Genomic DNA, 116,411 nt, shown 5'->3' with positions numbered 1-116,411 from the left:
TCGACCTTTAATGCGTTCAGCTAGTATCCTGTTTGGTTAAAGGCCTTTGCACGAGAGACACGTTTTTTCATACAATTATTTTCACATTTATGATATTTTCTAACCTGTATTGAGTAAATCTAGGCTTTCAGTAACTAATATTTTCAGTTTTCGCTTCCAACATGGAATCTAACCAATCAGAATGCCTGTCTGATACAAATTTTATTCCTTCAATATATTTGCCTTTAGCCATTGTACCTATCATTTTTTAAATGATGACCATGACTTGAAGCGGAAGAAACTGATTAACCCTGTTGGGACCATGCTGGGACTTTTTACAAACAAACAGGAACTTCATCAAATTAAATACTCAAGTAAACCCTGTGAACTCGGTGCCAGCTGCTGCAGCAATTCATCAAATTGACATCCGGAAATAGGGCTTGGTGAGTTTTGCTCTCTCCATCAATAATGGTTGCACTCAGGTATTTCGTCCTTTCTCGAGGGAAAGGACCAGATTATTGTAACTTGATGTAGATTACATCTTTTGTTCATGATTCTTTTGATCCTTTACGATGTATTGGCTTAAACGTATCAATGTCAATAAAGCTTCAAAATTCCCCTTGTATTAATAATTTACGTTTATTCACGTCACATCTGATGCGAGGACTCAACCTTCTGACTCAGTCATATTGAATTTCAACACATTTCAAAACAGCGTTACATCGAAAGCTCTGGGTATTATTCATGCCAAACCAACTGCAGTGAAAGGTTAAGCCTCTATTCATAAGCTTCCACGGAATGTCTAATCATAAATGAAGGAGAACACATAGATGAGCAAACCCTTTAACGGTCCCAAGGGTGGAGCTTCATTGATAATGCTTCAAACAGAAGGTCAGATTTTTGTTTGCCTGCTGGATGAAGGTCGTGGACGAGCCTGCGAGACAGACTGTCCCCAAAAGGTCAGAACATTAGGGGGCTCTCATCCTTTTGGGAGAACAATCTTTGTTCCATCAGCGGTTCCTTCTGCATGAAAGTAAAGGAACAGCGTGACATTTGGAGCCGTGAGGAGATATTTTCCTTCTTTTGACATCAGCAACATTAACGGGAAAAGGTTTCTCCATTAATCTCGTTTGTTAATTGGCATAAACTAATTTATTATAAGTTTGTACTACATATTCAAAGCATTACAGAGGTATTGGAGACATCGTGAAGATAGGTCAGAGAGTTCTCTATCTACGTTTCCAACTCAAGAAAAGTTCTACAGTTTCATATTGATGAACCCAGGACTGCTCCCTGGTGGCTAGCTGAAGTACAGGTCAGAAATCCTGCCTCCTCCATGTGAGTGGATGGGACATGTATCATGGGTACATTATTATTGTTTTGTTTCAAATTAGGATTCTGGCATTTTAGGTAGATCATATCACACTAATTGGTTTAATTTTCCAGTAAGTTTGGTTTAAATTAGTTGAGCATGTGTTTCATTGGGACAATGGTATATACAGTAAAGTTTTTTGTACTTTAAGTTACTAAAATCTGAAGTTTCTAAGCCTCCTCGTGTGTATGTGAGGATTCACTGTGGTCTCCATATGTCAGAATATAATTAAATTACATCTGAGCCACAGCCTCTCAGCCAAGCTTCTGTCCTCACTTTATGATACAAGCTGTTCACTATATTTTTACATACAAATGTCCCTAATGCAGCTTTAACGTTGTTAGGAACAAATGAAAACTCAAATTATTACTTTCATCAGATTATAACAACCTCCGGAGGAAAAGAGTGTCACTTTGATTACTGTTGGAGCAAAGCAAACATCGTAGGACGGCTGTGAAATGGATTTGTGAAAGTGAACACAGTGACAGAGCTGTTAGTTGCTCCATATAAAGCATTTGAAAATCAATTAATTACTGCTAAAACTCTTTTGAGGTTTATTAGTATAAATGGGCAGGGAGCAGCCTCATATCATTTCCACACCCTGAGCCATCGCCACAGGATACGTGCAGAAACAAACCTGAAATGAGATCAGGGAGCAGCACCCCCAGTTTTGTATTGCAGCGTCGGTCACAACATGGAGCTGCTTATTACTAACAAGGTAACAGCTCGTGACCTTTAGCCACATTTTTTGCACGACAACAACACAACCAAGACAACGACACACGGGAAGGAGGCGACGTCTCATCTCCAGCGTGATTTAATTTGTGTTTGACGATTAAACCGCTGCCTCCCAGTTAATGTGGTCGTGTGAATGATGGATAATTAACATGCTGCGACACAGACAGGTTCACGGCAGCGACAGGGAGACGGACGCCGCCGCCCTGCGAGATGTCCGAGCCTCCCTCCTTCAGCAGGGAGATAAATCCCTCTCGCCGCTTGTCTGAGTCATTAGCATGGAGATTCCTCTTGACTCAACACGGCGACAGATGTGATTCATCGGAGTCATTAGGCCTCCCGCCCCCTGTTTGCTCCAGGAACGCATCTGTTGCTCCTGCCTCTAATATGAACGGTCAAGCTAAAGCAATTACAGATATTACAGGTCTGCAGTTTATATGTGAGGTGTCGACGGGGCAATTTTGAGCAAATTTTGCTCTACATGTAGATTGTAGATTGTATTAACTATTTATTTCTTAATTATAGAGCAGTTTGAGGGGGTGATTCATCTTTAAAGCATATTTTTCTGCTGGTTTTGTATATTTACGGGAGCGTCAGGGAGCAGATGACAGATCTGATCTTCAGAGATCATTGCTTTAAAATAAGATCAAGTTCATCCTGAAAATCTGATTGGTAACGACGAGTTTGGAAACTCTCGAGTGTGGAAACTGCTGTGTTTTGGCTCAGGTGAGAGCTCTCTGCAGTCTGAAAAGATAACACATATGGAAAAGGGCAAAGTATAATTTCCTCTCTATTGTTCCACTTAAAGCTGCAGCCAAACATATGAAATCCCACTCTGACAGGATTAGGATCAGGTCGACGCAAGGGCAGGGATTCACGTCTCTATTCTCTTCTGTGTGTATTGTTTTTGATATTGTTCATCACGAGGAACCACGTTCATTTGGTCTGATCCATTGTATCTGGACTGAGTCAGTGGGCAGTGTACTCCCGTGGATGAGAAGTGCTTTACTCATCTCCTGTAGTGCTCAATCAGGGAGCTGCTGCTGCGCTGCCGGCAGATGGATCAGAAACCCTATTTGTCTTTGTGATTGCTTGCTGCTCAGACACACACGGTCCGTCAACCCCACAACACACACTGCTGTAGAGGAAAGGAGCGGAACAGTCTTTAGATTTGACCGTACAACAACAAAGAGCGAGGCTGAGGTTGAGAGGCATCGCCTTCCCAGTGGCTCTCTGTCACCGAAGGTTCCTGAAAGACTCACAATTGTGTCCCCTTTAGACTCGAGCTGCTTTCAGACGTGCACTCAGGTTTCAGAAATATTTCCTGAAAGTGAATTGTCAGAGTAACGGCTGCAGACATTTCCCGGGAACTTTCCCTTGTCCCCTTGTAAAATGTTCGGAAAAGTGACAATACAGCAGGAAGAAATGTCTGTGTGAGCGAGTGGATGTGTTGATAACATTTCAAACACAAGACGGACGCAAAAAATAAAAAAATAGGTGACACATAGAAGACGCAGATGAAAACAAGATTCGAGAGCTTTAGGTGATAAGTGTTGACGCTGGTCATATTATGCTGTAATCCAAAAAAAGGATTTACACATCATATCCTGCCTTCTGCATGCTCACCACCCCCCCCCTTCTCCTCAATGTTCTAAAATGAACCTGCTTTTGGGAACGTGTCTGACTCATGCTGCGTTCACGGCATATAATAAATATATAATAAAGGCAAACTCTGGAAAATGAATAGACCACATTTTTTGGCCAGTTCATGTCTGAAAAGGCACTTTTAAATACTTTTAATTAACCTCAAATCCTTTGAATTAAACTTTTTATTTAGACACAGCAGACGGCGCAGTGCAGAACACGAGAGCACCTTCATTTTGAAGTCAATGCCAGACAACGACAGGAGAATTCAAAATAATGAACACGTGTGTCCTCTGGCGTATACAAAGCTCACAGTGACCCTCACTGAAGAGGCCGTGCTGGCTGGTGATAACAATGAACTGGTTCTAGATACAGATTGCTTTCCTGTCGTGAGTGGGACGCCACAGGAGAAATAACACAAAGGGACTATGTCTCATCTCAGTCTGGTGACTCATTATCATTTTTCATTTCCTGTTTTTCTGGCATTCATGGTGTTGCTAATAAAGCATTCGACTGGGGCTGGGAAGCATTCGACCGGGCGCTCATTAGTAGCTGTGTAGTATAAATGAGGGTCATGGGTCAGTCTATGTGCTGGAAAATAAAAGAACAGAATTTGATTCCTGTCACAGATTTAGAAACTGTGTTAAAGTTGAGATACAGATCAACATTTTAAAAAGCCAAAAAAATCCTCACACTCATTCTGCAGTTTTCTTCCATCGTGACTTCCACACTACACAGAATAAAACGATGCTCATTTTCAGTCCTAACAGCCCCTGTCTGTCCAGTCAGGCTATTAGAGAGCTATTATCCATGAATTATGCAAAATGTCCCATCAGAGGGGACACTTTTCTGTGTGAGCTACAGAAAAAGAAAAGTAAGTGCACTTTTGAGTATTCTTACAAGGTCAAGAGTGAATTTAAAATTTGAATGTGTTGTTAAGCTCCATACACCGACAATGAATAATACAAAACTATCTGCAAAACTAGTTATTTTACTATATTACTTTTGTTACCTAAATTACACAAATTAAACTTGCATTGTATAATTTTGGCCACTAGGGGTCTCTCAATCAAAACAAATAACAAAATACCTAGTTTGATGACCGTAGAAGCAGCATGGGATCATGGGAATTATTGTCTCCAACATAATTGACGATGTAAATATAGCTGACGCAACTATGGCGGAGGAGATAATGTACTTACGTACAAGTAGATGAAGGAAAAGACTGAATAACTGGCTAACTTGCTAGTAGTGTGTGTTTCTTACCTCGTGGGTCGTTTGCCCCAGAATCTACAATGTAATTAAAAGGTGACCAAAATGAAATGTCCAATCACATTGGATAAAATTGGGGATTTCTCTGCCTTAGAACATTGTTGGAAACATTTTGAGTGTATTGTTACACAAGTACATAACATAGCATAAAATATATTTTCTTATCTTTACTTCAGACGTAATTACTGAAAGGCTGGAGTCAGAGTGAGCAGCATCTGCAGAATAAGAATATGACTTGTCTACAGATAATAAATTGAATATTTCCATAGAGAGAGAGAGAGTGTTATTCATTGTTCAGGAGAGGCAGTGATTCATTCTATGAAAAACAGGCCATCAGAGCACCATTAGGCATCACATCCTCCGTAAAATCAACAAACAAATTCATCAAGCGAGCAGCAACAGCAGCTTCCAAGAAAGGCCTGAGTTGGGTATTTTCTGCCACAGCCGTCGGGTTTGCCGGGGAAAAGAGTAAACACTGTCAATCCCACATGTCTCTGACTACCAGCTGTAGGCAAATGCACAGAGAGCAAGGAGGCAAAGAACATCTATTTTAGATGGATGTGTCTTTATAACACAGCTCAGTGTGGAGTTTCAAGCAAGGCAAACAATTAACGATTTGGGAAAATCTGCCTATTCTAAAAGTAAGATGAAAAAAATCAATAACAGCTGAACTCTTTCTTGACCAAGGTTGATTTATCCGTAACTGTCATGACATTATGTCGAGTATCATATTTCCGATGTGAAAAATGCTTGACATCGAGTTCAGGGTTTATCCTCCTAGTGTATTTTATTTTATTGACCTTTTAACTGATGTTTTTTCCCCAGTATTGAAATATGACATCCCATGACTGCTCTGTACCTCTGAGCAGCCTGATACTGCACCTGCTGCTGTTCACAAAGAAACAACTACGGAATTCAACTACCCTAAAGACCTGAAAGTGTTGTTTTTACATCAGTGCAAAGATAAAGATGAAGTCATCAAGATCCATCATGAAACTTCCCTTTAGAGTCACTGGTCTGCAGTTTCTGTCACTTGTTGAACACAGTTATTTATTGAAAATAGCAGGCGTGAGTATCTAAGTCTGCAAATTGAGGCACAACACTCAAAGCCGTATGCAATTGCTTCTCCCAATGTGTGCACACATTTCTTTACACGTGTGTTTAAGCGTGACCACGACCCAACAGCCATAATTCTGATTGTAGAAAAGGGAAACTTTTTGCTCTTGTGGAAAACCTTTGTTTGTGGGTTAAAATACGAAGTTGAACTTTCAGACTACAGTGCTTTTCATAAAGTTGAGCTTCTCAGTTGTCAAATAAATAAACCACGTCTGATTTAAATTCTGATCGTGTTGCTCGGTTGTCGGCAAAGACAGATGCAGTCTGTCTGGAGAAGCTGAATGGACGATTTCATTTTCACGACTCAAAACAGCGGGTGGTGCATCTGGTTGGTCTTTCATCAAAAATCCTTTTAAGATGAGTCACATTTGTGTCATCAATCACACTTCATTGCTACATGAAGATGAGAAATCCTCCAGTGTTATTTTTCCAATGCAGCAGTCCATTGGCTTTGATTCTCCAAATATAACTGACAGAAATGTGCATAAACTGTATGTACTGTGTTGATATGTTATGCATTTGGATGGATGGAGGCATGGATAGATGATGGATGGATGGATGAAGCTAACTGCTACGACAGCGAGTGTGCTCAGAGTTTTGTTGATCTAGTTTCCGACCTGTCATGTGTCTGAACAGTCTCCAGTGAACGACTAGCTGTTAGCGGCCTCCACCCCCGATGACAAACAAACTCAGAGAGTGAAGGCGTCTCCCTGGACGCGGTGATGGTGTGTGGCTGACAGCGCGGAGGAGAGGACAAGCTGCTTCGTGTTTCCACCGTCAGCTTTTCAATAAACTGCGATGATAATAAATCAATGCCGCCACCAGAGTGAATGCTCATCCTCACCTTTTACAATTCTCCAGTCCTCTCCAAAGGGAGTACCTGAAAGATTAGACTCAACGGATTGACTATAAAACCATTTATCAGGACGTGATTGAGTGCCATGTGTGTAGAAGCACTGTCTGTACTGCAGGAGAAATATACAACTGATCCAACAAGTTAGATAAGACTTAAGGGAAAAGCCACATGCAGCTCAAATGCACTTGCTTATACATTTAATTATTTCAAACTCAGCATTTTAGTTTCTTAACCAGCAATTTGATAAGAGCCATATAAAGTGTAATGAGGTTCTGTATAATTGAAACAAGAAAATAACTAAATACATGAGATAAAAGAGCAATAATTAGCTTTTTAATGGTTCTAGGTTTTTTGTCTAGGTTCTGGTCTTTTGGTAGAATATTCTTATTTTTACGGACAAATTATTTACTTAAGAACCACTAAAAAACATTATAGAAACTATAATGGCACCCTAGAGCGCACTCCTCACCCAACAGTCCCTTAAAATCAATCACACGCTCATAGTTATCAGTTCCATAAATGTGCCTGGATTTTTTCGTCATGATCCATCAATTATTTGTAGGGAGAATGTTGAATAATGCCCTATCTGGCAAAGATAAAGAAAGGGGGGGGGGGGGGGACATCCTGGATCTGCCCCCTGGTCCAGATCTGCACCAAAATTATACAGGTTCTTCCCTGATCCATATCACATCCTTCCCCTACGTTTTGTTGAAATCCACTTTCCTTGTTTTAATCTTCAGTCAGGGTATGTGATGCTATGTTGTGGTTTCTCTTTATATACAACCATTCTTATTTCCTTTGAAGAAGAGAAGAATAAAAGATCCTCAACACAAAAGCTTTTGCAAGAGCGTGAAACCCCCGGGAACTAAAACAGGCAGAAAACATCAGCAGCCTTTAATTTTGCTTTGCAATCATCTCCTCTGCAGCGGCGTGGAATCGACGGATGAAACTGATCATCCTTCAGCAAACTGCTCGTCCAGACTTGTTTGGTTTCTTTTCTTCATGTTTGATTACGTTCACTTTTCTTTCTCGAATGCCTTCTCCTCCTCTTCCTCCTCCAATAACCCAGTAGGGATCCCTTTATGCCATTATCGCTGAAAAACAGACGGGCTCCATGGCAACAGGGGTAATCTTTCACCGACCTCGGAGTAACAAGTGTTATTCGAAGCGGCCCGTTCTGTTTCAAGTTGACCACTGGTCCTTTCTCAGCAGCAGCAGCAGCCACTTGGAACGTATGAACACTACAGATCCAAACAGCAAGGGAACATAATTCACCATTAAAGAAAATAATGAAAAGGGGAAACTCGTCGTTGTTAAGTCAAGACTCTGGACAAATTTCATCGAGCAAATCATGAACTAGGCTTATAAACAGAAATGATAGAAACAAACAGTATAATTTCTAAAAATAAATTGAAAATACTGTGATGTACTGACTCATTTCACAAAATCTATTTTTAAATTGTGAATTTACTTTGAATGTGAGGCAATGGGAGAAATCATGGCCATTTCTGATTTAGTCTGGGCTTTGTTAATGTTCAGCCCACCTGTATTGAGGGAGATCTACAGAACTGTGAGCAATCTCAAAACACAATCAGACAGAAATAAATAAATGAAAGACGTATTCAGAGGAGAATAAACACGGTGGTGTTGCTATCGGTGGCCATGAAGCCGAATGAATCACTGTTCTTACTCCTACCTACAGCTCAACCGCTTTTCATTTCCTATACAGTCATCATCATTTGAAGCCGAGTCGTGGCTGTAGACTCAGGCTGGAAGACACTGCGTCAGAAGAGGACTGGCTGGACGTGGTCAAAGTAGGAAGATGACATTGAGTGTGAAGGAAAACCTCGGTGGAGTTATTTTCAGGCCAATTCCACTCGGAGGAGGCTGATGTCAGAGAACCCCGGCTGTCCATTCTTATTTGTTTGTCTATCCGTAATTTGTTTTCACACACACAATGACACATACACACACACACACACACACACACACACACACACACACACACACACACACACACACACACACACCATCTCACTGCCAGATTCTGTCATTCCATGTTCATTCTTCTCTTACATTATATGAGTTTCATGCATTTATTCATGAAATGTGACGTCTCAAGTAATCAGATTATGGTTTATTTTTTTTTATCGAATTTTCCTTTTTATATCGATCCTAATTAATTCAGGGTGAACTGACCCAAAGGAATAGCTCGGTCCCAATCACGATAACTTGCATACATTTAATTTTAAACTGTAACTTCACATCTAACAGCAAATGGTGAATCTTTATTCTCTTTTTCTTTTCTTGAACTTACAGTCTTTCATCCATTCACACACATTCATACAGTGCATTAATGTGAATGGCACAGCTGTTTGGGACAACTTAGGGTTCAGCATACAGAAAGGGGAAGACTTGGTTTGAACCAACAACCTTCTAAGGATGGTGTGCTCTCCTACCAGAGCTACAGCCGCCCCCAAGATGAATGAACTGTTTTTATTCTGTGTTATTCTTTACATTTGAGACCTACCGCTCCATTTAAGCCTCATTCATGCTGCCTCTACATAATACAAGAGAACTGTCTGTTTTAAATGATGTAACCGTTAAATGATGTATGTATTTCAGTGGCACTGCTCCATTGTGTCTGTTTTATCTGTACAGACACAATGAAGCAAGAGTGCGTATACTTATCCAACATTGATGATAAATGCCCCAACATTTTGCTCATATCTTGAAGTCTTTATTAGTCTTTGGTAGTGACATCAGCCCTAAAGCAAGTTATCTTTAACTTTAAAGCACATCTTTCGGTCCCCATCTCCCTCTGAGGTGAGATGAGCCGCGGTGCTTTCGTTTTCTTATTGATTTCTTAGAGTCTCAAGAGCTGCTGAAGTGGAGTCGATTTGTGGCGATGCCTGTTGACAGCGAGCGTCGTTTGCGGCGCTGGGTTGAAAAAACATTTTCATGCTTGTTTAAAACCGGCTGCAGCCAATCACAAACATGGGTTATTGTGTTTTAAATAGGAGATTTTCCTCCATCCTCCTAGACCGTCCACCAAATGTGGAAGCTCAGAGTTTGTCGCCAAACAGGTTGTATTGGAAAATAATGATGCGATATTAGGATGAGAAGAGTTTCCCTCGATTCGTGTTAAGAGGAAAATAGTTGAAATGATCGAAACACTGAATCTCTACACACAAACCCTGGATCTTAATGTCCCACAAAATGAGTTTTCATTAAATCCACAGTGATAAAATTAAGGTTCATGACTCATCTCTCTCCTGTTCCCTCTCCTTAACTTATTTCCCTACCCCTCTCTCTTCCAAATGTTAAACGCATTCACAATCTCAGACCACGGCTGTTTCGACGAATAACAAACAAAAGAGGTGAGACACAAACATCGGCCCTGAATCTCTCCCTCGATTCATTGAGGTAGAGAACAGAGAGACAGTGAAACAGAGGGAGGCCAGAGCTCTTCATCAGCCTGATGGATGAGGTGTTCAGGGAGTTTCATTGTAGGCTAAACATCGCTCATACCTCCTGCATCATCATCCCTCAGCGGCATATGACCCAGGCACAGGCCGCCTCAGCAGGAGACACCCACTCAATCCCTGTGTTTTACTCAATCAATGTTATTTCACAGGCTTTTTAATCCAAATCAACCTCCCAGAGCAGCACTGTGATTAAATCAACAGCCCTCTTTCATTATGGCACTTGTGGGAATCTGATTCATTGCAACAATTCATAGAAAATGCAATAACCTGCACGAAACTGGACTCATTTTGCAAGAAAGCAAACACAGAGCAGGTCAAGCGAACCGAAGCCTTCTGCCATGTTGACACAACACGTGATGAGAATGTTCCCTCAGGATACAGGTTCATGGGTGCAAGTTACGGACACATTGTCACCAGCAGCCATTGTCTCGGTGCTTCTCAGAGTGCACTGAGGGTTAATTGGAGCAGGGGCAGACTGGCGAGGATGACAGACGCCAAGCGGCTCACTGAATCCGGGGCTGATCGACACTTCGAGCTCCGCAGAGACTCAGCAACGCACGACGAGCCCTCCTCAAACACACCGAGCTCAGGTTGAAGGGTTTGCAAACACACAAACATGTTTCTGCAGACGCACATTAGACAAACGTTCTGGAAATTATGAACAAAGCATCCACAGCTATCCAACAACTGAAAACACAGTGTAGTCTATGTGATGAGGTGAATATATTTGAAACATTTAAGGGGAATGATGTGAAGAGGGGGTTTACCTTCAAACAGTAATCGACACCTTTTATAAATATGCCTTGAAAAACAGATTCATCAGAAGCTTCTGGGTCCTATCTGTCATTACATGTATCCTTCATTATGTTTCATTAAAAAACCATTAGTGTTCACAATCTGCTGCGTGTCCAGGGATCCATTTCAGAAAAACAGGGCGGAGTTGGCAGTTTATTAGCTACATGAAAGTTAGTGTCGTCTATTTCAATGGTCAAGTCAGAGGAGTTTGCAGTAAATCATAGTTTTAAAACCACTTTTTAAAAGCCCTTAATAGAAGCACTGCAGTGGTGTTTATTATGTAACTGTATGCTTACTTATTTTAATTACACAGACTTATTAATGTATACTGTTCTATCTTTACTGCCTTGTCAGACTTTTACATATGTAAATATTCATACCAGTCTTATTTAATTATAAAAAAGTTTATTTAAATAAGATGTAAATATGTATATATGTAAATATTCATACCAGTCTTATTTAATTACAAAAAAATATATTTAAATAAGACTGGTATGAATATTTACATATTGTTGAAATAGTCTTGTATGTAATAAATTCATCAATTAATATCAGATAAGTCCGTTATAAAATAAAAATACCGGTTTGGGACTTTTCCCTCCACACTGAAAAATGTGACCGATGAAGCCGGTTGACCCTGCGGTCAGCTCAGGCTCTTGACACGGGTTAGGGTTCGGGTTCGGGTTCGGGTTAGAAGGTGTTACCGTTTCAGGGAGAAGGGCCAGGACATGCGGGGCTTCTTCAGCCCGGGGCGCAGCTTCTCCAGGGTCCGGTTGCGGCACAGGTAGCGCTCGTTGTCCGAGTTGAAGCGCTGCTTGATCCGTATGTGAGTCCGGGGCTGACGCCACAGGTGCTTGGGCGGCTTCGCGAGTCCCGCTCCTTCCCGGCTCAGCGTGGTACACTCCATGTTCTACTTTCTTGGTCTTTAGTTGTTTATTTTTGTGTGAATCGAAGCGGTGAAAGGCGGAGTGGGGAGAGACCTGTGGAGGAAACCGTGCGCTTCACGCTGCGTAACGGCGCACAGAGAGCGGCATGGTGCTGCTGTCCAGGAGCCGGAGTGCTGAAGTCTGCCTCTCTCTCAGTCACACCCCCCTCTCTCTGTCTCATCCCTCTCTCACTCACACCTCCCTCCCTCTCTCTGTCTCATCCCTCTCTCCTCCCTCTCTCAGTCACACCTCCCTCCCTCTCTCTGTCTCATCTCTCCTCTTTGCATCCCTCCTCTAAATGATCTCTCTCTCTCTCTCTCTCTCTCTCTCTCTCTCTCTTCTCTCTCTCTCTCTCTCTCTCTCTCGACTGTTCCCCTGCTTCCTCCATCTGTCTCTGTCTACTGCCAAACTGACAACCAACCACACCAGTACAAAAATTTAAATAATAATAATAATAATATTTTTCACTTTGCTCTTGTTTGTGGATGTTCTCCTCATGTCCGTGTGGAGCTTCCATAGACTCCAAATTGCCTGTTTCCAGGTGTGAACAGGGGCGTAGCAACAGGGGCCCAAGAGCTGAGAGGGGGCCGATGAAAACAGCTAATCCCCAGTCTCCAACATTTTGTGAGAACCCACTCAATTTCTATGATCATCACCTATGTACAGGAGTCTGCAACAACATGGTTGGAAAACCCCTGACCAGACCACATACCAATAGCTTTCTGACAAAAGCTACACAAGGCTTGGTTGAGCCCCCAAAGTTCCTTCGAGCACTTCTGGATGTGATTGGTTGTCGCCCAGTGTCAGCAGGGATTGGCTCCAGCTCCCCCCCCCCCCCATGACCCAGAAAGGTTAAGGTTAATGGCTGTTTTTACTGTCTAAACTCTGGCATCATAGCATGGCTTTACTTAACTTTTATGTCATCTACCATCTGGTCAAAATACCACATTCCCTGCAGCTTCAAGCATCTGATATGTGAACTGTGAGCTTCCCTGATTCATTGAAGTATTCTGAGGTCATTTTCAGTCTCCCTGTGTTTGTTTTGAGTCTCTTTCATCAGTTTGCGACTTTTTATAGTTCATTAATTTGTTTTTTCAATAAGAACTGATTAACTTCAAACAGACACTATGATCCATGAGTTTCTTATCCATGAGTGAACCGAAGACAAACAATAAATATATAAAATATGAGTCTGCACAGTTTGACGGGTTATATCTCATATATTTGAAAGCCTGTTCGTACGCTTGTTCTCTTGCTTTGCCCAACAAGATGAACAAGCTGCTGCATCGTGATGATGAGGATTCCACCTCGCAAAAGTCACATTCATGAAGTTGTGCTTCTTTAGCGTGACAGGAAAGCAACACAGCCTCCTGCAAGTTACTGTGCGACACCAAACCTGCTTGTGTTTATCAGCCTGACAGAAAAATCTGGGCCATATCATTAGCTAACAAGCTGTCAAAAAAAATATATATCATTATTATTAGAATTCACCCCCTCGATCATTATTGTCTGGCACACACACACAGACAGACACACAAACACACACACACACCTTTGACCTGACAGTGACAGGTCCTATCGCTGCAATTACCAGGTATTTTTTAAACGGAAGTCGGTTTTGATTATCACCTAGAACCACCAAACCCCCCTTCTATGATTGTGTGTGTGTGTGTGTGAGTGTGAGAGTTTGTAGAGCTCATGCCCTCATTGTCACCCCGGAAGTTTCAGCTGATCTGATCTGACAGAAGCATTTTCCCCTGTGACCACCTGAAGCAAGCAAGAGAGTCAGAGCTAATGAGGTCATCATGTACGCTGACCTAAGAGAGAAGGAGAGGGAGAGGGAGAGGGAGAGGGAGAGGGAGAGGGAGAGGGAGAGGGAGAGGGAGACGGAGAGGGAGAGGGAGACGGAGACGGAGACGGACAGACAGAAAGGAAATGAAGAAAGAAAGAACGAAAATTAAGAAAGACAGAAAGAATGAGGGATTCTGTGGCCACAAACAAGACCAAATTGGATTTTCACTTGATTGATCAACCAAATATCCTGCTGACTGCACCAGAGACACACTCCAGAATAACAACAACCAGATGAATTGCAACAACAAAAACAAAAGGAGGTTCAAACTTTTTTTTTAATGAAATGCTGCATCAACTTCAACGGGCAGAATTTAAAGCATATGACTCTACCTCCGTCAAGGCTAACGCCGCCGTGTTAAAGGTTCAGTGTGTAGAATTTAGTGACATCTAGTGGTAAAGCTGCAGGTTGAAAACCCCCTCAACTCCTCTTCCAAAAATGGCAGAGAACCTGTGGAGATCTTCAGTTATCATAAAACCTCAAAAGGTTCTTAGTTTGTCCAGTTTGGACGAATGTAAAAAACATGGCGGCCTCCATTGAGAGAACCAGCTCCAGATGTAAGATAAAGTATTTAAATTTAAAAGATCTATTCTCGGGAAAAACAAAAACAACAATTCTAACAATTTTGATGAAACACACTAGTGAAAGCATCACTGGGACTATTTTATATAGATTTCCGCCAATAGATCCTTATCACCTGGATCCACCCATTTTTTTGTTTCAAAATGGGTGCTTCCTGTCACCACTCAACAGAGCACATACAGTGCACAACAAGCTACACACACACACAACCCCATGAAACACTCTGCACCTCCTGCGCTCCTATGCATAGAGCTAGGGAGGAAATAAAGAAAGTAGGTGAAAGACAGAAAGAAGCAAAAAAGAAGAAGCATGTATATGTGACACTGACCGGTGTTCATCATGGCTGGCCAAGGCTCTGCTGTACAGAACCTCTAGTCGCTCCAGCGGCAGCCCGTGGGCTGCAGACAGCCGGCGGTTGTCACATGGGTGATCCTGGCTGGAATGTCGTCGGTGCAATGGAGGCAGCAGCAGCGGGCCAGAGAAACGCCGCCGCACTGCCTGGTTGATCACAGGGAGAGACTCCCTCCGATGCTGCAGAAAAAGAGACGTGGGGGAAGAACGTGAGTGTCCAGAACTTCAGTGTTAGCGACGTATGAGACATAAAGATATTTTATTGGCGCCATTCAGCCTTTAAAACAAAGAGTATGAGAATGGACAAAACAATTTCAAATAAGCAAGAGCTCTATACACGTTACAAATACTCCCATCAGTTTAATGCAGCCGTTCTGCAGTGTATCAAAATACTGAAGATTGTAATTTTCTGTTTTTATTAAAACTATTTGGATAAGATTTAGCTTTAATCGTCGTTTATGATTATTTGCTGTGTTTCTTGATTGTATTGCAACCAACCTGACACAATGTCCTGTCTATGAATTGTAAATCTTTCAGCATACTGTTGGTCATTATAAATTTGATTCATATGACAATTAAAGTAAATAACAACACAAATCACTCAAAGATCCATAAATAAAACATCACAGACGAGATTTTAATGTGCAGAAATTATGAAATATCATCTCATCGCTTACAATTACCACATCACTGTTGAAGCATGAATATATTACGAATAGCTTCAATGATATATTTGTCCCGCCATAGCAAACAGAATTTTTAAAAAACGATTTCGCTGTGGCAAATAGAGAATAGTTTGAAAATGAATCAATGTGTATTAGTCCGGGGACATGTGGCATCTGCCAGATCTGCCCTGTGGGTATTGTAGGCGCAGCACAAACACTTTTCACATCTGACACTAAGTAAGTAGTTTGTTTGTCTCCTTCCCTGAGCAATAAATTAGCTTTTTTTACATGTTCTCCTTGCAAATCCATTTATTACCCACTGATGCTTTCTAATGGAGCAGCTCCGAGAGACGAGGTGGACAGACAGCAGCTTTGTGTGGTTGACAAACAACCGTGTGTGTGTGTGTGTGTGTGTGTGTGTGTACATGCTTTTCTATGGTTGTAAGGACCAATTTGGATTTAAAAACATAATTGTGACGTTGTGAGAACACTAATGGTCTGGGTTAGAATTAGATTTAGCTCAGGATTGGCAATGAGGTCGGAATTAGGAGTTAAATTAAACTGAGAATAAGGTCCTGGGGAATGCACTTCGTCGACTACACTCAGTAGAGTTCATACGTCTCCCAATGCCCAACAGGTCCCTTATGAAACCACATTTAAAGTCAATAGATGTGGATTTTTATCTGAAAACATAACGTCCCTGGCAGAGGAAATCAGAGTCCTCACAACTGTAGAAAGACAAACATGTGTAAATGGTGAATAGTCTGTATTTAAAAAGCACCTTTCGACATCAAGGGCAGGTCGGGGTTCAGTTTCTTGCCCAATGACACATCAGAATGCCAGGGATCGAACCACCGGGCTGCTAGTGACTAGACAACCCTCTCCTGAGCCACATCCACCTCGCACTTGTGTGAGTTTGTGTGTCAACAACGTAACTAAGGCGACCTTTTCCATTTAAAAAATGTGTCAAAAACATTGAAGCAGCCAAGAGATCAAAAATCTAAAATCCATGTCCGTGGTGACCGAGGCTTCTCAGCCCGGTGACAACACCTTGCGTCTCTTTGTAATTTGGGCTTCAGTGACAGTTGATGGGTATTGATCTGCGCGTCCGAGAAGCTGCAGCAGCAACTCTCATCTCCCCGACTGGTGCTGTCAAGTGTCAAAAAGCAAACACACCCGGCAGGCCCATACCGGCACCACATCTGTTATCTCAGCCAGGCTTTGTCTCCGCTGCTATTGAATATCGACTTTTTCTGCCTGTGGATCTAAAGATTCTGAAAGATTAGCTTTTTTCACCCATTGCACTTTTGGTTCTTTTCTCTCTACAAATGAAGGACTTTCACCCGTGCATTTCATATAATATATAAATGTTAACTTGGAATCGTTGACCCAACATAAGCAGTTTGTAAAATGTGTTTTTTTATTTATACCTGAGTCGAAAACAGACCTTTACAGACTCTCTCCCCTGATACAAATCAAATCTGTGAATAAGGGCGGACCTGCTGCTGCATCTCCAGCTCTCTCGGATGAAACTGCTCTCTCCAAGAATTGAGTGTTCAAATCTCAAATGTATCTGGCCTCAGCTCAACAGAACAAATGGACCTTGAGTTGTGGCCAAGAAACACAAAGATCCCGAGAGCAGTCTCAGAAAGCTCCGAGATGAGCCTGAAAATGAACGAATGAAACCTTTACCTTAGTGAGGAGGTGTATGTGACATTGTTTCTATATGTCCGATTTTTAATAGGTTTGATCAGTTGATCACGTGGAAATATCTTTAAAGACATAGAATGGACAGTCAACTCTTTGTACTGGGAAACGTTGTGAAAAGGACCCTGGCTTTCTGCCCTTTCTATCTGCTGGACTCACACAGTGATCCATGGAACCTTAATGTGATGTGACATGTGCTGATGAGCGACGTTGATGAGATGGCTCGCAGTCAGAGAGAATTCACTTCCTGTACTGCAGCATGTTCACATGCAAGCAGGAAACCAGACTGCTCAGAGAAATCAAGTTATGCAAACTTGGCTTTACATGCAACCAGTCAGTACTCACATTTCTCCTCTTCCAACCAACTTGACTTTATCATTATTATCTGATTGTGTGTGTGTGTGTGTGTGGGGGTGTGTGTTTTAGAAAGGACAAACTCTGTCGTGAGATTACACTTTTTTCCTCACAAAAAGAAGGTGGCTGAATTTAGTTGTCACAATTGTCAAGTGCTCAGAAGTGGAAACTTAGACGTGTTAGTTTCAGCTTCAGTCTGGATTTGGATAAAATTATTTTAAATACACAGAGTCAATCAGCTGCTCTGCCCGTCAGAAGTCTTTGACGTTTTACATGTACACGTCTGTATGATGAGGAGACGTCCTGTCAAAGGAGAAGAGAGCTGCTGCAACCTAGAAAATCAGGTTTCTCTGAACCTCTGGCCTGAAAACATGAACTGAGTTTCTATGTTATTTTAAAAACAGCTTTCTCGACAAAACCAATTGTAACCTGGTTATCTAACGTCATTTTGGTCGACACATACTATATATGAGCAGGAGGTAACTAAGTTATTCTTTCATACTGTGATGGCTGTGGCTCGGTGGGTGGTGTTTGTCATCCACTAACTGCAGGGTTGGCAGTTCACACCCCAGCTCTACTTCTCCATGTGTCAGAGTCCTTGAGCAACACACGGGACCCCAATTAGCGCCCTCTAATGGTAGCTCAACCTCCATCTCCGATATAGAGATGACACGATGGCTCCCCAAAAGTGAAGCCAGAGCATCTTTATCGTCCCCAGGTGGCTGGCTGCAGCATTGGTCATAAACCCTGCCTCCTCCATGTTAGTGGATGGGACAGGGATCTCAAAGATGATTATTTTAGATAGATCTAATCACAAATGCACAAGATGTCAGCGATGGTATCCAAGATATTTAACATTTTAAATAGGTGAATGGCAGACTTTAAAGTAACTTATAAAGTGCAAATAAATACCATTTATCCTGCTAACTGTGGTACAGAAAACTGTAAATTTAAATCTTTTAATGTCATCAACACTGGATTTGTAACAAAACTAAATGCAACAGCCAGTAATATCACTATTTTGTTATCAAAACTAGCTTCTTCTGTATTTCCAGTAGCTGTTGATCTTGCTCTGGCCTGCTACCGTCCTTCTGCATTTTGGGAGCGAGAACACTTCATCTATAACAGCAAAATTAAACTTCATTTAAAGAAACAGCTGCTTGGTTTGAGTCACACTATTTTTTTTTTCCACTGAACGACACATGTTCCTTCAGCCTATATAGCAGCAGAGAGGAAGCAGCTGGCTGTGAAATCACCTGGCTGGTCTCCTGCCATGCTGCACGCAGGAAGTGAGAATGAGATGCAGGCAGTGAGGCCGGCGTTTGATCAGATGGGACGGCAGATTCTCAGCAGGCCGCCGCCTCTCATCCCTGTCACAGGTTTCTCCATTAATCAAGCACTGCCCCCCCCAAAATGCCTGTCGTGTTGTCAAAACCTCAACTGTGTCAGTGCTCAAGTCACCGAGGTTGAGGCTCATCTGAACATAAGCATGTGTAATGTCACCGTGACATCAATACAAAACAGTTATTACATAAACATCCTGTAGCAGCATTTCCTTCTGGTGTGTTTTCTGTTTGTGGATAAATATCTCCATTCCTGTTTTATGTCTGATTTACTCCAGTGTGATTACTGTGATTATGTTCCTGTCAGTCTGAGTCTCTGAGCCGCACATCTGCCCAGATGCTGAACAGCAAGAGCATGAGAAAGAATTCAAAATTGACACTTCTGATTTGTGCAGACTGCCTGGCTGCATAAGAGGAGCTGACTGTGATGAAGAGGAGAATGAAATGTGGGCAATGGGGCAAATATCCACCAAGAGGATTTAATGGAGTTTCAAGGACTGACTCACTTATTTCTGTTCTCTCTACAAAACACTCCAAAGGGGAGTAATACACAGATTTTTTGCCTCAATTTTCAAAACTTTTAATCCACTAAATGTAACACAATAAAGAAAGAAGGGTTTAAAGAAATGAGCAATTTTCAAAATGACCTAGATATAATTGGAAACTATCTCAATCACTAACATTTTCTTTGAACTGCGTAGTGTGCCACAGAAGGTACTGAGTGCTGCTATAATTAAATTACTTTGGACCTTTTCCGTGCTTTGAAGTGGTGCACTGTCTATTTTAAATAGCTGGGAGGAATCTATATATTGCAGGGAAAAAATAATGAGAGAATATTCTGCCACAAGCAAAACTGTAATAACTGCAAGTTCTTATTGCAGCCTTTGCAAAAATCAAGCCTCCACCTTAAGACTTCATCTAAAATGTATGAGTCACCCCATGTGAGAATACAGTAGGGAAACTCACAGCCTGTTCGAAAGACAGGGAAGAATACAAAGAAGTCAGGATGAAAAACAGTCATACGCGTTGAAGATATTAACTTGGAAAGACAATGAGATCCGAGAGATATGGAGATAAGTGCAGACGCCGAAATACTCGAACACTTTGCAGGGACGGTAAGAGATTTATGTCTGGATATATTTACTCATCACGTCACGCACTTCCTAGACGCCACCTTTTACCAGGATGGTCTGGAAGTGTTTCTGTTTTTGTGAACACGTTGATTCAGACCATTCCTCATTCATATGTGAAAGATAAACTATAAAAAATATGTCCCAACGCAATTGTTCATAGTATTAATAGCATCATCTGAAAACAGCTTGTGTGACATTATCAGTCAGAGCAGGTCCGATTGTTTTAAGATATATTGTGCTGCGTGTCGTCTGTTGCAGTAAATACAGATTTAGTTTAATAGCAGCATCTCATTCAATTCATGTTCTTCATTTAGTTTTTATTAGATTTCCATATTTATTTGTCATCTTGCGTTTATGACTTGACGATTCAATTTCTTTCTGTCTCTCTCTGCTCGTTTTTGCAGATTAGCTGATTACTCTGTTGTGTAAATGCAGCAGTCGCTCTCTACCGCTGTCAATCACAGCTCGTATGTGATTTCACTGATCTCAGTCATTGTCTGACAGATAAACACATGAATGCCTTTGGAATTCTGACATTTGAGCTCAGATACAAAAAACTATTTGATGGTGTCGGAGGGCGTTTTCCCCTCCACAGACGAGCGAGCTGATTAACATTCATGGCCTGTGTGTCGTCTGTTAGGGACTGGATTAGTAGCTGGCGCCCGCCTGCAGCACTCACTGCAGCTTCCTCTCTGACACATTCTGGTGCAAATACTGAAAGACCAGTGAAGGTCTGAAAGGGAGAGATAGTGTGACTGAAGGTTTCCTGTGATTCGAGGATGCAGTACCCGATAATAAGTGTGTGTGTGTGTGTGTGTGTGTGCCAACAGTAGCAGCCTAGACATATTGCCAATGGCCCAACATGTATAACACAGCAGGTATCCCACAATCCACTGGGCTTCCGTCTGCTTCACACAGCATGAACACACGCATACACACACACATTTGCGCAGCTATCCTTATTAGGACTTTGCACTGACACCCATTCATTGTGGGCAACCCTAACCGAAATCCCTAACCTTAACCAATGAATGTCTAACCCTGACCTAAGTAAACAATTAATACACACACACCTCAATCATAACCACATGCCTAATCCTTATCTAAATCTAATTCTAACCTTAAAGGGACAGTTCACTGAAAAAAGAAAATTCCCCCATTATCTACTCACCACTATGCCGATTGTGTTTGAGTCCACAAAACACTTTATGAGTTTCAGTGGTAAGCAGTCCACCCACACCTCCATTAGCATAGTGGTGTGTAGATAATGAGTGAGTTTTCATTTTTCTGTGAACTATTCCTTTAAGTCTTTGAAAAAGTGAGAATAGCTATAATTTCCTCACTCTGTAAGGCCTATGCTCAAAATGATATAAATTCAAGTACACACACACACACACACACACAGATATACACACACACACACAGACAAGCTCTGGTCGTAAACAGTCGATGATGCACTAATAGAAGACAAAAGCATTTTAATCAGGACACGTCGATCCTCCATGAACCCATGAGTGCAATCAAAGCCGCTGCTGTTTTCTTAATTGGGAAAATGAACATGAATTAATCAGAACTGAGAGAGAGCGAGAGAGAGAGAGGGAGAGGGAGAGAGAGAGAATGGGAGAGAGAGAGAGAGACACTGGATGAACCTCCTCTGTGATGCGTGTGAGTGTGATCAGCAGTCAGGCAGAGGAAGCAGAGCTGTAACATTCACCTGTATATGATCAGTATAATGACGCCCGGGAGTGTATGATTAGCGTCAGTCCATAAATACAACCAGTCTCCAATCAGTCGCCCCCCCCCAGCCCCCCGGCCTCCCTGTCGGGTCCCTGATTGTCTCTGCAGGCACACACAGGCATCATGAACGCTGGGATATTTAAAAAAGGAGCACTCAAAAAGTAAGGAACGTATGGAGCGACCGGGGAAGAGAAGCTGTGGGGGGGGGGGGGGGGGGGGGTCGTGCTCACGTTCCTTCGCACAGCTTCTGCCTGTGGTGATAATTATGATGGTGAGAAGCAGAAAACACCATCAGCAGTCAAGAGGAAAACAACCTTCAGTCGTCTGTCGGGTTTATAAATATATATATATATATCTATATATACAGTTCTGAGCTATAGGGGCTTTAAGTGTGAAGACATGATCACTCTGGATAGTTTCACCACGTTCAGCTCGACTCTCTGACTGTGTCCCCCTGGTGTTGGTCCTGAGCAAGAGGCTTTTTCAGGCCCAACAGCAAAAACAAAAGTTGCGTGGGGGAGCTGCAGGTGAAGGTGATAATTGGCTTCAGAGCTGTTTTCAAATACAAAGTCCAGGTTCTGTCGGCCGAGAGGTCGCCGTGTTGTTGTAGAAGTTGATGATGAAGGAAAGGACCGCGGACCCAGTACTTACAAGTATAATGATGTTTATCACACAACAGCAGTACAGGTCAAGACGAGCTCTAGAACTCGGAGAAATCACCCAGGCCAAATAGTGAAGTCTGACCAGCCGTGTTCTTACACACATTTATATAGAGAGTTTGGTTCCGCCCATGACTTCAGGTAAATGCCGTCCCCCATGGGATTTCTAACTAAAGATGGACATGTGTTTGTGTCCGAACATGAAGACGCATTGGTCAAGAACATTCTTTCTACTCTTATCCATTAGCTAGTCAGAGGTCACTCCCAGAGGCAAAGGTCATTTCAAAAAGGTAGAAAGCTTCTAAGTTAAACATCTGGAGGACTCTCTGAGAATGTCTGAGAGTCCAGAAGGCAGGTATCATAAACGTAAGCCTGTCATTATGTTTTGAACACACACCAACAAGTTCTACTCTAACGAATATACAACAAAAGCAACAGGAGATTGTCCAACACCACCACAAGCTCTGGAATCTCATCGTGTCTCCGATCTAACATCGCCTCGGTCTTCTTCTACACGTGTGGCACCTCGTCTTTAGTTTGATATATGATGTATTCTCACAGGGACTCACTCGGTCATTCTCTGGAATTTTCACTAGGGGGCTGCAAAGGAAAACTGCGAAGCAAGTCCACAGCTACTGCCACATTTGCCTCCTCACAAACAGCTCCTCTGGATCATTTCAGGAGAGGATCTGGAGTTCATGAAGGAAGCAGCTTGAGATTACGCCTGTGAGCGACACCTTTGACGTTATCGTTCAGGACCAGAATTCATAGTTTGAAACAAAGTGCAAGAACCTCCATGTGCAATATAGTTATTAAGTAACTAGTTATTAAAGTTATATATTAGTTGTTTAGGCGCAGTCTTTATCTTCCAGCTAAAACGAACAAAAATCAAATATTAATAGTATATCAAGTATTTTATGGCAAACCAAATGTAAACCAGCCTTAATAAAGGAATGTTATTATCTGAGCTTGTCAGGAGAGCAGTTGGTGACTTGCCCGAGGCTGAATGGGTTTGATTAATATTAATATCCAATTAACCTGAAGAAATTCTATTGTTTCCTTGTTGCCTCACCTCGCTGACAACTCCACCTAAGCAGCGATGAAGCAATCTCAGCCTGAGACGTCATTTTAAAACACGTTTATCTTCTCAACAAACTTACAACTGATGTGACTCTGTCCTTGTGTCTTTATTCACTAAGAACAAAGCCCTGAAGAAAAGATAAAACTTTAACAGCCGTGAGGTTATCCAAGTTCAAAACCAAGTCATCATCTGACGCACAGCGGCAGAATCACACGGAGGTTTGGATCTTACGTCCGACTTATCACCAGAGTAAACTACAGACTTGATAAGGCCAATAGAATGTGTGTTTGTGTGTGTGTGTGTGGGAGTGTGGGTGTGTGGGTGTGTGGGTGTGTGGGAGTGTGTGTGTGTGTGGGTGTGTGTGTGGGTGTGTAAGAGAAGAAGCCATGAACATTATTTACCTCAAGCCAAGACATTGATGAGGTTTGTTGTTGCGCCAACTGAAACAAAGATGAAACGACAAAATGAGGCGGCTTAAAAATGACATTAATCACAAAATAAATGAAAACAACAACAAAATAATCATCACCCTTTTACAAATCCCCGGTTGTTAAACACACATTATGTAACTCAAATATCTTACTTTGTTCACTACATTTTAAACCTGGTCCGCAATAAAGAATGAGAGAGATTTCATCACACATAGAAAACTTACTCGAAGCATCAGCTGTAAACTTGTGAAGAGGAAAGACAACTGAATAAGAAGAGAAATGTTCTGTTTTAACTCAAATGAATCTTCCACCGCTGCCATTAAAAACAAATTTTCCCGCTCGAAACCAGAATCAATTCAAAGCTTTACTTTGACGAGCTGAGGGTTTCGAGCTGGTGCATCACAGTAAATACGAGCAAAAATACATCATAAGCAGAATATTACACTATTCCTCCCAACAACGTATAAAGAAGAAAAACTGAAGTGTAATGGGTGGATAAAAACGAAAAAAAATTAATGACTAGGACTCGTCTCTGAAGCATATGACTCATCGACACCACCAGGCGCTGCCATGTGCTGAGTGATGGTGGATGAATGTGCCAGCGAGCCAGAGGCACCGCATAGACTCAACAAGCTCTTCTCTCCAGGACATGATGAAGCACTTTTATTACTTTTGATGATCAGATTTGTTTCATTTTCAAGTCACGCTCAGCTCAGCTCAGCTCACACAGGCTGTAGCGAGGCAGCAGTGAAACTAAATAAAGAATAAAAAAATAATACGCAGACATTAACATAACAGCAAGGACAGAATGTGTTATAAATCATTAAGTGGTTCTTTTTCACTTGTTTGTATAATTTCTATTTTGTATTTACATTTTGGAAATAAAAACAAATGACTGAAAGAGAGGAGACGTGGACGTTCTTTAATGATTCCTTTCATATTCAGGCCTAAGTGATTTCCAATATGAGGCTGTATCGTTTCTCAAAATGTCGAGCGTAGTTGAACATTGTCCGACAATTTATTGGTTGATTCCGGCTTTTATGATAATTTTGGGCCATTTCTTTTAACATTCCTGTGGTTCACACTGTTACTCTGAGTTTAAGACCACACTCAGCACAACACAGTCTAATCCAACTGTCCTGCAATAACTCACACATTAACCAAAGTTATAATGTGCAGTATCTTCAGTTTGAACTCTTTGAACTCACTGATTCACCTGGAGCTGAAATTTTGACCCAACAGGAAACCAATGAGCATCTGTAGATGTTTTTGTGTTTTTTCAGTTAATGACATGAAGAGTGAAAATGAGAGACCAGCCTTAGAGTGAAGATCTAAAGTGAAGATAGAAAGAAGATCTAGAGTGGAGATCTGGGTCAGCGTTATGTCGGATAACGTTTATCGCTGCTGATGATTTACATCTAGTAGGAGTCATAAATAACTTAATCTGTGTGTGATGCTTATTGTCGATGTCTTTTCCTTTCTATGTAGGTACAAAAAAATTTAGAAGAATTTCACATAAAACATCACATGAGACATTTCAGTGCAACAGAACCATAAAAAGTAAATTAATACATTTTATAAAATAGAAACTTATTAAAATAGAAGAATCTCTGTTTTGAGGAGTCTGATCAGCGAAAGATAAAAACTGAAATGAAAATGTTTCATGTTACCTTTTGTCATTCAGTGAATTTACTTCTACAGCTCAACAGATATGGATTTCTGGAAGCCGATGCTACTACTCATAGTAGGGAGTAAAAAAGATTTGTGTTAAAAATATATTATTTGAAATATAAATGCTTCCTAATAAGTTGTTATATGATAAAGAAGTGTATAATTGAGGCTTGATATTTTTAACCATAAACGTTATTTTTATTATAACTACTTAATATATAACTATAAATAAAAATAAAACACAAATATATAGAGCTTCAATTGGGAATAGTTTATGATGTCAAATTAAAGTTTTCATATTGGCCAATCATTTTCACCAGTAAACTGATAAGTCCGTCTGTCTCCACCAGCTGTTAGGCCTCAGTCTCCAGGTACTACACTCCCACGTTTATCAGTTTCACGAAAAACAGTCTCACATTTCCACTGTTCTTTACATGTTCTGCAGTCCTGTACATCACACACGCTGCTCCTCACTCTCCTGCTGCTCCTGTAGCTCTACATGTTCGTCTCCATGGAGGAGCAGCCTGTGCTCACTGAACCGACTGTAAACAGAATCTGCTGTTCACATGCGGGGGGGGGGGGCAGATCCTACACTGCTCGTCTGAGGTTCCTCATGTGAGACAATATAGAAGACTACATGACACATTGAATGTTCGGGGGATGTGGGGTTAACACAGACTGTTTCACGAAAGGAAAGTACATACAATACTCTATCAATCTAAACAGGAAACTCGAATTAACAACAGTAACACAGTTTGGTGTTCTCTCCAATGCGAGTGTGACAGTTACTGGAAAAGATCCATAGTTTGATGTGTATTTAAGAAGGGTGAACACACTCTTTGCTTCAGGGCTTTACAGGCCAAATAAATGCTGTGTTCATTTTCTGTTTCCCTCAGATTGTTGTTCACAGAACTCAATGATATATTGTGTAAATTCCGGCCACAGCTGAAAGAACAAAGAACCAAAGGAGCAGATTCCAGGTATTCTTCAAGTATTTCGATGGAAGACTTTATTTTCTATTTGCCTTTGAAGAACTGCAGTCTAATGCAAACAACTCGTTTTATTATCACAATGAAAAAAGTCTGGCTCGCTTCCATTCAGCTGCTTCCAGTTTATTATTCATGTTGATCTAACAGCACACTTACAGGTCCCGTGTGTAAGATTTAGGTGAAAGTTATTTATTGGTAGAAATTGAACATAAAATAATCCTATGATGTTTTTACTAGTGTGTTTCATCTGAATTGTACGAATTTTAGTTTTCTTTACCCTTTATATGTGTTTTTTACAGTAGCCCAGACTGGACAAACTAAACACGTTTCGAGTTGTTATGATAACTGAAGGTTTCCACAGGTTCTTCCTCATGTTTGGAAGAGCTGCAACCTGCAGCTTCACCAACAGATGTCACTGAATCCTACACACGGAACCTTTAAGAACAGAACCATTGTAAATACGATTACCAGTATGGTCTCTTTTGGAAGTATCTACTGGTTCTGGAAAAACTTTTTCACTTTCTGTTTTCTCATTGCAGCAAAAATGTATTCAACATTATCCTTAATGTAACTTTAAGTCTCTGCGGAACAGAAGTAGCTTGTAAGGGAAGTATTTGAATATGTTGGCACTGTTTAGGTTTAGTTTAAAGACGGATTTGAATATTATTTTGTAATTAAAAGAGGATGTTTTTGAGGGATTACTAAAAAGAGATAACCTGGAGATTTGTGTTATCAACACCTGTTTTAATTATTTCCTTTTTTATAAAACCCATTGTTTTAACGAAGCAGATGGTAAAAAGGACAATAATCCCTTTTCGCATTGAATTCAAATTGCTTCATTGTTCATTTTGAGCACGACACCCAGCGGCAACGGCACATTGTTTTCTCAAAATCGTAATCCTCAGTGATAGGATCTTCCGGGCACGGCCACGAGATGAGAGGCAGTGAGCTTCTCTCCCCCGACTGCAACCCCCAAAGGTGAGTTTCATGCAGATCTGAGTTAAACTGCTCAAACTCTGAGTCATGTAACTTTGTGAGAGAAATGAAAAAAATGTCTTTTACATTCAGACCCACTCATGAAAACCTCCTCCTACTTATGACAAACTATCTCCTCTGTAAAAGGCCCATTACTGACATATCACAGTTAGAGGATTGTGCAGCCTTGGCAGAAGAATAACTTTCTACACAGTATGAATCCTCCATTACAGCTCCCTGCATTCTTCATGTCTTTTGCCTCAAAAGAAAAGACGTTGGTCTTTCAGGTTTTTCTTTGTGTCTGGGAGCTCTCTGCCTCCTGACGAGCTTCACTACCGGCTGCCAGACTTCAGATTTGTGATCCCAGCTCTTCCGGGCTTGAAAGATGCTTTTTGACAGAGTCGACGCAGCAACGATTCTTTTGTATTTGGGTGAATTTCTTCTTCAGGCAATCCAGTACTTCTCACAATAATGACAGGCTGTCTTTTCTCTCTGCAGAGAGTAGACATTTAGGATGGTACTGCCGACTTTCTCGTGTTCAACCAAAGGAAGAAATCTTCCTGCCTGAAGGTTTACGAAAAAAGACATTCTACAGAAGAGTATTCATGGTGGGCATAAAAGAGAGGAGGCAGATTTTTGATTTTGTAGTTCCAGAATGAATCTAAGAGGCAAGAATAAAGTTGAGTTGTTGAGAATAAAATCGACTTCTCTTGTACATCATATCCAGTTGGAGGAGCGGCTGACGCTCCTAACTCTCATCACAACACAGAGTTTATGAGTTAAAGAGAAATTACTTCCTTGTGACTAGGAAGTCATGTAATCTTAGCAGTTTGATGTTTTCAACGTTAATCTTAAAACGTCAAGTTTATTCTGGACATTTTCACATTCTCGACATGCAAAGTGTAAAACAAATTCAGATTTATTTAGACCTTTTTTTGACATTTCGCCTCTATTTGGAAATGAAAAATTCTCATTTGTTTATGTGTGGCCCTTCCACAACATGTGGTCTTATCTCGTGTGATTAATTTCTATCTCTTCAGTCGCACCAGGACACGACAAAATGAAATGAGGCCATTGTTAATGTTATTAGTCAAATATGTGCTTTTCTCTGCAACAACAATTATTGTCTGTTGTGTGGATGATCATTTAGAGGCCTAATTATCCGGCTAATGCTAATGAGTGCTTCATTAAAAGCCAGACCATCGGGTTGGGAAGGTCGTCCACTTAACCTCTCATCAGAAAACCATGCAAACAGAGCTCACACTAATCATAACACAAATCAACACCAAGTGCTCTCTTACAATTATATAATTTCAATGATAATGTTCCTAATTTGACCCTTTTCGAAGCTGTGATCGGGACAGTCTCATATTTCCTGGTGCAACCCCCTCACGCTGGGTGAGCTGAGCCCTCCTCTCCACCCTGGCACCCAACAGCCGGTAATGATTAACCATCTCAGCAGTGGTGTTCTTGTCTTACACTCAACAATCAGCCGTCATAAAGTGAACACCCAAGGCGTCTTGTGTTGTTTGTGACGCACAGCAGATACATAATAGACTTGTTGAAACCCAAGCTGATAAGGCCCGAGTCTGAGCAACGTTCCAGAGATTCACTGAGAAATGAGGAGAAGCGTGATTCACACCCTATCATACCACACACATACACACACACAGATTCCACATGGGGGACATTCACTAACACAATTCACTGCTTTGACATACCCCACGTAACCCTACACTCACATAACCAGGCCACAGTGCTGTGTCAGCACTGGAGAATGGACTGGCTGCCACTGTTATCGTTCTGCTAAACGCTCCGGCTTGTTTAACCAATCACAATCGTCTGTGGAGGTGCTAAAGGGTGGGTGACACAACCGTTGCACACAGGGGAGGAGGAGGTGAGCTCTGCCATTTAAATGACTAATTCCACTCAAAGAAAACATCACCAAGTCATTTCTCGATTCATATCTCTGTCAAAACATTTCTCAGCAGGTGGTGGTTGTTTTTTTTTTATAATAAAAGGGTGTTTTTCAAAAGTGGGGGGGAGGAGAAGGCAGACAACAACAGGTGCAGAGTGGCAAACACCCACAGTCTCAATATAACCCTAAAAAACACACAAAGACAGACACACACACACATATGAACCCACACACAAAACTATAGTCAATTGAGTTAAAATTGAACTCTATCTGACTTCACATAGTTTCTTGGCTTCCACATCTCTTTTATTCTTGACTTAACAATCTTTTTTCTACATTAAATTAAATTTTAAAAAAATTCCCCTGCTGTGTTGCACATATTAGTCACAGCAGACCACAGAGAGAGAGAGAGAGAGGATTCACCCTCACTGGAGCCAAATATCTTATCGTTATTAAATATCTGTATTTTACATTCCTCATTCTACAGGAAGGAGATTAGTTAAACCTGCATGTTGGCTTGCAGGTCCCACTTAGTGTTACTCATTGAGAAGTCAGACGCCTTGCTCAAGTCCCTGAGGGGAAACAGTGAGACGCACTCACCTGTAGTAAACTGTGTAACGAGTCTACTCACTAACCAAGTGTGTAAACTCTGACAACGTAGGATTTTACCAAATCAAACATATGACTGTTTACTTTTCTCATTTTAATACCACTCCCATTCACACACACATTCCTACAGCGCAATCTACGTGCAGCACTTTACCAATCACATGTCACATCATGGAATTTGGGGGGGTTCAGTGTCTTGCCCAAGGACACTTCGGCACCATGAATGGCCGAGATGAACCGCTCTACATCCTGAGCCATAGCCGCCCTATGAGACCGTGCTGGTCGCCTGCCAGAGAATCTGTAGGCTGCTTGGTTCGATTGATGTAAACTGTAATAGTCCAATTTGATCTAGATCTAGATGTAGCTGTGGTTCTACTCTCATTCTAGGTTTTCTGTTCTACGTCACCTTCTTTCTTCAAGTGCATCACTACAGATTCGCCTCTGCCTGAACCTTCTTCTCTTTGTGAGTCTCTGACCGGTCACTCTGCATTTTCAAGTCAAATTCTCAAACTTCCAGTCCGTCCTGTTGTTACTTCATCCCCTCTAAGCACTCACAACACAAAGACACGCAGACACATGCAATCCAAAACTTTTTTTAAAAATGCAAAAGCCATAATGAATTCAATCATTAATGTTGAGTGCACAACATTAAGCCTGAGTCAACAATATTAACAAAACTGAAAAAATACTGCTGCTTCGGCAAACTTCAATAAAAGTCTCTTTCATTCTTTCTTTCTTTCATTCTTTCTTGCTTTCTTTCCTTCTTTCTTTTCAGCAACATCCTCTTCTTCCGACTAGTGATTTCTGAGAAGGTGGTGACAAGACAAATGCTATTTTTCTGTGAGTCACGCCGACAGACAAAGGCAGATTTAGCCATTGGTTGAGCAAATGTTTGCAGATCACACAGCGTCAGATGGTGACGGATGATAAGAAACCAGAGGAGCTGGAGGCTCGGAGCTGCAGCAGGACGCGATCTAATGTACACACACGAAAGAGAGCCATGTTTTCTTTTCAGTATCTTGTTAAACTGATGACACTGTAGAATTCCCGATTTCCCAGGAAAGAGAAACCGGTCTGACAGAACAGGTTTAACCCTGAGGAGACTTCTCGGAGCTCTGTGCCAAATCATACAACTTCAAAAGGTCACATTGCAATTTCTCACACATTCTTGAGGTTCTTAACATTGTTTTAAAATGTTTTTAAATCACTGAACGTAATCTTCATCCAGCTAACCAGACGTCACCCTCGGTTCCCAGGGCAGGAATAGAGACAGAGGGAGGGGGTGCGTTCACACAGCTGTGGAACAACCTCACTTTGTTCATCTTCTTTAAAGCTCCTTTCTTTATCCAACCTTTCTTGTTTTAAATTATTGAAATTTGCAATTAACCTGCATGTATATTCTATCAGTGAATCACATTGTCAAAAGTTGCTTCTGAAAAGTGCTATATAAATAAATAAAATGTTATTACTGGTACCGAGCACTGAATCACTCTTCCATACATCTTATTGGAGAAACCTTTTAAACTCCAACTGACGGGATGGACATGGGCTGGTCGGACAAAGATGACACAACCCAAGCAAAAGACAAGATGACAGATTAAATTAAATGAAGTTTTCGCTGGTGTTTTTTCAGAAGAGGATGAAACGGATACGTCAGACTGGGAAGACACTGGTCTCTGAGCAGCTGCTGCGGGGGGGTTACAGGGACTGAGTGAAGGAAGCAGATATGGAGGAAGGAAGGAGATAAAGACGGGACAGGAGGAGGGAACGCATAAATATTTTGGGGAATTACATTCCACGCCGGTTTCCTCATGAAGCTGAATTATTCTGTGGACACTGCTGCTTATATTACAATAAATATTATAGAATGCAACCCCCGACTGTAAAAGTATACGCTCTGCACTGATCTTATCATAAACCCTATGGAGGAGCACACAATTATAACAGGAGGACAAGTCCCTGTGGGAGTATTACACAATATGTAACCACTCAAAAGAACTTCCATTGAGATGAATCTTGTTTTAACAGGCAGGCGGTGGGAACATTAAAGAAAAACATACACACTTAAATTCAGTTATAGCTCAATATTGATTGGTGAAATACAGTTATTAAGGTTTTATCACAAGGAATGAGGTGAATCACAGATATTATAGTCATGTCCTTAAATGGGAAATAAAGGCTAACGTCATTTTTAAACACTTTCTGCTTTTCTCACTCACTCCTCAGAGGGAAACACTAGTTTAAAACCAGCAGCAGCATCTCGGATCCCACTTGGGACCCGTGATGGTTCCTATGGTTGGTTCGGGTCTCACTCACCTCACTGACCGGGGGTCTGCTCCTCTGAGGGGGGGTTAGCCGGGTCAGGTGACGCTGCTGCTCCTCCTGCTGCTGCTGCTACACCTGTCGATCTGCTCCATGTTTTTATTGCTGCAACTTTTCCTCCCTGAGTTTGTGAGTTCAAACTCTGCAGCGGCGCGGCGACGTGCCCCCCGCGTCACAGTGACGTCGAGCGGCCGCGTCACATGACGGGAAGAGTCGTTCACAACAGAAACCACGAGGTTCTGCTGAAACAGCTGTTTTTTACTCCTTCACTGCCAGAAAATGAGTCGACACCTCACACAGGATGCTTATCTTTATTCAGGTCTTACAGATAAATGGAAATTATTCATACTCATACCTTTTCTTCACCATTACTCATCTTTCTTGTACATTTACACACTCAGTGACTTAAAGGTGCAGTGTGTAAGATTCAGGTGAAATGGACCTGTTGGCTGAACCTGAATATAAAATAATTCTGGTGATGTTTCCACTAGTGTGTTTCATCTAAATTGTACAAACTGTTGTTTTCTTTACCCTACTTTATGCAAATACTTTATATTTACATCAGGAGCGGCTCCTCTCTACGGAGGCCGCCATGTTTTCTTTACAGAAGCCCAGACTGTACAAACTAAACACCTTTAGACTTTGGATTGCAACTCAAGGTTACCACAGGTTCTCTTTCATGGTTGGAAGGAGAGACTGAGTCCTGATGTGCCTGCGGAAAGCCAACAAACTAATAACAATGCCATCTATATTACTTAAAGACACAATTATCTACAAGTGTCTCAAAGTTTATGCTATAATTGACCTTCTCTTTATAGGTGTTAGGGATATCTCGTTAATTTTGAGAAACAGAGCTGATTTTTTTTCTCAGAAATCAGAGATAATAATCTTTGGCAGATTGGAATGTAATGTAATGTAACTTACTTACCTTACATCAATGTAGAAAGAATTTATCAGGAGATATCTGCACAAATTGAACATTCATCTGTAAAGATATATATTTAGATGTATATATTTTATTTTCTAATCTAAATTTTTGATATTCTATTTCATTGTTATTCTATTTTATTCTTTTTTATTCTATTTCTATATTTTTTATTTAATTTTTTGGGTTGAAATTACTGAGCATTGCTTAAAGAGAGTGTGTGACCCAAGCATTTCATTGACAGTGACTACTTCATGTTATCTCTGTTCATTTTGCAATAAAAATCTTGAATCTTGAATCTTGAATCAGGCTTATAACACATATTGCCCAAACTGCAAGGGTTAAGATGCAATGACACACTAAGTGTAGATTAAATGTTTATTGGGAAGCTGATGAGTCATTTCAGTGTTATTTTGTGCGTGTTAGAGTTCACACATGACTCAGAGATGAATGTGAGTCGTCATTTGCATTGAGCTGGAGTTGTCGTCAGCGTTAGATGTGAAGAGGTGATCGTACAAGAGAAGAGGTTAAGGATTTACTTATGTAAATATTGACTAACATTTGTTTTAACAATATTATTTCGTTTGATTTTCTAATCGACAGATAACACAACAGTAAGTAGTCACAGCTTGGCTTTTCTTAATCTTAAAAAACATCCAGTCAGCCCGTGTCAGTATTCACGTGATGTGAGCAAATACTGGTTGCAGCCATCCAAGATGCAAAAAGGTTCAAAAATTTGTTTTCCATCTTCACGTCACTGAGGATTGTCTTTCTTTTTGCATGTAAAGACACACACACACACACACACACACACTCTGCCCTGAATTGCCCCTGATGCGCAGGTAGAAGTCGCTCTTTATGTCTTTATGTCTCTCTCAGCCATTAATCTTTAAATGAACTGCCGCCTCACGTCACGTCTCTCATAAGACCTCATAAGACTTCTGTATGTGTGTGTCCATAAGGTTATCAGTGCGGCTCTTTCTAATCAAAGCCATAAGTTTGTCGTATAATCTCATTTGACCTCTGACCTCTGCTGTTTTATCGCAGAAACAAATCAGCTCCTTCAGGCTTTCACGCTTGTTCCCTCTGATCCATATTGCCGTACATTGTGTTAACTTGCACTTTTATTACCTCTGCTGAGGTGGTTCTGTTTTCATCGGTGTTTGTCTGTGTGTCTATGAGGCCACGTTCACACTGCAATCCTTTGTGCTGAATTCTGATTTATCGCTCTGATCAAATTTTGGGGATTCGGCAGTTTGAAATATTTCCTAATGTGGCCATTATGTGTCCAGCATCAAACTCCAGAGACTCAGTTGTGTTAGTGGCTCTGACCTTTTCTAGTCAACAGGCTTCATCTCTGGAGTCTGGGTCAACTATCTGGGGCAACTCAACACATTAGGTCACAGTGCAGCCGATGAGACAGAGGTTACTGGGTTGTTCTCTTGAGCTTAGTGACCTCAATGTGTCAACCATATAGCAGAATACAACAGTTTTGGGGAAGAAACCACCCCTTTGTGTTCTGGAAATATTCATTTAATTCCATTGAAAACATCATAGTTATGTACATTACATCTGAGTGTTAAATGCACACAGAGGGACCTGGGGCAAAAGGAAAAAAAAGGTGGATTTAGTGCAGTCACCGAGCATAAACATAGTTATTAGAACATTTTATTCTTGAATAGTGGAAGTCTGTGTGTCAACAGAACCAACTGTATGTTTGACATTGGTTAAGTAAATTGAATTTAAGGATCAAAAGCAGCTTTGCCCCCTGGATATGATTTGGTAGATGATCATTTATGTTACCAGTGTATTCGAAGAAAATAGTTTTATCTAGAGTCCGTAAAGCTTTATTACATAAAGCTAGAAATAATATAACCGGCCAGAATTACACATTAACAGATGAGTCACGATCAAACAAACAAAGTTATTTGAATTTGCAGGGTGAGCATACCAAGCTTTTGGTTTCCAAAATAATTGTGAAACCTACATATACCTGCAGCAGAACATCCTTTGTTACATGTAAGAGTGCAATAATGAATTGGAAGTGCTTAGAGGGACATTATATTAAAAGCTTTTACATTTAATGCTGAAGAAAGCTGATAAAGCTTAAATCAGCAGAAATATGAGCAGCAAGGCAAACAAGTCAGAGGTCAGAACTCTTTGGCAGAAGCACTGACAACAGTTCTTTGTAAAGAAATAAAAGGGTCTGAGAGAGAAAACCACACAAGTTGTCTTTTTCTTTTCTGCCTAAAGTTAAAGTCAATGATGGAGTGGATATTTCTTTGTGTTCAGTAGAATCAGACTCCTACAGCGGACCACTCTCCTCCTGGACATCGTGTCTGAAGTCCCTTCTGTCATTTTGAGTAGTGGGCAAACGGAGACCCTTCGTTGACTTTGCCCTGGAGGGATGAAACAAACAGCAAATGGGAATGAGAGAAAGAAACAAAGAATTCATACAACCTGCAACCAACGTGTAGTAACGTTATAATCTTATTAACTGAGCCAAACTTAAATGTGACTCAGTGAAGCTTGAAGAAGTTTTTGTTTTTTTGAATGCGTCTTTTATCTGTATCATCTTGTTCCAGCTCAGTGCAACAGCTTAATTCGCGGTTGTCAGTCTTCACACAAACCAAAATGAATTAATATCAGGGACTGAGAGAAGCTGCTGTCACCTCTAAAAAATTAAGTGTCGACGGCTTTCAAACGTTAATTGGATGAATATTAAAATGTGGGGATGAGTTTGCTTTTGTCAAGAGGCTCCACAGGCAAAATGAAATATTGCTCTAAAACCCCAAATTTTAGCTATTGGGAGACAACTCTTTATATGTTTTTCCTCCGAAATGGATCTATATATTTTCATCCTTCTACTTCCTCAGAGAAAACAACAAAATGACAGTTTCATAACAAAGCGATGCTGTTGGAACAATAAAAAGAAGAAACATTTTAAAATTGAGTCTGCTCTTACTAAAATAGCTCACAAGGACACAAAGCTGATTCCTGCCAGTTGTCTCTTTTAACCCACCACCTAAAAGTCCTGTTCTCCTCAGTTCAAGCCCGTGCTCCAAATCCCTTCTCATCTTGCAAATCACCACCTCTGTCACTCATTAAACCTGAAAGTTATCTTTTTATCGTCACCAGCACACTTTGCAAAATCAGCTGTTTTTGAGCTTGGACCCACATTTTGCACGAGTGAGCTGCAGCGTACGTCAGAACGCTGTAATCTCTGTTCTCATCCAACACGACGTCTTTACAGATTCTTACTGTAATAAAGATTTATTGGCAGTTTGTCACAGTAATAATATTCTATTGAATGTTTTCATTGCACTCCAAAATCAGATTTTCCACACAGCCTCAGTAACACTATAACTTAAAACATGTGACCACTACAGGATGCAGCGTCTGAATTCCTGCTGACACGCTGTTGGAGTGCTTATGATAAGCTTTCATTTCTCAAGGAAGTGCATCACCGTGCACTGTCCTGTTTGTGACACTTCTCGTCAGCCTTCCTGTTTGCGTAATAAAAAAAAAGAATAGAGAGCAGCAAACCACCGTGTTCACTGCTGAGGGGAAAAGGAAGAAATGACACATGGCAGGAGGAAACATGTTAAATGTTAAAGTTTACACACGACTAGGGTTCACAGTTCAAAACCCTGTGGACACTCTGCTGCAGCAGGAGCTACACGGCCGTTATTCAACCACCCTGCTGTCGCCCCCTGCTGATAGATGCAGAGATAGTTGCACAGGAACTAGCTATATCTTTGTCATATCATTGTTTTCCTGTGGTTTCTTTTCGGCGCTTGGTTTAATGCAATTTGTTTGTTAGCTTACTTCGTCATTTGAGGTTGATTTGTGCATGCTTAGTCTCCATGTGGTCGGCTGAGCTGGTTAATGTCATGGGAAGTGTTGAGAGTTTTACAGTCACCATGCTAGCAACTTTTTTACATATGCTGATGTCTAGCTGTATAATTTTTTGCCATGATTGTAACTTTATTACCGTGTTAGCATGCGAACATTAACACTATAGCAGGTACTGTGGCTGATTGGAGTGTCATGATCCTAGACTGTATATTAAGATGGACGACGCATCTCACACTATCCAAAGAGTGAAAGGAAAGTATATTGTATACAAATTGAAAAGTCAGTTTTTAAAAAATCTCTCAAAATATCAGGTCCTGTATTCCAACTCACCATGGGCACATCTTCAAGCCTCTCAAAATTGTTTCTTGATGATGGGGAGCATTTCACGGCGGCAACCACCAGCGCGAGGATGATGACGATACAGAAGATGAAGATGATGGCGACGAGGCCGGGGTTTGATGCCAAGCCATTTAACATGTCGGGTGAAAGAGCTGAGGGAGAGACAGACAAAAGTTTACCTTCTGCTTCGACATTTCCATAAACTTAATTATGTGTTTATTGCTTTATCATGAGAGACGGTTGGTTAGACCTCCACTGAATAGCTGTTTTTTTTCCCGTAGACAGACTCCCATGAAGACAGTGGTCGTTCCGATTGGGGGGGCTTGCTGATAAATGAACCACTTTACTCACAGGCCAAAGTTGATGTGTTGCCCCCACAGCATAAATGCAAAAACAAGGGTCTTGCGCTGCACATTCCACTTTGGTTGGTGCGGGATCACATGTCACTGTGAAACTCCCACTTCTAAATGGTGCCCCATTAGCTGGAATGCTAATGGTGTTGGCTACGTGGCAGAGGTGAGTGCAGCTGCAGGTCAATAGTCAATAGTTGTCTAAAACGGCGTTTATGGTTTCACAATAGCTTTCGAAAAGCTGTTTAAGGCCAACTGCTGTCTCCATGTGCACAAGAGACAACAAGAAGCTTCATCTGACCGGGTACAATTTAGAGTTAACAACGGCGGAACTTTATGTTGCACTGTAAGTTGGTTCATATTTTGACTTACATTAAGGAAAATGTGATTGATTGTCATGTTTTAGACGTGTATATATAATAATATTATTAATATATAAACCCTCATCTCTGATGCCCTCTGACCTGAGCCTGTTGCGTTAACAGTGGTGTTTGCAGTGAAGTATGGTGTTCCTGAAGTTGGTGGGATTGTCGATCCATTGGTAACTGTTTGGTTTGTTACTGGTATCCCTGTGGACGTCTGGTTGGTTATTGGTATCCTAGTGGACGTCTGGTTGGTTGGTGGTACGCCGGTGGACGTCTGGTTGGTTGGTGGTATCCCGGTGGACGTTTGGTTGGCTGCTGGTATACCGGTGGACGTCTGGTTGGTTGTTGGCATCTCAGTCTGACGTCTGGTGGTGGTTACCTCAGCCCCACTGGGTGTTTGTGTCGAAGTTGAGGGTGTTGATGACGTTAACGTGTTTGTGGTGACCTGCTTTGATGAAGTGGTGGTGGTTGATAAAGCGACATTAGTTGTTTTTCCCACAGTCGAAGTTGTGAGAGCTGTAGGACCTGCGGTTGACTGTGGTTCTGGCTTTGTTGTAGAGGAAGCGGTGGAGTCTGCAAAAGCACAAAAAGAAACATTTAGCGAAGACACACAACGTTCAGACCTGTTGGACCTAAGTCCAGTTGCGTGTGTTCGTAGGCTTTGTAAAGAACTAAAAGCAGAGGTGCAGAGGTTTACAGCATGTGCGTATGTGCAGGAGGTGACTGACAGTCCACCTCCACTTCAGATTAGCTTCAGCTGATGACACAGTATCCAGATACTAAATAACACACTTGGATTCACACCGGGTTTTCCCACTCATGTACCATGTTCAAGCCTCCTAAAAATACAAGATGCTTGCAGTTTCCTAAAAATATTCTTGGAGTGGGCAATCTTTGAAAAACCCTGAGGCAGCAAGGCTGGATGAACAGAGGCTGCACATCCGGCGTCACGCAGGCCATAAGGAGCCAGTAAGCGTAATCAGCTTTCATTAAACATTTGAAATGATTCACTTAACTTTATGTCAAATTAAGATATACCGGATGACATACTTTGGTATTTTGTCATCCAGGCTGTTTCAACACGAGCTCCCATCCAGGGACTGAACACATTTTTCATTTATGAACCAGCATGTTTGTTTTGCTTTCAATACTGTCTGTTAATGTCCTGATCCCCTGATAGATCTTTTAACTCACTTTAAAGGCAACGGCAGACAGGTAAATGGTAAATATTCTGTATTTCACCTTCTGATGATCCTAATATTACTTAATATTACTTACTTAATACTTTATTGAGTACTGTCTAGAGTATTTATTAGTTTCGGCATATTCATTTTCATGGAATAACTACATGTAAAGTATTTATGCGTTGCATTGCTGTTCTTTATTTCAAGAAAACGACTTCACACTGTGGTTCACTTCTTTTGGCCTGTAGCAGAGCATTGCTTGTGCTCTAGCGCCCCCCATGGGCAGTATAGGCCACAGCAGTTGAGCAGAAAGCTACCTGTATGTCTGATGTAACTCAAACTGATGATGTGTTTGTGACCTTGAGGAAGAGAGATGTCTTCGTCTGGGATTTCGTTTTTTTTTATCACTAGAGATATTTTATTTCAGTATTTACATTAAAAGCTATTCTCAACAACAATTTAGAGACAGATAATGAATAAATTAATGTGTTAATTAGTTTATTCCACTTTTGTTTTTCTAAGAATAGAAGTTAGTTTACAAATTTCCAGTTATAATTGAACTTTTGATCAACAAATATGTATGACTCACAAGTCACATTAAAATAATTACCATGTTAACACATCATTATTTTTGAAAAGCATTTTTCTGCATGTTGACACTGAGTATATTTTGATGTTAATACTTTTGTACGTTAAGTTAAAATGCAACAACTTAATACACAAATATTCAGTGTTTGAGCTGAAGATGGGTTTTATCTGCCAGGACGGAGGCTTCAGAAACAGCATCTATCTCTGAGACTTTAAACTCTTATGAAAATTTGAATTACGTTGACATGGAAGCAGCAGTTGACAAATCAAGTTTACAAGCATTTACTCTGATGTATCATGTTATTGATACGATTTGAGGCCCTAGAGCAGCTATTGGGTTCTCAAATTGTATCAATATCATTAGATTTACACATATATACTATTACACAGAGATATTATCGAGCTCCAGAACTGCTACTGTACTTACTGGACCTTGGGGTGAGATTATGACAGCTATCGTTTCCAGGTCAATAATGAAATTGTCAGTCTCATTTCTATCTGTTAAGCTGAAAGGGCTGAGGAATCCTTGAGAGTTTCAATGGAAAATAAATAAACCATGACAAAACGAACTCCATCTGCTGCAGGAGAGCGTGTGGCTCGGTCTAAAGCTCCATCACTGCCTCTAAACACTGCACCAGGAGATGAGATTGTTTGATCAGCTAATGAAGCTCCTGCCACAGAGTTAAAGTTCAGGTTCACATGAGACTGTTGACTCTGCAGAGTTTAATAAAGCAGAATCAACAGTCTGTCAGGAAACAATTTAGGTTGACTGGTGACGCAGAGAGAGAGAGAGCAGTCAGCTTGCATTGTGTGTGTGTGTGTGTGTGCGTGCGTATGGGAGTGTAACAAACACACTCGCTGATCAAATATTTGCAGGTTTCCACCCAGACTGACCTTTCCATTTACTTTAACTTCCTCTCATGATTTTACTGATAGCAGCTCATACACTATTGTACTGGAATCATTTGTTATGAACAAAATGTAGAAACTTATTTTGTCTTGTATTTAACATCAACACAATTTGTTCATACGAGACATAATTAAGTTAAGCTACTAATGTTTGGATTGAATTCTGTCGTCAAATCCTGTTGATTAAACCAAAATATAAAAGGTTTTCCTGCATATTGAGACTAAAAACCTACCAACAGCGAATCAACCCGAGGAGAACAAGCTCTCCCTGTTTCACGTTTGCATAACTTTGCATCTTTACAGCACCTCCACATTCTGCTCAGGCTAAATGCAACAACCACCACGTCAGCTTAGTCATGTTAAGAGTTTAAAATGTGATATATTGACTTACCTCCACAGACGGTCACGGCAAACAGGAGCAGCAGTACAGCGAGGTGCATCGCTGCAGGCATGTTGAGAGGAAAGGGCTGCCGATCAAAACGACATCATTTAAACAAACACACACACACACACTACATCCTTGACCACAGGATGTGGCTGAGCGCCTGAGGCGGAGTGTCTCGAACGCAGGCTGGTACGTATCAAAGTGCTTCAGACTGCTGAGTCAGTGATTGAATAAAGCTTCGTCACTGTTGCTCTTATGTGATATTTCACTTCCTCTCCTGCTGCCGAGTGAGCTCACCTGCGATGATGCAGGTTATTTCAGGCTTAACAATTGTGACTGTTTTACTGTGATGTCTTGGTTTCTGAACGGCAAGAATATAATTTAATTATTTTATCTGTTTTTCACATTATTCTGTTTCTTTGCGATATATCAAGAAGATCTAATTCAAAAAGTCTGATGAAAATATAAACACAAGGTCATAGTCAGTCATTTAAGATTAAAGGGATTATTGGGTGGTTGTTTGAGAAGGGAAACAATAATTCAGCAACAAAATTAAATTCTATATTATTAACTATAATAGAATAGCAGATTTTTATCTTTATTTTTTATACTTTGAATTCCTACTTACGATTGTCTCTTATGTCTTTCTTTTGTATTTTACTTTGTTTAATGCCTTAGGAAACAAACTTGCATGCAACTTATTTTTGCTTTTTGAAGAAATCCTAAATGTCTGCTTGTACTGCATGTTCAGTGTATAAGACAACCGGTACATTCGAATAAAATTGAATTCCCATGTTCTTCAAAAGGTAAAACCCAAATAGAATTGCATTGAAAAATAAACAAGCTTTGTCTACTGTTACAATTTGTGCCCTAATTTTCATTTAGTCACAGGAATACTTACAGTAAGGGTAAAGGGAATGATTGCAAAAATCCTCAAGTTCTTGGCTCTAACCTTGTTCCCCTCAGATTGTATTACATGTGAGCATATTCATGTAATTTTCATCAAGATGAAGAGAACATAATGCATTTAATGTTAGCCATATTCTGAAGGCTACTCTCTAAATACTGCTGTGTAGTGTTAGACACAAGGCGCAACAATAGTCATCACATACTTTGAAAACAGAATTTCTGTTGAATTTATTTTATATTAGGATTTGGTCAATTTCAAGTCACCTCAAATATATTTTCAAACAATTCTGAATTCGTACGCTAAAGACACAGGAGGCGAATAGCAGGTCAAATTTACAGCAAATACATGAAAACAGTAGCAGCATTATAAATGTCAACAAAATTAAACATACATACACCCACGAAGCACTTTACCAGGAACAGCCACGCAACAAGCCAATCACGTGACAGCAGCGCAATGCATGGAATCATGCGGCTGCCAGTCGAGACCTGAGTTAATGTTCACATCAAATATCCCAATGAGGGAAAAAACAACCTGATCTCAGTCGGGCTGGTTTAAGGATTTCTGAATCTGCTGGGTCTCCTGGGATTTTACAGCACAAGAGTGTTTCTGAGTTTATTCAGAAGACTGTGGAAAGTTTTACTCTGAACCTGCAGTTTTCAGCTCGACTGCTACTGTCTGTTTAATGTCTATTCTGTGTTTGACATGTGTTGAGTGTTTCAGTTTGAGAAGCGGTGACAGATGAGGAGACTGAGCCTTATAAGCCGAAAACATCAACCACAGTGAGCACATCACTTTTCTTCACGGCATAATGTTAATCCTCTGTGTCTGTTGCGGCCACTTAATACTTTTGGACACAGAAATGTATTTCTCTCTTCCTGTGGAGCATACTTCATTATAATAATCTGTGTTGACACTTTGAAGCTGTGACACTGGGTTAGTGTAACCCAATAAGTCAAAGCATTTCAAATAAATGTTTCAAATATGTATGCATCTTACTTTACATACAAAAAAATAAAAAACATTTGCGGGTGTCAGTGGCCTCCTGGCTAATGGTCCAGCACATACACCAGACCCATTTCACAGCGCTGTTACTGTTAGATTTACTTTTAACATCATTTAACAAACTGCAGCCATGAAACCAGTTACACAGCTTTACAATGTTCTTCTGTAAGTTTTGAGTTCCAGTTTTATGTTATTACACCATCTTCTTAAATAATACAAGTCACAACTATACCACAATCTACAGTGACAAGTGAATTATAGCCGCCCACTGACATAACACGGTATGACAGGATATGCTACGAGACGAATTAAACCAAGCTTAAAACAGAGATGGATTGCATAGTAGCAAGACAATTCTGGGTTTTGTTCTCTGAAGTTAAAATAATATTATATAGGCACTGATCTCATAGACCTAAGCCCTAGATCATAAACCTCTATAGGATCTAATCAATAGAATTTCATCACAGCAACAAAGAACTTAATTCACTAAGAATGGACCGACTGGTTGGAGCTGACTGAAGAGCTACAGTCACTCAGATAAAAACTCTGTTCTACTGTGACGAGCAGGAAAGATCTCAGAAAACACAAACCTTGAGGTGGATGTGCGACGGCATCAGAAGACCATGTTCGGTTCAGAAAATAAATCTGAGGGAGCTGTGGCTCAGCCACACGGAGAGTTAAAGACTGGAAAACAAAAACAAATTTCCAGTCGTCAACTGGCTCTCTCTCTCTCCTTCTCTCTAATGGAACAGGTTTCTTTAGCCGCGCAAACTGGTTTAATGAAAAGTTTATTTCAGTGCAAGGTCACCTCATCTGAATCAACACATTCAGGGTGTGGCGAGAATACTCAAGATTCCCAGCATGAACGTACAACAAACAAATGTGCGTAAATGCTTCATGTCAACAATCGCACAAAGGACGGAGGCTGGACCTGGAGCTAGGCGTCCTATCACAGTGCTGCGTGAGTGTATGACAAGTGCTTCACAGACTCAAACTTTCACAACATCATTTCATCACATAAACTTATTTATCATCTGACCTGCCAAACTTAAAAACTCTTCATGTATAAATTAGCCAATGGAGATACACAGTAAAGCACATCATGTTAAAATGAAAGTAATTGGTCATTAGCTGCTCCACATGAAATTATTATTATTTCATGTCAAACCAGAAACTTAAAAACAGCATAATAATAGAAAATAAAAGGAGTTGCTTGGAATTGATTTCAGGCACTTTGAAGCGTTGTGTGTAACAACACAACAAAGATGATACTGGTTTTGGAAGCATCTGCTGGATTTATGAGCTTCCCACTACAACCACTCTCATCAAGTGGGAGTTAGATTTGACTGCAATGGTTTAGGGCAGTGAAAGAGCCCTTTCATCCCTGATTGCTCCTTTAGGAGTGCACACCATTAGTACACAAACACACACAAACTGAGCAGAGACACATTTATACTTCTGCAAGTTCAAGTGTTCAAACTCTTCAGCATCCACATCTCTGCTGAGTCCAGACAAACACACGGTCGGTTCAAAGAGAGGAGTGGCCTGTCGGAGGAAAAAGGCCATCAGAGTCTCCCAAACTGTGGTGCACACAACGCTCACAGCATTTGGCAAAGGAGGAAAAGAAGTTTTAACGGATGAAAACAGCCAAAAACCTTCTTTTTCCTTGAATGAGTGAGCTTAGAGCGGAGCATGAATGCCGTTTCTAAGGTTTCTCCTCCAGAGGTTTGGACGCTTCCTGCTGTAAATCCACAGCGCCGCTGTCTGACGTCAGGTGAGTGTGTAGACTGTCATCCTGTCAGCACAACAGAAACCAATACACACATCAATATAACCAATATCACCCTGTTTTAAAGCTGTTTAACCACACATTTATAGACATTTACAGGCATTTATATTTCCCTTCATGTTTTAATTTTCGAGAAACTTTGCAGAAACTATCCAGGAATTACTGAGCAGAATGGTGGTTGACTTACTCTGTGTTTGAGGTAGGAGAGGTAGGTGTCCCACCCTAACGTGATCACGTTGATGTACACGACACGGTATTTGGGCGAGAGGTAATAGAAGTTGATCATCTGAGCGGCAGGCCAGACACACCAATCCATCTGGCAGCCAGAACAATAGGAATTAGCAACATAAACAAACAGATTACCCAGCACACACAACTGTGAGAAGAAGAGGGAATCCTGTTCTCTCAGGCACGGGCGTTCCCACTGGTAAACACAGGCTGTTAATGCTTATTGGCTTGTGTTTGTTCCATCAGTCACTTTCAGCTGCCAAGAAACCAAGAATTCTGCTTTTACAAATCTGACTGAGGAGAAACGGCTGATTTAGAGAAAACCTCCGGTAAGATTTCTTCAACAAATCTTTTTCCTCAACATGATGACCAGTGCAGAAAATTCTGAGCTTTAAAAATCATACAATTTACCCAAAAAGTAGATATGAGTGCCTGTCAAATGTAAGAAGTCATCAAGAAAGTTCTCTTATAACTGCAAGTGTCAGCCTGCCGATGGCGCTAGAGCTAATGCTGCTAGTGTGGCTAAATGACCTGATTCGACCTTGGCAACAGAGCATCAAGGGCCGACAATTTTGAGACATAAAGAAAATAGAAGCGGGGAGGTGTCAGTTAAATCCTTATTAGTACATTGCTTTATAATAAATACATAAACTGCTCCTAGATTATGTTTAAGAGAGTTGCTACTGTTGATTTCCTGAATATTTGTTGGAAGGTAATGCCACAAGTGTCATGGCAAGTCACCAAACTGATGTGACCCTAAAACAAAAGGGATTGTGGGTAGAATTTGGCAAATTTTGTTTCTCATGTTTGAGCAGAACAAGCAGAAGAAGCTGAACAGAACATTGACTGTTATTCACCTTCAGCTTTTTTCTTCTTGTTTTTTTACATGAACGAGAACAGACGAACGGATTGCAAATTTAACGTCTCGTCTCTAAAGGCCAATTTATGCCTCTCCGTTTTTTCTATTACGGACAGATAAGACCGCCCTATGCGTCGTGAAACGTCCACTCCGAGTGCTTCAGACAGCTTTTCGTACACGTCTGATTTTTCTAACTATCCGTCTTCATGTTGGAGACCCGACGGACCGCTGTTGGCTGTGATTGGTCCGCGAACGACATCATTTCCGTATGATGTCATTTCCGTATTTCCGGACCTCAAACTTCCCGTTTACTTGTAGCAACAAACACGAACACAACTATGATTCTACGATTAATGTGACGTGTGTGTTAAGCCAGCGGAGTTGTCCGGCTGACGGTGGCTCGTTAGAGCACTGAGGGCATGTGTGCACGGTCATATACGGTTAGAACGAGCTTTCAAAACGGCGCTAGCAGGCTAGGCTAGCGGGCTAGCCACCATGCTAACTGCGGTGGTAACAGTGCAAGAACCCGCCGTCACGACTTTAATTCCACTTCTATCATGACACTGTTTCTATAATACCGTCAGGTTAGAAGCAAACACTGGATAGTAGTTGTTAGTGCCGGGAGTCCCTGCTGACTGTGTGTGGAAGCTGGGGGGGAGCTAGGTCCGTGTAGCTTCTAGCTACATGTAGCCTCAAGCAGATTCAAGCTGTGGAATCAGCAACACAGTTCGGAAACAAGACCGGGGAACCGCTGCGCTAAGAAACGATTACATCAGCATCTTGACACGCTGGGTGTCACTTTATTTAGTTCTGTTAGTTGCCATGGTTCAGTGTGTGGGAGGCAGGCTAACATGTAAACAGAGACACGTGGACTTCTTCTTCCCAAATGGGGTAGGCTTCTCTGAGCTCGTCTTCCGTTGCGCCACCTATGGGTTTGGCGGGAATTGTTTTTAGACGGATAGTCGTCGGAGAAGTAAAAATCAAAAAGACTCTTTGCCCCCCGCTGAGACCTCTCCGAGAAACGGATACGTAGAAGTATATAAGAGCCTTAAGAACAAAGAAGAACTCGTGACGGATTGAGTGAGTGACAAGGCGAGTGTACGTGCACTGATCTGCAGGTCTGCCCACGACAGGTGTATATTTACCTTATAAAATTCCCAGAACTTCCCTCGGAACTCCTCCCATCCTTCGGATAAAGTGTGTCCCTCCGTGAGGCCCATACCTGCAGTAAACACAGTAATCGGTCAGATGTGCGTCAGCGCCACGTTTCATCAAAACCAACTTTAGATAAGGAGAGAAGGAAAACCTGGATCATATTCCCGCTGGTTATCACCGGCGACCTTTGAACTCCACCTCTGATATAGACAAACGTTTTCTTTTGTTTTACCGCACCCACATCTTAAAGAACAACCTTTGACTCTGTACACTCTGTCTTACGTCTGTACGTGTGTCATAGACAAACTGATCATGTGCTTGCCGGGTGAATGCTGAGGTGTGTGTATGTGCATTACTGGAGAAAATAGATAAGCTGCTTGGTGTCAATAAACTCTGAAAATCTTCCCACCTAAGAAATACCACAACCCGATTGTTGGTGAGGCGATCAGCTGGTCCACTAGAACCTTCTTTCCAACCGTGTGCATGGCTCTGCCCACGTAGAATCTGTCCAACCAGGAGTACCAGTAGTGCAGCAGAGGACCCATGGAGCAGCCCACCACAAACATGGAGCCTTGAGAAAATAAATAACAAGGAACATATTAATAGCAACAAGTGGGCCAGGCAAAATGATCAAACTACTATGTTTCATTCTATATAACAGTATTTGAGTAAAAATAGGACAAGAAAGTTTAGACTGTTCACTGAGCAAATGGCCAGGGTGTTATATTGAGGATATTACACAATAAGGTTTTTAATATATATACTATATATAAGGTATTTTTTATATTATCAAGGTTTACATTTTGCTGTAAATCTAGTTTTTATCTTAGTTAATTTTATTTTTTGCACAGGAAAACTTATACATTAACATTATGCTTTAAAGATTTCAAATAAAAATGTCAGATATAAAGAGTAATAGCAGGTTGTGCAAAGCAGTGTCATTACTGCAGGGTGGGCGTGACCTCTAACCACATCACACGCTCCTGACGTAGACCTGTGCATGAATGCAGCAAGGCTGTTCTTCAAAAACAGGTTATTCAGAATTTGGCTTAAAAATATGTTTTAAAAATGAAATTTACTTTCATCTAAATCACCCATTTCCCCTCAATTTGATTTGTAAAAGCAGAACTCGTGTTTGCTTGGCAGCTGAAAGTGACTGAACAAACACAAACCCCCACTAACAGCCCATGTTATTAAAGTATTTTATCAAAGTATTTACACAAATAAGATGAAGTGCGAGGGCCGAATAAGATGTGAGTTCCTCTGTGTTAGGACTGACTTCCTGTTCTTTTACTCTTGAGTGAATCAATCTCTGGTCTGAGAGCAGTTTGCATGATCCACCCTGTGTGTGTCGGGTATAAATAGGTATTTCATGCACAAAGAGAAATATCACCTGTCCTCTTCCAGTCTCTGATTGTTTTTGGCTCTTTGCGGATCTCCCGGCTCTGCTGCAGACTGTCTCCCAGTGACAGCATGATTCCTCCACTCAGGGTGTTGGTGAGCAGCAGGTACCGGCCCTGGAAAAGCGGCCGCCAGAAGAACTGTATCCGCACCAAAAAGTCTTTACCCGCCCGGGGAAGCATGATGTTAGGACCGTGGAGAGAGTCCGGTCACCTGCAAAGAAAAAAACAGTGCAAGAACTTATTCACAAACACTGGAGTTGATGTTTCAGATCCATCACCCAGGGAGTCTCAGTATTCACAGGAATAATAACACAACCCATCTCTGGCTCCCACATTATACTGATCAACACCAATGAAGGAAAACAACCAATGGCTATGAGTCTGATGTAAGTTTCCAGGAAAGTTACAGTTTATTGAGTTTACATAATAACGTTGAATCAGTGTTGAGTTCAAACCTCATTCATTCAAACTTTGGCTTATTTTGTTAGATGGTTTATTTAATTCACTCCATAGGTCTTTAAAATTCAAACAATCAATACAAGAAGTCCATGACAGTTTAACAGGCACCTGGGTAAAGTTTAAACAATCGAACCCACAGTGACTATTATGTGTTATAACAAAATAAAGGTCATATTTATGAGCTAAATGTCTGATTAGAATATGTCTCTCATCCTGAATGAAGCTTCACAAGTTATTTCCAACTTCACATTCATTCAGCTCTTAAATGATGAAACACTTCACTGACCAGCTTCTGCTCCGGATGCTAACGTTAGCCGCTAGCTAGCTTCAGAATGACCGAGCCCGGGGTTCAACGCTGCGCTGCTCGGACTGTGAAGCCGGAAACCACCGGGTTAAAGACACGTTTTTCTACCGGACACAAAACGACCATTCATACTGGTTTCTACCATATACAGTCTATGGTTTTCTACTTTAAAATCCACTCATTCAACTGGTCGGGGATCTGCGTCAACCATGAGACCCCGGGTCGGTGCTGGGTAGAAGTCAGTTTCACAATCACTTCAAGATGAGGCTAACTCTGACCTTAACAACAACCAGTCGTTTCAACCAGGGATTTACCAGATTAAAACCCGAATCCAAACTATAACCAGTTGCCTCTATTACGACTAATCTGAAGTTTAATCTAACCACAGTTTTCACGAGGTTAACAGCGATCGAAGGTGAAACAAACTTCACACCAAACCGAATAGGAGAGGGTGATACATATTTGAGCGCCATCTGGTGGCGTGGAGGAACAGTGGCAGCTCCTCAGTGAAGATATTGTTTTTTATCGAGGATTGATTTGAAAAATAAACAGTTAACTTTTACTAACATATAATATGTATTGACGTCTGTGGTTTCCCTATCCCACCGGACAAGGCACCATTTATAAAGAGCTTAAATTGTTATGATCTATTATGATTATTAAATAGCTTACTTCACAGATCAGCTGTAAACCTTAATGATAATAACTTTGGGTTCCAGGTTGAGTGAAATCCTCCAAAAGGATCCTTTGCTTGTCTTTACTTTGTTACTAAATTGTCTTAACTTTATTTATCTTCAGAGAAAAGGGCTGCAGGTCACATCCATTCATAAACAGCTTTTTAAAATTCACACATGCAGATCTGACTGGACTTTTGCTGATGGCTCATTAGAAACAGAAACTCTTCATTAATTTAAGCAATTAAAAACAACAAAATAATAAAAAACACTAAATGTATCTATTCTAAATAAAGGAAATATGTATACAGGCTATATTCATCTATACCCATATGAATGCAGTACTACTGAAAGGTTAATGCAGGAATATCTTTACAGTTATTGGGTGGAAATTTCAGCAGTGGTTACCGCTGACCTCTTGATCAATAATTCAGTTTCTCTTCAATAACTCATGACGGGTTGACTATTTGAGGAGGAGCGTTTCAGGACAGTCGCTCGGCTGAAGCTCTGGATTCGTCAGACGAGCTGTCAATCTGCCAAATGGACATTTCAAAGGTCCCTCCCACCTGCCATTCACTTTATGTCGACCTGCGTAAAAAATGGCGGACATGCGCAGGACTGGAAGCGACCTCTCTTTCAAAATAAAACGGCCGAGTGGCTTCCAGTCAAATTGGAACCAGCTGAAGAGGTATTCACTCATTTCACTCACCACAGTCTGTTTACAGGGTTTACGTTTTACTAGCTGGTGCTGAGGAAGTTGTGTAAAAGTATTTTGTTGCTCAACAGAAAACTACAAGACCTGATCTCAGGGTGAGATTCATGTTTGAGGAAGAAAAGATGGAAGTGTGGTGTTAGAAACCCAATTGTGGTGGTGTTGCATTGAGGGTAATATGTGCAGCACATTTTGACAAATGTGTTTGTGTTTTTGCATCATTGCTCAGTGTTGTTGTTTTTCTACAGTGATACATGTCAGTCAGTGCTACACGTGTGCAATACTAAATCTAAAAGTGAAGACACGGTTGTTGATTTATAATTTTCACTCTGTCAATCAAACTTTATTTGTATATCAATTAAAATATATTTGTAAGCATTGCAGAGAACTTTACAAAAACACATGAGTGTGGAGATATGGAAAAATAAAGCAGTACAGTACATTGGATGAGCCTTTAAATTATTATGTGACTCGTTCTATTTTCTCATTGTTAAATCATCATCGTTGGTATGAAATGTCTATTTCACTAAACACAAAATTGTATCCAAAGATTTAGTGCAATTTCTTGGAATTTTACTTTAGTTGAGGTTCACTGTGTGGAATTTAGTGACATCTAGTGGTGAAGTTGCACGTTGCAGCTCAACCTCCCCTTCCAAGCATGAGAGAGAACCGGTGGTAGCCTTCAGTTGTCATAAAAACTCAAAAGGTTTTTAGTTTGTCCAGTCTGGGCTACTGTTAAAAAAGTCGCAGCCTCCGTAGAGGGGACCCTCTACTAATGTAAAAGTATTTTGATATAAAAGGCCCGTTTTTCCAGTTCTGCCAATATGAAGGAAGTCAGAAGTTATTACCTGGATCTTGTGTTGTTTGTACTGGTTTTGAAATGAGAGAAGAGAGCTTAGGTTATTTAGAAGTTTTAACAGCAGAGTTCTATAGATGAATAACATGATATGACTGTCTCTTTTCGTTTGTAATGAGTTCCGTCAAACTGAGTGATGCAGAGAACGATATGCAAAATATGTTGTCCGTGATGAAGTGTAAATCTCTGTAATATATTGGGTTTAACTGCTGGATGTTAAAGGAAATCTTGGGAATGCCTACAGAGACCTACAAAACAACACTGCGTATAAAAATTACACTTTGAAAATATGCATTTTCTTTTCAAAAACAATATTGACACATTTAATTTGTAATTTAGCCCCAGTTCCTTTAACGGCTTTTATTTTGGAACTCTAATCCGGATGCAGTTCAAAACCTTTCTAACTTGACTGTGGTGGTGTTTGTGCGGGTGCTGGACGCGGTGGATAGCAGTCAGATAGAAATCTATAAAGGTGAGAATTTCGTCTTTATTCATTTATTGCATTATTACACAGAGCTATAAAACACACGTCTTCATCTATACAGTCAATTGTATCCTGTATTTATCTTTTACTTGATCCTGAAATATCAAATGAGGGATTTCAGATTGTAGAACCTCTAATATTCTGCCTGAGAGCAGCAGTTTTTAATCGTGTAAACCGTGAAACCGTCCCAGATGTGTGAGGTGCATGGTGGATCGTGTTCTCGGTGTGGATGCATGTGGAGGCAGCTGCTGCTTTGGTGGATCTCCGGGTGGACTCGGGGCCTGTCCTGCAGGAAAAGGCGTTTCACACCGTCCGATGGTGGAAATTAAACCAGGAACAAATAGATGGGTTTGGACCTGGAATAGCGGAAAACCATCCAAACCCTGTTATCCATTCATAAAGAAAACCAGAGGAGAGTAATCGTGATATTTTTTTGGTCCGAAATTTGTTAAATTATCTTACGTTTTCTAATAATGTTCATTCATGATTATTATAATGAAATAGCCTCAGTTCACCACTGACTACTGTAGCTATACCATCAGTCTGAATATGAGGATGACTATAGGAATATTGTGTCAGTGTGACATGTTATTTTGCACCATATGCAGGATATGTGGTCTTCCTGTGGTGAAAATAATCTTGCTTTGTGCTCTCAACTGAATTGCGTTGAGTGTGTGTGTGTGTGTTCTCTTTACCGCAACAGCACAGTTCAGAGCAGAGGAAGAAAAACCCAGAGAAACGACTGTAGATTGACCTCCTTGAGTTGGGAGTGGCCAAAATACATATTTATACTGCAGAGATAAGATGAGTGGAAAAATATTCAACATACTGAATCTCCTGCTGAATTAAATGTTAGCTTCGTGTGTGTGTGTGTGTGTGTGTGTGTGTGTGTGTGTGTGTGTGTGTGTGTGTGTGTGTGTGTGTGTGTGTGTGTGTGTGTGTGTGTGTGTGTGTGTGTGTGTGTGTGTGTGTGTGTGTGTGTGTGTGTGTGTGTGTGTGTGTGTTTCAATCACCAATATTTAAGCTATAGGTGGGAGGCGGAGGTTCTGGTGCTTCAGTTAAATTCCTTTCAACCTGCAAATATATCACCATATGTGCAGTGACTATATTTATTGTTTGAATGCCACAGGGTTCAGTTTATAGATACACAGATATTACAAATATCTCAAGAGACTCAACAGAACTACAAAGAGACTCTGAATTACAACAAAAAGATGCAAAATACCCACAAAATGAAAACCCCACTTTTCAACTGTGCACCAGGGATCCTGTTTGGTAAGATTTGAGGCCCTTTGATAGGTCTGTGCCCGTTGGGCCAATTTCCCCATAATCTGTCCACGTCCGTGAAGATGTTTCATCGAATTCAAACAGTCTGAATGTGAGGAGCTCACGGTCTGCAGGGCACATCTGCTCTTCCTCTGCTGTCAGGAAAGTCACTGGCAGTCAGACCTGAGGGCAGGAGTGACACAACTGCTCATTCTCTTTAAAAAAAAAACACGTGGACGTCCACGTCGCCTGTGACCAACTGCCACGGTACCAACCAGGATCCAACCGAGGGTCGAAGCCTTTTGTTACATTACTGACTGTTTTATTGAGGGATTTTCCTTGGAGAAGTCAAAGTACAACACATTATCTGTCAGCAGCTGTCGAGCAAAAACTGCATCATAATTGAAGCAGGCTCTTAAAACGAAATGCATACAGTTGGTATAGAAACGTATCAAATAGAAGACAACCGATTTAAACTGCTTTACGAAGAGACAAACGTCCTGAATTCACCCGCACACTCCAGCGCTGAACGCGTCTCTCTCATCCCGGCTGCTGCCCTCCCTGCTCTCTATTTGCTTTGGAGGAAAGAAAGATGAAGAGATGCTATTTTTAGCGTACCCTCCTCATCTGCATCCCCACGCTTCCAAGAAACGGAGACACGTGATTGGAGCAAAAAAGGGGGAAAATGCAGTCTCAGGCAACCTGGAAGCAGCGTCATATCAGTGCCGTGTTAGTGACACCAATCTACATCTTCTCTGCTCTTTAGTCATTTTTTTTAAAATTTTTGTTAATTCCTTTTACCAGGTTTCAGTGGTCCAGTTTGAGTGTCAAAAACAGTGAATACGCTACTACTTGATTTTTCCTAGAAAGAGATCAAGCCAGCAGGCAGGGAGGAAAGCTGCAAAGGCCAGCAGTTTGTCAGTGAGGTCAGAGGTCAACTGCCTGCTGACTTCACTCTGGAACAACAGCAATATCCGTCCAGGACTCAATTGATTTGTTTTTATCAGCCTCTTCGCTGGTGCAGACATGACATTTAAAACGATATATAGTAAAATAGCTATACATTAAAGCTTGAGTGATTTGTCGGTTGGCTGATAATTAATATAATGATATATAGGTATCTGCATTGATGTTGGCCAATATTCATCAATCTGAAATTTTATTTTAGAGAACAAAAAAATGCAGAAAACGTGCATTCATGTTTAGATTTGACATCAAAATAATTTACTTAATTTGAGTTATTTGGTTTAATTTGTGTTTCTTTTTACTTATAGTCATGACAATTATGGTTACACTGTTATAATACATTTCATTCATCATTTCAATTTCTTGTCTAACCCAGTTCTTCTACATATTTTTTTTGTTTGGCTTATATAGCGGTTTCAAAAATGTTTACACCCTTATATTGGTATCAGTATCACTTCCCAAAACTCCACTATCACTTGACTACACTGCAAAGATGTACAGCAGGTGTAGAAACAAGTGTTTGATTGTGAAGATTTATCATTTTCACTTAAAACTAAAGCTGAATATCATTCTTGTAGCTTTTCCCCTGCAATGTGTTTACCAGTTTAGGTCAGATCACTTTTTTATATGTACTGTAGAATTTCTTTAAAGTTTTCTGAGGGGCACACGGCCAATAACAGCTAATTGTTCATCATTTAAGGTGTGTTCCTTCCAGCACTGAGGTCCAATGCAGTGTCCAGCATGAAGTAAAACCTGAATACGCCCTTTTCTCTACGATGGGATCAGGTGGTGTTGTTGTTGTTGTGCATCTGTCATCACCTCAGCAGGTGTCTCAGTAACCGTCTCTGAGCTGGAAGGTGTTTGGGAGATCTGGGATCAGCTGGAGATTAGCTGTGAGTCTGCAGGAAGCCAGCCAACGCTGATTAAATGGGCCCGACTCGCAGATCGCAGCAGCACTTAGCTCGGGATCAATTCAGCCTCCTGTAGCTCGTCAATCTCCTTTAGGTGACAGGTTTAGAGGAGCTTGATGATGTCATTGTCCAGCACTGAAAGTCTCAACCCTTAGTCATGATTAAATCAGGATTTAAGAAATTCAGATTCAGCCCTCTTGTTTCATGGTTTGAAAATCCAGACCGAGTGAAGCAGATATCCCTTCACGGAGATGTTGAGCTGCATGTTGCTAAGATCATTCTAAGTGAGCAGAATCCCAAAGTTTTTCTACCATAATGCACTTTTTCCTGGTCTTGTATCGAAATCTGTCCATCAGAATCACCCCAGCATGAGAACAGAGGCACGAACGAACACTCAGCCTAATGTGACCTTAGACGTTTGGACAACCGAGTCAAGTCCTATCATACAGAACTGTAATCACCAGCAGTAACCTGGATGAGGGACGTGGATTTCACTGTAAAACTCAAAGCCACAAATATACCAGTCCTGATAAAGGCACGCCCTTCCCTCATCTCCCCTTCCCCCTCCATGACAGAGGAGATGAATGTTGCTCAGCAGCTTCTGGCAGTGCCCATTGTGCAGTTTGTCCCGCCTGACACTGCTCGACAAACCGTTTGCCAGTGTTTTAGTCTTTATTCGATGGTTCCTTGAATGCAGTGACTGAAAAATGATTTGAGATATTTTTCCTGAATCCAGCAAATTTATAATACACTATTATTACTTGTGTCTTATGGCCTGAATCCTTTCGATGTAGTGTCAAACCATTTGCTGCAATTGCATTTTAGAGATATATTTAGAGATATTTACCTCCACCAACGAGATTATGTTTTCGCTTGCATTTGTCTTTTAGTTGGCAGGATTACACAAAAACTACTGGACGGATTACTGTGAACATGATGGTTCCTAGTTCGGATTTTTTAGGATAATGGGAAACTGTAAATTGACTGTAGGTGAGAATGTGAGCGAATGATTGTATGTCCGCGCATGCTTACCCTGGTGACTTGTTGAAGCTCCACCCCTCCTTCCATAATGTCACCTGGGATTGGCCGCAGCCCACCCCCCCACAACCCTAGATAATAGATGGATGTAAATCTTGACTTCATAATGATGATGAAGATGAGGCTGCATTGATCCCTGCGGAGGAGCACGATCATGAGTCTGCACATTCAGCAAATAAAAGGAAGGATGGACAAATGAAAGCAGCAGCAGTAGCATCCTTCGGCCTGCATGACATGTGCATAATGAGAATTTGTTAATTACTTTGAGATTAAGCGCAGGGTCCTCGGTTTGTAGGCTTCTGTATCAAATTAGTGTTTAGTGAAGGTTAAGCCAACTCTGTTCTCCTCAGCTAATCGCTGAGACGCAGAGGAAAGGCTGCAGTAATCTCGCCGCGTACAGACGACACTGAACACCCCCCCTCTGAATGCCAACAAAGGCCTGTGGACGTGTTTGACAAGATCCAGACTTCCAAACAGTGGCTGCTAATTTGTCATGTCCTCTAATCCCTGCTATAAATAACTGTTGCCTGCTAACCTTTTTATTATTTTTTGTAGGTGGTAAACTAGCTATTTGGTGCAGAATCAGCTCAAGGGAATTAGAGTTATAGGTGTACAGGAGTTTTAAATTTGCACTGACGCAGAAGCAAATGTTATCAAAAGGTTTACATGAAGAATACAATCTAGACCCTGAGGCTGTGACTGTTTCTAAGTCTAAAACCAGGTCTGACTCACTGGAACACCGCTGACACAGCCCAAAGAAAATCATCGACGGGCAGAAGTAGCTGCCGAGCTGAGTAGGCAATTTGGTGCAGCGGTAACACAAGTAGATACATTTTTAATAAAGCTGGCCAGAGTGGAAATCGAACACCAGTTACTTGCTGTGATCAAGTGTGATCTCGCTTCCAGTGGCTCTGCTGGAGTCCGAGCCAGAGAAACAGTCCGGGTTGCATTTTTAGATTTGTTGTGGTTCATGCTGCTAAATAAATAATTTATATAGGTTATACATTGAAGGATATCATTAGTAATTTGTGTGTTTGTTTCTTTTTAAGTTATGTTAAAATCTTTCCAAGACACTGATAATGTATATGTAGCATTTTGTACGTGATTACGGCTTCAGCTCAGCACCCTGGGAGATGAATGAGTTTGGGCATTTTCAATTTGTACATAAAACCAGAGCAGAAATCGGGGGGGAAAGCATTGCTTCAGCAGGAGCCCGGTTAAAAAAGGTTGAATACGCTTCTATTTAATCATTGGTGGGTTTTGGGAGTAATGTTCCATAAAACAATCAAAGTGCCAGCTCCTGATACCTTTAAAGCCACGTACATTTGCACCTTGGTGGATTGGTAGTTCTAATGGATTTGCCAGGTAGTAAGGAACACACATCCCAGCAGAGGAAGCAGTGCTGCAGTGTACTGCCACAATTGATCAAATAATCCACAGCTTTCATTTATCAATACTGCTTCACAGTGTGTGTAACGAAGTGATTGCACAATGTGTACTTGTGTACGCAGACACCACTGACTTCAGACCAGGTTGTTGTTGGTCGATGGTGCCATCGCTCGACACTGAGTCAAGATAGCAATGTGCTAAAAATGCACATGACCTCTACTCATGTTAAGAACAACAAGCCAAGGGGCGCTCACACAGGGGCAAGTGTATTTGCTGTTCAAACAACATTGAATTGGAATTGGTCTGAATTGGTCATGTTTAACACAGAATATGAAATGTGGCCTTAAAATGCTGATCCCTCTGATTTAATAGGAGTTTGTTTACATCTGTGCATCATTGTCTTCAAATTCTGTGTTCTTTTAAAAAGGAAATAGCATTAAATATCCATAGTCTATATGTAAAGAGCTTTTTCAAACACAATATATAAAAAGTAAAATATTCAGTGAATCCAATCTCACATTTAATTTTACATCTATCTTTGACATCATATATTTCTTCTTCTCGTCTCTTGAAGTAAACACAGGAGCTCCAGGCTGCAGATTATTCTGGACGTCACAGGCGGAGCTGAAGTTATCAGTCAACTAAATGGAGATTGACAACCATGCGACTGCAGCAAATTCTGATGTTCTAAGATCAACAAGCTGAAAATAGATATCTTAGTTGCACAAATCAGACCAGAAACTATAAAAATAATAATCTCAGTAATTTCTGGCTCCATGATTTTTCCTCTGCCAGGTTTTCTTTACAAACAGTTTTTTGCCGTTATGAAAACTGTCCCACGTGTTGTGGAAGCTTTGAGTCTTCTCAGCATCATTCCGTAGCAAAGCATGAATGTGTTGAGGAAGGGTCGGAGCTTCTTTATTATTTAGCGGGCATCTCTCCGTTTCCTCATGTAAACCGATAGGCCGGAGCTGTGAGGAGGACGGTGCGCTTGTTTTGTTTGTGCCTTATTCCCCGAGAGTTCTAGTGTTCCACCGCTGCCGAGTGGAGATAATAGACTAAATATAGAGCAGGGTGTATGGAGTCAAAGTGGAGTGGGCTCAAGTCATCGCTCTTAAGAGTCAACAAGGTCTCCTGAATCATTTTAGGCCTCGTATCCCTGAATTCTCAGTGATGTCTTCAGAACAGCAAGTGGTGGGAGTTTGAGTCAAGCAGCTTATGGTTTGTCACAAATTAAATGAACCTAACTTATTTTAGAATTACGTTGAAGGAGCTCACAATGTGGCTGTTGGATGATCAGAGTTATTGACAATAATTGGGGTCTGATTCCCCACAGTTTTGAAGAAGGGTCTGTGCCTAAAATGTTACCTGGCACGTTATTAAATAGTTTGTGGGAACCTCACTGGAGACATTTCTGGTCTTTTGGTTTTGTTGCACTTTGCACTTATCAAGTTTAGATGTGCATCCTTTTCCAGATTTTCTACATGTCCCTTGTAAACTGTAGCAGGCTGGTGTTACTATTATTATATTATACTAGTATTTGAAACTAACTGACCGTAGCTCAGATTCTCTTTTCTGCAAAACAGAAACCATATTGTCCTTTTCCTATCTTTCTGCAGTTGTTGTTTCTGTTCTCTTGTTGTCAATATGGATAATGCAGTTATTTTGTCTGCATAAACTGTATTGGAATTATCAATGCACAAAACTGACTGGGAGTTTAGTGTTTACATTCAGTGTGAGCATCCGTGACACAACAGGTCGATTAATCCAACGAAAGTCGTACATTTTGTCCGTGTGCGTGTTAACACAATGTACAAGGTCAATAAAACTAAAGTCTCTCGAGCACCATCTCTCTCAGAAAGACACTTCAGTCTATTTTCCACACACAGACATTTAAAGGGAAAAATATTATTTTTCAATACACCAAATACACCTTATTCCTCAATGTTTAAAGCTACCTGGCCTACACACGAGGATGGTGATCATTTTCTGGCTCTTTATCTCAGTGCCCTGGTGTTGGAGTGTCATCAGGAGAGCAGGGTGGTGCAGGGTGTTTAATTCTTGATGGACTTGCACTGCAGCGCACACTGGCCTGCTTTCCATGCTGTGTGTCGGAAGCCCTGCTCACATGAACTCAGAGCAAGAAGGAAAAAAATCCTTTAGGGACAACGTTTATGTTTGAGTCTGAGAGTAAACACAGATCGTTAATCCCCTGTTAATCCACGTTTATGGTATTGAAACAAACTGCAGAGAATCACAGATACTTGTCCTGGTTATAACCTAGATTAATCCACCTGCCACAGTGGTTCCTGAGTGTGTAGGTTACCAGAGTCACATTCTTACTTCTCAGTGGTGTCAGTGTGGGTGTAGATGTCCGGATACGTCTTTCTCTCCATTCTTCTCTGAGCTTGTAACTTTAGCTGTAAGCTTGGGATTCGTATACCAACAACGTTAACTAGGTGTTTGCAGAATAAGAGATCAAGTACCTGCAGCTCTACCTGTGTCTCAGCATTCCAGGTGCCACGTCACTCCGGACATGGACTGACTGGTCTGCCTCCACTGAACCGCAACACCAGTTTGACTATTGTTGATCAGAAACATGCGGAAATGACACATCTGAGATGATTGTACTTGTAGAGCAGAACAGAGCTGGACACAGTCACCTTGTTAAGACACTAACTGATGTTATCTTCACAAAGATATTTACTTTCAGCACACGTCCAGCTGGTGAATATTTAACTCCTTCAATTCATCAAACTGGCTTCAGCTTGGTGCTTGTCCTGCAGCTGCCTGCTCTCCTCTGCACATGATTCCCATCTCCAGCTGATTGTGACAGATTGAGCCATTTGCCTCCAACCTGTCTCCAAATGGAGGAAACTCAGATGGGTTTTCTCCTTTTTCCCCTGACATCGCAATATGTCGCTTTGATTAATTACCATAAAGCAAATGTGCAATGCTTAAGCCTGACTCGTCATTTGTTATCCTTTTATTTAACAGATGTTGATAGAATCTCATCTTATTTTTCTTATTGAATGACCTTTTCTGTGTGAGATAGGGTTTAATTTGACTAATGTGTGTGTTGTTTGCTCATTAATTCAGAGCGCTTGCTTTGCTAGCAACCAGTCCAGGAAACCCTGTCTCCTGGAAACAGTGTTTATATACAAATAATTTGTGAGAAACATAAATGCAGACAGATTACATGTTCTCTTCATGGAATGAGGAAATGTTAATTTTCATAAGTGGACAAGTCACAAATGTAGGGATACTGAGTGAATCAGCTAAATGTTAACGGAAAGACACTAGTTTTCTGTCTATATACAGTATTATTTATTAGTTTTTATGGGAAGACACTCACAGCACTTCCCATATGTAGCCTCCATGTGTCCCTACGTCCTCACTGTCCTTGCGTCCTGCAAGCTATGGCCTCAGTTTGTGGCTCCATGTACAATCAATAACAACATCCATGCCCCTTTACACGCCTGATTCATTGATTATGTGTACAATTAATAATTCTGATTGTAAGATGTTGTGAAAAACATCTGGTGTGGTTTCCTATCGACCAATGAGATGCAGTCAAGTAGCTTTTTTATTTGACCAACAGTTCAGAGTCCAGTGATATTCAGGTTACTACCCTATGGTGAAAGGGGAAAGCATCACAGTCTGAAACAATTTGTCAATTTTCAAGACGATCAAATTACCTTGAAACCTTGTTGTAATGGTTATTTTGAGTAACGTTTTAATCTTCCTCCGTAGATGGCGTCGGCAACAGCAACCTACGGGCAGAAGGAGTCTTCGGACCAAAACTTCGACTATATGTTCAAGATCCTCATCATCGGAAACAGCAGCGTGGGCAAAACCTCCTTCTTGTTCCGCTACGCTGATGATTCCTTTACACCAGCCTTTGTCAGCACAGTGGGCATCGACTTCAAGGTGAAGACCATCTACAGGAACGACAAGAGGATCAAATTACAGATCTGGGTAAGACGTCCGTTTTTTTAGGTATTTAATTAAATATCCATCCATCCAGTCACAGGGCTGACGCGTAGAGACAAACAACCAATACCACTCACAGGGACAACATGAAAACTCTGTGAAGAAGGTCCTGGTCGGCTGTGCGACAACTGAGCCGTGAACAAAAAACCTTTTAATTAACTTTTACTCATTTTTACGAATCTGACGATTGAATCTGATTCATTACCGATTTCACTACAGTTAACTCACATTAACTTAAATCAATACATAATATTCCAGTCACCTCAACTGCTGACAATGTCTGTTGGCAGTAAGACACATAATAATGTAAATAAACTTCATATTACTTCTACAGTGGCTTTCGAGCCACAGTAGAAGGCAAATTGTCCCACTGGTTTTCTTCACTGTTGTTAGCAAGCTGCTTGTTAGACAAACATTCTTATGTTTCTAATCTGCAGCCGGTCGTATGTTTGGCTGCCGCATTAAGGCATAATTTGGTTTATGCATTTGATTTTTTTTCCTAAGCTTCTGCCATTTTCCAAGTGTATTTGTCTTTTTTCCCCTCTGCGGGTTTCTCAGATAATAGAGAGCACATACATGGTTGTTGTTCACCCAATCACCCAACGTTGTGTGGTCAGACGACTTGTACAAACCAGCTCTTCATCCCAGGGGAGTGTTAACTTAAAAAAAACATGATTTCAGGATTAGCTCCACACCTCTGACTAAAGATATCCTTGTGTTTGTATGTTAAGCACATTAAGCTGCATTTCTTTCATTAAAGGTTCTATACAAACCAAGTTAATTATTATCATCATTACTTGAATCTCTAAAACAAAACCTTATTTTTAGATTGAGAAATATGGATAGCACATAATTATGAATGGGTTCTCGTAATACTGCGAATCAAATATCCAGGTCTCCACTGTCCTGTCCTCAGATCACAGTGAACAAACTGCTTTTCCAGCTGACAGAGTAGAATATGAGAAATGAAAAGAGGCCGATGCACAACATAGTTACAGTCACTCGCCCTCAGGAGTAAACACCAGGCTTTGGCTCCTGAGCGCTTCACAGTAAAACCCTATCACAGAGCAAAGAGTGGAGACGAGTGGGCTGAGGCTCCCCTCAGTGAGGTGAGCCCCGAGTTTCACTGTCACGTTGTGGTCCGTGACATCACTTCCACCTTCACCACATGTTCCGCAGCAGGCCGGGCTGCGATGGCGAGCTGGGAGCTGCGTGTGTGTGCTCAGCTGCCTCTGTTGTCAGCCTTCGTCAGGTCTTGCCTCTGGTACAGAAGACACACTCAGCCAATCAGAACACGGGAAACCAAACGGCTGGGTGCTGCACTCCCCCTCCCCCATTACTACACATCTCCCAGAGTAGAGTTCTCCTCCCCTCCCTGTACACACACACACACACATAGACCCAACACACACATTCATACAAACACACACACACACACATAAATTCCCCATCCCCCACCTCGTAACATCTCAGCTGAGAGTCCATTGGAGTAAAAATTAAAATGGTTTGAGTTATGGGCTCAGAAATCCACATACACTGTGTATTTATCTTACAATGTGTAGTTGATCGCATTCATGTAGATTCATGTGATGTACACTTGACACTGTGGGGTTTGTGTGTGTATGTAATAAGTGAATGTAATATGTCCAATAGTAAATCCCACTCCGTAGGATATATCTACTGATTTCCAAGGAAATAATGAATGGCTCTTAATGAAAAAGATCAGGCCTATTTAGTGGATTACTATCTATTTAATTTCTTGTGGCTTGATTGAATTCAAGGGGACTGTATGGCCTTGGTTGAGATTTAAAAGTCCATAAAATTCCCCCCAAATGGCCCAAAACAGCTACTACTACTTTAAATTCTCACCTGCTGGGAGATAAACATTTAAACATCAGCCAAGATTTTGGTCTCAACTGTTTTTAGAGCTCTTATGTGTTCATTATGTAATTCCACTCGATGCTACGTACAGTCAAGAAGAACATTACAACAACAGTATGGACTGTGAAGGTCGGAGCTACAACACGCTAAAAATACATGCCACACACTACGTGACCTGAAGGATGAGAGCGATCATGTGTGTGTGTTTGAGTCAATAGATGCATCGATGGGTCCAAGAAAAGCTTCTAAAAAAACGAAATGTGTGTGTGTGCGTGTCAGTGTCTTTCCCTCTTGCTGATCTCCAGCCTGACAGCAGAGGAGTGATGCTGTTTAACCTGAGGCTGCTCGGCTCCGAGGGAGATGCAGGGTGTTGGGTATCAGAAGCACTGAGCTTTAATTCCCTGAGCGTTCATTAGGGTTTAGCGCTGAAATACAACCTCACCCGAGCCTGTAGCCAAGGAGAGAGAGAGAGTGAGGGAGGAAGAGAGAGAGAGGGAGTGAGGGAGGAAAATGCTCTTTTGGCAAAGCTCACCACAGAGATAAAGACAAGAGCAGGGGCGGATGAAGTGTCACCCACCTATTTTACAACCCTTTTTACACGGTGGCTTTACTGGAACACGTGGGCACGATGTGTCAGTCTGACATGTTGATTATAATGTCTGATCCTCAGAGTGTGTGTTTGTCTATGACTCATCGACAGACTCAACGCTTCTGAAATGATGGCTGAACACTAAGTTGTTCATCAACATTTGTAGATTTTAAATATCTAGAAAAGGCAATTATAGATGATTCAGAACAACAAAGTAATGCAACGCAAACTATGGGGTCTGATATTAACACCTGACATCATATCCTTTAAACTGTCCACTTACTGTATCTTTCACAACTCTGAAAATAATCATTAATGCAGGGTAGTCGTTTTAAGAATTAAGGGTGTGCTGTAACCCCCCCAAAAAAGTGATAAAAATAAAAGTTTTGGTTTGGCATTAGTTTTTTTACCCGGCAGATACAGTGTTTTATCATACAACAAACGAAATTCATTAACATAAAACAAGGAATCACTGGTGTGCCATTTGTCACAGTAGCTGGTATATCTGAAACCTCAGCAAGAAACTCATAGCACAGAATTTTTTTTAGTTTTATTTGACACAAGCTGTATTTTGATTTTACAGTGTTTTCTCAAGCACAGCTCTCCACTTAAATCACTCTAAATGGTTTTGTGTTTGTGTTTAATTGATACATCCAAACCTCAACATCTAAAAGGTTCATCCTGAGACATGACACCAGAGTTTATAAAACTGTCCTCTTCAATCTGAGTCTTGCTTCTCTTCCAGGACACGGCGGGTCAGGAGCGTTACCGCACCATCACCACGGCTTACTACCGAGGAGCCATGGGCTTCATCCTCATGTACGACATCACCAACGAGGAGTCCTTCAACGCCGTCCAGGACTGGTGCGTAGCTGGCTTGGTGGGGGGTTTGGTCACATGACAAATGATAACGTGGAGATTTACCTGTGTGTGTGGGCACGTGCATGCATATCAAGTTGTATCTAGATAATCAGCACCAGGCTTGAAATAGATGATACTGCCGATTGATGAACAGTGAGGATGATCCGGTTCAGGTTTCAGAACATATTGTTTTAATGGTCCGCTGCGTCCGAGTGCTCTGTGTCTGTCAGAGAACCGGATGCTGCAGTGAACACTATCTTTTATCCTTTCTGGCTCCTGACGGGACTTTGGCTCAGCTCAAGACGAGCTTCGTTATTCTGTATCTGAGAAAAAGGAAAGGATCTCAAAGTAACCCCCAAAAGGTTGCAAGATAAATTCTGTGGGGTCATGAGATGATGAGTATAGGAGAGAATATTCTTATGTGTAAATCTGTTTTCATTTTGAGTTATTGTAAGTAGCTGCAGTGAGATGACAAAGCCTCTGAGTTTCCTCTCTGTTTCCCAGGTCCACTCAGATTAAGACGTACTCGTGGGACAACGCCCAGGTGTTGCTGGTAGGAAACAAGTGTGACATGGAGGACGAGCGAGTGGTGGGCGGAGATAGAGGCCGGCAGCTGTCGGAACACCTTGGTGAGTTTATAGTGAACACACACACACACACACACTGTTCAAACACATGACTCACAGTTGTGTACACTGGTCAGAGTTTACTGAAGGACTCAAAACTTAACAGGACATGAACGTCTAATGTTTGTCACGATTCTTTGAATGACAATGTGTGGTGCTACAAGGAGTTACGTACATTCTTGTCCAAATCTTGATTTCTTGAATCTTGAATGGTGTATTTCCCGAAAAAAATATTAAACTAATAAATGGGCTATTGTTTAGCGTTATGCTGTATTCATAGTATACCATGTCAGAATGGAAAGTTTAGGAAAGTCTCAGAGTATTTTGACATTCACACTCATGCCCATTTCAAGCCTTGAAATCACATAGGATAAAGGGAAATTAGTTTCTGTGAGTTAAATCTCAAAATTCAGCTGACAGGAATCGGATCATTAGATTCAGGTGAATCCATCTGACACCTTTTAAACCTCTCTGACCCCCCCTACCCTCCTTCCCTTCCAGGTTTTGAGTTCTTCGAGGCCAGTGCCAAGGACAACATCAATGTGAAGCAGACCTTCGAGCGCCTGGTCGACATCATCTGTGAAAAGATGTCTGAGAGCCTGGACGCCGGAGACCCGGCTGTCACAGGGGCCAAACAGGGGCCCCAGCTGACAGAGCAGCCAGCTCCACCCCACCAGGACTGTGCATGTTAAAGCTGACTGCTCCCTCCTCCCTCCTCCTCCTCCTCCTCCTCCTCCTTCTTCTACTTCTCCCTCAACTGGATACCAGGCTCCGGGTCTATTCTCCATCACCCTTTTCACTTACTTTCCTGCTTCTCTCTGTATGTCAGTATGGATCGTTGGCTCATAGTCACAAGAATCAGGTTGAAAAGTGTCTGAAACGCTCTGAGGTTCTCGTGGACCAGTGCTTGAGGTGTGTTTGCTTCTGGTTCCTCCGCAACCAGGAGCTAAAATGTGTTGGGGCTGGTTTTGGATCAGTGCTGAACCAGGCTGATGCCAAAGCAAGTTCAGTTAAACCGAAGTGTTTCAGACTCTTTGCAACCTGTGTTCTTTCAGTTCCCAGACCTGTTGTCCGTTGTCCCCCTGCTCCTCAGTGTGGTTTAACAAGAAGGATTTGACGGCGTCCGTCCTCAGAGTGCCATTTAAATCCTTCCCATGTTTACAGTACTTCATTTCATGTCAGTCAAATGTTTTGAGAAGATGTCAGCCTTGGGGACCAACAAGGTCACAGTTGAGTTACCTATATGTTAGAGGGATGATTCAGCTGAAAGCTGCTCCATACCGATGTGTTATATTTCTTATATGATTCTGGATTCATACGGAATCATATATACATGGATCTGTGTTACTTTTTTCCTCACCTTGTATCTCAACACGGATGCTGCAGGTATTAGGAAGAGTATTGTTTAGCTCCGTCTGGCCTTTTATTTTTTTTTACTTTTCTTCAGCAAACTTTTTTTGTATTCTGATAGCCCGGTTTATTATTTTAAAATATGAACAAGATATAGCTAGGTAAAAATAGTAAAAACATGAAGACACATTTTATTTAATTATATTTATTTCAAATGTACATATTAATGTTGTGCAATATATATATATAAATATATAATATCTACAGGTATGCATTTCTGAAAATGAATTTGAAAAGGAATGAACTTCAATGAGGATAGTATCAAATATAAAAAAGGTATATGTTGTAGGGTTTGTTTGAAAGATGTGTGTGGATTGCGTCTTTTCCCCGTGGGTTTGATCTCCTGCTGCTCTCCAGGGAGGTTTGGAGTCAGAAATTCAAACTTCCTTCTGAGCAAAAAGTAGTGGAGCGGCGCTTTGAGTGTGAATTACAAGTCACACAACATGTTTGTCATCCTCCAAATCCACTTCAGTGGGATTTTTAGCCCTGCTGCTGAGGAAGTGTAACATCTTAGCAAGGCTCTAATATTAGAGGAGGGAGCCGTGTGGAGAAACGTTTTGTTGCATCATTAATGTATTTATGGGCCAGACTTGGTGAAGGTGACATCAGGAGTCGTGAGTCTCCTGAAAAAACTGGCAAAGGCAAGTGTTGTTGCAAATGTTTTGATTTGACTGTTCCTGATGTCACAGAAAATATAAAGATTTACGGGCCTCACCCTTCACTGGGACACAGCTCACTTGTGCTTGCTAACAATGCTACATGCTGCTACATATGTGAAAGAAAATATCCTGGATCTGATCCGGAGCGGCACCAAAATTGAATGGGTTCTTCCCTCACCCATATTGCATCCTTCCTTTAATATCCGTGGAAACCTGTTCTGTAATTTTGTGTAATGCTGCAAAATAAATAAATCAAACAAACACCAATGAAAAAATATAACCTTCTTGGTGAAAGTAATTATTCACACTTGAACGGAGCCAGGGCGGCGATTATCAGACATTTTATTGTTACCTTAAATGTACTGAAATGGGTTTGGAGGATATAAACAATGTTGTTTTATTGGGTAATGTTTATGGTATTTGCCTTTTATGTAACAGTTTGATCCCAGGGAGTGAAAGAAAACACCCAGAGAGAATAAGCTGGCACGTGATAAACAAAGTCACCAGAACTGAGTTGGCTGTTCCACAAATATGAGCCCATTCAGCCACTGGGATGTGCAGGCCTGGTTTCAACATCACTGAATCTGCCTCTGATGGCAGTTTCTTTCTAAATGAACCAGAACCAGATCAAAATCACTTTTATGAACATCGCAGTTAATTTGTCTCGCTGATGTTGAGACCTCAAGACCTCGGAGAGCAAAGAGTATACTGACGGCACCGGAGAGGATGGTTAGATTCGAGACAAGGAAAAGAAACTCACTGTAGCATAAATTACATACATCAGTCTAGATCCAGATTGACAGGCAGGATTTCACGGCACCTGTTTGGATTTTGAATCTTAATTTGCACTGAATGGATTCAGGCCTGTTGTACGTGTGCAGTTCAGGGAATCCCTCATGTTCACTTACATGTTCTTGAGGGCAATTGAGAGACATCATAATATCTCTGGACATTAGAGAAATCTGTCAAACTAAATTATAGTAAGACGTCCCCAGGATCAGTATTACAGAACAGCTACATCAGATACTGGCGGCCTCTTGTGTGGACCTGCGTTTATCACAGGAGCAAAATGTGCACACTTGTTTTAATACAGTTTCCAACAGTTCATACTGGATTCCCGGGTATATCTGCGTTTCACTTTCACCAAAGATCACTGTCGAAGCAGCTTGTTGTTGCAGTAGAATACCAGAATGAGATGCGGGATCCGGGTTAAAACATTCAAATGGTAATAAAACAATAAAAGAGCTGTTTGGCTGGAAATACAAGAACTCTTGGCGTTTAGAATAATTTTCTGTTATTGTTACCTGCGGCTTGCTGGTGTGCAGTGCAATTCAGAATTTAAATTTTTTTTTTCCAGTAACAGCGATGATAAAGGACGCATTACTACCAATGGATTGATACTCTGGAAGTCATAATTATGGTCAGACTTAAATCTGAATCAGAAAAGTCTAACTGATGTGAGGTGCAATTGTCAGGTGGAGCATAAAATAAACCTGTAACCACAGAAGGATATTAAAGTGTGAGAAATGAGGCCCCAGACAAAGTGATGATTCTATAGTCAAATGTGATTACTTGGAAATTTACAAACCTGGGAAATTATTTTTCAGATTTAAATTTTTTCCCCCTGCTTATATCTTTCTTCTTACTGGTTGTGACTGTTTCTTTCCTGGTGAAATCCAAACGTTTAAACTCTCATCCTATCTAATATGTCTTCCTCTCTATATACATCAGATCTGTAAATATTGTACCTTTGAGTCATATGTGTGGATTGTGTTGTATCAACTCAGGCTTGCAACATCTACAAAAAAAAGGAGAGTAAAAAAAAGTCAGTAAAAAACCTTGAAGCCCCAAAAGAGCCATGTTGTACTGTATCTGCATTCATTTCTATAGGCCTGCTTGTGAATGAATGTGTCACTCAGTTACGAAGCAATACACACACTCTACAGTGTCTGCACTAAAAGAAATGCCACCCAGCTTGGTAGAGGTTGCCGACGTTAGATCTTCTACTAGCACGCAGAAACATAGAATTTTATTTGGTCTGGTATCACTGCCTCTTCAAGTCCTCCTCGGTTCGGGCCGTTAAGATGAGAGAATCTGCTGTGGATGTTTTTATCTGTACTTTGTGGTAAAACAATAAAAAAAAAAAGTTGCTAACAATCAGTGGACTCTGGATTTTCATGATTTTGTTCATGTGGAAATAAGAACCCTACCTACAGTCACTTCTAATATCCCGAAGTGACCTTAAACAGAAACTGTTGTGGAATCATGAAAGATCAGGCTCATCAAGGTAAAGCAGCAAAACATCTTATTTTGTAGGGAAATGTTCAGATGCTACTCGTCCAAACCATCACAAGATGTTTCACTCTTCACAGGAGGAGTATGTGAAAAATGAAAGAAAATCTCATATACGTTAAATATATACATGTATGTTAAAATAAATGTCTTTAAAAGTCAAATTAAATGTAGTTCCTATAGTCAGCAGGTGTCAGGAGGATGATGGGAATGAATCACTTTTGAAATCGTACTTTGATCTGTGACTGAGGCCTTCATTCCTGCAGTATGCTCTTTATTACATCGGAGATCACTGTTCCCCAGTGTTTTCAGTCTTATAGAATACAATAAGTGAAAACTAATACTCTTAAAATAATTACCTAGGTGGAAAACGTTTGAGTATTAAAATAAATACACACCCGTCTCACATATATCTACATTACTATTATCTAAAAATGTGTTAATATGAGAATTAGATTTAGCTGGTTGAACCTCTGGCTCATTATTGGTGGATGACACTGACTGTCTAATATCAATGAAAGGTCCATCATCAATATGCTCATCAAACCCTGATCTTCAGCATCCCTGCAGAGACATGTAGATACGAGACTCAATAAGTAGTGGAAGTACATTCGATTATATTGATTGCAGAATCCATAAAACTACACTTTGTCGGCACTTATTCATTGAGCTGGATTCTATGCATCACAGTCTTCATTTCCAAGAACTTTCAGAGGAGCCAAACACCTAAACCATAAAACTGCACTATTCTCACAAAACAATGGCCTTGAAACCACTGGTGAGTTAATAATCTTCTGCAAGTTTCTCAATGAACCAGCAGAGGGAGGGAGACACCAGGGTGACGCCACGATGGAGAAACTGCAGCTCAAACCTTGTTATTGCGCAACACTGACTTCCCTCATTCAGGCTCCATTCAATGAGCAAAACGCAGCATGAACCCACTAAATTATTTATTAGTGTCTTGATATTAATACACTGTAACTCAAAAAGAAAAACTGATTGAATTATAATGTTATCCTTGAGGCTTATTACAGACCAAACCAATTCTTCACTACAATCATTTTGATTAATACATACTATTTATATATTAACAATAACAATAATAATATATAATGCTCAAATTATGGCATATCCATTACAAGCATAACTAATATCAGGTTTACTCCTGCACACAGATACTTCTTCGACGTGAATGAAAACCCAAGAGATTCACCAAATTACATGGAAACAATATTTATTGCCGAGCAGCATTGAATTCAGAACACAGGGGTCACAAAGCCGAATGACTGTAGGTTGGAGCTACACACAAACAGTCAGTGCAACAAAGAGGTTACTGAAGTGAAAACACACTGAAGTAGCACACAGAAGAGTAAAAATAGATAATTACAAGTGTCTGCAAAGGTTCAAGATGATAAACACTGATTTGTTGTGCCCTGCGACACCCGGCTGTGGGCAACATTCGAGTTTGTCAACGACATGCAAAAATTGTAAGTCACATCACATATGAGGATCTATCCCTCATATAACAAGTGTGGGTTTGCATATGCATCTTCCTCGCAGCCAGTTCCTCACACATTAAGGTCTCCAGGGCCTCAATGCATATTCTTATCATAGAAATATTGTGACTCTGCTTGGTCCAAAGACTTTAAAAGACAGTCTGTACAAATGTTTACAAGGAAAGAAATGTCTGTTACTGAAGTTGAGCACATAGCCCCCATTAAGTGCCTATTTCCCCCCCCATCTGTAAACCCCATGGCCATACTCCATTGAAAAATCTATCAATTCAAAGTTGCTTTCTTCCCCAGTAAAAAACAGATATTAGGTAAAACAGCAATTTGTACATAAAACATGTCAACAGCACATGTCCTTTATTTCGGCATCGAGTAGAATAAACCAATATATTATTTTTTCTTAAATAAACCAATGCTCAATGTTGACTCTTTTACGCCACCAGGCGGACGCGTCAGGTAAAACATGTGGATTCTGATAATTCATTTAGATAATAAAACTTGTCCAAATGAGCCGAATACAACAGGAAAGTCTCATTGTTGTTGTGATCATCTTTTAGTTGTGTTTTACCACATGTTCCCCCGGTTGAGAGCGTTTTAAAGCAGCCGGTCATTCCTGTACAGTTCGGCCTACGTGGCCTGGATCTCGTGTCCCAGCTGGAGAGCTCCCATCAGGGATACATGAAGAACCAGTGAGTCCATGGAGCTTCTGTGCTGGTCGCTGCAGCCCAGTTCCCGGGACTAGTGCACCTGGACCTCGTGTGGCAGCAGCTGACAGCCGCTGTTCACATGGCTCAGGACCTTGTGCCTCAGCCCGGCCACTTGCTCCCGGAGCAGGTCGGCCGTGGACGCCAGGTCGGAGTTCTGGTTCCTCAGGGACTTCACCTTGTCCTCCAGCCGGGAGATCCGCTCCAGCTTGCGCCGCCGGCACTTGGTGGCCGCGATCCGGTTCCGGAGCCTCTTCCTCTCGGCTTTCCCGTGCTCCGGTGAGTCCATGTCCATAGGGGAGAGCGGAGGACTGTCCCCGAAGCTCTGGACGTCTGGGACCGTCTGAGGCTCCTCCTTCAGCGGCGGGACCCCCTGCTGCGGCGGGACCCCCAGGTGATGGGCCGGAGGAGGAGGAGGGAAGGGGACCGTGTCCGTGGTGTAGTTGACGGAGGTTCCCAGCGGTCCGGTGCCGTAGCTGTGGAGGTTCGTGTACACCGGCAGGTCCGGCTGGAGGGACACCGGGACCAGGTTGGCTCCCGGGACCAGGTTCCCTCCCAGGTCCAGGCTGCCCCCCTGGATCTGCCCGTCCCCCCCGCTGAGCTGGTTCTGCTTGTGCAGATCCTCCAGCGCCTTCACGAAGCCCTCGGCGAACTCCTGCTCGTCCGACACCGTCTTCCCGTAGAGGAACTGGGGGCTGGTGGGGGTCGTGGTGACCATCCCGTGGGACTGGATGATCAGCCGCTCCAGCTCCGGGGAGGCCAGCTTCAGGAGCCCCAGGTCCGGGGAGGCAAGCTTCAGGAGCCCCAGGTCCGGGGAGCTGAGGATGCTCTCGGCGTCGCGGAGATGCGGCTTCAGGTCCTGGTCCTCCTCCAGTCTCAGGTCCATGTCCTTCTTCATCATTGTCTCCGGGTGATGAGGATGAGGGTGAGGAGGTTCTCAGATCGGAGTCCTGCCCATAACCAGCGTCAAGCACCTCCGGGTAAACTCAGGTATTATTAAATATCACGAAGCTGTGACAGTATCTGGAGCTGGATCTGAACCGAGTGCTCGGCCGCGCGCACAGCCTCCAGCTTTTCTAGGCACGCACGTTCCGTTATGTCACGTCGAGTGCGCGCATTGGGCAGAAATTACGTTTTGCAGATTTTTATATGAATAAAGCGATCAGAGAGGAGGAGGAGGCAGGAGGGAGGTCTCACTCCGAGCCTCATCCTGCAGGCACGCTGTCAGTCTGATGATGTGTCTTATGATGATGTGTGTCTGTATTTACATGAGGTTTCCCAGTTTCTTTTGAAAGGTACATGTATTTATACAGTCACATTCAAAGTAAGTTATGGGATAGAGATAAATCAATAATAGGAACATGATGATATTCTTTTTATTTCCAAGATATAAGATGTTCTTATTCATATTAATAACAACACATATCCAGGGTAAATTATCCATCTCTGGTTCCTGGATAATCGTAAAGTTGGAAGCCTTAAATCAAATAAGAACAAATAACATGTTACATTTTTAAAACAGATAACACATTGATATTAGGTAAAAGCTATGTGTAGAGATGCGTAAGCAGAAGACAAAGCAATTTACGATTTGATCCAAGCAAAACAAACAACGCACAAAAACTAGCAAGGACATGAAAACAAATACAAACCAGCTTTGCAAATATATATGAGTAAAAGCAGATGAGCGCAGACAGGAGTGAAGACTTTGCGATTTATGATAGACTAATGGAAGTATCAACAGAATTAAAAGAAGAAATCAGAAGTAATGGAACAGCAAATGTTATCAAAAGTCATGACAAACACATCAGCATCTTCAGTTTGTGTTTAAACGTAAACCCGATCCTCTTGAATCTGATATTTTCATGGAGTTTTTTCTAGATGGGACCTGCACAGAGGCTGAAAGTAATTTAGGAACCATGTGCAGAACCTGAGAGATCTGGAAGGTTCATAGTCACATATACATGTTGAACCTGAACCAGCCGGACAATCATACATATATAAAAATCATCTCTCTGACACTGACAACCAGTGTAGTGATCAGAGAACTGGTGTAAATTGCTCTTTGTCAGGACTCGACCAACAGGTTGTGTTTTACTAACTTCATAGAGAAAACTGAAACACATCCAAATTACAACAATTAAATCAGGCAAGAGACAAATCTCTGATCCTCGACATGTTCACGTCGTCTGCTGATTTCTTTGACTGATTTCATTTGACTGCATTTCAGACCTTTGGTGCCAGTTCTGTTGCCATGGGGATGAAGGATACACTACAAAGAGTAAGGGGGTATATTAAGGCTTGATGTGGTTTTTACTTTACATTTGTGTGCTCGAGAGCTGATGAATTCTCAGCAGGCGATGAGCTCCTCCCTGTTTTTTTTCCCTCAGCTGATATATTGTCCCTCTTATTCCTGAACATCGAAATATGAGGAAGTTGAATCTGAAACCGATGTGATTTCTACACTTCCTTTGGTCAGCTACCAGTCTGGAGTTGAATGTGGCTTTTACCCAACACAACATGTGATAGATGCAACATGGGTTTTTCCACGTTACAGTTTCCATTTTCTTTTGCAGATTTTCCGATGTCCCTTTTTCATTTTAAAATCAAATCAGAATTTAAATTTTCCATTTGGCATTACATCAGGCTGATTAAGTGGAAGTGTTTTGAAATTACACATCACCACCATCTCCTTCTAGTGGTTTTCTTTCTAAGTGGATTTATTCTCCACGTCTCTGAGGGATGAATTCGGTGGAAATCCTTATTGTAAGTTTAATGAGCACTTCCGAGAATGGCAGCTCTGTTTGCTAGTTGGTGTACTGAACAAACAATCTCAGATTTGAGCTCAAATCACTACAACACACTTTAATCCCCAGCACACTTCAAGCCACAGAAAATTATTTTAGAAATCCTTTAGTCATGTTCTATCAGTTTTATAAAGCTGTAGTGAATTACAGAGTAGTGAAGCCTGTGTTTTCTTTCCTCCCACTTTCGTCCATTGATACACAGATGTAAGCAGCAGTCAATAAACCAGCGATCAATTCATTCACCCAAAACCCTAGTAATGAATCTCTGTGCCATGTGTTAATCTCCCTTGTTTCCTTTACTTCCAGTCGTCTGGCTAGTAAAGGGTTACAGAGAGGAGGTAAGTGCGTCAAAGGTAGGCCCTCTCCATCACTGAGAAGCAGTCTGCGGGTGGATCACATGATGGACCCTGTGATGTCAGATCTCCTTATGCTGTGGCGGAAATGGAAGTGGGTGGTGGTAAACCAACAGAGAAGAGATATTTTAGTCTAAAAGCTGAGTATCGTCGGAGAGAGAGTGGGGGTTCTGAGCCTGCAGTGGAGAAACAAAGGTTTTTCTAGTAACTGGTAAAGGATGTACCACTCTCTCACATGCTCGCTTTCATTTCCTTTTCCCTTTAATCTATTTAAAAGAAGAAAAAAAACATGAACCGTGAGCAATATACCTTTGCAAAGAGTTTAACATGACAAAAAGTAATCATAGTTTTCGGGCACTGATGTTTTGCCCGCTTTTATGATAATGTCCATATTGATAATTTGGGATTAATTTGTTCTTTTTTTGTTGCTTCAGAATGAACCCTTCATATCGTTTTTTTATCGTATCATGCTGTATAGTTTTGTATCTTATCACCATCAGTTAAAGGGCTAAAACATTAATAGAAGAAATACAGGGAAATGTCGTGCATGTTATTGTTAGGTGACCTCCAGTTGCCATAGTAATTTGGCTGAGACCAAAGAAGGAATTCAGGCTACTGTTTTATCAAGAGTGGCAAACTATGTGTTAGGAGGAGGGTGGGATGGATGGCTAGGTGAATGGGTGTATGGAGGGATGAATGGATGGATGGATGGATGGCTAGGTGGATAGGTGGATGGAGGGATGGAGGGATGGAGGGATGGATAGATGGATGGGTCAACAAAACACTTAGGAACCTCACACAAGAAGTTTCCTCATTAAAAAACAATAGTCAGAGCTGTGTCTTCAATTTTGACAGTTTCACACTAACTGCTTGTTTATTATCAATATAGAACCATGACGATGAAGTTACTCTATCTTTAAGGAAGTTCCTGTTTTGACCCGATCTATGATCTTTATCTAGACCTGAGCAAGAAGGTTTTGTACTTAAATCTAACCAGAGAACACCAATGTTATACCTGACACTGGTATCTAAGGGTTGAGACAAAATGAAAGTGTTCTGGATAAAGACACTAGGCTCATAGCCTTCTTTACAGTACGACAGGTCTAATTCTTTAAACATGAGTCAAAATGCGTTGATGTGTTAAACACTGGCCTCCAGGAATGAGGCACTATGTGATGAGCTGTCAGGAATAATACTTCTGCTGTGCCAGCGAACAACAGAGCTCAGCAACAATCTGTACTGTATTGAGCAACTTGTGTGATTGATGAACAGTTTGCTGGAAACCACCACGACTGATTATTGGAGCGGAGTAAAGAAAACAAATGCCCTTTGAAGGTTATTAATGACGATGAGCATCTGTCTTCTGTTGGCAGACACATTAAGGTCGGCTGACTTCCACCTTCATTCCTATTAATATCAAGTTAATACCCAAGTATGACTTAATTCTAATTAAAGCCCGACAAAGACATTAGGTGATATGTTTGCTGGCAAATGGTTTGACAAGTGAACATGGCTGTGATTATTAAAGGTTCAGTGTGTAGAATTGAGGGACATCTAGTGGTGAAGTTGCATGTTGCAGCTGAATACCCCTCACCTCACCCTCCCCTTCCAAACATGACAGAGAACCTGTGGAAACCTTCAGTTGTCATAAAAACTCAAAAGGTGTATAGTTTGTCTAGTCTGGGCCACTGTAAAAAAACATGGCGGCCTCCGTGGAGAGCACCCGCTCCTGATGTTAATATAAAGGATTTAAATATAAACGGCCTATTCTTTGGTAAAGAACAAGCATTTAGATGAAACACAACAGTGAAAACATCTAGGATTCTTTTATATTAAATTTCTCCCAATAGATACGCTTCTCCTAGTAGTTTACTTATGTCGGGCATTCAGTGATAAAGTATCTGAATGGCAGGAATGTGACTGTGTGGGCTCGTATGCTCAAATACAGATACCAAACAAAACGTTCCCCTAGTTCTCATCTCCTTTTTTACCACTGATCTAAAACCTAAAAGACTCATGACAAAGAACAACATCAAACCTGAACGCTTCCCCACATTTAAACATTCATTATTGTTGATTTCAAGCCAAGAGAGTGGCCTCACAAAGAATTCAGCCTGCTTCTCTATATCTCTTTTTGTGTTACCATTTAGGCATCTACAGGCTTGTTCTACACAAAATGTCATTGTACTTGTACAGTGAAAATATAGGTCTCTTAAATCAACGTGACAAAGTGAAAACCTGTTTTTGCTTTTATCTCTAATTCACAAAAGTATCCTGACTGTTGTGGCTCTCCAATTTGTTATTAAAGAGCTTCAGTTACAACAAAATACTGAAGCTAGGTCTGAAGACTTTCCAGCGTTTCTGCATTTCGATATATCCATCTGTATTTTACTGTATTTATTTGCTTAATTCTCATTGTGTCCTTTTTCTGCCTCAAACCTGCTACTGTATTATGTCTAACTTATATTTATTCTTTTTAGCCCAGCATCGCATCAACAGCAAGTTCCATTGGCCAGTTTCAAAATTACCAGTCAGAAACCTTGAGGCGATTTTATGCTGACTTCCTTCACTGTTATTTTGTCCCTGGCACAACAGATCACATGGTTTTACACACTGAGTGGCCCTCAAAGCTGTTCCCATGGTGACTGTGACCACTGACCTCTGACCTCCCTGTGTAGGGTGAGTAACAGTGAGGAATCCCCTTTCAGTTTCACAATATCACAATGAAACAGCGCAACAGATACTAAAAAAAGATGATCTAAAAACCTGTCATCTCAGGTCAAAATATCCCTGAAAAAGAACTGCATGTCCCTGAGATGACTGGAGAGGAAGAGACAGGGATGCAACGATTTGGGAGAATGTTTTCCTGGCAGGCTGGGATTAGACAAGGTTCCATAAATATGTTGGGCAGCTCGGTCTGCTTTGTGCCCAGTGGTAAAAATAGGCCTCCCTCCCAAGGGAAGTGATGACGTCTGCAGCCTGCCTGCATCACCAGCCACAAGTCAGCATCATCCTCATACTGGAAGAGCCGGGCAGAGACAAAGTGTGGGGGGAGCATCTGTGATCACCATGGCAACACAAGCAGAGTGACGCAGGTGAAGGCAATAGAAAGGAAAAGAGGTAGCGATTGGCTGGCGAGCGCAATGTGTGTGTGTGTGAGGTAAAAATGTGTAGGCGGAAAAGAAGAGGAGGAGGACTCAATAACCTAGAACTGAGATGAGCCCCAACACCCTCTGCACAAGCATTCAGGCACAAACACACACACACACACACACACACACACAAACACACACACACATACAAAGTCCAAGCCTGTTAGCACGGTCAACAATTCAGCCTCGCAATGAGATGATATGATTTAGCACGCTCTCTGAGCACTGACTTCACAGGAAGAGGAAAATACTGTTATTTGTTCCTCCCTCACAAATGCCATCTTGGATTTTATGCATGCATTCATTCTGGGAGGAGAAAAAAGATTCCCCACATTCAAACCATCGCTGTGTTTCATGTCAGTGCCATTAAAATAAACCTTCGGGGCAATTCAGCTGCTTTGGCAAAGACTTAATGTTGAATTTAATTAAATTTTGAAGGTTATTCTGCCCTCTGGCCGTCGTCTTCACAACGGTTTCTCAGATGTTTCTCTCCTATATATGGTTTTTACAGCTTTCCTAATTTAATTTAATTTTACAGGATGATGATTGTTAGATTTGATCTTCTTATTAACATATTCAGAATGGGGTTTCAAAGCTACAATGAAAAAAATATCACAGAACAGAAAGGGAGAAGTTGACTCATCTTTTCATTGTGGGCATCATGTTGTAATTCCATCCTTTAAATGTAAATCCAGAATCTACTGAAATACTAGGTAAGATGAGCTGAACATCGTGTACTGGTCAAAATTTACTCCCAGTTAGACATATTGTTTTCATAAATAAGAAGATGAGCAGTCTATACAGAAAAGAAGTATAGTTTTTTGAGAAAAAATAAACACAGTGCCTCCAAGACACTTTACTTAACACCATAATCTGTGAGTCATACCTCAGAGGTGTTGACCTAAGACTACTGAAGCAGAGCAGGAGTAAAACCTCTTTATCAGGAGCAAAACAGTAATTTCAGCAACATGAGATCAGTTCAGACAAGCAGCAGCACAGAGGAGGAGGTGTGGGGGTGGGGGTGCGAGTAGTTAGGGGAAGATTAATGTTTTTGGTGACTCACTAGTGACACCTGTTGGAGAGACAGGGAGTAGCGGAGTCTGAAACGATGGGAGACAGGACAAAGGGAAAGAAGGTGGTTGCAAGGGTAAGTTGTTATTTTGTGTGGTCTCTTGTCCATTTTCCCTTAATATAAATGTATCTGTATCTCTCCATTCAAGGATTGTTTGATGCTTTTTTTATACTGCATACAAGTAATTGAGATACATTTCCCAAGTTAAGCTCTGATCTGATGTTACGATGTTTACCAAGAATAAATATTCAGACACTTGTAAACGATATCAAAGTTGAATCTTTAAACATAACAGTATTTAATTATAACTACCACTTTGTATTTTAGTGTATTTTTAAGCACCGGACATCCTATTAGCACTAGGTTTTACTGTGTTTCTTTATATTTGGTGTTTATCATCCACAGGTGTATGTTCTGTTTTCATGGGGATGGAGTTATGTGTTTTGTTTTTTCTTGTTGCGCTATGCTGTGAATGTTGGGGACACTGAGGCAAATTCCAAACAACTGAGATGTGTGGCACTTCAATATTTTTTTTAAATAAACACAACCGCTTTAACAAAAGTTGTTTTATTCTCATGTTTTCATGTAAATAACTTACAACATTGTCTTTTGATACAAAAATAAAATGATATCCAACTAACTTGACACATGTTGGACTCATCCACATCAGACTTAAGAACATGAGAAACTTATTTTTTTTTTGCATCAACACATGTTGCCTCTTAAATGCTTGAACAGAAGTGTTAATTTTCAGAGACGACTCCTGCCACTGCACGTCTACTCTTCACCTGCTGTGATCGGCAGCAAAACAAAAATGTTGCAAACAACATTACGTCACAAAACACAGAAATAAAGAGCAAGTTAACAGAGGAAAAAATCATGCAACAGAAGTTGGGGCTGTGCAGTTTCTTCACCAATCAAAACCACAACCGAGGAGACAAGTTGACAAGCAAACAAAAGCCAAAAAAATATATATAAACAGAAACCTTGTTCCAGTGTACCACCTGATGAACAAGTACTTTTTGAATATCTAAATGTCATTTGTGATACAAGCTTTAAATTTGTAATGATTCGTATTACAACAGAACAGTAAAGAAGCCTATAAGCTCTGACTGACACACCTGTATATTGTCATAAAAAAAGTCATACCATCTTGAAGATGCTAAAAACAAAAAATTCAGTGCAAATGCACAGTTTCTCTTAACTTCTCCCAGCATGATTTCTGCAGCGCTCAGTCCTGACAAACATCTCAGCTGTAGAAAGCACCAGAGGCGCATAGAAGGAGTAATGACTGAATAAGAGGGTACGCTGTTGATGGGGCCACGTTGTCCGTCAGTGCTGGTTCTTCATTCCCTGTGGTTTGCCTGCTTTCTTATCCTGCTGCGGTAGCTGTATCTGCTGCTGCTGGCCACGACCGGGGCCGCTCATTCCTCGGCCACGACCACCGAACAGACCTACACAGAGACACGAGGGGAGCAGAGGTTCACAAGAGTCTCTAAATTATGTGACAAATGTTGTTTTCCCCTTCCACAAAACTGTATCACTTCCAGTTTGCCAGATTATTAAAAAAGATGAAGCTGCAGAAGGCAGGTGCACTTAGAACACATAGGGCTGTAGGTTGACTACTCAGGAAATTGCTGCACCCCAAAAAAATATTTTTTGTATTTTACCGCCTGAACAAAATTAACAAACTATGTACCAATGTTGATGTTGTGACAGCAGGCACAAACAAATGCCGCTGCAGAAGTCTGAATTGCAGGAAGCATTTCCACTCACCTCGGCCAGCTCCTCCCCTTCCTTTGCCCTGCTGTTTGTTCTGCTGGGCACCTCCACGTCCGCGGCCCTTGGACACCACCTCCTCCTTCACCATGTCAATGATCTCGTCTGGGATTCGCAGATACTTGATGGTGCTTCCTCTGATGTAGCACTCAGGCATCCTCCAGAACTTATCTCCATCCTGTCAGAGGTTAGAAGTGTCAGCTAATCCTAATATCCCTTTTTAAAAACAAGCATTGTTTTACTTTTACTAACAAGTTTCGGTTTAAAACTTTTCAGACAGTAGAAGATCTTTGTGCTATCTTGTATTTTTTGGAATGTGTACTTATTTTCTTACCAATGTTTCACATTGACAGGCCAATGTTTGTCATTTACTGTAATTTTAACATGTTGGCAGTTAAACCACCATCATTTTTATTCAAAATAATCATGAGGGACTATTCATAAACACAGTCGATTATACTTGTCTGCATGCATGTATGTATGTATGTATTTACCCTTGAGGTGCAGATAACTTCTCTCAAGTTGATGTTCATCCAGTTGTCACAGCTGACCAGGTGACCGTTATACGTCTCCCCATTTTTCAGCTCCACCAGCTGAGCAGATAAGAAACAAACGAAATACAAATTTGTTATCATGTTTAACCTTTTAAAAACATTAACAATTCAACACAGTGTTTTTGCACAGCAGCAGGAGCTCGGTGTCCCCTCACCATAGGGTGGTTCTGGGCCGTCTTCAGCAGAGAGAGGGGAAGCTGCAAAATGACAGAAAAACATGTCATACAAAGGAATTAGGATAACAATTATTTGATATTAATAAACGTTAATATCAACATTTTGTCAGGCAGTCTTACCTGTGTTCAATCTATATTAATAACCCTAATATATTAGATCGATTGACACCTTCTAGACTAACCTATATATTAGTGACTATAACTTCTTTAAAATTCACAGAGCTCAGTTTCTTCACTATAAAATCACTTTAGGTGCCTTGACATGTGTAAATCCCTAATGTTACGTAATCTGTCCACTAAAGATGATTGACAGCAGTGGCGTTTCTACATAAGGTACAGATGGGGTGGGGGCACTGCCCCGCCAGATGGCGCTGGTGTGCAGAAAGCTAAATACTGCATATCTGAACTTTGTGGCAAAAATATATTTTATTTTATTTTATATGCAAAGAAGTGTGAATGTGTGTGTGAATAAACGAGACTCACAAGCATTATAGTCTTGTTTTGGAGTCATTTGATTCGTGTGTGTTTCTGTCTGTGTGTTTGCTTTGTGAAACGCTTCCCTCTTGCCGTCCATCTCTGGGCTTTGTGAAACGCTTTTCTCTCGCCGTACTTCTCTGCTGTGGGCACAACAGGGCAAGCGGCAGACCAGTACTATGGGAGCACCAATCAGCGTGAAGCACACAGGCCACTGTTAACATTGGAAGGTAGTGATTATGCAGATGGGCCCTACGACGTTTCCCAGCAAGCTACTCGACTCCAGCGTCAGCGTCACCCGGAAACAGGCTGACGCTCCGGTTCGGCGTCACCTGAGCTAACAGGCTACCTTGTCAGTGGACACCACCCGAGTCTGTGGAGAGGTTCACTCACATCGGATGAATAATACGTTTTGAAGTTCAGCTTGTTCTCCTGGCAGAGAGGCTAAATACGTGTGAGCTCCCGTTTCTGAGGTTTGTCAAGTTTAGTATTGTATTTATCTGTAAGTAGTGATTCAAAGGGACGTGTACCTGCACCACTAATAGCGATGCCCCCCGGGACCATTGCCTACGGAGTTATTGACCGACATGAAGCCACATGATCCGGGCTGCCCAGCAGAGAGAAGCGTTAGTTTATGAGGATGAGTGTGTTTGGAGAATGAGCTCCCCCACGTAAGTTATTTCACTCGCCAACTTCCTTTTTAAGTGATCGGTATTGGTGAGTCAAAGCTTGTTTTTTTTTAGCTGAAGGACATGTACAAAGTTTTGTTTAATAAATAATAAAAGTTATTCGAGCTAAGTTATTTGTCTAATCTTTTTACTTTGTTGCAATCATTTTACTTTAATGCGTAATTAGTATCATAGGCAACATCTTTGTGTTGTGCTGAGTGCTAAAGCATGTGAAATGTATTTGAAATAGGATTTCTGCTGCCTGCTGGCACTCAAAATGCAGCCCATAATATATCTTACTGGTCTATATAGGCCTACTGCTTATAAAAAATCAGCTACCTCTATTTTTGTGACGGTGACATGACGTCATACAAAATTGCCCCACCAGAAATTTCAGGCTAAAATCGCCACTGATTGACAGACATTTGATCGTTTAAAAGAATAACAGCTTGATTGAATTTGATACATTTAAGTTTGTCTGTTCAACGTGAATCATCTTTCTCCCAATTTAACAAAAGTTGCCACTAAAGTTCCTTCATATCAACCTCACACCGACTCATGTTATATTCAGGGGTTTGCTAATAAACGCAATGCCTGATGGTGGATGTAGTTTGTATTAATTGTGAGAGGTTATAACGCGCAGATCGGCTCTTCAGCACAAGCAGCTCGACGAAGGTGTTTTATGTGGCTTTGTGTTAAAAACAGCAAACACACACCGTGTCTCAGTTAGCCTCGGTAGCTAACTTCACTTAGCTTAGCGCAACGTGAACGGGCATCACTATGAGCCAGCGCTTCGGTAACACGAGTATATTACTGAAATCTAACACACAACAACGAACGTTTTGTGTAAACACCAGCGTTAGATACTCACCATTGTGATTTAATGTCTTTTTGATTTTGTGTCTTGGTCCTACACGGTTTCACGTCGTCTTGTTCTTCTTCGAGTCTCAATGAGCTTCCGGTGGGAAATAACCGAGCTATTATAAGATGCTGCCCTCTGTCGGCAGATGCACTCACGTACAGGTTCTCTTCACTGAGGTCGTTTCATACACAAGAACAATATTGAACATCCGATCTTTTGAAAACAGATAACAAACTAATGAATGGTTTGTTTGCTGGTGTTATATATTGATTCATTTTTAATTATTTTCTTTATTGCTGAATTGTTTTCAATATATTGTTTGGGACTATACATCATTGTTTGGGACTATGCAGCTGTATATAGCCCAAACGAAATATAAATATAAAAAACATGAATCTGTCTTGGTTAACGTCTGATAAATCAAATTTGCTGCATCAATTAATGTGATTTCTATCTATCTATCTATCTATCTATCTATCTATCTATCTATCTATCTATCTATCTATCTATCTATCTATCTATCTATCTATCTATCTATCTATCTATCTATCTATCTATCTATCTATCTATCTATCTATCTATCTATCTATCTATCTATCTATCTATCTATCTATCTATCTATCTATCTATCTATCTATCTATCTATATATCTGTCTGTCTGTCTGTCTGTCTGTCTGTCTGTCTGTCTGTCTGTCTGTCTGTCTGTCTGTCTGTCTGTCTGTCTGTCTGTCTGTCTGTCTGTCTGTCTGTCTGTCTGTCTGTCTGTCTGTCTGTCTGTCTGTCTGTCTGTCTGTCTGTCTGTCTGTCTGTCTGTCTGTCTGTCTGTCTGTCTGTCTGTCTGTCTGTCTGTCTGTCTGTCTGTCTGTCTGTCTGTCTGTCTGTCTGTCTGTCCGTCTGACTGTCTATGAATCTATCTATGAATCTATCTATCTATCTATGAATCTATCTATGAATCTATCTATGAATCTATGAATCTATCTATCTATCTATCTATCTATCTATCTATCTATCTATCTATCTATCTATCTATCTATCTATCTATCTATCTATCTATCTATCTATCTATCTATCTATCTGTCTGTCTGTCTGTCTGTCTATCTGTCTATCTGTCTATCTATCTATCTATCTATCTATCTATCTATCTATCTATCTATCTATCTATCTATCTATCTATCTATCTATCTATCTATCTATCTATCTATCTATCTATCTATCTATCTATCTATCTATCTGTCTGTCTGTCTGTCTGTCTGTCTGTCTGTCTGTCTGTCTGTCTGTCTGTCTGTCTGTCTGTCTGTCTGTCTGTCTGTCTGTCTGTCTGTCTATATATCTGTCTGTCTATCTATGAATCTATGAATCTATCTATCTGTCTGTCTGTCTGTCTGTCTGTCTGTCTGTCTGTCTGTCTGTCTGTCTGTCTGTCTGTCTGTCTGTCTGTCTGTCTGTCTGTCTGTCTGTCTGTCTGTCTGTCTGTCTGTCTGTCTGTCTGTCTGTCTGTCTGTCTGTCTGTCTGTCTGTCTGTCTGTCTGTCTGTCTGTCTGTCTGTCTATCTATGAGGGAGGCTTCTCCAGCCCAGCGTGTCATCATGCGTCACACCGCTGCCACGTCATCACGTCACGTCGCACGCAGCGTAAACACCGGCAGTGTGATGCCAGAAGAGGCGTCACTTGTACTTGTGTGTGTCTGTGTGTGTTTGTTGTCGAGTCTCTTTCGGTCCGTGGTTGGAACTAAAGATCTCCAGTGACCCGGAGGAGCAGCGGAGCCTCAGGCCGGGAGATGGACAACAGCAAGCGGACCGTGGTGGTCACAGGTCGGTGTCTCTTCTCGGTCGTGTCGGTTGTTGTCGGTCGTCGTCGTCTGTCGGCAGGTTGAGAAAAGTTGTGGAGTGACAGGAGCGTTAATGGCGTCAGTGTGTCGGTGCTCCAGCTGCTCTCTGCTGGGCAGCTCGTCGTGTGGACTCTCTCTCTCTCTGCTCCTCAGGGCTCACGTCTGTAGAAACTACTGACATGAGACCGGACATCATCCCTACTGTCTGTTGTCTATTTGAAAGGCCTCTGATGAAACAAGACAAAGTGAGAGAGGCTGAACTTACATGTGGAAAATCCCAAAACGTTCATTTAATTCATCAGCTGTTGTCTCTTCACGTCCATTCTTCTTCTGTGTAGATGAAATGAGTCATTTTAATTTAAATGCATTAGCTCATCAATACCAGAGCTTCTTTTAACAGCCTATCTAACTCATGTGTGCCTGGGACAATGTAACACTGTCAGGGCTTCATGTTTCCTGCTTTAGTCTGAATCAGTCCTTTAATAACTTTCTAACAAAGAAGAGAGTCTGAGTTTGACTTCTTTTGCTGCTTTTCATTATAAGTTTAATCTACTGTAACACAAACACTATTTGTTCTCAGCACCAGGTCTCTTCACAGACATGGTGTCCTTACAGACAATGTGGTTACAAGCTAATAACACCAATAACCAATGATTCTGTCCCAGTATTAATATCATACTGTCATGTTTTCTGTATGGATACTAATCGACCCTGTTTCCTATTTAAATTAACTTTGCATTTTAATATCCAAATCTGGACGTTGCTCTTGTCAAAAGCATCGTACCAAAGCTGTTTGAGTTTAGAAAATATAATTTGCTTCACTCTGTGTTATTGATGTAATGGGACTCACCTCCCATCTTAAGTGCTAAACTACCTTAAACGACTATTGCGCAGGGTAATAAAACAATATCAACTATTAATTGCAATGTAATCTTCATCAATACCACTGTGTGTTTTGCTCTATATCAAGTTTTCAAGAAGAGTTTTAAACCACAACCTTCACTCAGGAGTTAAAAAACAGTCTTTAAACAAAATACTAGTGACTGATGTAAAATTCTTTATAATGATATAATTTTTGGCCCTATCCTCCCGGCCCTGGACACGACTCTCTCCATCAGTTAATGTGGGCGGAGTTAGCAGAACGGTGACCTGGTGTTTTCAGACACAAAGGGGTGCGGAGGCCGGCGGACCCAGCTGATCGAAGATGTGCAGATTGCCTGGGAACCGCAGCTTCACAATAGCTGGCCGGCTGGCAGCTGCCGGCCCCTCTCTCCGCTCCTTTTCAGCCGCCTGTCAGACAGACCGATCCCCCCCCCCCCCCACACCTCTCCACCCAACCCCTGGGGACCCACTGACCCTCGGAAAGGTGGTGGAGGGGGATCAGTTATAGATCCCTGTATAAACAAGCCTGAGTGAATATCGGCTGCTGCTGCATTTCTTTTATTGTACAGGTCACTTGGTGCGGGGGGGAGATTTTTAGTGATTGATTTTACAGCAAATCTCATGCAGCAGTGTCTCAGTCTTTAATATAGAAATTAAGTACAAAAGATGTTTTATTTTTGGCGAAAAATCTACAATATTGGCACTTTTGCTAGAAAAAAACTTAAGATATAAGATATACAGCTTTTTATTACAATTGCTTCATTCAGCAAAGCTTTAACTTCGTCCTGTAGTCCAACCAAAACATTTAAAAGTCCCAAACAAGTCAAGAGATCTTATTCAGGATATAATAGTGGAAAAGGTCGGATCATCTTATTTCATATTCATACACAAAACTGCTAGAATTGCTTGTTTGAAGGTTCACTGTATTCACATAGGCTTTTTCTTCAGCATTGTTCTATTTGTATTTGCGATCAAATGTATTTCAATAAGAAAGATATTTCGTGAAATCACTGGTCATTTTCCTACTTTTGTAAAAACCAAACTGATTCCAAAGCTTCATAATTAGAGACATGGTGTAAGAGATATGTGTCATCAACAGCAGAGCATGGAAGCATCTCAGAAACGAAATAACTCTCATGTTTTGCAGGTTTCGGGCCTTTTGGCGAGCACACGGTCAACGCCAGCTGGGTCGCAGTGCAGGTATGTTTCACCCCTCTATAGCTGTCTGTTAAATTACATATAACTTTCACCTAAATGATATGACTAAGCCCTTAGATGAATATATCTTAACTTTTGAATTTGCAGTTGATTTTGTTTGTTATTCACATTATTCATTACACTGAGGAAAACGAATCTTCTCCAAAATGTGTTATGATAAAATTATAAAAGCTCATGGTGTCTGTCATGTTATTATTAGCCAGATGTGTTCCTGTTTGTTTGACAGTTTTATGATGCTCTGATAGTTGCCGGCTTCACACATGTGCCGCAGAGTGTCCCAGAGGTTCCCTGTGTCCTGCTGGCCAACCTGCATGTGGGGGATGATGGTGGTTGTCAGGGTGTCTAGACGGACTTGATAAGGATATTAAAGGCAAACAAAAGGCCGCTTTGAGGCGGGGTCACAGACGTGGTCAGAAAAGCCCTTTTCAATACAAGTGGGGGTCAGTGTCCAGAGCAATTTGTCCTGCAGGGAGATTGGGGGAGGTGTTGGTCGACTGGCTGTGAATCAGATACACATTTGTCATACTTATGATATGTGTGACTGCATCTTTTATTTCTTGCTTGATTATGAAAGTGGCCGAGTATTGCAGTTAATTTATTTCTGCTTATTTTATTTTTTGAGTTTCAGAATATACCATCAATTTCCCAGAAACACATAGATCACCATTATCAGTTCTAAATCGTTTTTGTAAATACTTTTTATTTTTTTATTTATACTGTACAATTTGCTTTAAGAGGCAAAGGTATCGACGTAATTTGTGGAAGTATGGCGCCAGTGGGAAATGAGAGAACAGATTAATGAGGCAATAAGCTGAGTAGAGGTTTCTTCCACTATGGAAATAAAGTACAAAGCCGTTAAAACTCTAATGACACTCGATTGTAATCTCAACCTGATTAGTTTTAGCTTCTTTCTGTGTCAGGCTCATCCTAATGGGGCAACGAGTAAAGACTGCTCTTGCTAATCTTCAAAAATTAATATCTTTTGCAATTTGTAGAAATAATTTACTGCATTTCCTTAACGTTTACCATAAATTTAAAGACCTCAATAGTTTTTCGTTATTGCCACTGATGTCTATGAAGACTGCACGATGCTGTTTCGGGCTCACACAGTTAGTTAGTGGACCTTTTGAGTTGAGATGATTTTGAAGCACGCTAACATTTTATTTCAATGCTTGAATAATATATTATTACATCTGAAGCTTTCAAACACTTTGATAGTAAGAAGTTTTCCATGTCACATAGAACTGCACTCTCCAATGACACCTGAGAACAACACTGAGAAATATGTTGTTGTGGTTGAACGCTTGGAGGACAACCCTTATCCAAAGAAAATTTAGTACAAATGTTTCAACTTTATTCTTTTTTCTTCACCCTGTCAGGAACTGAAGAAGCTGGGACTGGGCAGCGAAGTGGACCTGCATGTGTACGAGGTTCCAGTAGAGTACCAGACAGTCCAGAGTCTGGTTCCTTCATTATGGAAGCAGTATCATCCGCTGGTGAGAGGAGAACGTGGTGTGACCTGTACACATTGTTCTTTGTGATAATTGGATCTGACAGACCCAGAGAACAGTCTGATCATAAGAAATACAAGGCACAAATGCTGAACTAAATTTAATTATATACAATTATCAAATTATGCAACTTATTACTGGCTTGAGTGTATTCTTATCTACATGGGCGTTAACATTTACAAAGATTGTACTTGGGTTTCACCTTGTGTTCAGATACATTTTGTGTTGAATAAATTTGGCTATTTCTGGTTCTGTTGAAATAGCCACAGATCATTTTTGGGACCCGAGAACATCTTCGGTGAATTTACTGTAAATAATTTGTATTATGGGACATTATTTCAGTAATTCTGACTTTGTGAATTTGATTGGATTCTTTGCCAGTTGGTCGTTCATGTTGGAGTCTCCGGAATGGCCACCACTGTCACCCTGGAGAAGTGCGGCCGAAATAGTGGCTATAAGGGTCTGGACAACAGCAGCTTCTGTCCTGACTCACAGTGCTGCATTGTGGGAGGCCCAGACTGCATCGACTCAGTTATTGACATGGAATCTGTCTGTAAGAGAGTGACTGCCTCGGGGCTCGGAGTAGCTGTGACTGTCTCCAAAGACGCTGGGAGGTAATTCCATTTCTCCAGTTAGAATCAGCCGATTGTTTTCGCCTGTCACCTCTGGACCTCATGCAGGGATAGAGGCTGGTTCATGTGTTCAGCATCACTCTGTTAAACACATGATTCAGCCAGACAAGTGCACTCAGTTTGACATAATGACAGACAGCTTAGGTAAAAGCTTGGGTAACAGTGTATTGAGTAAAAGGAGGATGTACCATTGCTTATAAGGAACTCAATACACCATACATTTTTATCCATACATTTAATTATTCTATAAAAAAAATTTTTAGCCACTCTTGAAATACTTTAGTTTATTGATGAATATGAACATCTTTACAATGCAGAGACTTGTAATGTTTTTTGCAAGACATTAAACATGATTTTTTGTGTGTCCACCTCGGTGTCATGTTTACATCACCACACACTTTATAGCTGTTTTGAGGGTCAGATTTTTCACAGAGAGGGAATAACATGCACACGGACATGTTCTAATGCACCCACATGGGTAAATAAAACAAAAACAGAGATGCTATGATGATCACTTCATTCTTTGCGCAGGACGCCATTTTTCCACTCTGTGGTGAATAGTATTTGGCAGCTTTATTAATGTTTAGAATCTTTAATACATAACCTTTAAAATTATAATCGTGAGCGGGATGTTCTGCAGTCAAATACTTGGTGCACTCTGGTGGAGAAACTGTGTAATGGCAGCACTTTTTACAGAATAGGAACACATAACAAGAACTCAACCTGTATTTTATTGAACCATATGGATTTGACTAATATAGTGACACTGATTCATCTATCAATCAATCAATTAGACTTTATTTGTATAGCAAATGGCTTATTGTACACTGCAGTATGAGGTTCATCTATGGTAGGTATGAAGAAACTTGTAGTCACTTACAGTGATGCCATAAACAGTGATTTTATAAATATAATGATTTTATATATGTTTGTCACAATTGGTGATCATATGAATACAAGTAGCGACGGACCTTTCATTCCCTTAACGCCCTGTTTCCCTCTCTGACAGATATCTCTGTGACTTCACCTACTACACGTCTTTGTACCTGAGTCACGGCCGCTCTGCTTTCATCCACGTGCCTCCTCTTGGAAAGCCTTACAGTGGTGAAGACCTGGGTCGTGCACTGAAGGCCATCGTCCAAGAGATCCTTGAGCTTCGTGACCAGGCGGAGGAGAAGCTCCACTGCCAGCATCACTTCCACTAAGTGACCTCCAGATGCCAACCATCCTCTCTCCAGCACTCGCCACACAAGAGAAATTGCACTTAACCACAAGTAGCCAAACGTCCTCCTTTTTAAAATCTTTGTCTGTATTTGGACAAAATGAAAATATCAGCATATAGAACTTTTTCAGTGTTTGCTTCTCTTTGTTTTAGGTTTTTGCTTGTTGTTTTTGCTAAGCCTGATCATTTGTTGCGTATAAATGTCTCCCGATGGCGAGAAGATAAAATGGGAGTTTGAAGACAACCCTTAGTCACACTGAAACGTAAGCCTTTCTGCCACTTCCAAGGAATATGAAACATTTTGACTTTGACATTTTGATCATGGGAATTACTGTAGGACCACGAAGAAAACCCCGCAGCTAAGTGCTACTCCTTTTTGTTCATATGCAGTTCAAATAGTTCTAGACGGTGTGTAATGTGGCAAATATGGCAACCTTTACCCCAAAAGTGACTACTACTATTGCACCTTATAGGGTTAGGGTTATTGAATTGGTTATAGAAGTCACATTTGGGGTAACTGCTATATCCTCTTTATACAATTAGATTTTCTTCATCCTTAGATTTTGAGTTTCCATCTGTCACAATATGTTTCAGTCCACAGATCTTAACACCTGGATGTCTCTAAATGGTAAATGACCATGATAAATTATGTAGAGATGTTCAGCATTAAGCTGTAATCTTATTTCAATTCCCTTCAGATACTTTTCCAGTTGCTCTATAGCCTAATTGTGCTGTTTTCACATTTTATGTTGAGTTGTTTCTTGAGTGCTTTTTCTTTATAAGAAGTTGTAAATTTGCCTTCTTTTACAAAGGTTATTTTAATCAGGGAACGGGTTGGTTCCAGCTCATCTTCCCCCAGGTTTTTGGCCCAATTCTGAGGAAATTCATGTTGTGGTTTTGCCAAAATTCTGTTAGAGTTACAGAATTAGAGAATTGGGCCTGGACATTTATTTCTGTAGCACTTTCTTTATCCACTTGTACTTATTCTGGAATTTGAACTGCATTTTTCAAAGAATTTGCATGTTTTATTTTATTTTCAGTCACTTTATTACGACATATGTAGCTTTCCAGATATTCACACACATCCATCCCATGTTTAACCTCCCCTCCCATTGATTATCATGCATGTGTGGTATGCTTTATAGGTGGCTTATGCTTTACTTTCCTGAGCTTTGGTTTGTTCAACCTGCAGCAAATTCTTTCATCATGTCTGTGATGGTGCCACACTCCAGGTGTCAAGTTTCTCTTTTTAATATTTGTCTGTTTCACTGTGTTCACGAGCATTTTCCTGACGGCTGAGCGGTCGCTCAGTACCTCCCACAACACCAAGCACAGCTTCCGTTTTATATGTTTCAGTAGTAAATGTAGCATTGAACGTTGTATATGCGGCTGCACCCCCCAGTGTATCACCAACACTATCTCCCTGTTTAATACAAAGATGTAGTGTGTATATATATATATATATATAAACTGCCATACCTAGTTTTGAGAAACTAGCATCATCTTACATTGAACTGAACAAGATTGAACTTCATCTCAGACTTTGATTTCTCATCTCAGCCTTTGGCATTTACCTCCTCCTGTCTTGTTGATGTGGTTTAAAACTCTCCTGGAAATATTGCAAATTTTTTAAATGAGTTTGCAGGTGCTAGTATTTTACTGTGTGGCTTTACAAGTGCTGAGATGTGAAAGAGTTGTGGAGGAGCTCCCCCTAAAAAATGTGTCCGCTCTCAAATGTGAAAGCCTCGAGTTTACGTACGAGGTGACATCTGACCCTGACTCTTTCCTGTGCCTTGCTGTTGTTTATGTGTGTTATGAGGCCTTAAAAATGCTCAGCGGGTCAGTTCAAAGATATATTACTGATTCTGTCCAGTCAGATGTGTGGCTACCTCAAGAATACTTTTTATCTCTGTGCGTGCTCTGTTGTATAACATAACGGCTCTGTGAAATATTGTGAGTTCCTGTGTTTGGGGAGTTTCCTCTGCCTCTGACATTAACATAGCACAATAAGTAATTCTGGCTTTGTAAAAGAAAAAGCTTTGAGGTAAAGAATTAAAGGATCATAAATATTGTTTGTGTCCAGTACTTCAACTTTGTTTGTTTTGTATTTTTCCACCAGTGGTTTTTATGAAAAACAATGTCTTGTCAAATGTACAAACACACAGTTGTATTAAAGGTGCCAATCAAAGATCATAGTTATGACTTAGAAGCACAGCTCTGTCTTTAATAATCGGCCTGATTTCTGCACAGATATGGTTTAAGTCTCCGCACAAGTTTTTTTTTTTTTTTTTACTCAACAACCATTTTGTTTCAGAATACAGAAGTAAACATACTGCTTTTCTACAGATATGTTTACATCACTTTGTTTAATCAACAATCCATTATTTTTTGGGACCTGTGATGTGTTTGGCTTTGGCAGAGAGTGGCTCATAAAATTAGGTGCATACGTTTTTTTTTTACACATTTATTTATGCATTTCATTATTTTTTCCTCCCATAGGTAAAACATAGCTCAACATGTGCATAGTTTGTATATTTTGAATATGTAGTCATACATGTACATCGAACGGTAGCCACACCATAGCTATTTTATTCTGAACGGGACAGTGATCTAACTACAAAATGAACAAGCTACCTTCACAAATCTAGAAATGATTGAATCGCACATGAATACAAAATACATCAGAACGTGAAGCTCGGTTGGGAATATTATGATCTGTCAATTTGAAGACTTTCACCGAACGGTTCGCTCCTAAATTTCGGGGGGAAAAAATAAACGTGAGGCTTCATGAAAGGAACGAGTGACAGTGTCAGTGATCAAAGATCAAGGGATCCTTTGATTGTCTTTACTTAGACAGTTGAAAGGGGGAAAGATTTCCAGCGCTCAGTATCTCATCCTCTCTCGCTCTCTCTCTCTTTAACCAGCCAGTTTGTCTCTCTCTCTCTCTCAAACCAATCTTCAATCAATCAATCAATTTTTATTTGTTATAGCCCATATTCACAAATCACAATTTGTCTCATAGGGCTTTAACATGGTGTGACATCCTCTGTCCTTAACCCTCAGCAAGAGTAAGGAAAAACTACTAAAAACCCTTTTAACAGGTAAAAATACGTAGAAAATTCAGAGAGAGCCTCGTGTGAGGGATCCCTCTCCCAGGACGGACAGAAGTGCAATAGATGTCAAGTGTAGGTAAACATCAGGATAAAGGTTTGAGCAGCATTGATGGGGGTAAACATTCTGAAGGATAACTTCAAAACTATATGTCAAGCAGTCCTGCTGCAATCTTATAGTTAATGTTTATTTTTTGGACTGCACTCTTTGCTGCTGTTAACACTGCACATGTCCCCATTCTGGCACTGATACATTATCATCTCATCCCATTTCATCCCAATTCCTGCCATTTCATCTGCTCTAGATCTTGGAGCTCTTTGTGTCTCCTGAAAAAACCTCAGAGTGAGAGCTCTTCGCGCTGGTGACGTGCCTCCGGTCCACAGTTACGTCACGCGTCGGGACGGTCTGTGACGGAGCCGCTGGATCAGTCGAGCTGCTCATCGGTTCCGCTTGTCGTCCGGGTTCGAACTCACACCCTCGGCCCCAGACCTCGGTCTCCCGGGCGTCGCGTACCGACCCACAACCGAGAGGACTCACTTCATCCGCGGGCGAACTACCGGAAGTCGTTGGGGTGAAACAGAACGTGTAGAGCCGAGATGAGCGTGGAGGCGTACGGGCCGAGCTCCCAGACCCTCACCTTCCTGGACACCGAGGAAGCGGAGCTGCTCGGGGCGGACACCCAGGGCTCCGAGTACGACTTCACCGACTTCACGCTGCCCAGCCAGACGCAGACCCAGGGCCAGAGCCAGCTGGACGGACAGGTGCGAGGCTTCTATTCCCACGGTGGACTGACGTTAGCCTCGGCTAGCTCATCCGCCACCCCGCTATTATTGGAGGTTAGCAGCTAACGGCTAACTGTTAGCTTGCCGCTAGCTTGGAAACCTCGTTAACTGAACTCGTAAAGTAACATCCGGTGTGTTTTTGTTGTTGTCTACGTTTCGACCCGCTCGGTTTTTGAGGGGTTTTAACCTTTGACGACAAAAATTACAAAAGCGTCGAGAGAAACTGACAACACGTCAGCTCACGTTTGACTCAACTGGCTTTTCCGCGCTTCCTAGCGGCTAGCAAGCTAACCGTTAGCATCGGGTGAGTTCTCTTTTTTGTTAAAGCTTGTGTGTTGTGCTGCAGATCAATGGTCCTGATGAGAATCTGCTGAACGGAGGAGTGGACGACTCCGTGGCCAAAGCCAGTCAGCTGCTGGCCGAGCTGAACTTCGAGGAGGATGAAGAGGACACGTACTACACCAAGGACCTGCCTGTGCACGCATGCAGGTAGAGGAACCATGCCGGGGACAGCAGTGTCCTGTTTACCCCACGAAGACACCGTTTAATGTCCACTTTGTGTTGAATCTGCTGAAGACAGGCGGTGGATCCACTGTACGATCACTAGCTGTGTAGTCTGTGCTGCATTTGACCCGAATGGGATCATACAGATGTGTGTCTGTTGTGTAGCCTAGCCTCGATGTCAAGTTGTATTTGTCATATGGAGTTAGCATAGGTTCAACGGTACAATGGAAGGTGTTGCAGAAGAAGAAACCAGTCAACTCAGCAGTGCAATACTTATATTGAAGTTAAAGCCAGGCAGAAAGAACTTACTAATATAAATACAAAAAAAGTCACATATAACACAAAACTATATACATTCAAAGGTGCAGCGGGACATTCGTTGCAAATTAAGCAACAACTCTCACTAGGTGGAGTGTGTAAGAATAGTTAATGCACATGTTCATTCATGTTTCACATCTGATGATGATTTTCCAAATAAAGGGCAAACGGGCAGGAAAACAGCTGTGCAGAGAGTTGTTAGTCAAGAATTTATGAGCCTAGTCCCTCATGTCAGTCATATAAATGTAATCGACAAAATCGTAAAAAACACGTGTCCTTTTATAACCACATAAGTCTACAGCAACTCCAAGTCAGTAAAGTTGAATCAACACCACTTAAATCAGTTTCCACACAAATTGGACAGTATATCAGTCAGGGCGGGTTTATTTGCAGGACTGTTGAATTAATATTACCTAGTTGCACGTTCTAAACTTTTTTTTAGATAATTGCACGGTAATGTTATAATATTACTTATTTTCTACGTGGCTCTTGTTGTTCAGTGATCACTAACAGGTCCCTGAGGTTCTCATTCAGATCTTTCCATACATCACTAACTAAGCAAATATTTGAACAGACAGCTATCATGGGGACTCAAGCCCTCACACCTGAGAAGCTGATAACATTGTAACTTTTGCATTTTTGCTGTAAATAAATGGCTAATAGATTATCAATATAGTCAACAGTGTAATCCCCTAAATGACAACTCGTTGCACCTCTTCTAGATATGCAGTTATAAACAAATGTGGAAAATGTCAATGTAGCTTTTGCATAAAGTGATGACGACACAAAGAAATGGCATCACCTCACTTGGCACAATGTTAATTTCATATTGCAGTAATTCACATGCGTTTTTTATGGTATTTTTCAGCTACTGCGGTATCCATGATCCAGCCTGTGTGGTGTACTGCAACACCAGTAAGAAGTGGTTCTGTAATGGACGTGGCAACACATCTGGCAGGTGTGTAATGAACTCCTCATCTGATCACCTCACATAAGTGCCAAAATGGCATTATTTACATAGACCGGAATAACAAATCTTGCAACAACTTTTTGTCTCTGGTAAAAATTTGGACTGTACGTTTGTAATTCAATGTTTTCAGTTTCGCCCACATCACAATCAGCCAGCTGTGAACACTCAGATGATGTTGAATGGGTATAAAGAGAGATCTGCATGATGTAGTTTAAACAAGACTTTTCATTGTATTTTCATTGGTAAGGAACGATGTTAAACTAACCAAGTTTTTTCCTGCCAGCTGTTGACATTTGCGATACACTTACCCATTTGTTTAAAAACTGTAAAATGATCCCCGGTGTCTGTCCTGTCTTTGTACTGCGAGTCAACACGCTACATAAACTGTCAATTGATTTCTGCTGCCGTGCTGCCACAACAAGTGTCATTTTTTTTTTCTTTTTCTTTAATCATCTGACTCCTGTTCTCTTACTTCCAGCCACATTGTGAACCACTTGGTGAGAGCCAAATGCAAGGAGGTGACTCTGCATAAAGATGGGCCACTGGGAGAGACGGTGCTGGAGTGTTACAACTGCGGCTGTCGAAATGTCTTCCTGCTGGGCTTCATCCCGGCCAAAGCTGATTCCGTGGTGGTGTTGCTCTGCAGGTAGGTGCTGGCTGGGCAGTATGTTTTAACAATGACAGTTCAGTTACCACTGCCCTCAAATTCAGAATGTGTTGGTCAAACAGGTCTTGTGGACAACTTTGAACCTCTTATCATAAGTTACTCTGAATCATCCACTGAAAGCGAAACATGCAAATTCTTCGCATCCTGAGGCTCCAGGAACTGACGCAGTGCCTCTGACATGCCCGATTAGTCACTGAGATGATAAAAGTTGCTACCTTATAAATGTTTATGGCTACAAAACAAAATCGCCTGGTCAGAATTAGACAATAAAAACTATAACATCTTTCTGAAGGCAAGAAAGTTAAAACCCCAATTTCCAGATCTAGCTGTGCAGTACAGTATCCCAATTAAAATGAGATAAAACATGACCAAGTCAATACCTTGAAAGCCAGAACATGGTTTACCTGAAATTTGAAATCAAAATCAATATTACGGAGCAGACATTGTTACGATTGAGAAACAAATTGTCTTGTAAGAAGAGGAAGTTTTTTTCATATCATGTTGTAAACCAAACTGTGACTGTACTTAAGGCAGGAAAAAATCCTCTGCCATAATCTGATTACTGCAAAAAAAAAAAAAACACACATAAATTGAACGTAAACCAAGTTCTTTGTTTTTCCTACCTTGTGTCTCCATGCAGGCAGCCCTGTGCTAGCCAGAGTAGCTTGAAAGACATCAACTGGGACAGCTCTCAGTGGCAACCACTGATCCAGGATCGTTGCTTTCTGTCCTGGCTGGTGAAGATCCCCTCGGAGCAGGAGCAGCTTCGGGCTCGGCAGATCACCGCCCAGCAGATCAACAAGCTTGAGGAGCTGTGGAAGGTATGTGCCTGATGACTGAGCAGTGTTGTCAACAGAAGTTTGAAACCTTAACAAGAGCCGGTTAAGGAGCAGCCAGTGATGGCTGCTTAACAGGATTGGTATCTACCTGTTGAATTCCATTTTTAAGAGGCATCTGCAAGTGAGAAAGGGAATCTTTTTGTGGATTTAAATTGTGGGATGTGATGAAGTGAAGGGCGAGTAGTTACCTTTTCATTCCTTACAGGACAATCCCACCGCCACCTTGGAGGACTTGGAGAAACCGGGCGTGGATGAGGAACCCCAGCATGTGCTGCTGCGGTACGAGGACGCCTACCAGTACCAAAACATCTTTGGCCCACTGGTCAAACTGGAGGCTGACTACGACAAGAAGCTTAAGGAGTCCCAGGTACTTAAAAGACCTCAAGAGATGCTGGAGATTCTTACTCACAAAATAGTGTTAATCATTGTTTGTCCATGTCCTCTATATTTATTATTATTTTCTAATGCTGCATTTAAAAATGTTGCTTAAGTTGAGTTTTGTTATTTTTCATTGTTTGCCCTCAAGGAATCTTGTCAGAGTGATATTAAACATTTGACCTATTATTCATTTGTTGATAACATATTCCTACATTTCTTTTTTAGACCCAAGACAATATAACAGTCAGGTGGGACCTGGGTCTGAATAAAAAGCGGATTGCCTATTTCACACTGCCCAAGACGGATTCAGGTGGTAATTCTCCGAGTTTTACTTCCTCCATGTGGTTCTGTGGTGCTGATAGAGCCTCGTCCCATCCATCCCTCTTCAGTTGTCAGAATTGCACGAAACCTCCCCTGACCCTGCATCTTTTGGTGGCATGTGTGCTTGGTTTTGTCCTTGCCTCCGTTTTTGTAGTGGGGTTTTGTGCTGTTTTGTAGGTTCACGGTATTGTATTGTTTGGTTTGAGAACATAGCTTACGCTTCTTAGTTTGTTTTGGGGGGGGGGTTCAGTAATTAAGGGTTCCTAACATGTGTCCTTTTTATCAATCCCAGATATGCGGCTGATGCAGGGTGATGAAATCTGCCTGCGATACAAAGGAGATCTGGCCCCGATGTGGAAGGGCATTGGTCATGTCATCAAAGTCCCTGATAGTATCCTTTATGCAAATTACAGCATCTTCTCCATCACATTAATGTAAAACATAACCATCTACCCCCACTTACTAGACCTAATGTACAGTTAATGCCGAACTTCCTTAACTGCCGGTTTTTAAAGACTATGGAGATGAAATTGCCATCGAGCTGCGGAGCAGCGTTGGCGCTCCTGTGGAAATCCCCCACAACTTCCAGGTGGACTTTGTGTGGAAGTCAACTTCCTTTGACAGGTAGGCAAAACTCTTATACCCCAAGATGTGACCGGAACAATTAATTTTGATTTCTTTAGTCATAATATTATTGTACATAACAGGAATATAGTATAATGCATTTATAATACAAAGTTTCTTTGATGATATGAATAATTGTTAATAAATTACATTTGTTGCTGCAGGATGCAAAGCGCCCTGAAGACCTTTGCAGTGGATGAGACTTCTGTGTCTGGTTACATTTACCACAAACTGCTGGGCCATGAGGTGGAGGATGTCACCATAAAGTGCCAGCTGCCGAAGCGCTTCACTGCTCAGGGCCTACCTGACCTCAATCACTCACAGGTCAGACCTCACTGAACACATTCCCCTGTGATCAGGGGATTCTTCCTCAAAATAGACATGTGTTTGCTTTGGCAACATCTGACCATGACAGTTTTTTCTAAATTGCTCTACACATTCAGGTGTATGCTGTGAAGACGGTGCTGCAGAGGCCTCTCAGTCTTATTCAGGGTCCTCCCGGCACCGGAAAGACTGTCACCTCTGCCACTATTGTGTACCACCTGTCCCGACAGGGCAATGGGTAAGTAAGAGTTTTTATAGTAGTATACTCAAAAAAATAAGTGATGCCATTATTGTTTTTAGTCCAGCAACAGCATTTACTTTTCTTCTGCTAACCGTTTTTACATGTATATGTTTGTGTGTCCTGCAGCCCAGTTCTGGTGTGTGCTCCCAGTAACATCGCTGTGGACCAGTTGACCGAGAAGATTGACAAGACTGGACTTAAGGTCGTCCGGCTCTGCGCCAAGAGCCGTGAGGCCATCGAGTCACCCGTGTCTTTCCTGGCTCTGCACAACCAGATCAGCAACATGGACAGGTCAGTGGCATGAAGGGAAATGTCCTCCACGCACTAGACCCCTTTGTGAATTAGTTCATTATTAATTGTACATCAAGATAACTGGTGTTCAGTCAGAATAAGCTTTGATGTCTAATAGAGCTTCAGTCATGATAAATGTGAATGTGTCTTTGCAAACAATTGCAACTGTATCCTGCGGGAAAACTGAATCTAAAATAATTGACTTTTCTAAATTTAGCTTGACGACCTTGATCTTGAGTCAATAAAATTATGTATTAATTAGATCACAGACTGGTAATATCGATCTAATATTTAACTACCACCCTGATTCGACCCTGCCTCCACAGTATGCCTGAGCTGCAGAAGCTGCAACAGCTGAAGGATGAGACTGGTGAGCTGTCGTCTGCTGATGAGAAACGCTACAGGGCTTTGAAGCGCACCGCTGAGAGGGAGCTGCTCATGGTGAGGAGCATCTTCAAAGTGTCATACTAACAAACCAACTCAAAACTGTGAATGGAGTCAATCTACAAAAAAGTCTGCTTTCAGACTGCTGGTGCAACAAACAGTTTTGACTAAACATTCAAAAATAATAAGTAATCAAAACATATTTTAATATTTAAAAATCTATAAACCGTCTTCCTTTCTTTTTGTCCAGAATGCTGATGTGATCTGCTGCACCTGTGTCGGGGCTGGAGACCCCCGCCTGGCCAAGATGCAGTTCCGCTCCATCCTGATTGATGAGAGCACCCAGGCCACCGAGCCGGAGTGCATGGTGCCTGTGGTGCTGGGAGCCAAGCAGGTACACGCCATGTTTGGCTAAATCAACTTATAATGTTGAGATGTCATCAGTATAATGTTTGGATAAAACTTCAAATGTGATTGATTGGCTCTTTCAATAATATGATAGGTGCATACACGTCTTTTCACATGATCTTAGTAATGTTTATGACTAATCTGGATTTTAGCTTTAAGTCCTAGAAAAGTAAAAAAATAATTGAATAATAAACCATGTTTAAAATAGTCTTACAGTTTTATAGATTGCTTTACACAAATGTTCCCTCTTAACCCACATGTTGCACCTCTTCCTCCTCACAGCTCATTCTGGTGGGCGACCACTGCCAGCTCGGTCCTGTAGTGATGTGTAAGAAGGCAGCTAAGGCAGGTCTGTCCCAGTCCTTGTTTGAGCGCTTGGTGGTTCTGGGCATCCGACCAATCCGCCTGCAGGTTCAGTACCGCATGCACCCTGCCCTCAGTGCCTTCCCTTCCAACATATTCTACGAGGGCTCCCTGCAGAATGGCGTCACCGCAGGTTTGTCAAAGTTTAGCAGCTCATTATCTTGTTTGATGGAGGGACAAATTAGTTTTCACTCTAGCTGGAACCTCACCAGGTAAATGACATTCTACAAACTCCTTAAAAGACTAAAACCATATTTCAAATATCTTTGCCTTCAACAGCTGACCGCATTAAGAAAGGATTTGACTTCCAGTGGCCACAGCCGGACAAGCCCATGTTCTTCTACGTGACTCAGGGCCAGGAGGAGATAGCCAGCTCTGGAACCTCCTACCTCAACAGGTAATATTCTTGCGTTACCTCATTCATACATAACATGCAAAATGATTTTAATGCAATGGTGCGGAAAGGTTTGATGAAGTCTCCCTTTGTGTTCATTGCCTCGTTGGAAATGGTACAGAGTTTATTTTGTAATAGTAATATAGACACAACACCAACGGATCACAAGATGGTGATTGTTTTCATAATCACCGCTACATCCTCCCTCTTCTGTTTGAGGATTGCAAACACACTATGGGCGGTGCGCTCGCAGCATTCACACCCCAGCCAGTAAGGCAGCCTTAAACAGTTGCAGCAGTTACTTAAATGACGAAGAAAGTCTTCCACTTGTCCGCCATGATCAACAGAAATGTCAGGGACATAGACCTCGTTGATGGAGGATTATACTTTACCCAAAGTGAGATTAAATTGGTCCCATTAGCTTAATGAACTAGAAAAGATCTTTAACCATATTGTGCAGGGTGGGTAAAGTTGATTCACAGCATACACAATTTAAGTCTTAAAACCATTATGAGTCTACACCTATGACGTTGTGAGGTAATTTTTCCTGCTGGTGTTTTTAAGGACCGAGGCTGCCAATGTGGAGAAGATCACCACCAGGCTGCTGAAGGCTGGAGCCAAACCCGACCAAATCGGCATCATCACCCCATACGAGGGTCAGCGCTCTTACCTGGTCCAGTACATGCAGTTCAGTGGCTCCCTGCACACCAAACTCTATCAGGTACCACACAGATCTGAGAAGATGACTGAGTAATGTTTTGATTTAAAAACCTTGTCAACTGAGCATAAAATGGTCCGAATAGTGTTTTTTACTCGGAAAGCCTCGCAGGAAATATAAAAGTTTATTCAAATTCAAACGCATGTAATTCTCCATCAGTCGCTGTAGCATTTACTGAAGTTGTCAGCGTCACTCCTCATCCCCGTCCGTGTCATGTTCCTTTGCAGCAAGTGGAAATTGCCAGCGTGGACGCCTTCCAGGGCAGAGAGAAGGACTTCATCATTCTCTCCTGCGTCCGTGCCAATGAGCATCAGGGCATCGGCTTCCTGAATGACCCTCGCCGTCTCAACGTGGCGCTGACCAGAGCCAAGTAAGATCCTCAATCAAACTGTTAAAACTGGCACAGCACACAGCTCACTTGTTAGACTTTCATGTAAAAGCAAATTTAGGAGTAATGAAAATCAGATACGTACTCTTTTTGGCAACTAGTCTGTAAAGTTCACCTGATTAATACTTTATGTTGACTTAAACACTCATATTATCCCCTTTTGTAATAATCTTAATTGAGGTTAGACATGCCTACTGATCTAATTCTGTTCATAGTAGGAGGAATCAGACTACTGGAATTTCAACACTCAAAAACTAGTGCCAGAGTAATTTGAATTTGATGCTGCCATAACGCAAAAAATCGACTCCAAGTAGTTTAAACCCCACAGTCTCTGTATGCAGTCTTATGCTCGTGTGTTTTGTGAATGAAGGTATGGTGTGATCATTGTGGGGAACCCGAAGGCCCTCTCCAAGCAGCCGCTGTGGAACAACCTGCTGAACAACTACAAGGAGCAGAAGGTCCTGGTGGAGGGGCCCCTCAACAACCTGAGGGAGAGCCTCATGCAGTTCAGCAAGCCTCGCAAGCTGGTCAACACCATCAACCCTGTGAGTGGACCCAACTGTGCACATATTGAACTGTGGAAACACAGAAGACAAGATAGAAAACTGATTCTGACTAAGCTGTTAAAAAGTGTTACTGTTTTCTTCTTTTTAAAAGGTTTAACCACAAGTGTTTGATGGGGCAACAGTGACAATACGTGTTAGTGTTGGCCCCAAATCTGAGAAAGTTTGCAACTGAACTGAATGGCAATGTGTGATGTTTTCCAGGGTGGGCGTTTTATGAGCACTGCGATGTATGATGCCCGAGAGGCCCTCATCCCTGGCTCCGCCTACGACCGCAGCAATGGTACGGACTATTTATTTTTCAGTACATTGTGATGTGACACAAGACAATAACTTAATTCAAACTCTGTTAACAAACTGTGTGTTTACATGAGCCATGTTATATGTGTTTTCTTTCAGCCGGACGTCCGTCCATGTACTTTCAAACTCATGACCAGATCGGGATGATTGGGGCGGGCCCCGGTCACATGGCCGCCCTGAATATCCCCATACCGTTCAACCTGGTGATGCCTCCTATGCCTCCACCCAGCTACTTGGGTCAGAGCAACGGCCCCTCTGCAGGTAGAACCGCACTGAAATAAAACAGTAGCTGAAAGTGTGGAAACTCAGGTCCACATCCTAAAAGGGGAATAATGAATAATGGTTGGTTACCTTGTCCGTTTATTTTTTTTCCCTCATCAAGGTCGTGGGGCTATGAAGGGTAAGCCTGGGCGTGGCGGGCGGCAGAGGCTCCGTGGCTCCGGGAACCAGGGCTCCGGTCAGGGTAATGGACCAAACAGCCAGGTCAGCCAGGATGGGGCCTCCCAGTCCTTCTCCCAGGGGCCACTGACACAAGGCTACATAAACATGAGCCAGCCCTCTCAGATGAGCCAGCCTGGCCTTTCCCAGCCAGAGCTCTCCCAGGTAACACATCCATGCTTAAGATTTGTTCATGATTATTGTACTATTTTTTACTATATTTTCATAAGTTAGTAGTTTAAAAAAATATATACAGAGTAAGTTGTCCCTTTTTGTAATCTTGAAAAAACTTTATCTAACTAGTGAAACTATTGTTGAAATTCCTTGGCAGCCGACAGAGGCAGGAAGTAACATATTAACTCTGCTGCGGAAATCACACGATCATGTTTACAGCACCCCCGACACAGTCGTCAGCTCTTATCACAAACACACTTCTTTATTGGAGTTAAGTGCATGTCTGAAACAATCTTAGGGGGAAGGTTTGCATTAGAATTGAAAGGGTCCTGAGTTTGAAGTGTTCTGCTGTAATGTTGCTCCTGTCCTCTTGTTCTTCAGGACAGCTACCTTGGAGATGAGTTCAAGTCCCAGATCGACGTGGCTCTGTCCCAGGACTCGACTTACCAGGGTGAACGTGCGTACCAGCATGGCGGAGTGACTGGACTGTCACAGTATTAAAGTGTAAGTATATTCTGTTATTATTTTAACTGCAGATTGTTTCAAGGGTCATCAGGATTTCACTGTGATGTTTTCTTGCTGGAAGAAACTTTTAAGTTTATTGACAACTCTCACCAGGTCACAAAGCCTTTATAATGCTCATTATGAACCTTGAATGATGGACAGAGATAAAACATCACTTTTCAAAAGCTTAGCTCGGTAAACTTCTCGCAACTGTTGGGACTTCCAATTCTCTATTTCTCTTTCGACATAAACTAATGAACCCTGCATTGTGTCTTGCAGGATGCTTGAAGAAGGGAGCTAGGCTTGAGCTGAGCTTAGTTCATCAGCTTTTTAATCTGGGAAATAATAAAAACATAAAATGGATACCTGTTTTCCTCTGCTACAACCGAAGCACCACCGAGTGAAAGCGACGGGATAGCGAAACCAAACCAATGACCAGCGAGAGAAAGAAGAGGGTAGAAGAAGAGGGCTCGAACAGATGGGCAGGGAGATGGCAAGAGAGGCCGAGTGAACAGGCGAGAGGCGGGGACCGAAGCCCGTGCGTAGTGAAGGAGGGAGGTCGAGAAGATGGGGGCGTGTGGTCGAGCTGCCGAGGGAAACGGGAGACATCCTGACGGACTCTCGTGGGAATCCAAATGAGGCTCAACTCCTAAACAAAATAACCCACCCAACCCCCTGCACCTCACTGTCTCCAGGAGAGAACAGAGAAGTTCTTACAGTCATCTTCAGAGGAGGACCCAAGCCCTCCCACCTGAACCTGAAGAACAAGTTCTCCAGACCTGGTCCGACATGGTGGCAGAAAGCCTTCAAACAGGCAACACACATCCCCATCCTACGAGTCGGTTGGTTGTTCAACCTGTACGATGTCCCGGACTATTTTAAATTAGGTTTCTCACGGGAGGAGAGCGGCACCAACAGTCATCTACTGGGCCCCAGAACCTCAGCAGCCTCAGAGAAGCAGCGGTGGACGCCCTCTTGGAGAGGAAATACAAACACGGTTTCTGTGCTTGATATTGAGGAGGCTTGAATTGAAATACCTTCCAGATGCCTTGAGAACCACCGGTTCAGTCACAAGGTCTTTCATGGGCTGGTTTCGACCACACGCCAGTGGTGGAGCGACGCAGGGATTTCAGACTTTTTGTTTTTTCAAGGCATGAGGCGCGAATCCCTCCGATATCGCGATCATCATGGGACAGTTTTCTTCTCTGAAGTACCTTTCTTATCACAGAGCACAAAATTGCAAAAAAGTCATAGAAACTATCAGACATGACCAGCATTGAATATTCAGCTCAGTGTCATTTGATGTTTCAGCGAAGGCTTTTTCCTTATTTTAATCTTTTGAACGGGGTTGTTGATGTCCGGCTGTGCTTCGTGACCAGATGTCTTCTTTTAAACGATCTGTGTACGCTTAGATCGGCAAATGCTTGAGCGCTTTGCATCGAGTGACTCCTCAGGGGATTGTGGACTGACCACACTCGTCACGCAAATCCCTGCTCGAGGTAAAAGAAACCAAACAAGAAACCAGGGGCGAGAGGAGGATGGTAGTAGTGGAGGACGTGGCAATCAATCCACCACAGGTAAGGAGTAGAAAAGGAAGGTGGCTGAGGAAGAGGAGGATAAGAGTATCCACATCTGGAAACCAAGTTCCAGTCACTGAGGGTTAAACCGTTGAATACAAGGACTTTATAGGCCCAACAGATGACCACAGATTTGACCCAGTGTCCTTTCACACGGCATTTTGATTTTGTGAATGTTCACCGGCTGCACAGCCACACTGACGGTCACGTGACCCTGCCACACAAAGCACGCTGCATAGGAGCAGCGACCAAAATCTGCAAATTTATACTTTGTCGTGAGTTATTTCAGACTTCATAAATGAATCTGAACCTCGAATAAACCCTGTAATAGAAACAAATCATCTTAATCAGGATTCTTTGTGTGGATTTAAAAGACACTATCCCAGTCACATAGTGGAGAGGCCATTCAGCACTGAAGAGACGGCGGCAAGGAGATATAGAAGTGAATGAAAAACCTGATTCAGTGCCTAGAACCAATCACCTTCAGATAAACAGCTGCAGCACAAGCATGAATGTAGTTAAAATCACTAAAAACTACCAGCATTTAATAAAATAAAATAACCTTCCAGACACGAGACTCAGTATATTTTATTTTTCTAATAAAACCAGATGAGGTCAGTGAGTTGTACAGCTGGGTTGTGTTAAGGATGGGTTGAAGAAAAGAAGAAGAAGAAAGCCACCTTCCTTCTCTGTGGGGGTCAAAGCAAATGGAGGCTGGTAGAGTTTCTTTTGTGGACTTTTGAGTTGTGCAAAGCTGTTTTGCTCATGTTTTCCTTGTAGAGTTTCTCTCCAGATTTATGTGAATCCTATAAAAAAAAGAAAAAAAAATACCCCCCCCCTATTTCCTCCAAACTTTGCTTTTGTCAGATGATTTGCTGCTTTGTGCCGCGTCATGTCGTTCAGTTCGGTCGGGTGTGATTTAGCCATGTTTGTGTACTTTTTACTAAAAATCCGTTTTTTGTAGCACCCTGCAGACACCGGGAACGAGGCTGTTTTCCTTTCCTTAGTTTTGTATCTTCTCCTCGAACTGTCCGGGGACTTGTAGTTTTGTAACTCCTCCAGGGACTACGCTTTTTTCTGAATCTGAACACAGAATGTATTCCACTGTTGTTTCTCACCTGCTTCTCATCTCCACGGACATGTGACAATCATTCTGCGAGTAGACGTCGCCATGTTTAATTGACGTAGAGGTAGTTGTGTGTACGAGTCTTTTTCCGTTTTGTGCGATGAATTAGTTTCACACGTCAACTTCTAACATGTTATAGCTTTAAAAACCTGCTGCCACCATTTTTATTGCTGTTTTTTTTTCTCCTTCCATCTGAGCCGCAACACGTGCAGTGATTATTGAAGAAGTGTCTCAGTTGTAGTTAGTTATGAAACCTTTTGCATCCAACCCCCGTGATTCTCTACATCCACAGAGATGACATGAATGGTCTCAATGTGATGTAAATACCTGTTTGTTTGAAACGATGAATCTTATTTGCAGTGACGTTTCATCACAACATGGTGATTCCCTTGTTAAAGTAAACTAATAAAAGCTGTCAAGCAATTGTTTTCACGGTATGAATTTTATTTGCATATGCTGACAAATAGGAAAAAATATTACAGATATTATACAATTAAACTAGATATACACGAGTCAGCTGTTTTCATGTTGCCTGTGGAGCTTTGTTCTTTTCCATGTGTTTTGTCTTTGTCAGATTCTTTTTCAGCTGTCCATGTTTCTGTCTCTGCATGCTCTCCTGGATTTTCTGTTTGAACCTCCTCTTCTGTGTCTTGATCTTCTCCAGCTCGGCCTTCCTCTTGGCCTCCATGTCTGGATCCTGGGACGGAAGGAGGATCACAAATTAGCAACAGGACATTTGGAAACGTTCTTATTTAAACTGTTTCCAAACTGCATGATACCGTCTCAAATAAGAGTTTGTCGCAGGGATCTTTCACGATTAAGACCAATGGTCTATCACATTTTAGTTTTCTGGAAAGAACTGATTTGTTAATTATTAGAGGGACTGAAAGCTCTTAAAGTTTATAAACTTTCCCCTTGTCTTTTGTTAAAGCAGGATCATGCAAAAACAACTCAAATTAATCCATTTTATGTTGGTGCAGATAACTTCCTTTGTTTCTTTCATATTTCACTGCTCTGTGTCCTGCACCAGATGGGTTAAAAGCAGAGGTTAAATTTCCCTACAATTGCATGAGTGTGCTTGTGCGTGTATGTGTTTGGGACAAATAAATGTATCTTAATGCTAATCTAAACTAAGATATAGACAATCGTGAAGATAGCTCTTCCTTGGCTGAGGTATATGCTCTAGAGTCATTAACCGTTTGCCTGTGGACTAATTTCACATATTAAGTTTGTGCTCTGATGAGACTAAAGGTAACTATCTCCAGCTTCTCGAGAATTAAAACCCCATGACATTGCTCTTTCCACACACTTTAACATAAGTTTACAATTACATTTTAGTTCCGCTCTAGGACATCACAGGAAACTATCAAACATGTCAAATAAACTGAACTTGAAGCCTGTGATTATTCACCTTGATAGCGGTTGTTGAAATGTGCCAAAAACAAGTGTTTTATTGGTTGATTGTAAACATTAAGGAACTTGCCTTCCCCTCCAGGATCAGCTGTTTCCGCTTATTGATCTCCTTTTTCTCATCAAAGTCGGATGTTTCCAGTTTCTACAAATCAGAAAAGGTGATTAACATCGGAAATTTTAAATATACATGGCTGGAGATTCAGTGATTATCCTGAATACTGGAAACATTCAGCAATGAGAGGAAAAGAGGCGTTCGTACTATTTCACAGCGTCGCCTGGTCACGTTGACCTGGGTGAGGATCTGCAGGACTTCTTTCTCCTCCACAGGATACTCCTTCAGCTTCGTCTCTGCAGAAACAACAGTTTAAGTAAATCAAAAGCAATGTTTAGTTGTTCACCCTGCAGCCACCAACACCGACAGCTGTCAGGTTGAGCTCTAAAGACACAGATAATGGATCTGAATCAAAACCAGAGGCAGGAGGGAAACGTATTCCTGTGAATCAGATTGTGACTTACGGTTCTGCTCTTCGATGGCGTTGACCAGGTGGATGTCATACTGTGTCACCAGAGTAATGGACACTCCGTTCCTGCCTGTAGAGGAAGAAAAACTGGTCAGGAGTGAGCCGCATTGGTTTAAGACGTATATATTCATAGATGACGCTGGAGGATCAGTGATGAACGGTGTTAATCGTACCTGCTCTTGCTGTTCGCCCGACTCTGTGGATGTAGGTCTTGGGAAGGCCGGGGGTGTTGTGGTTAATGACGACCTGGACAGTTGGAATATCTAAACCCCTGTGGGACAGAAATAACGAAGAATGTCAAACCACAGGATCATGCCTGTCTCATCTGCTTGTACAGATGCTGTCAGGCTTCCTTCAGTGGAGAATCGGTTTAAGACTGTGTGGGGTCGAGATGCTGCAGCTCAGCAAAGCTTCTTACCTGGAAGCCACATCTGTCGCAATCAGGATTTTGTAGACGCTGGCCTTGAACTTGGCGAGGTTTGCAAACCGTTGTTTCTGGAGGAGATAAAGAGCTGTCGTTTGTTCTGCAGTCCCATTCATCTGGTTTAAAGTCCTTCCCTGCGCTAATCCCTTACACATGCATTTTTTTCTGTACAATCACCAGGGCTTTGTACTCATTTCTCATGTCCGTCTTTGCTTCTTTAATTGGACTAATTAGTTTCCCACATACAGCAGGAGCTTGTCCAGCAGCTGTGTAACGACTGGTGATAAGGGAAACATCGCTGTGTTGGAGGAAATCTCCGTTATCAGCGTTCCTTCTAACAAAGCAAACTTTAAATCTCTGTAAGTGCAAACTTAACTCGTCTCCTCTTCAGCTGTTATTCTAACAAACTCAAGGTGTTTCCCTCATACCCATATCAACATCCTCCAGCAGACATTCATTACTTCAAATGTACTGAAGGATGATGTGAGAGAAACAGGGTTTGAGATGAAGACTCACCTGCTTCATCATGGAGTGCAGGGATATCGTTGGAAAGTGAAATTCTCGCAGCATCATGGTGAGGATTTGGCAATTCCTGAGGAAAAAAATGTATAATAACACACCAATCATCTTGTCAGACAAATATACTTTTATATATGTATGCTTTTATATGTATTAACAACATATTGGCAGACTCTAAGAAAAAAATCATATTTCATTTAAGCTGCAGAGCATCCATTAGAAACTCTGCACATCTACGAGCCTCTGAATCTGATCCGGGCATCGTACTTGCACGTGTTGGTGAAGACGATGATGGACCAGTCGTCGTGCTTGTCGGTGAACGTCTGGATCAGGTGCACCAGGTAGGCGTCCTTCACCCTCTCGGCAGTGAGGATGAACCTCTGGTCCAGCTCCTCCACCGTCCGCGTCCTGTTAACAACAAACAAGACAATTCACTCATTCAGGTTTAAGGTCCAGACTTATTTTAAGCATATAAATCAGGCTATACAGAGGGGGAATGATGAATATTAAAATGCTTTGCCACGAATAGTAATCACCAAACTGAGATGATTCTGAAAATCTGAAAACACGGATCAAAACAGTGTCTTTGACATCATCAGCTCAGCCTGATGAAAACTGTTCATATTACTATTTGGATGTAACAACACAAAGCAACTTCCTCTCAGCCATGTGAGAGCCTTTGACAGCAAAAGAAAACACAAGTAATGAATGAACAGGAGAGAACTTTTACCACAGTGAAACTCAGTCAAGTTCAAATTTAACAACCACACTGGGGGACGTTGTGCTATCTCAGTCTTTCCTTTATTATTATCTTCCTGCTAAAAAAACTGCAGCGTATTCTCCTGTATTTATGGATTCATGGTGGATTGACTCTTTCCTGGTGAAACTGGTGCGCTCATTAAAGTTTATATTCCATAACTTTACATGAAATATCTGTGCTCGTTTGAACTCAGTTATTTAAACAACTCTTGGGCATCCAAAGGCATTTGTGCATAAGATGCTGTTCAATCTTTAGTTTCGCCTCATATCAGATTCATCTTCCACACTGCTGCTCCTGCTTCATTAATAACTCACACGATTTCAGGCAAATAATGCATCTGAAATGAGGCGAATACAGCTGACTCAGTCTGACCCTGACTGCTTTTTAAGATATTTACAAATACAAGTTCAGTACTCTGCACAGAGGGGACTTCATTTTCCTTCTTCTCTAAGGCTGACATGGCTAAATACTCCTGTCACCAGCCTGAGAGCAGCAGGTTTCTTACTCTGATTTGCTCTCCCAGAAGTACGGTCTGTTCATGGCGATGCCCTTCAGCTCCTGCAGCGTGTCGGTGAGCGTGGCGCTGAACAGCAGCGTCTGACGTTTGGCCGGGAGAATCCCCAGGATCACCTCCAGGTCTTTGGTGAAGTCAGTGCAGCCCTGTTCTAACAGCCGGTCTGCCTCATCCATAATCTGAAACACAACGTTGCAACATTGGTCTTCTTGGTATAAACATTTAAAACATATAAAATATGAATATAAAAGTGAAAGCGGGAAACTCCTGAACCCACCAAGAACTGGATCTTGCTCATGCTGAAGGTGTTGGAGCTGCGGATGTGATCAGCCAGGCGACCCGGCGTCGCCACGACAACGTGGGGCTTGTCGGACAGCTCCAGGGCCTGAGCCACCATGTCTGAGGTCAGCACACAGGAGAGCTTTAGACAGATGCTGAACCCGAACCCAGCAGAGGACTGATACTTCTGCCTTTACTGAGCAACACGAAAGAGGTCGAGCAACATGGGATCATATATAATATATAATTCCGTGCAGTGACATGTGTACTTACCCATTCCTCCTACGACGATGCAGTCTTTAAGACCCAGAGGTTTCCCCAAGACTCGGAACTGCTCAGCGATCTGATAGGCCAGCTCCCTGCAGGAAATCACATTCATTAGCAGGAATATATTGGAAGATATTTTTAATGGGATAGTTTAGCGGAAGTAGCACTGACCTGGTCGGAGTGAGCACCAGGCAGTAGATACCATACGGGTCCTCTGATAGTTTCTGCAGCACTGGGAGCACAAACGCAGCCGTCTTCCCACTGCCAGTCTTGGCGCAGCCCATACAGTCCCGACCTGTGTACAAATAATACAAATATAAAAACACCTTCATGCACCAGCTCTGGGCTCAGGTCTACTGAAGTGCATGCTCTGTTACTTTGATGAATATTTCCACCTCAAATGACCAAATTCGAAAACCAAACTCTGCTTGATGATCACTGGAAGGTCTTCTGGTCAAATCAGCTCAGCTTTGATTGTCAACCTCTGCTGAGTAGTTGGATACGTCCATGTCAAATCATTACACTTTTGTAATTTGGCGTAATAGTTATGAATAAAAATGTTCATGTTGATCTGGTCCCATGAGAAACCAGTGGAATTGAACTTTTAAGAGTCACGGATCCTTATTCAGGGAGATATGAGCTGGGGATAGCTGCAACTTCGACTGGTCAGATCTCCCCAATATAGAGAAATCGTTTGGTCATAAGTTTAAAGATGTTGAGTGACATCACACACAAAAAACAAGCTCATATAAAATGATATCAGATCATTTGGCATAACTCCTGAAATCCTCCTTCTCTGATACAAGCACCGAGTGTTAAATTGAGAGATTCTTCAATGGAGTTTTGTTTCAGCAGTGAGGAGGATATTTACACTACATGTTTATAACCTGGTGATGTTTGTTTCACCTTAACATTCAGCACAGTCTGTATATAAGGTCTCACCCACAGCCTGTATAAGGTCTTAATACAAGTTCTTTATACAAGGTCTCAATAAGAGGTCTTAATATTAATTCTTAATATAAGGTCTCAATAAGAGGTCTTAATATAAGGTCTCGATACGAGGTCTTAATATAAGTTCTTAATATAAGGTCTCAACATAAGGTGTCAATACAAGGTCTCAATATAGGGTCTCAATATAAGGTCTTATTATAAGGTCTCACCCACAGCCTGTATAGGGTCTCAATATGAGTTCTCAACATTAGGTCTTTGTATAAGTTCTTAATTTAAGGTCTCAACACAAGGTCTCAATACGAGGTCTCAATATTAGGTCACAACATACGGTCTCAATATAAGGTCTCACCCACATTCTATATATAAAAGATCTTAAAATAAGGTCTCAATACGAGGTCTCAATATAAGATCTTAATATAAAGTGTTATTATAAGGTCTCACCCTCGAGGATGGGGGGCATACAGTTCTCCTGCACCGGAGTGGGTTTGGTGATTCCCAGCTGGTGACACTGGTTAATGAGCCAGTCTGACAGGCCCAGCTCAGAGAAGTCCGCCATGTTTGTTGTGTCTCGTCCCCAGGACCTCGTAGAAATCCTCTGTGAACAATGTTTAACAAAACAACAACGAGAAAGTCTCTTTTAACCAATCCTCGTGTGTCGCATCAACAGTCGCTGCTTTATTACGTCATCAACGCGACTTCTGCGTCTTCTTCCGCAATAGGGGGCAGCGTGGCGGTGCGCGCTGCTGCCCCCTGCTGGTCAAACAAATCCCTCATGTGCAGCGATGACTAAAACAAGAAGTGATCCCAGCTCCTCCCCAGTGTTAATGACTTTTACATTATTATGACATTTACATTATAATCATCAATACATTGTAATTTCATACCTTTTCAGGTCCAGATGCAAATAATTATAATTATATTAATTAGCTGGAGACCCCTATTGACAACCCCACAGTGGTTTAATGTAACAAAGTACATATTTTATATTTAATTTTATATTTATTTGCAGTTTACTTTATAGGTTTCATTTTCAGATATTTTTAACTTCTACTCATCAGAAAACATCTGTACTTTTCTACTCCACTCCTTTTTTTTTACAATGTGTTGTGTTGTATGCTCATATTGTTTTTAAAGAACTGTTTTCAAGTACGTCAGTCATCAATAAAGGTAATATAAGGTAAAATAAGATTAGATAAGATAACATAAGATAATCCTTTATTAGTCCCACTATGAGGAATTGCATTATTACAGCAGTAAGAGTCAAAAATAGGCATCAGTAATTAATAATAAGTGCAATAGTGTAATGATACTTAAGTGTTAGGGTATAGAAAAATATGACTGGAATAAAAACTAATATATACAGAGTAAAAACAAGAAAATAGTATGCACAGTGAGAGAATATGCACATAAACCATTGTTTTACACAGACAGAATGAGTATTGCACAGTTAAGAGAGTTAAACCAGAGCTGTAGTCTATAATGGTGCCTTTCATTCTACTGGGAGCAGAGCTGCTTGTACAGTTTTACTGCAGCAGGAGGGGAGGACCTGAGATACCTCTCCTTCAGACAGGGTGAATCAGTGCTGTGATGGGGTCCTGCAGGGGGTGCGACTGGCTGTCCATCACAGGTGACAGCTTCACTATCATCCTCTTCTGCCCCCCCCCCCCCCCAACATAAACAGAGGAGAACTGAGTCATTGATCCAATCCCAGCGTTGAGGTAACACTAGACTCCTCCTGCTGCAGCACTCATGATAAAACCATTAATTGATATGACATTGCAAAGTGTAGCATCATTTGCAGAGTTATTTATTAGCTTGACAGTGTTATGATTGTATCAAACAGAATATAGCTACAGTTCATGATGTAGTAGTTGCATTCGGGAATAATGTCTAAATTTAAGTATATTTAAAGGCAAGTACTTACTTTTACTCATGTAGAAAAGTTAATGTTGTACTTTTACCTCAATGCAATTTTTCTCTATTTATTTTTACTTTTTACTCCAGTAAAATGCTCGTATTGCCTGTGTTCTGCATTAAGAGATTTTATACCATGTGAGTACAACATGAACTTCAATAAAGAAGCTATTAAATCAATCGGGTGAGGTAACGATACAGGATCTTTAGTCATTTTTAATTTAGTTGAGATTAGAATCGAATCGCCCAGTTGATAATCCAGCCTTGTTCAGAGCTAATAGGTCCCACGGTGTGATGTCAGACACCCGGATGAACTCAACAGTTCAGGGCTCTGCAGCAGGATTCCTCTGAATCTGCTGATCTTGCTTTGTTTACTCCTGTTAGTTCAGCAGCAGTGAAAGCAAAAAAAAACAAATAAAAGATTTATCTGCAGCCAAATTATCATCAAGTTCTCCCGGGATCACAAGCTCCATCCTGGAAACTGTGCAACCCACGTATCAGCTCCTCCTCGTCTGTTCTGGAGGAATTTGAAAAATACTTGACAATACCGAATT

The 116,411-nt window shown here is 41.4% G+C and overlaps 8 protein-coding genes across 8 annotated transcripts; 3 read left to right on the top strand and 5 right to left on the bottom strand.

Annotated features, from left to right (window-relative positions):
• Nucleotides 1–35,042: 35,042 nt before the first annotated feature.
• On the bottom strand, nt 35,043–44,021 carry LOC133010506 (protein CIST1-like). The gene is made up of 5 exons (XM_061078094.1): nt 43,971–44,021; nt 41,472–41,547; nt 38,499–38,972; nt 37,676–37,836; nt 35,043–35,886 (listed from the first exon to the last, which is right to left on the bottom strand). The coding sequence occupies exons 1-5, from the start codon at nt 43,992–43,994 to the stop codon at nt 35,842–35,844; spliced, it is 780 nt and encodes a 259-aa protein (XP_060934077.1). The 5' UTR covers nt 43,995–44,021; the 3' UTR covers nt 35,043–35,841.
• Nucleotides 44,022–45,085: 1,064 nt separating this feature from the next.
• On the bottom strand, nt 45,086–49,970 carry mpv17l2 (MPV17 mitochondrial inner membrane protein like 2). Its single transcript, XM_061078095.1, has 6 exons — nt 49,560–49,970; nt 48,805–49,025; nt 47,821–47,982; nt 47,402–47,478; nt 45,357–45,485; nt 45,086–45,175 (listed from the first exon to the last, which is right to left on the bottom strand). The coding sequence occupies exons 2-6, from the start codon at nt 48,992–48,994 to the stop codon at nt 45,086–45,088; spliced, it is 648 nt and encodes a 215-aa protein (XP_060934078.1). The 5' UTR covers nt 48,995–49,025; nt 49,560–49,970.
• A 2,262-nt stretch (nt 49,971–52,232) lies between these two features.
• Nucleotides 52,233–67,356, top strand: rab3ab (RAB3A, member RAS oncogene family, b). Its single transcript, XM_061078829.1, has 5 exons — nt 52,233–52,291; nt 61,627–61,851; nt 65,082–65,200; nt 65,702–65,826; nt 66,325–67,356. The coding sequence occupies exons 2-5, from the start codon at nt 61,627–61,629 to the stop codon at nt 66,513–66,515; spliced, it is 660 nt and encodes a 219-aa protein (XP_060934812.1). The 5' UTR covers nt 52,233–52,291; the 3' UTR covers nt 66,516–67,356.
• Nucleotides 67,357–71,458: 4,102 nt separating this feature from the next.
• LOC133010854 (transcription factor JunD-like) lies at nt 71,459–73,341 on the bottom strand. Its single transcript, XM_061078507.1, has one exon. It carries the CDS (start codon nt 73,298–73,300, stop codon nt 72,434–72,436), a length of 867 nt encoding a protein of 288 aa, XP_060934490.1. The 5' UTR covers nt 73,301–73,341; the 3' UTR covers nt 71,459–72,433.
• A 6,993-nt stretch (nt 73,342–80,334) lies between these two features.
• On the bottom strand, nt 80,335–84,384 carry lsm4 (LSM4 homolog, U6 small nuclear RNA and mRNA degradation associated). Its single transcript, XM_061077890.1, has 5 exons — nt 84,306–84,384; nt 82,272–82,313; nt 82,057–82,155; nt 81,560–81,740; nt 80,335–81,237 (listed from the first exon to the last, which is right to left on the bottom strand). The coding sequence occupies exons 1-5, from the start codon at nt 84,306–84,308 to the stop codon at nt 81,116–81,118; spliced, it is 447 nt and encodes a 148-aa protein (XP_060933873.1). The 5' UTR covers nt 84,309–84,384; the 3' UTR covers nt 80,335–81,115.
• A 1,590-nt stretch (nt 84,385–85,974) lies between these two features.
• On the top strand, nt 85,975–93,783 carry pgpep1 (pyroglutamyl-peptidase I). The gene is made up of 5 exons (XM_061077987.1): nt 85,975–86,106; nt 88,153–88,205; nt 89,603–89,719; nt 90,116–90,348; nt 91,376–93,783. The coding sequence occupies exons 1-5, from the start codon at nt 86,073–86,075 to the stop codon at nt 91,569–91,571; spliced, it is 633 nt and encodes a 210-aa protein (XP_060933970.1). The 5' UTR covers nt 85,975–86,072; the 3' UTR covers nt 91,572–93,783.
• Nucleotides 93,784–95,102: 1,319 nt separating this feature from the next.
• On the top strand, nt 95,103–108,718 carry LOC133011026 (regulator of nonsense transcripts 1). Its single transcript, XM_061078704.1, has 24 exons — nt 95,103–95,460; nt 95,828–95,970; nt 97,172–97,261; nt 97,752–97,919; nt 98,581–98,761; nt 98,985–99,146; nt 99,383–99,470; nt 99,771–99,869; nt 99,994–100,102; nt 100,267–100,426; nt 100,546–100,664; nt 100,794–100,958; nt 101,285–101,399; nt 101,593–101,736; nt 102,033–102,246; nt 102,393–102,510; nt 103,072–103,228; nt 103,453–103,595; nt 103,984–104,158; nt 104,381–104,459; nt 104,576–104,737; nt 104,859–105,079; nt 105,470–105,592; nt 105,872–108,718. Exons 1-23 carry the CDS (start codon nt 95,296–95,298, stop codon nt 105,587–105,589), a joined length of 3,297 nt encoding a protein of 1,098 aa, XP_060934687.1. The 5' UTR covers nt 95,103–95,295; the 3' UTR covers nt 105,590–105,592; nt 105,872–108,718.
• ddx49 (DEAD (Asp-Glu-Ala-Asp) box polypeptide 49) lies at nt 108,719–114,622 on the bottom strand. Its single transcript, XM_061078705.1, has 13 exons — nt 114,385–114,622; nt 113,164–113,287; nt 112,999–113,084; nt 112,724–112,845; nt 112,438–112,625; nt 111,440–111,580; nt 111,170–111,245; nt 110,648–110,724; nt 110,403–110,500; nt 110,225–110,299; nt 109,968–110,056; nt 109,779–109,850; nt 108,719–108,992 (listed from the first exon to the last, which is right to left on the bottom strand). The coding sequence occupies exons 1-13, from the start codon at nt 114,497–114,499 to the stop codon at nt 108,819–108,821; spliced, it is 1,437 nt and encodes a 478-aa protein (XP_060934688.1). The 5' UTR covers nt 114,500–114,622; the 3' UTR covers nt 108,719–108,818.
• Between the last annotated feature and the right edge of the window lie 1,789 nt (nt 114,623–116,411).

The sequence above is a fragment of the Limanda limanda genome, chromosome 9 (genome assembly GCF_963576545.1).
Source record: "Limanda limanda chromosome 9, fLimLim1.1, whole genome shotgun sequence".
NCBI classification, from domain to species: Eukaryota; Metazoa; Chordata; class Actinopteri; order Pleuronectiformes; family Pleuronectidae; genus Limanda; species Limanda limanda.
The sequence above is the reverse complement of the archived record's forward strand: the minus strand, read 5'-3'. Positions and strand labels throughout refer to the sequence as shown.

Bases quoted from the DNA above. Each gene is read 5' to 3' on its own strand.
- lsm4 (XM_061077890.1), bottom strand. The intron at 82,156-82,271 runs GTGAGGGGACAC...TTATCTGCTCAG, and splicing joins CGGCCCAGAACCACCCTATG to CTGGTGGAGCTGAAAAATGG. The intron at 81,238-81,559 runs GTGAGTGGAAAT...GTCTCTGTGTAG, and splicing joins AAGGGGAGGAGCTGGCCGAG to GTCTGTTCGGTGGTCGTGGC.
- rab3ab (XM_061078829.1), top strand. From the start codon at position 61,627: ATGGCGTCGGCAACAGCAACCTACGGGCAGAAGGAGTCTTCGGACCAA. The intron at 65,201-65,701 runs GTGCGTAGCTGG...TCTGTTTCCCAG, and splicing joins TTCAACGCCGTCCAGGACTG to GTCCACTCAGATTAAGACGT. The intron at 65,827-66,324 runs GTGAGTTTATAG...CTTCCCTTCCAG, and splicing joins GCAGCTGTCGGAACACCTTG to GTTTTGAGTTCTTCGAGGCC.
- LOC133010854 (XM_061078507.1), bottom strand. From the start codon at position 73,300: ATGATGAAGAAGGACATGGACCTGAGACTGGAGGAGGACCAGGACCTG.
- ddx49 (XM_061078705.1), bottom strand. From the start codon at position 114,499: ATGGCGGACTTCTCTGAGCTGGGCCTGTCAGACTGGCTCATTAACCAG. The intron at 113,085-113,163 runs GTCAGTGCTACT...GATTTCCTGCAG, and splicing joins CTGGTGCTCACTCCGACCAG to GGAGCTGGCCTATCAGATCG. The intron at 111,581-112,437 runs GTAAGAAACCTG...TGTTGTTAACAG, and splicing joins TTCTGGGAGAGCAAATCAGA to GACGCGGACGGTGGAGGAGC.
- LOC133011026 (XM_061078704.1), top strand. From the start codon at position 95,296: ATGAGCGTGGAGGCGTACGGGCCGAGCTCCCAGACCCTCACCTTCCTG. The intron at 100,959-101,284 runs GTCAGTGGCATG...CTGCCTCCACAG, and splicing joins CAGATCAGCAACATGGACAG to TATGCCTGAGCTGCAGAAGC. The intron at 102,247-102,392 runs GTTTGTCAAAGT...TGCCTTCAACAG, and splicing joins GCAGAATGGCGTCACCGCAG to CTGACCGCATTAAGAAAGGA.
- mpv17l2 (XM_061078095.1), bottom strand. From the start codon at position 48,994: ATGCTTCCCCGGGCGGGTAAAGACTTTTTGGTGCGGATACAGTTCTTC. The intron at 47,983-48,804 runs GTGATATTTCTC...TATTTTCTCAAG, and splicing joins CAGAGACTGGAAGAGGACAG to GCTCCATGTTTGTGGTGGGC. The intron at 47,479-47,820 runs GTGGGAAGATTT...TGTTTACTGCAG, and splicing joins CGGGTTGTGGTATTTCTTAG to GTATGGGCCTCACGGAGGGA.
- pgpep1 (XM_061077987.1), top strand. From the start codon at position 86,073: ATGGACAACAGCAAGCGGACCGTGGTGGTCACAG. The intron at 86,107-88,152 runs GTCGGTGTCTCT...CATGTTTTGCAG, and splicing joins GCGGACCGTGGTGGTCACAG to GTTTCGGGCCTTTTGGCGAG. The intron at 90,349-91,375 runs GTAATTCCATTT...CCTCTCTGACAG, and splicing joins GTCTCCAAAGACGCTGGGAG to ATATCTCTGTGACTTCACCT.
- LOC133010506 (XM_061078094.1), bottom strand. From the start codon at position 43,994: ATGCCGTCGCACATCCACCTCAAG. The intron at 41,548-43,970 runs GTTTGTGTTTTC...TTTGATCGGCAG, and splicing joins CGTCGCACATCCACCTCAAG to CCCTTTCCTCTCAACATGCC. The intron at 38,973-41,471 runs GTAAGTCAATAT...GTGCTTTTGCAG, and splicing joins TGCCGTGACCGTCTGTGGAG to ACTCCACCGCTTCCTCTACA.